General features: G+C 45.4%; 2 protein-coding genes across 2 annotated transcripts; both read left to right on the top strand.

Annotated features, from left to right (window-relative positions):
• The first annotated feature begins 4,593 nt into the window (after nucleotides 1-4,593).
• SOS2 (SOS Ras/Rho guanine nucleotide exchange factor 2) lies at nucleotides 4,594-54,452 on the top strand. Its single transcript, XM_075615385.1, has 23 exons — nucleotides 4,594-4,707; nucleotides 11,816-11,941; nucleotides 15,163-15,294; nucleotides 16,067-16,231; nucleotides 17,195-17,401; nucleotides 19,226-19,369; nucleotides 21,733-21,843; nucleotides 25,772-25,870; nucleotides 27,488-27,615; nucleotides 28,726-29,381; nucleotides 35,670-35,751; nucleotides 37,150-37,272; nucleotides 37,834-37,937; nucleotides 38,062-38,284; nucleotides 39,109-39,228; nucleotides 39,639-39,801; nucleotides 40,968-41,085; nucleotides 41,773-41,945; nucleotides 44,673-44,789; nucleotides 45,719-45,980; nucleotides 47,303-47,347; nucleotides 49,102-49,211; nucleotides 51,175-54,452. Exons 1-23 carry the CDS (start codon nucleotides 4,594-4,596, stop codon nucleotides 51,682-51,684), a joined length of 4,032 nt encoding a protein of 1,343 aa, XP_075471500.1. The 3' UTR covers nucleotides 51,685-54,452.
• An 8,830-nt stretch (nucleotides 54,453-63,282) lies between these two features.
• Nucleotides 63,283-70,657, top strand: VCPKMT (valosin containing protein lysine methyltransferase). The gene is made up of 6 exons (XM_075613830.1): nucleotides 63,283-63,679; nucleotides 65,404-65,514; nucleotides 66,057-66,129; nucleotides 66,833-66,952; nucleotides 67,898-68,005; nucleotides 69,518-70,657. The coding sequence occupies exons 1-6, from the start codon at nucleotides 63,447-63,449 to the stop codon at nucleotides 69,569-69,571; spliced, it is 699 nt and encodes a 232-aa protein (XP_075469945.1). The 5' UTR covers nucleotides 63,283-63,446; the 3' UTR covers nucleotides 69,572-70,657.
• Nucleotides 70,658-126,248: the final 55,591 nt, after the last annotated feature.

The raw sequence follows: 126,248 nt of genomic DNA, 5'->3' as shown, positions 1-126,248 counted from the left end.
TCCTCCTGTGCGTTGGAGTTGGCAGCAACATCGTGCTGCCAGGTATCTGCATCAATGCCTGTGAAATGTGGGGTAATGAAAGATGTGTGGTAGAAACCTAACCCAGCTTCATATTGCAAAACCGGTCCAACCAGCCTTACACTATTGAGACCCAAAAGGTCGAAACAGGAGCTATCTGTGAGTAGGGTTACTGGCTCTGCACTTCTTTAACCCAGGCTGTGCTGCAAAGCTGTGTAATGCGGCAGGCATTAACTTATAGGGCTCCGTGTTAAAACGGATAAGAAGCAAAAGGTGACACTGTGTGCTCATTTGCATGTCTTTACCCAGCATCCCTTGCTGCAGTGGAAGCACTGTATGCTAAGAGATAATGGGGAAGGGCAGGGTTGCAGACCTGTCTGAGACGTGTGACTGTTTCTATTTGCTGTACCCTGTACGTGGAGGGTTGTGTGCACTTTTTTGCCCACCATAACTTATATAGCGTGTGGGTGAAATGAAAGATGTTATTTAGATATATACGATGAATATCCAATATGTATTTTCTTTGTCCAACCAATATATTCGACCGGCTAACGCCACTCTCCCCCTTTACCTCGCTAAATTGTAGTCGCAAAATGAAACCCCCGCGATCTGGATGTCTCTGCGAGATCTCGTGTCACTTTCACTGCTGTGAACATTAAATCCATTCCCACCCTGCGGTCTCCCCGAGCCACTTACTGCATCTCCCACAAAGTGCATTGAAACCGAGCACCAGTCATTGAACGGAGCTCACATTTCAAGCTATTCTCGTCCGCCAGAAAGCTAAAGGAGCGTAGCACTTACAGCAGCACGAGAAAAGCCCCCGTCGCACGGGGCTGTGTCATTAACCTCAGTCTTTGCTTTCTTTTGGTATTTATCAGCGAGCATAACACTTAAGGTATGTTACAATAAATTATGTTATAGAAGTTATGGTGGGTAAAAAAAGGGACCCCAAAAAAAAAAACAGACAGGCCTGCAGCCATGCCCTTCCCCATTATCTCTTAGCATACAATGCTTCCATTGCAGCCAGGGATTCTGGGTAATTTCATGCAAATGAGCACACAGTCACCTTTTGCTTCATGTCCATTTTAACATGGGACCCCTATAAGCTTATGCCTGCCGCATTACACAGCTTTTCATCACCACCTGAGTTACAGAAGTGCAGAGCCAGGAAACCTGCTGTCAGCACAAGAAATATTATATTCACAGATGCACTTGTCAATATTTCAATATTTATTATAATATATCCTCTACAGCAAATAATCTATTGTGATGTAAAGATGCAATAACTTAACGCTGCACAGCGCTCGCGCTCACTGAGCATATAAATAGCATTTCTGCATTCTTAATGGTGATTTAACCAGTTCTGCAATACAAGGTCTTGTTTCAATAGGGTTTGAGCAGTAGAAATCCTCTTGCCTCATCCCTCTCATAAACGCAATCCAAAATTCCTCCCAAATGCTGCAGCCAAATTCATTTTCGGTCATTTAGTATATTCACTTTTATTGGCAGTACCTAGGCTTATTCACTGGTGAGCGGCTGGAAGCCTGGCATGGCGGGTGGCAGAGACGTGAGCCTACGTGCGGCAAATGAAAACATGAATATGAGCGTGCTTGTAGTAATTGAATGCAGTTAGGGAGACCGATTTTTTTTTTTTTTTTTTTTTGGGGGTGTTTTTGTTCCGGTGTTTTTATATCAAACTTGTGAGCACATTCACATGTCTTAGACAGGTCTGCAACCCCGCCTTTCACTATTATCCCCAGCATACAATGCTCCCACTGCAGCAAGGGATTCTGGGAAATGACATGCAAATGAGCACACCGTGTCACCTTTTGCCTGAAATCCATTTTTACATGGAAGTGTGTGTGTGCGTGCGCGCGCGCACACGCACATGCACACGCACATACATACATACACACATATGTGTATATATACATTCATTCCCTGGAGAAGTGTATCACTCTACCACCTGGGTGCAGATCTTGGTTTTGCAGACCCTGTTGATGCGGAACAGCCTGTTTTATTCATTGCTTGTTGTGTCAAGAACGCTAGAAAGCGTTCGCATGTTGGGGACGGGAGAGAATGGAAACAGTTGTTCTTGTTGTACTGGACGTTGCCAAGAAAGCAAACACACCCTGTTCTGATTAGTATGTACCCAGGCAATGTGCTTCAGTTACTGGTTTTGCCTGTTCATCGAGTCTTCAAAACATGGCGCTGCCCCCTCTTTAAATGCATTCGTTATCAAAGCCTGAGGCAATTACACCCTGCTTTCCGTGAGGATTACGCCGAGTATCTCGCGGTGCGGCAGCTCACGCATTGCTTATACCTCTAGGTATGAGCAATATAGATCTGTGTGCAGTCTCACCAGTGAGCTTCTTTTCGGAGTATATGGAACGGGGAAGTCCCCTGTAAAGAACCCAAGTGGCAAGAATGCTGTGTCCGAAGAAATGATCTCTGGGAGATTTTGTCATTTCCTTGTTTTTATTTCTGTTATACTACCATTCCTTTTTGCACCGGCTGTAATTTGACTGAAAATATTTTTATTGTTGAGATTTGGTGAGCGGTTTACCACCAAGTTATGTCCTAAGAAATTATGCCTCAGGAAAAGTGTAAAGTGGCTTTGACTGAGCCACCTGTGCTGAAGCAGAGATATACTGAAAACCTGACCAGGGGAGGGGGGTTCTTGAAGACTGGCGTTGAGAAGCCCTGGGACAGACCAGCAGAATTGCAGATGCATCAGCACATTTAAAAGCATTTAGTCACAGAGCAATCCCGAATTTCCATTTTAACTAAACTTTTACCCTTTTGCGATCGTTATACGTCATGATCAGTGGCGGATTTCCCATTAAACCCGGGCCTAGGGCGACGACATTTTTGGGCGACAAATGTCCGTCCCCCTCCTCCCCCATATACAGAGGCCCCGCGCTCTTCCCCAATGATTGCCGGGGGGAGAGCATGGGGCCTCTGAACAGTTCTAACCGTCTCCTTCACGTCGCCCTTCTCCTTCAGCGTTGCGGGGGTCACATGACGACGTCGTTGACATAAAAACGCGCCATCGCGTGACGTCCGCTGTGACACTGAAGGGTAGGAGGGGGGGTGCTGCAGGAGGAGGCAGCACCAAGGTAAGTGCCGGAGTTTTAAGTCCGGCGCTGGTCATAACAAATGCCGAGTTTCAGAAGCGTATTTCTATTAATTAGCCGCATGTGTGGATGTGATAATTCAGTCGCTATTGAATTTCAAAGGTCACGTTTCCAGCGAAATGATGGCTGTGTTAAATCATAGGCATTTGTGAGCACAATCTGCTCAGAAATGGGTCTGCTGCCCGATACCGCCTCATGATGAGTTTGCTTTTATTTTGTGCCTGCCAAAGAAAAAAAACAAGGGGGCTATTTATAGCTCGGGTTCGGATTTCATAAATAATACAGCAGAGCGATGATGTGCGTCAAGTCCTTCTAGACAATACCGAGAAGACATATGGTCACAAAGAATTGCTTGGAGGGGAAGAAAGTGGCCTGTTCTTCGATGTTACGCCGTGTTCATGTTTTCAGTGTCACAACAGTAGCGAGTTTGTTGTTGGTATTACATGGCCGCAGACACGGGAGGAAAGGGACAATGATTATTTCACAGGCGAAAAGTGAAGACGACAGCGGCTTGAGGGCGCCCCTCTAACGCTCCGCAATCACATGACCGCTCGTCGGCGCAGCAGGAGCGCGTTGTCACTGATGACGCGAATGAAAGAGGAATGCTCTAACTGTAGCGTGTAGCAACACTGAAGACCCATTAAGTATATTTAAATATTTCTTGACATTTTTAACATTTCCACAGAAAACAACAGTGTAGGTTTTTTTTTGTTGCAATCTTTATCTTATGTTTCTCGATCAGGAGACTCAAAGTCTAGTGGTATATAGTTTCTTTTTGTGTTTTTGGCCTTTGGTTACGGATGGCATCATTAATTACTTTGCAAACAAAGCGATTAAGCATACGTTTTGATATGCTGGTATTCCGAGCAAATCCAAACCTATTGTGCTCGCCGCTCTCTCTGCTCACTCGGCGTAAGAACGTGCTGGATAGTGGATGGTTAGCCATGCATTATAATCATACTGCAGCTGGTCCTTATGATTATTAAGGAAATTGACTCGTGATGAAATGCCTCCCACATGAATAAGAGGTACAGTGGAATGAGCCATTAATGCTGCTGACAGTAATGTGTTTTTAAAAGCCTGTTATAGTGTGTTCAGCAGAATTGTCCAAGCACAGGAAAGCGGCTCCGTTTGCTCCAATACCCAACGTCTCCCATGGCCACGTGCTCATACATTAACCTCTTCACTGGCAGAGGGAAGAGAGCAATACAGTTCGGATGTTACCCAACACCTTCCCCCCTCTAAAAATAAATAAATACAGTATATATATATATAGCTTAAATTGCAGCTTGTTTGTAACGGTCCTTGCTATTCGCCTCTCTCTGGATTGGAAAAGAAACGACTGCCAGTTCAGGCGTGTAACCCATTGGGTTCCCCCATGACGACTACGCCACGGGGTCTGGCACTCCAGGGCCTTCGTGGCCATAGTTGCGACGTCATGGACTATTTTGGGGTCGTTTTCCAGGGAAATGGTGTTGGGAGCGTCGGCGCTCAAAGGGTCAAGCTTTCCACAGCCGGAAGGGGCATTGCAAATCTCACAAGCAGCGCCGGGGTAATGCAGGGGGGTAATGCAGGGGGGTAATGCAGGGGGGTAATGCAGGGGGGTAATGCAGGGGATTTATCGCGTGCCCAGTGGCTGTCTCATTCCTGCGATCAAGGTTCATAAGCACCTAGGCCTCTTCTCTCTTGTCTGTGCTCATCCTAAGGCAGGGGGCTCAAACTCAGTCCTCAAGGGCCACCAACAGGCCAGGTTTATGGATGTTCCTGCTACAGTCTTCGACTGAGCCACTGATTGAGCCACTGATTGAGCCACCTGTGCTCAACCAGGGACATCCATAAAAGCCGGCCTGTTGGCAGCCCTTGAGGTCTGAGTTTGAGACCCCTGTCCTAAGGCAAGGTTGGCCAACTTCAGTCCTCAAGAGCCAGATTTTGAGGATATTTCTGCTTCAGCACAATCAGAGGCTCACAGAGGAACCTGTGCTAAAGCCGGGATATCCTAAGGGCTTCCCATTGGTAGGTGACCCCTTTGCTGCTGGAAGGACATGTAATTGTGTGGTGGCAGTTCATAACTTCTTACGGTAACGTTTCAGATGGCTCTATCTCCAAATGTCTCCGGGATTAGGATGCTATAGGTCCGTTGATGGAGTATCTTAATTAACCTTTGAAGTGGGCGAACCCTGTTTGGATCCCAGTTTCTCATGGCCCTGTGCCTCAGGTACCAGAATTGGACTGTAAACTCATCTGGGCAGGGCGTTATTGAGCGTGCAAGATTCATTTACATTGCATGCTACATACATTGTCAGTGCTATAGATAGCATTGTATTCCATCAATCCTTATCTAAAGCTGCAGGTAGGAAGCATTACATGACTTGGGGATGATACTGAACTCAATAGGTTAACAATTATACACTTCCTATGCAAAAAGAGATTCATTGTCGGGTATTCCAGTTGTTTCAGTGGAACTTTTTGGTTGTGCTTCAGATAAAAGAATACAGCAAAAAATAAAATTCCCCAATTCTACATCCAATGTGACAAAGTTAAATATTTATCTGTCTGTCTTCTCATAAGTATGGGTCATTTAGTTAAACTCCCTGGGTTTAAGCTCGCCCCTTCCCACTTTTTAAGTAGCAGGGTATTTCATGCCCTTGTGGAAGACTGGTCTAATAAGCCAGTTTTCTCCCTCCATTGCAGCGCTAAATGAGACTGTTCACAGGGAGTATTAGAACTTGCAGAGTTGTAATGCTTTGGCCAAAGGGTTTAACTAAATGACCTTTAGGCCTCGGTCCCGCTGCGCTCGGTGGCGCGGGCGGCCACACGCGAGTTCCCCACCAGCAGGGGAATCCTGCGGAGCCGGTCCCGGTCCCCCCTAGCTGCACAGCTTACTGCACGCTGTGGCGCGTCAGCCGCTATGGGATACAAGAGAATGGTGTTCCCTAGCGTTGACGCGTCACGTGGTGTGGCTGTGAGCCAATGGGGAGGGGAGGCTTCGGGGAGCGGGGAGGAGTGTGAAAGCGTGAGTGCCTGTCTGTGTGTGTGTCTGAGTGTGTGTGTGCTTGTCTGTGTGTGTGTGTATGTGTGTGCCTGAGTGTGTGAGTGCCTGCCTCTGTCTGTCTGTGTGTGTGTATGTGTGTGCCTGAGTGCGTGAGTGCCTGCCTCTGTCTGTGTGTGTGTGTGTGTGTTGCTTTACTTACCCGAGCCGTGAAGGGAGGGGGGGGAGAGTAGCGGGTCCCTCCGCTCAAGCCACGCCCCCCCTCCCGCTCAAACCTCCCACTCCCGCCCACCTCCCGCTCCGGCTCCCGCTCCCTACAGACCGCATATCGCGGTCTGTGTCTGTCAGCACCCCGCCTGTCTGCAGTGCGGCCGCGCTGACGGAGGGAGCGGGGCCTTAGCCTTAGGCCGAGGCCCCGCTGCCTCAGGCGGCGCATTGAGAGGAAATTGACCGCTACCTGCGGTCTGTAGCGAGTGGGGGAGGGGGAGGGGGCATGGTTTGAGCGGAGGGCTGCAGCGGGGTCTCCCAGGCTTCAAGAGGGTGCAACGAGCCCCCACACATGCCCTCTGCTGCTCGCTCTCCGTGCTGTGCCCCCCCCCCCCCTGTCGGTCCGTCCGGTTCCCCCTCCCCCCACACAACACACACACATATATACATACACACACACTTGCCCCCCCTACCTTTTGGAGGTGGGGGAAGCTCTGACACTCCAGCCCCCGGCACTGATAGGCTCACCAGCGCACCACGTGACGCGTCACCGCTCGGGATCGCAATTCTCTTGCATCCCCTGGCGACTGACGCGTCACAGCGCGTAGTGAGCCTCGCCGGAAGGAGGCAGCGGGGACAGAGAGGCAGGAGGTAAGGGGCTGGTGGCCGCCCGCGCGGCCATCCGCAGCGGGTCCTCAGCCTTTATTTGTGAGCAGACAGACAGATAAGTACTTAACTATATCATTTGTCACATTGGATGTAGCATTGGGCATTTTTGTCTGTTGTATACTTTGTCACAAACCCAGTAGCACTCCTTTTGACACAAATATATATATATGGTGTGTTGGGTTCAGAGCTGGCAGGGATTTTGTGTGTTTCAGATAAAAGAAGCGTCAAATCGTAAAATCATTCCCGCAGTGTTTCTAAAGAATTAGGGCAGGAGAGGATAAGGTTTTGTAGTATTGCAAAAAGCTACCTGACCTTGAAGTGCAACTTGGAGGGAAAACAATAGTCGTTAATAATGATAATAGTTGTCTTTATTAATTCAACATGGGCTGTTAATGAAACATTAAAGCCACAATCGGTGTTGCTCGTTTTTTGTTTTTTTTTAATTTCAAATGTTTAAGCTGTAAAATCCTCGGCAGCGACGTGACGACTTTCCACCTGTGAACCCGCGGACATTTGTCGTTTTGTGTCAACACCGGTACAAAAAATGAAAAAATAGAATTATCTGGGGAACCAGGACGTGCCAACCTCCCCCCCTCTCGTTTCGGGTTGCAGTCCTACCATTGAGCACATTAAAGTGGCAATCCTAGCGGGTGTTTTAAAAAAAAATTGTTTTTTAGCAGGTTTGAAGCAGGGGGTCTCTGGAGATGAACCCTTTCAGCACCGGGGACCCCCAGCTTCCTGTAATACAGACCTCCGTAGTGGGTACCGGTACCCACTCCGCTCGGCTAGCAGGGTTCACGTCATGATGGAGTTTCACATCTCCTGCAGGCCAATAGGAAGCCGTAAAGTCATCAGGCCCGGCTTCCTATTGGCCAGCGTGACGCAGGAGCTTTAGGCCGCGCTTATAGTGCCGTCGATGGCGCGGGTTTCCGGCCATTTGATTGGTTCAAGGGCTGTCACATGAGGCGACAGCCCTAGAAAAATCAAATTTTGTCGGCTACCAGTTTTTGCGACGTTGCTCCGTCGCCATCACGCTTACTATAAGCGCACGCGGCGGCGGCAATGCATTTGTTTTCGGCGACATCGCGTCGCCGGCACTATAAGCGCGGCCTTAAACTTTGCAGAGATACCGGCGCCCCCCTTGGAGGTCTGTATCTCTGGAAGCAGGGGGTCCCCAGAGCTGAAATGAATGGGGTTCAGCTCCAGGGACCCCCTGCTTCAATCCTATGTGTAAAAATAATAATAAAACAAAGTGCATGAATTGCTCTTTTAACCCTTTTGGCTGCCACGCGACCAGCAACTCATAGAGCACCGTGCCATTGTGTAGTTATGTATGTATATCTTTATATAGCGCGGACAGTGTACTCCGCACTACACAGACCATACAGTACAGGGAATTCTAATACAATAAGCGCAGAAAATTCAGCCAATAGGAATGTTGTTGGGAGACTTACACAGAGCATGTGAGGGGGAATAAGTGCAGTAGATGGCAGTGCTTGGCCCCAATGGTTGTTTGGAGTCCAGGCTATTGGGATGCTTCTTTTGCGATGTGAGTTTTGAAGGTTGGTCAGTATTAAATTAGATGGGTTAACACCATTAGCAGGGAGGTGTGGGTGAGCCCAGGTGTGTATATGGCTGGATCCAGGATTAGGAGAGCGATCCCCAGCAGCAAGAAGGAGTAGAGAGAGGAAGTGAACAGAGGATTTGTGGGGGTGCTTTTTATTGAGGGGTGTTGAAGTTGTTGGGAAAGAATTGTCCACAGTGGTGCAGTGTATGGGCACGTGCATAGGTGGAGAGGCGAGATGAAGAGATGTGGATAGGAGGGGTGTGAGAGTTGGAGAGAACAGAAAAGTTTACAAAGGAGTGAGGAAACAGCAAATTGAGATGCAATAGGGAGATGCTGGGAGATAACATATCACGGCAATACCATAATATAACCTGTGTCCCTCTCTCGAGGAGACACTAACCGTGACATCTCGCAGGACGATTCCCCAACACCAGGTGATCCCACCCAGTGTCCAAAGAACCCCACCCAATGTCCCGCACTCTTACAGAGTGTCAATGGGTGACTGCGCAGTCACTATTTACGCTAAGGGCCCGGTGGTGCACTTATGTATTGTAGGTACCTGCCGAGCACTCCCGTGCTCGGGTCAGCAACACTTCACAAAGGATCAGTCGGGCGATGACTCCTTCTGATCCTCCAACCGAACTCCAGGCACGCGGACCGCCAGGGCGGTCTCACTCTGGAATAGTCTCTGTGGACCCCAACGTGGGTCCGAACCGCTTCACAAGAACAGCAGCAGCCGCTGTGTCCCTATCTATCTAAGTGGCACGCACTATAATATAGGCCGTCCCTATTGCACAGCAACCTGTAGTGGCTTTGGGGAAACTCCTAGGGGCCTACAGGGGTTAATGACCTGTCCCACTCCCCTAACTAACCAAGTCCCCTCAACCTCACTACTACCTACCGAGTCCCAGCGCCTACAGCAGCAAGCTGTAGCTCACTGGGTGCTGCAGCCAACGTGCTGCGCAACAAGGTGCCTGCCTATCAGACCTCACAGCACTGACAGCCGTGACTCTGACAAGGCAGCACTCTAACACTAAGGGCAGCGTCCCTATCTTGGGCCTCCCTCAGCAATTACCCACTACCCTAGTGGGGGTTTGGGGCCTACCTGGGGTGTGGGTACCTATAGGGCCGCAGGAGCTGCACTCGCTCCCCGCACCCTTCCTTCCCTCACAGCTCCCCTGCTCCAACTGCAACTCCTGAGTGACAGGGTCCCTCTCTCTAGAGCAGTCCCTGGCAACACTCTCTCTCTTGGAGTAACTAGCTACCTCAGACCCTGGGGGTGCTGGCCTAGTACAGGGAGTCCCTGACTCCTGTACCCTACCTCCTTCCCTGGGCTGCTCCGGTCTCTGACTAACACCTAACGTGGTGCAAGCGCGCGAAATGTATCTCTTTTGCAGGGACAGCTTAAGCCCTATTGGCTCCCTGGCATCATGTGGGGCGCGCAAAGGCTCTTGGGATCTGTAGTCCCAGCTCAGAGCCTTCCCTGGTAGGCTAGGGCTTCGCGGGCTTTTCCTACCCTGCACTGCGCTTGCGCAAGCTTTCTCTGGCTGCCCTAACCTCCCCTGGGCTTTCCCTGCTCTCGCGCGACTTCTCTGGGGGCCTTCCGCGCTATCGGGTCCTTGCGCATGCGCAACACGCATCGCAATGGCGGCGCCCTGCTTCGCAAGCCGCCGGGTCCTTAGAGACGCGACCGCGGCCCAAGCGACGGCCCGATCGCGTCCCCGGCAACCGGCCCGCTCGCGGAGGCAGAGCACTACTCCCTGCTTCGGCCCCCACCCTTGGAAACAGCCGTCGAGTCCGTCGCTGGCTCCGGCGGCACCCGCGATCGGGCTGCTCCAAGGGAGGGGGGTCTCCAGGAGCCACGGGAGCTCCAGGCTACACTATATTAGTGAAAGCACTGTATGCCTGTCTGGATGTCCGGTGTCCCTAGGGGAAATCTCATTGGTCCCTTGGGCCGCCCGCCCCCGCACACCTCTCATGGGCCACACACACACACACACACACACACACACACACACACACACACACACACACACACACACACACACACACACACACACACACACACACACACACACACACACACACACACACACACACACACACACACACACACACACACACTGCTGCTATGTCTGTCTTGCAGAGGGGGCGGGGCCAGAAGATCCGTGCTGCTGCTTCTATGTCTGTGTCTTGCAGAGGGGGCGGGGCCAGAAGATCCGTGCTGCTTCTTCTATGTCTGTGTCTTGCAGAGGGGGCGGGGCCAGAAGATCCGTGCTGCTGCTTCTATGTCTGTGTCTTGCAGAGGGGGCGGGGCTTCTCTCTGCACACAGTCAAGCCCTCCTTCCCGTTTTCAGCAGCATGGGGGGTTGGGGGATCGGAGCATGTCGCCCCCCTAGGTGAAATTGTGGACTGATTAAGTGTGTGTGTGTGTGTGTTGGTGGTGGTGGTGGGGGGAGTGATTGAGTGTGTGTGTGGGGGGGGTGGGGGGGATTGTGTGTGTGGGGGGGGGGGGGGAAGTGTGTGTGTGGGGGGGGGGGATTGTGTGTGGGGGGGAGGATTGAGTGCGGGGATTGTGTGATTGTGTGTGGGGAGGGATTGTGTGTGTGGGGGGTGGGATTGTGTGTGTGGGGGGGGGATTGAGTCCCCCGCCTCCCTGCCCTTTGCCCCCCCCTGCCCTTTGCCCCCCCCTGCCCTTTGCCCCCCCCTGCCCTTTGCCCCCCCCCCTGCCCTTTGCCCCCCCCCTCCCTGCCCTTTGCCCCTCCCTGCCCTTTGCCCCCCCCCCATTCCACTCCATGCCCCCTGCCCTTCCACGCCCGGGCAACGCCGGGTATATCAGCTAGTATATATATATATATATATATATATCTCTGTGTGTATATATCTATATATACACTCTACCTGTGCAAAGCCTAACTGCTCAAATATGTCCGCAGATATATATATATATATCTATCTATCTCTGCGGACATATTTGAGCAGTTAGGCTTTGCACAGGTAGTGTCCGGGTGTGGCCCGCGTAGCTCCGGTGAAAGGCTATCAAGCATCTCTTGAAACATGTTGAAAATGCTGAATGTTTTTTTTTACTGTATGTAACTCCCATCTGTTGCTGAGTCCAAGTGCCCCATTAATATGAGAACGGACATTGTTCGGTTTGTCTTCTCTGTCCATCGATTTTTGCCTGCAAGCCCCAGACCTTGCTCACAGGACCGTTGTTGTGTTTTGCAGGTTCAGCAGCAGGTGCATCCCAACCTCTCGGCTAAAGAAGACTCCTTATATTATATAGAGGAGCTGATCCTGCAGCTCCTGAATAAACTATGCATTGCACAGCCAAGGACTGTTCAAGATGTGGAGGTAAGCATGAGAACCATCGCCTGCTTCTACCGTTCACCCCGGCTGGATCCGGAAAATCCTGAGCAGGACAATAACAGAACTGCATTTTTATTAAGCGCACAGCAATACTTCATTGCCAGCGGATGAGTAAGGATGCATTCAATCTTAGGCCAAAGCTGCCTAACACCCCCCACTCACAATCAATGTCTGTACTTATGTGTTTTTATTCAATAGTGGGTCCCAAATTCTGCGTTCCGTGCACTGTTTAAATCCAGTCAAGTTGCATCTAATTGATGCCGATTATTTTTGCAAATTTTAAACAGGAAATGTTACCTTAGTTATACAGTATAAGAATACATTGTAGCTGCTGAGTTACGCTGAAGGATTGATTTAAACTGAAAGGCGGCCATTTAGTCAAACCTGAGAAGCTGAATCTTTGCTGATCGATCACGGGAGAACCAATCGGTAGTTTAGGTCATTTGTTTTGAATAGAGGTAATCAAAGGCGACCTATATTAAAACGGAAAAATATCTATATAATTTTTTTAAACTTTACTTTAGTGGAGGGTCCCCCAACATCCAGGAATCCCCTGATGCCCGAGCGTTGAGGGGTTTTGTCCCCCGGGCAATAATCCTGTTGGCTCTCTCTGGCATCCAATAGAAGGGAAGATGACCCCGAGGTTTTCTAGGACTTGTTAGGCCGAGTCCATAGACGGACAGGCCGTGCTGAGGCGTGCGGACGCTCCGCGCTGAGCCCCTGCATCCTCAATGAGGATGCCTTGACAGGGGGCTCACGCGAGCGTCCGCAGGCGTGCTAACGAGATGGAGGTTTCAGCCGAGCGCCAAGCTGTTTTTCAGCGCGCTGTCGGCTGAAAACCTCCAATCACAGCACAGCAGTGTCGACGTCACGGCGCCGTGACGTCGACGTCACGGCGCCGTGACGTCGACGTCACGGCGCCGTGACGTCGACGTCAGTGCGTCGCGGGCGATTGGCCCAGCGACGTCACTGCCACACCTCCCCCCGGCTCCGATCGCGCCCACTGGCTCGCCTGTATGGGCATGAAATCGCCCAGATTTCAGCAGGCGAGCCTCAGCGTCAGCGCGGCTCGGATCGCCTCACCCCTCTATGGCCCGGGCCTTAGGTTGGGGAATGCCGGATGTGCTCAGAGGGAATTAAAATACAAGATGTTCATTAAAAACATGCAAACACGTGATCGGAAAAGGAATCCTTGCCCTGGAGAACCAATAATGTAAATAAGTTGGGAGCCTTACAGAGACCATAAGGGAGAAGGGTATGATGGCAGGGACTGGCAGTGCCTCTGTGGATGTGGGGAGTGGTCGTTACAAGTTTAGGTTATTAAAATGATGACTATTATCTATGTATAACACCAAGCAACATATTCCGCACAATGCGGGAGGGAGGACAATAACATTGTGTGACAAAAGACTTCATGTGTGTTAAGATAAACTGAGGCTGTAAGAAGGTCCATTAAAATGCTTTATTTCCGCTCGGTATTCTTGGCTATCAAAGTAAAACAGCCAAACGTCACCGCTCATGTATTTTTTTACGTTTAGTATTTCATTTTCACAATAAATATGGTAGAGGAATGAGCTGCATCTTCATGGTTTCTTAGATGTGGATTTAACCTTTTCCGTGCTGGAGGTTTGGCAACACCATGGTGCCTCTGGCATTTGCGGTCATGTTATCGCATTAGCGGCGATCCCTTCATCGCCTCTCTCTGACGGAAGTGGAGAGGTGTCCGTGGGAGCGATTTGTCCCGTAGAAAAGCAGCATTTTTGCCATGATGTACGTGCCACGGTAATAGGGCCCTTGCTGCACCTGGCACATTTATATGGGCATTCTAACGGGTATTTACAGCCTGTGCTACTTAGTGAACTTGGGCACATAGCTTTACCGTCTATTCCCAGGGTGCGCAACTGCTGTCCTCAAGGGTCACCAACTGGTCAGTTTTTCAGGATATCCCTGCTTCAGCACAGGTGGCTCAATCAGAGGCTCAGTCTTCGATTGAGCCACCTGTGCTGAAGCAGGGACCAATGGAGGCACCACATCAGTGGTTCAGTCGAAGATTGAACCACCTGTGCTGAAGCAGGCCTATCCTGAAAACCTGACCCTTGAGGATCAGGAGTTGCGTCCCCCCGGGAATAGTGCCTTCCCGCGATGTATTTGTAAGTTAGCTGCATCTCTGAATGACCCTTATTCTGTAAGGTGGGTTAGTGCAGATGACGTGCTATCACAGGAAAAGTCCCATTAAAGTCCATGCGATGGCGCGTCATCTGCGCTGATCACCTCCTACAGAATAAGGGCCAATGTATTTGTCGTGATAAAATAAAAATGTCCTGTAATGCATATTCCTGCCTCTAATTCTGCTGTGTCTATTATTGTGGTCATTGCTTGCAGCTCTGCAGGTATTCAAATGTCCGGGAGGCATGGCCGGCATACAGCACTCAGAGCTATTCTATCCCGTGCCTGAAAGCACTAGGGGGCAATTAGTGCCAGTTCCTTCTTTGGCAAAGGGGGCATAGGAGAAAGCAGCAGCTCCCCTCCTCCTGACAGCGTGCTGTCATATGGTCATCAATAGCTGGCACCGATCTGCTGGAGGGCGGCCAAGGCTTGCATTTTACTCTGATAATTGGCAGGGCACTTTGTCTTATTCTTGCTGATAGTCTGTAAAGATGGAGGATAATTGAATCCCGTATGAATGAGTGATTTATTTTCTAGGAATACTTAGTGGTCTCCCCTCCCTTCTCCCCTCCCCCTTCCTTCTCTCCCCCTCCCTACCCCTCTCCCCCGCTACCCGCTCCCTTCACTCTTCTCCCCCTTCACTCTTCTCCCTCTCCCCCCTTCACTCTTCTCCCTCTCCCCCCTTCACTCTTCTCCCTCTCCCCCCCTTCACTCTTCTCCCTCTCCCCCCTTCACACTTTTCCCTCTCCCCCTTCCCACTCTCTCACCCCCCCCCCCTCCCTCAAACAGGTATATTCATTACATGACGCATACATTGTTGTCCTTTTACGGCTAGCAGGGCCTCTGGCAGAGACGTGTACTCTTGATTACACCAATGCCTTGTATTCTTGTTTTTATAGCCTTCTGAATACTGGTTTATCTTGATTTGATCCCAAATCATGGCATTTTTCTTTGCCATGTATCAAATGCTCCCACGTCCCTCCTTGGTGTTTTCCTTCACAGCGTATACCAACAGATATTATTCCTCTCTTTTTGCCCAGGAACGAGTTCAGAAAACCTTTCCGCACCCGATCGACAAATGGGCTATAGCCGACGCTCAGTCTGCCATAGAGAAGCGCAAGCGAAGAAATCCTTTGCTTCTGCCTGTGGATAAAATACACCCCTCGCTGAAGGTAGGGACTGTCTAATATTAAAAAAAACTATTAGCGGGGTTCAGCTCCTGAGAGAGGCCCTATTCAATCCTTTGGAGAAAAAAAACACACAATCACACACCTTGTATGGCCTCTTTAAAGTAAATATTCATTCAGCAATGGAGCTGCGTAAACTGTATTGCTCTGCATAGTCTGTTTTTAGATTGGTTGCAACAAGCAAAATTTGTATTATTGATCAGGGGTGCGCACACTTATTTATTTTCTTTGCACCCACCTGCCTGCTCTCCCCGCCCCCCCCCTTTACCTTTTCTCAGGCATCGGCGGCGCCATTTGACATCGCGTTGCCATTTGACGCAGTGTTGTCATGGCGCCAGGAGAGCAGGTAAGAGGCCGTTACAGAGACCTAGCGCGCTGCCCCAGCATTTTATTTAAATGTTGTGGTGCCTCGGTAAGCGCCGCGCCCCCTCCCCCGCCCAGTCTGCGCACCCCTGTTACAGATGAACGTATTTAAGAAGATTGCGGTCTCTACATCCTTTATTTCAAAGGGAGCTATAGTGCTAATCCAGAAACGTCTTCCTAGCGATGTATAAGTAAGGACTATGCAAAGGAGTCAAACTGTTGAGCTGTAAGAACAAGCAAGTATTGTGACTCTTTATTTCGGCGTTAGTGAAGCATTTTATGTATATGTGCAGTGCAGGCCTAAATGTACCCAGTATATCCAGAGACGCCCCCACGGATCTTTTCTAATAGATGATCGAGGGGTTGGAGCCAATGGCTTCTTTGTGTTTTTCAGGAAGTCCTGGGCTACAAGGTAGATTACCACGTTTCCCTTTATATCGTGGCTGTGCTGGAGTACATCTCCGCCGACATCCTCAAGCTGGCTGGGAATTATGTCTTCAACATACGGCACTATGAAATCTCCCAGCAGGACATTAAAGTATCCATGTGTGCAGATAAGGTAAGACTAGCCAAACATTGTAAGCTGTTTCATACTCCTTCAGCTCTTAGCAATGTGATACATCTCAGTAGCGAGACCCCAACCTCCCCCCCTCACAATGTAACAGTGGCTTTCATAGTGAACAATGCTACAGAATGGAGCTACATGGTAACAATGGGTATACATTGTTCTAACCTGACAGCCGTGACAGAGATGATTATTTAGTCATAGTGAACAGTGTCAGTATAGGTAGAACTTTGAATGTGTGCAGCTTTCAATCACTGGGGCAAGTGACCAGTTATTGGGGCGATAATCTTGTCTTCTGGCCCCTCAAGCAAAAATAAACAAAGTTTTTAATTTTTTTATAACTTTTTTTTTTTAAGATGTAAAGGTTCACCATCAATAGAAAGGTTGGTTTTAACTGGATGTGGTATTTTGTAATACGTCTATATACTGGCAATTATTAAGTTATTTTATTGTAGGCGCAGTTTTTTTTTATTGGCAATTATTAAGCTACATTTTGTTAGAAAGCAGAGTTGGTTGCTCTATAGGAGGGCAACACTGCCACATTTCTTCAGTGTCCAGGTATGAAAGATCCTCAGCAAAAGAGATTGGGGCTTACGGGTACGCGACCCAGCCAGCTTCGCTCAACCACCAATTGGAGGCATTTTTATCTTACCCTCATTATCTGGAGTGACCCAGTTTGGGTGTGCTCTTGGCGGCAGCTCTAGGTAACGTTGGGGCTTGAAGGGCATTATAACCTATGACTTTGTAAACATAGAACATGTTCCATATGATAACCTAGATAGAAGGTAAAGTGAATTCCTTGAAACTGTGTTGGCTCAGATGTGACCTTTCCACAGCTGGAGGTGGCAGCAAGGACGTTTATATCCAGATATGAAGTGGATGTGACTGTACTAGACTGCTCATAATATCTTTGTTACCTATAGTTTTGGAAAAACGTTATTTGGTTTTCCTCCCCAGGTCTTGATGGACATGTTTGACCAGGATGACGATATTGGACTGGTTGCCCTCTGCGATGAGGAGCCCTCCTCAACAGGAGAACTCAACTGCTACGACCTGGTTAGAACCGAGATCTCGGGGGAACGCCAGTACCTGCGCGAACTGAATCTGATCATCAAGGTCTTTCGGGAAGCTTTCCTTTCCAACAAAAAGCTGTTTACGTCTTATGTAAGTCACGTTGCTCTTTGGTGCATTGAATAATTCATTCTCGGTGGGGGCGGGTCGTACAAATCATTTGGTAAATAGATCGGGTTAGTATGGGAGAGTAGAGCAAACCCGTTTTTGTGTCATTAAAGCGCATGGGATAATTTTTCTGACATGATACAACTCCAACTTCGATGTTTTGTGTGTGCAGATTTAGATGACTGCCAACAGAAAGTAGATATGCATCTGTGGAAAGAAAGTCACAATCAGATGAAATATAGGGCTGTGTTTTCTAAGCAGGGCCATAAGACACCTTCTGGAGTCCGAAGAGGACCTCAGTGGCAATTAACTTGATTGATCCATAACGAGTGCTCTGGCGGCAGAAGGTATCTTCTGGAATAGCACTGCTGAGTAAATATATGAACCACGGTGGGAGCCAAGTCAGGGGTTCTCAAGACACCCCCAACTGGTCAGGTTTTCATGATATCCCTGCTTCAGCATAGGCGGCTCAATCGGAGGCTCAGTCTTTGACTGAGCCACCTGTGCTGAAGCTGGCTTGAGGACTTTAGTTGAGAACCCCTGGTTTAATGTATAAATGTATCATTTCATCCTTCTTCGACAATTCACAATGACTGCCATATTTAACTGGCCAGGCACAAATAATGAAAAAATACTCTCTCGGAAGTGTAATTTATGATTTAATAGTGAAGTAAAAGGCTTTCCATGGTTTTGAAAGCTCTACTCTGTGAAGAATTAAAAACGGTCTGGTCGGTTAAAATATATATTTTTTATTATTTGTTTTTTTTTTTAATCAAAAATGACAGAAAATCTTGTCCAGGATAAATCCGGCCACTATAATGTTGAACTGCATAGTTATCCGTTTTGGCTGCTGCCTTGCGGCAGTGAAAGGGTAAAGTATTAGAAAGGGAACGTGGAGACAATTTGTGAAAGATTGTCTTTCATTACCCTTGATGCAAGAGCAAAAAGAGAAACAGCGCAAAAAGCCTCATAGTGTAGTATATTAAAATGTGTTTATAGTTTTAAACAGGTAAGTATTGCATGTACATCAAAGAAAGTATATATATATAGGCCTTATCTTCGTGACAGCGGCGGCTATACCCTCACTACACAGTGAAGGCTCTAACCTACTCGAATGGAGGGTGTACAAAGATTGCCACCAGAGAGGAAGAAGAGAGACCCGATCCGGTTGCTGGGCTGAAACAACTTGATCCACGGTTGCAGTTTGCCTAGTGGTAACATGTCCCTTATATGTCATGCTGATATATACTTTCTTTGATGTACGTGCAATACTCCCCTGTTTAAAACTATAAACACATTTTAATATACTACACTATGAGGCTTTTTGCGCTGTTTCTTTTTTTGTTCTTGTATTAGGTTTCGGTTTGCTCATCCCACGAGCACAGCAGCACTTACCTCCATCTTAACAGGTTTAATATTTGATTTAATCATATATTTTTTGGGGGGTTTAACACTTATCACTTTGCATTAAGCCATTTTATACCTAAGCACATTATCACAATTTTATGAGCGCAGATCACTCCTTTTTCACTCTATTAACCTTGATGCTGCTGACGGTTGACTCCTAACTAAAACCCTGCGCACAGTTCGTTCAAATACATGTGTGTTTGATTTGCTGGGCTTGATAAGACCCTGCTTACCTGCCAACCTACCTGGCTTATTGCCAGTACCCAGATAGTGGATGTAAAAGCCTTCGTTTAATTTGTGCTCCTAAAAAGGATTTTCTTGTTCAATTTTCAGCTGGGCTTCCGTTGGGAAATCTTGGTGTTACAGATCTATTCTGACCTAGAATGCATTTTGTTTGTGCAGGATATTGACATGATCTTCAGTAACATCCTGGACATCCATGAGCTGACTGTGAAGCTTCTGGGTTTGGTTGAGGACACCATGGAAATGACAGATGAAAGTAGCCCGCATCCTCTGGTTGGAAGCTGCTTCGAAGATTTGGCAGAGGCAAGTCCTATATGTCTACCCATTATTAAGAAATACCGAAGGGTCTGCCACTAAACTCCTGAATCATTAACAGTTTGTTGTGGTTATCTAGTTCAAAGTTGTAGTAGCTGCATTGGTCCCAGCTGTGTTAGAGGTATGATACGTCTTGCTGAACCTTTGGGAGTTTTTCATAGAAACAATTATAGTCTATGGGGCTGCCACGTTTTAAGTTTTTGTAATATGGGGACGCCAAAATCCGGTATGAAAGTGGTGACGTTATAATGAGCAATGAGGGATTTGCAAACACTTCGCGCTGAATGGTATCCATGTCTTTGGTTTTTATTATCTCTGCTCTTGCCCTGGGGTGGGGAAAGACGTACTGAGCAAGTAACGCGTATAGAGGGGTGCGGGGGGGTATGGGGGGTTGGGTTATTATAAGATGACCAGGCAGTGTACTGACATTATTATCGGAAGATCTCCTGTGGGGGACAGGATGTAGCGGTGCACTGCCTAAGACGAAAAACGATGGGAGCCGGATCACAATGAAGATGATTTATTTGGCTGTCGGCAATATTTAAAATAGAGATGCAGGAACCTCCTGTCCCCCACAGGAGATCTCCCGGTATTCTACACGCGAGCAGGGAGCACGCCAAACGGGACTCTTCAATCAACAAGGTCGTGAGTAACGTGTGAAGATTTCTTTACTCAAGGACTCTCTTCTTCTTCTACATTTATGGTCAAGCTCCGGGAGAGAAATATACTTCTATTCTGGAAGGGGATCTGTTGTACCCACTCTTGTGGGACTACAGGCATCCCCTGTACAGCTATCCTGTGGAGCATACTATGACTTTTTGAACGTTATTACCTTTATGGAATTATTCATCAGTCCAGACTCACCAGATATTGCCTTAAACTTATGGCTTAATTTACAATTAAATAACTTTTTTTCCTAAGCACTGATTTAGGAACGGCTGTTCCTTTTTTTGTATACTCCTGACTTTATTTTAATAATTTAATTTAGCAAAGTGACATCTATCCGAAAAAGGGAACTATTACACTCAAGTAAAGAAATCTATTAGGTTTTTATGACCGATTTCATTACAGTGGTTTTAAGTTCAGATATTTCACGTCAAGGAAATAAAATACAGGAGAACTTTCCGGAGAACAAGTCCATGAAATAAGGGACACTCCTGTATATATAGGACGTCTGGCAACCTTAATAGTCTACCATGCTTTCAAAACCTCTACAGATAGTGTTTTCTAAACCTCACAGGTCTCCTATGAAGAACTCTCACAGTTGGTCCTTAAAATATAACACAACTTGCAACAAATCGACATCATTGTAGTGAATGGGACAGTAGTTGATGGTGTCTCAAATATTTCTTTATGGTGTAATAAAGAGTTTAGAGGGGAGACCCTTTTATAGTGAGGATATGGTTTAAAAGCATTCCAGTGGGAAAAACATGCCTCAATGCATACGAGATCCACTTCCAAGATTTGCACTGAATCAATGCATTGTAGACTCCACAGGTAGTGAAAAGGTTATACAAATATTTGTGTGTTTCAGCAAACACAAGAGGTTATTAGTGGAAAATAATACAGAGACTATGCCAGAAAGTTATTAGACACTCTAAAGCCTTAAAAACACCCTGAAGGGGCAGTCCCTCCTCGGACCAGGCTGGGCTGGTGTTTATGGAATGTAGGTTTGCGAGGAGAATTACTTTTGTAGGATACAAAGATAGAAGATAACGTAACTTGAAGGGTGATTTTAATATTTCTAAGGAAGCTGATTACGTTGGTAAGTTATTTCAGAGGATTTTTTTACCTGCTATGTGGGAGTGTCTAAGATGCACCAAGATGTGGCACCTCCAGTACCTTGGGGCCTTTTTACTGCATGGTCTTAAAGTGTCCTCATCATTTGAAGTATTGTCATCATTTCTAGGCATCTAATAATCGTAGTGAGTGTGGGGCTGTATCCGGCACCAAGACACTACGTAAAGCCCATTCCAGTGATTGAGCTGTATGGTGTCTCCTTTTGCTGGAAGGCGTCCTCTGGCATAGCACATGGGTGAAGGAGCGGCTCAGTGACTAACGACACTGACTGGCACTGAGTCTGAGGGGACTGGTTCAATTCCCGGTGTCGGCTCCTTGTGACCTTGGGCAAGTCACTTTATCTCCCTGTGCCTCAGGCACCAAAAACATAGATTGTAAGCTCCACGGGGCAGGGACCTGTGCCTGCAAAATGTCTCTGTAAAGCGCTACGTAAAACTAGCAGCGCTATACAAGAACATGCTATTATTATTATTATAGCACTGCGTAGCTAATATGCAGCCCCTGCGTGCTGTTTCCGATAACAATGCTGTGTCCCCTGTGTCCCCTGGCAGGAGCAGGCCTTTGACCCGTACGAAACCTTATCACAGGACATCCTCGCTGCCCAGTTCCAGGAGCATTTTAATAACCTGATGGCGAAACCTCCCGTTGCGCTCTACTTCCAGGTGAACCTTTTTATTTGTTATATCTTAAGTGGGTAAAAAAAGTACCAAATACCTGTTCATTACTTATATAAATATCGCGCTGATTAAAAATTGGGGCTGAAAATGCTTTATTGTGTGTGTAATTTAGTTTTTTTGTATATATAAAATGTTAAAGTAATGTGTTTTTTTTGTCCCAGATTTTGTGTATTATATATATTGTGTGTGTGTGTGTGTGTGTGTGTGTGTGTGTGTGTGTGTGTGTTATATAGACTGTGTGTGTGTTATATAGACTGTGTGTGTGTTATATAGACTGTGTGTGTGTTATATAGACTGTGTGTGTTATATAGACTGTGTGTGTTTATACATACATACATTTTTTTCTACAAAATATATATTTTTTCATCATTTACCTTGATGTGCTGTGTCTTCTCCATACCATTTGTGCATAATTGTGTGTGTGTGTGTGTGTGTGTGTGTGTGTGTGTGTGTGTATATATATATATGTGTGTGTGTGTGTGTGTGTGTGTGTGTGTGTGTGTGTGTGTGTGTGTTCATACATTTTTTTTCTACAAAATATATATTTTTTTCATCACTTACCTTGATGTGCTGTGTCTTCTCCATACCATTTGTGTATAATTTTGTGTGTGTGTGTCTAAGATTCCGTCGCACTATACTTTCAGGTGACCCTATTTTCTTATGTATGTGCAGTGGCGGATTTCCTATTAGGCGGCAAATTTTAATTTTTTCTCTCTTTTTCCCCCATATACAGAGGCCCCGCTCTCCCCTCCCCCCCCCCCGATTGCCGGGGGGGGGGGGGGGAGAGCGTGGGGCCTCTGTAAAGGTCTCTTACCTTATCATTCGCTCGCCCTCCTCCTTCTGTAGCATCGCGGCATCACGCGCCATGACAACTTGACATCCCATCGTTATGTTGCGGTGTGATGTGACGCTGTGATGCTGCAGGAGGAGGCAGGTGGCAAAAAATGTTATGTGCCTGTGGGCGGAAATCTTTTAGATACGCCACTGTATATGTATGTGTTTATATATGTATATGTATATCTTTATATATAAATTCTAAGGCTATGCCTACCGTGGCAAGCAAATAATAATGGATGGGGAGCTTTTGAATGAAATCAATAGGAGACTGAGGATGGGATGGAGGTATTTGGGAGAAACAGATCATATTTCAAGGGAAACTTCCACTAGGCCTCAAGAAGAAAGTGCTTGACCTGTGTATTCTGCCCGCGCTCACGTACGGATGTGACCCTGAATGCGAAGATAATTTAGAAGCTTCACACAACTAGAAGTATGGAGAGATGCGTGCTGGGTATTACCCAAAGACACAGGAAAAAGAATGAGAAGGGGTTCGAACCCAAATAAGTCTGTGACTTCATCACAAGAATGAAGAAAATAAAATGGCAGTGGGCTGAACATATCGTTGGAGAAAGATGGTACTTGACTGGATTCGAAGAGAGATTAAAAGACCATGAAGACAACCTAAGATGGGAGGATGAAATCAGAAAATGTGTTGAAGCAGCGTGGAGAAGAGGCTTGCAACCGCAGTACCTGGGAGATCATTGGGGAGGATTCATCCAGCAGTGGATCGACAAGGGATGGCGATGAAAAAGTATGTGAACCTTTAGATTCAGTACCTGGTGGCGTCCCTTTGAGCAACAATGACTTCAACTGCGCATTTCCTGTAACTGCTGGTCCGTCTCTCACATCGGTTTTGAGGAATTCTGGCCCATTCCTCCTTACAGAACTGCTTCAACTCATGACCCACTTTCGGTTCAGCTCACGGACAATGGCCTGACATTCTCCTCTAGAATCTTCTAATACAATGCAGAATTCATGGTTGTGTCAATGATGGCAAGCCATCCAGTTCTTGAGGCAGCAAATCGGCCCCAAACCACCACACTCCCATATATATTTGAGAGAGAGAGAGATCTATACCTTCATCAGGGATGAGGACCCCTGAAGAATGTCCCTTTGGGGAACAAAACGTCGAGCTAATATCTGTTTTTACAACTCCCGTGTCGTGCAGGTAATTAGATCACTTAAGAGATACTGTATAGATAAATATGGCGTCATCTAATCTAGATCATCCTTAGTGACATTGAGAAGGAAATTTAAAAGATAGCAAGTACTGTATATTTTGTCCTTTATTAATATTGTGGAGAACAATGTTGTATATGTGAATATACTGATTTACATAGATACAAAAATGGTGGAACTTGCCACTCACAGGTTTGTGATATAGCAACATCAACAAGTGCAATGATCCTGCGTGGAGATATACTGATTTACACAGCCACACTAAGGCTATACATTTAGTACATTAAGATAACTCAAATATACTAACTTTAAAGCGTATGTCTGAACACACAGCCTGCAAATGCACTGAACACACAACGACACACATCCCAGACTCGTCGGCAAATGGCCAAAGATATTTGTGTTGTTGGACCTGGCCCAGTATACGCAGTGTTAGTCTCTGAGCTGCAGGCCTCACTAGCAGCAAAGCAGTTACATTTCTGGAACTCTTCTGCATTTTGCTCGGGATTAGTTGTCAGGATTAATATGACTCGGACCAAACTGACCATTTGTGCTGGACTCTGTTCAGTCAGCAGAAATACATTGATTTCCTGTCCCCTCGGCGTGTGTATTAAAGTGATGGGCGTAAGTGGTCCATACTCGGGTTACTGGTGCTGGTAAAAGTGAAACCTTTTTGTTACTGAAGATCCATTTTGTGTTTTCCATCTGTGCGTAATTGTCAGACCCTAACGCATCTTGGTTTTCCTATAACCATACATTTGCCATAGGAGTGCGAGTCCTACATTAAAGGTTCAGTTCCACTTAGTGAATCCCCAATGTACTTCTTGTTTTCTCACTGATCACACACCTAGCATTATTACAAAATCCCAGCCAGTGCCTGTAAGAATGACTGCAATGTAAATCTTTACAAACCGCTTTATTATTCAGCTGCTCAAATTATTTCCTCCATTAAGTATGATTTACCTCTGTTTTTTTACATTTTTGGACTTTTGTGCTTCAATTTGCAAAATAATAAACTTGGCATAAATTACAAAATTGCTGGTAAAATGCACATATAATGCGAATTGGTGAAGTTCTTCAAATGTATTGCACCTGCCATGCGTGTGTAAGTGGATACTGCAGCACATACACGTATGATACTTTGGGCCGCTATTTAAATAGCATATCGCTTATCTCCCTTGCGTTTTGTTATATCTTCCTGTGTTCTCAAATGCTTTCAAATGAATGACCGTGGCTCCTCTGCGGTGTGAATGTAGCGCGTCCAAAGGTTCTCACCCTCTGATGATCCGTTTTAGGGATCCCCATGACGATGACAGTATAGCGCGTTCGACCAACTCCAGTCCTGAACTCCCCCACACCAACAGGTCAGGTTTTCAGGATATCCCAGCTTCAGTACATGTGGCTCAGACTGAGTCTCTGATTGAGCCACCTGGGCTGAAGCAAGGACTGATTAAGCCTGGGCTGAAGCAGGGATATCCTGAAAACCTGTCCTGTCGGTGGGGGCTTGAGGACTGGAGTTGAGCGCCCCTGATATATAGATCACAGTATTCAAAGAGCTGCGCAAGTATGATAAATAAAAATTCTCTTTAAAAGCAAGGGGGGGAAATAAATATGGATGGATGGATCAGTATTAATAAACATGTATGCACGTGGCTACCAGATCCCCCTGGCGAGCCAATAAACAAGTCACAACCTTGTAGATATACACGACCTATACATAATGTAGGACAGTTTATCGTCTGGTTAAGCCCCCGGTTCAGGACACTGCTGGTTGAACAGGATATGACATCACTATGCGGTTGCAGAGCAAAGGCTGGTTTGTTGGAACAGTTGCCATCAGCTCTCCTGTGTCTCCCCATTGTGTGAATATTCTGTAAGACGTGTGTGCTTTTGTCAGTCCATAGCAGAAGGTTTTAAGGAAGCCGTCCGATACGTCCTTCCGCGCCTGATGCTGGTCCCAGTTTACCACTGTTTGCACTACTTTGAAGTATTGGAGGTAAGCAGCACCTTGTTTCAGCATGGCACTTTGTACCATGTAGGACCCATAACTCGCATTCTGAGAAAATGCACCAAGATCGCGTATTTGTGTTTTTTTTTGGTTTTGTTTTTTTAATTGTAGCAATATCTGCAGTTAATTGCAATTATTTGTAAGAAAGGGCTGTGACATCTTAGGCCTCGAATATAGTACAGGAACGCATGACATCACGCGCGTCTGAACTAGAAGAGATCTGTAGCCTGTAGGATTGCGGGGAGAGGGCGGGCCTGCGACGTCACGTGAATGGTCTGCCCTCATTGGCTGAACCGAGCACGTTACCCGGCCGTCTCGCAGCAAAATCAAAACGTTTTTTGTCTCGCAAAGTATCGGCCGCCCGTCGCTCTCATCTGCGCTTTATGGCCATGCGCATTGCCTTACGCCCTTTTATTTTCGGCACTCATACTATGGACGCGGGCTTAGATACTTCAGCCCCTTATTTTGTAACGGCGAATTGTGCCGATCCAGCACTCCCGCGAGGAAAGCCCTGTTAATGAAAAGGGGGATTTCCGTGCGATAGCGCTGAATCGGTGCTATCGCAGCTTACAGAATAATGGCCTTAGTATAATTTATTCTTATTCAAATAATGTGTAACTGTTTGCCTAATAACAGGCGATGTGTACTGACATCAGTTCTACGTGAACATGGAAGTTTTTTTTTTATTGTCCTCCTTTCCCCCAAAAGCAAATTAGCTACAGCAGAGGTGCTCAACTCCATTCCTCAAGCCCCCTCCCCCCGCACACCTCCAACAGGTCAGGTTTTCAGGATACCCCTGCTTCAGCACAGGTGGGCTCAGTCCCTGCTTCAGCACAGGTGGCTCAATCAGAGGTTGTCTAGCCTTTGATTGAGCCACGTTCGCTGAAGCAGGGACTGATTGAGCCCATCCGTGCTGAAGCGGGGATATCTGTAAGACCTGTTGGGGGTGGGAGGCTTGGGGACTGGAGTTGAGCCCCCCTGAGTTACAGTGCACTCTGTTGTTTTATACAGTAGGGCCCCGCTTTACAGAGCTCCGCTTTACGGCGTTCCGCTCATACAGCGCTTCCCAATGTATACCCATATTCACCAGGTTTGGCGCTTGTTCCGTTTTTCCGGCGATTTTCGGCATGACGCGCTCAGCAGCTGAGTATCGGCTGTCACTAAGCAACAGTTTTAGTGCGTACGCAACTCCTTGTCAGGTGCAATTTGTCAGCTAAACAGTCGGTTTACAGCCCTGCATCTCTGTTTTCAAAGGTACAATACCGTACAATAGGGCCCCACTTTACGGCGATTTCCGCTTTACGGCGGCGGCCTGGAACGGAACCTGTTGTATGAGCGGGGCCCTGCTGTATTAGAAAACAATAAATACGCCGTTCTATATCAGCGCTCTCCAAGGTCACAGAAGAAGAGTTTCGTTATTTTTATTCCATTCACAGAGGCAAATGTGTGCGTTTCTATTCCTAAAAATCCTATTTTATTGGTATAACGACAGTGCTGCGGAGTTACGCTCCTGGGCAGATAACAGACCATATATTTTGTCACTGGCGGAATGGGCAGATCGCATTGAAAACAAACACAGCCAGCCCCTTGTTGTTGTCTCTCTAGCTATTACAAGAGCGCAGTGAAGACCAGGAGGACAGGGAGTGTTTGAAACAAGCCATCACCGCTCTCCTGAACCTGCGATGCAGCATGGAACGCATATACAATAAGCACTCTCCTCGCCGCAGGCCTGGGTAAGACCACTTCTTGTAGGCCGTAGTGGGCCAGACCCATCTTCTGGCCATGATAGATCTAGAGCTATTACCGCTGGTGGTAAATAGAGAGGATCTAGCCCAGGGGAGGCAGACTTCAGGTCCTCAAGGGCCACCACTGGGTCAGGTTTTCAGGATATCCCTGCTTCAGCACAGGGGGCTCAGTCATTGTGACTGAGCCACTGATTGATGGAATGGGACATTTTTCGGGGCGCGGCCGTCTTGCCGCCTCCGATCGGTTGTTGGGGATAGCGAGCGGCCAGCCATTTCCCAGCGACGTTAAGTGATTATAGGGATTAGTGTTAGTATTTGGGGTTAACTTTAGGTGTTTCAGGTAAAGGGGTTAACGGGTTACTGTAAGGGGTTTTAGGGAAAGGGGTTAACAGGTTTTGGGATAATGGGTTAACAGCTAAAGGGTTAAGGTTAGGGACTTGCATTCACGGTGAAACAGCTGGCGGCAAGCTTGACCCTATGACTGATCGGCCGCGGTGAGATGGCCGTGCTGAAAAGCCCAAGACCGCTGATTGAGCCACCTATGCTGAAGCAGGGATTTCCTGAAAACCTGACCTGTTGGTGGCCTTTAAGGACTGGCGTTGGCCACCCCTGACCAGACCGTTCATTTTCCCTCCTTACTCCGTTTCGCTACAGGTCCCACTTAATCTCTCCTTTCAGTGCTTAATCTTAAAATTCTCTAGAGCCAATATCATGTGTTCAATCTGTTACTGTATTTGCACATCTCCCATTCTTTGTCATATTTATATTACCTTTTCCCACCTCATGCTCTGTGACTGAACTGCTCGTGCTAGAACCGCTATTTCTCTGCCTTATTGTACTCTGTATAAATATAGGAGGTTTATAAAAGTCCCAGCCTCCCTTCTCCATCCTTTCTTGCATACCAAAGCCTTCATTATTTCATTTTATGGGTCACCATTTCCTGTAGAGCCCCCGCGCCCTCACTACAATGTTTTGGGATTTGGCATGGTCGGTGTTTTGACTTGTTGGCTGTCTGTGTTCTATTGTCTGTAAAATCTCAATATTATTATTTTTATTGGGGATTTTGGAGGGTTTCAATGCTTTTCTGATATCTTACAGGGAGCCCATCTGGCGACTTTACAACCGTCAAATGCGCAGCAAGCACCTGGCCATCAAAAAGATGAACGAAATCCAGAAAAATATAGATGGCTGGGAAGGCAAAGACATTGGGCAATGCTGCAACGAGTTCATCATGGAGGGCTCGTTAACCAGGGTGGGCGCCAAACACGAGCGCCACATTTTCCTCTTTGACGGCCTGATGATCAGCTGCAAGACGAATCACGGGCAGTCCCGCATACCCGGGTACAACACAGCAGAGTATAGACTGAAGGAGAAGTTCATCATGAGGAAAGTGCAGATCAACGACCGGGAGGACACGTGCGAGTGCAAGCACGCGTTCGAGCTGGTCTCCAAGGACGAGAACAGCATCGTGTTCGCCGCAAAGACGGCGGAAGAGAAAAACAATTGGATGGCGGCCTTGATTTCCCTGCAGTACCGCAGCACGCTGGATCGCATGCTCGACTCCGTGCTGATCCGGGAAGAGAACGAGCAGCCGCTAAGGTTGCCCACCCCGGAGGTTTATTGCTTCGTAGAGGAGGACTCGGAGGAAAACATCGTTTTTGAGGACAATGTGCAAAGTAGGAGTGGGATCCCCATCATTAAAGGAGGGACTGTAGTGAAACTAATCGAGAGACTGACATATCACATGTATGCAGGTATAGTACGGTGTGTTCGAGAGAATCAGAGCACGGCGTTAATCAGCTCTCGCTTACATTTGGGGTTTTTAGTGTCCTGGCATCATTAAAAAATAATGCACGTTTACTCGGCCAGGGATGGTTACATTGGGGCATTTCGGGAAGGTTATTTGTTGTTTTACCCACTCAAACAACATAAACAGATCTGTACATTGTCCTTCATCTATATAGCAAATAAAGGGGAGCGCTAATATCTCTCAATAAAACAGGATATTAGAACATGGAATTAGTAAACAGAAGATACATTGGTTGATACTAAATATATATACATACATACATACACACACACATACATACACACACACATACACATACATACATACACATACACACATACACACATACATACACACATACACACATACACACACAGATACACATACACACATACACACACACATACACACACACATACATACACACATACATACACACACACATACACACACACACATACATACACATACATACACACACACACACACACATACATACACACACACATACATACACACACAGATACACATACACACATACACAGATACACATACACACATACACACACAGATACACACACACACACACACACACACACACACACACACACAGATACACATACACACACACATACACACACAGATACACATACACATAGATACACACCCATACACGGACCCATACACGGACCCATACACACACACACATACACATACACACACACACACACACACACACACACACACACACACATACACCCACACACACACACCCATACACACATATACACACACACACATACACACATATACACACACACACATACACACATATACACACACACACACATACACACATACACACACACACACACATACACACACACACACACACACACATACACACACACATACACACACACACACATACACACACACATACACACACACATACATACACACACACATACATACACACACACATACATACACACACACACAATGTATCCGTTGCATGAGAAGGAAAGATAGAATTTTCTTCCACTGACAACTTCTCACAGCTTGTGATGCAGGATAGGTCTACTCTTCCCCACACGGCAAATCTCCGAAAAGAGGAAACAAGAGTTTAATAGTGCAGATCGTATGATTTATAATACAGAATTGGAATAATGAATAAAGTGCGCACTCACACTTTCCCCGTTCTTTGAAACATACCATAGAACACAGTTCTGTGCGGTCTCTTTGTGGGATCAGTGGAGATAGGAGTCCTTGTCTCACCACCCTAGATGCGGCATGACGCCATCTTTAAATTCTTGCGTCCACCTTCCCTCTAGTCTCGCAATCACTCAGCTTAGACTTGGCACAGCTATGGCGCTGTCTCCTCTCTCTCCTCTCCCTGACCGATAACGACAACGCGTTTCGCATTAAATGTTTCGTCAGGAGTCTCTTATTACACATCTGGCTGTTAACCTTTATATACCCTAATCAATTCATCTGATACTTTATTGCAAACATGTGTATACAATTAAAATAACTTACTATACCATCAACATCAACCATCGATGGCTAGGTTATATAACACAACAACTGATACAATGTGCATTAAAATAACCCTATATTGTTACATAAATAAACATTAACCACTTGCACAGCATAGTGGGAGCAAAAACATTCATACGTTATATACCTTCACCTAAACTGGAATCAGAATTGTGACAAAGTAAGTTTGTACAATCATTGACATTTTATATCTAAAACAGGCGACCTACATTTTTGAGTTGTATTTATGGAAAACTTTATGTAATCTAAAACCCATTAATCTACCTATTGAATTTGAAATAGAATACAGATACATACACACTAGCTTGTATTTAAAAAAAATAAAATACAAAAATTACAGATCTTTTTGAATAGTGAAAGCAAGGGGAGAGTAAGAGGAATGCATTGGATTATACATCCTTCAATATCATAAAGACACCAATGAATAATTCCAACATTGCAATTTTAGGAGGTGTTTGCGTTGTTGAAGGCTGCAGGAAACATATACATCCTAAATCTAAGTCTCATGGACATATATAGAAATAGGATATTATAAAATTGTCCATAAAATATTATAAATAGTTTAAAGGAACTATTTAAAATTTCTGTATAAATTTACATTTTAAATGTACACGTTAAAAGCCCCAATGTCAATTTCTGCATTTAGTCCATCAGGGATCAAAGTCTTTAATTTTACAAATCCAGTATGTTTCCCTTTGTGCCAATCTCCACATTTTGTCCCCTCCTCTCCAATTAATCTCTGCATGCTCAATCGCTTTGTAAATAGCCCCCTCGGGGTTGGCTTTGTGAAATTGTTCAAAATGCTTTGGAACATTGAGTCATTACATGTTCCCTATATGTTCTGATACTCCTTAATGTCCTACCCACATACTGAGCCCATATGGGGACTTCAGAAGATACTCTACATAATTGGTTTTATACTTTATGTAGTGGTGAGTTCCAAAGTTTTCTCTAGTTTTAAATGCTCTGAAATGCAGTTTCATTTGAGCCAAATTTACAAGCAAAAAAGAAAATTCAAGAGCGCACCAAAATTAGAGAAATAAAGTGTATTACAAACAATAAAAAAATAGTAACCACTTACATGAATAAAAACTTTAATAATCCCCGATCTCGATCGTAACTTCTTTGGTAGGGCATCAAATAGGGTATGCAGGGGCAGTGTCAATCCTCAGAAACCAGTCCCGCGCGCTGGGGCTGTCTCTGTAGCGCTGTAACGCTGTCAAACCTCCACGAGTGTCAGCGTGGGGGATTGCATAGCGCGCATGCGCAGGAAATGAAGCCCCCTGTAGCTGTCCTTGAGATGCCTGTCCGTTTCAGTTTTGTGATCGTGATCGGAATAAAAACCACTTGTGTGTATACTGGCTATGAGTAGAATATAAGCCAGCCGCAGTAAATGCAAACTATTTGTAAAAACCCTGTGTTTTTTACTACCAAGTCTCTCCTTTTTTCAGGTTTGAATGCACTTGGTGCCAATTTGTTTTTCAGATTGGTTGCTTTTCAAAAAATGACCTGAGGGTGATTGGGAATAACATCTCTCAACAGGGGATCTTTCATAAAAATGTGCCAGTGTTTATTCATGGTGTTTATTATCCTAGATGCCTGTCTGTTTGTGAAGGCAGATTGGAAGTCCTATGAGTTCTTTGTCATTCTCAATTCTTTGGTGTTAGAAGGTCTTCCCTTTTCAAGACACCCGTTCTAAGTAATACTTCTTGCACATTAGCAGCATTACAGTTCCTCAAAGAATCTGTTGTTATTATTTTTTCGCCTGATTCTCAAACATCTCGTCATTGGAGCAGTTTCGTTTGATTCTCCTTAGCTGCCCAAAAGGTATATTTGATATCCATTTATGATGGCAACCTGAATTTAAAATGTAATTGTTGCTCTCTACACTCTCAAAAAAATCTGTTGGTGTTGATCTCATTATTCTCTACATAGAGATCCAAGTCAAGGAATTCTGTTTCTTGCTTGTTCCATTTAGGCATGAATTTAAGATTCTGATCGTTCTCATTTAAAAATATTAAAAATGAATTAAGACTTTCTTCATTGCCCTGCAATTTATAAAAAATACATAATCTATGTTCCTCTTCCATAGGACCAGGCTCGCACCAAATGGGTTGTTGGACCAGATATTATTCTGTTCTCACCTCCCCATAAATAAATTGGCATAACTCTGTGCAAAACTGTTCCCTATTGCCGTACTACTTTTTTTGCAGAGAATATTCACCATTAAACCAAAAATAGTTGTGGTGCTTTCAAATATAATAAATCTGTTCCCCAGACATTTCTTCATCTTCCTCTAGCACTATGCTTCAGAGTTTTTCTCGTGTTCAATTGAAATATATAGAGATGTTGCATCACGTCACCATAATACATTCTTCCCTGCATCGTATCTCTCAAATATGACCATGTTTCCTACATATTTGTAAAGATAAATGTGTGTGTATTCTGAGAGGCAGACATGCTGATAATGAGTCTATGCCCTGAGATTATTGGCCGTCCATGTTTTTTTTTTTTTTTTTTTTTTTTTAGATCTTTGTAGTTTTGGGGCAAAAAATAGAAAAAAAAACCTTGGTTTATTTTTCCATAGGTACCTGTATTCTTCCTCATTCAGAATGCCTAATACTTTTCCTCTCGTCAGAAGTATATTAAGTTTGTCCAAAAATACCTTGGTAGGATCATGATCTGACTTTTCATAAGTGGTAACGTCACCCAATATCCGACCGGCTTCCTCTAAATAATATGTAGTGTCCATTATAACCACATAGGTTGAACTTGATGGACGTATGTCTTTTTTCAACCTCGTATCACGTAACTGTGTAACACCCCCCCTCCGTTTTATATTACATAGGGGTTTCTACAAACAGGAGAGATCTATCGCATGAAATCAGATCTAATCTTAAAGCTAAAGTTGCCTGAAGAAAACGTATGTGAAACATTGCAACGGAGTATAAAATACACATTTATTAAAATACATATGAAAAATAAAATACTGTTTGAAATATTTTATTTTTAATAAATGTGTATTTTATACTCAGTAGCAATGTTTCACATTATCTTCAGGCAACTTTAGCTTTAAAATTAGATCTTATTTCATGCAATAGATCTTTCCTGTTTGTATTCTGTTCACAGGGGACTCGGGAACCTCTGTATTCTGGCTGCGGAAATACTATTTTCCCAATAATCATTAAGTCACTCATTTATTATAATTGGTATTTTATTTGCTACATTGCACTAGCGCTTTCTTTTCTATAGAGGTTTCTACAACTGAAAAATGTAGGTCACTTTTTTAAAATATAAAATGTAAATGATTGTACAAACTTTAGTGACCATTCTGATTCCAGTTTAGGTGAAGGTATCTAACGTATGAATGTTTTTGCTCCCACTACGCGGTGCAAGTGGTTAATGTTTACTTATGTATCAATATAGGGTTATTTTAATGCACATTGTATCAGTTGTTGTGTTATATAACCAGGCCATCGCATGTTGATGGTATTGCAAGTTTTTTAAATTGTATTTGCATGTTTGCAATAAAGTATCAAATGAATTGATTAGGGTAAATAAAGGTTTACAGTCAGATGTGTAATCAGAGACTCCTGACGAAGCATCTAATGCGAAACGCGTTGAGTCGTTATTGTTCAGGGAGAGGAGATAGCGCCATAGCTGTGCCAAGTCTAAGGCCTCGTCCAGGGTGATGCTGAGCGTGGTCTGTGATGAAACACATTGCTGCAATGTGTGAGAGCATGCACGGCGCTTAGCTGCTTGCCAAAGCAAGCAAATTTGATTGTGCCGCTCGCTGACGCGTCACATGAACGGTTCGCCCAGTGAGGGCGAACCAGCTCCGTGACATCATGGCCATGCCCACCGCGTGCACAGCTAGCTGGCCAGGAAAAGCACGGCCAAGCAGAGCGCGTGACGTGCACCAGTGCCAGTGCGCTCGCTCCCTGCCTGGCCGCAGCCTAAGTAGAGTGATCGTGAGACTGGAGGGAAGGTGAACGCAAGAATTCAAAGATGGCGTCCAGCCGCATCTAGGGGTGGTGAGACAGGGACTCCTACCTCCACTGATCCCAGAAAGAGACCGCACAGAACCGTTTTCTATGTTTCAAAGAACGGGGAAAGTGTGAGTGCGCACTTTGATTATTCCAACTCTGTATTATGAATCATACGATCTGCACTCTTCGTCTTTTGTTTCCTCTTTTCGGAGATTTGCCGTGTGGGGAAGAGGAGACCTATCCTGCATCACAAGCTGTGAGAAGCTGTCAGTGGAAGAAAACTCTATCTTCCCTTGTCTATACAACGGATACATTTTGTGTGTGTGTGTGTGTGTGTGTGTATATATCTATATATATATATTTAGTATCAACCAATGTATCTTCTGTTTAGTAATTCCATGTTCCAATATCCTGTTTTATTGAGAGATATTAGCGCTCCCCGTTATTTGCTATAACTTATACTGCTGCTTACTACTACACTAATCTTCATTATGTTTACTGATACACTTTGCTATCGCTAATATTATTATTCACTTAATTTTTTATGATATACTATGAATTTCTCACACATTTGATTATACACACCGTTATTCCACATAGGAGCGCTTGTTTGGTGCTCTGTTTGCGCACTACATTGTCCATCATTGTTGCACAGTACGTACTTCACCTCTTTCAAGGTCGTTGTAACCTTGTTTTCCCTACAGATCCTAACTTTGTGCGCACCTTCCTGACCACATATCGTTCCTTCTGCAAACCCCAGGAATTACTCAATTTACTGATTGAAAGGTAAACGATCAAAATATTCTACTCCCCGAGGGGTTTACACACAGAACATATGGGTCGTACTAAAAATGTTGCAGTGGTTTATTTACTTTTGAACTATTTGTGTATATGCAGCACCATGCTCCTAAACCTATCATTTAACTGATGATGGTAATTGATAAAAAAAAAAAAAATTGTAACCAAATCTGACACCTATAAGTATAATTAATTGGTTAAAGTTAGACTTTAGAGGGGTTTGATTTCCTCTGGCTTCTCCCTTTTGTACGATGTCACAGTGGGATGACACTGTGTCACGCCACTGTGCCACTGTGTCATGCCACTGTGTCCAGCAAGCGCCTGTACAGCCAGAGTCTGAACTTTATTGGTTCTCTGATGAGGACAGGGTGGGAGAAGGGGAGAGAAAACACTTGACTTGACAAACATGTCTCGGATCCCGCCTCTCAGGTGAAATGCTTTGCTACATTGTCACAGTCTTAGAAACAATGGGAACATCATAGGGCATGTCCTACTGTAAGTTACTCAATGAATGAAAGGATAGTGCCTAAATTAGGTAACATGCTGCGGTGACTACAAAGTTGCAGTCAGTTGGGTTGGACAAACTGGTAATGCTAGCCTAGAGCAGTGGGGCGCAAACAGGGGGGGTGCGCAAGATTTTTCAGGGGGGGGCACGGCTGTTAAATTAAATTCCGTGGGATCGCGTGAGGCCTCTGCAAGTTCCCTTACCTTGTCTTCGGCTGTGTCGCCATGGCAACGCGGGGTCACGTGACTCCGCGGACATCGTTTCCTGTCGGAGACAAGGTAAGGAGGAGGGGTGGAAGAGCAGGCAGGGGGCGCAGACTGAAACGTTTGCGCACCCTTGGCCTAGAATATGGTCTACACGCACATTATTAACAGCACTATTTCTCTGCAACTGAACACCGGCAGAAGATTTGTCAAGAACTGGAGTTAAAAATGAAATGTACCGGCAGCTTTGAAAAGAGACATTTTAAAGTGCATGGGACTCTTGCATCAAAAAAATTCATGCAAATTGATACTCATATAATTGATTTTTATATTTCCAATCGTGGATCCTTAATCACTAAAGCTTGAGAAACATTACAATTGGAGCTTTGGTGACCAATCTAGTTCTGCTGGTTTATTGTAACATGCATAGTATGAGAAATGGGCTGCCATAATTAACTCAAACTAATAAACAATACATGATACATTGTAATTGTAAGTGTAGATAATTTAACATAAAAAATCGGCGGTACGTGGAGTTTTAAGAAATGAAGTGTTAAAACACAAGTTTGGGAATGACTTTACATTACCTGTCCTACACAAGCTCTGTTTGTGACTGTTTAAACATCGCTATGTGATGCATGTCGTGGAATTAATGACCCTGTTCCTTTTTATAACTAGGTTTGAAATCCCTGAACCTGAACCCACAGAAGCAGACAGACTGGCCATAGAGAAAGGCGAGCAGCCAGTCAGCGCCAACCTTAAAAGGTTTCGGAAGGAATATGTTCAGCCGGTGCAACTCAGGTTTGTTTGAGTTGTTTACCTCTAACAGATTGGTAGCCAACTCCAGTCCTCCAGAGCTACCAGCAGGTCAGGTTTTCAGGATATCCCTGCTTCAGTGGCTGTCGAAGACTAAGCCTCTGATTTGAGCCACTGAAGCAGGGATGTCCTTAAAACCTGACCTGTTGGTAGCACTAGAGTACTGGAGTTAGCTACCCCTGCTCTTACGCCTTCAGCGCCTTAGGGACCGGCAATGCTTTGCAAGGTTATGTGGTTGTCTGCACAAGATTAGCTCAGCCACACCTTCCTGTAGCCGTTTAGACTTCATTATCTCTGCAATGCATTGCTGGACCCTCTGGCGATACGGTTAAGATGTCTCCCTCTGAATATTCTATTTCAGATTTGCTTTGGTGAAATATATATTAATGTGTCTTGACTTAACAGTACATGCTTGTGTCCTTTAAACAGCCGCCCCCAGACAATTGGTATCCCGGTTTTAGATGCCAGCTGCTAGGAGAAGCAGCTGTGAACCGCTTCTATATTTGACCGGTAATAGTTTGTAAAAGGTCTTCATCTCGTTCACAGGGTATTAAATGTATTTCGGCACTGGGTTGAACATCACTTCTATGATTTTGAGAGAGACCTCGAATTACTCGATAGGTTGGAGACCTTTATTTCGAATGTGAGAGGTAAGCACGTGACATGTTTTATTTGTGACCTTAAAGATAAAGGCCCACAACGCAACGTCAATGGCCGGGGGCCGAAAGGTGTCTTAAGAAATGGCGCCCAATAACTTTCCAACGGCTTTTCCAGGGAAGTCGATGAAGAAATGGGTGGAATCCATAGCCAAGATCATCAGGAGGAAAAAACAAGCTCAGGCAAATGGTGTGAGCCACAACATTACCTTTGAGAGCCCCCTTCCACCTATAGAGTGGCACATCAGCCGTGCTGGCCAGTGTGAGACCTTTGACCTTATGACTCTGCATCCAATGGAAATTGCTCGCCAGCTGACTCTGATAGAGTCTGATCTCTACAGGTATGTGTTCCGCGCGTAGAGGAGCGCAATGAGGGACTGCGCGTGTATACCATTCTGTATCGCATGTACAGGCATTTAGGCAACTCTGGCAGAGGTAACAGAAGGGGAGGAAGCCAGCGTAATTGCGGAGGGCTCCTCTACATTAGTTATGTTAAAGTCACATACCATAAAAGGATAAAGGGAGCATGAATGTTACAATGGCTCCGCCATTTCTACAGTCACTGCTTGAGGGTCGGAGTCCTTCTCTTTATATTTCTCACATCGGTCTCAAATTGAAGGGATCACAATCGACGAAGGTGGTAAGGAAGGCAAAGAATCCAATATGAAAAGTCAATAAATGACTGTTTAATCACAGAGATTGCGCTTTGAAGGTTTTGTATAGAAACTCTCCAATTCACCTCAAGTAGACCCACCGTACACTGTGCTGTAGGCCTTTTCTAGGTTACATAGTTACATAGGAGATGAGGTTGAAAAAAAGACATCCCTCCATCAAGTTCAACCTACAGTATTTAGACGACAGATACTTTATCCTATATCTGTACTTGCCGTATATTGATCCAGAGAAGGCAAACAAAAAATATTGTTGTTTGTAAAAATCACAACTCCCAATTAACAAAATGTACATTGGGACCATCACAAACCCCTAATTCTCAACTACGGTTTTTTTTTGTTTTTTTTTAACTGGTTTTACCAGGGATGGGAAGCGAAGCATTAAATATTTATTGTATTTTCACTATCCAGATCCCAGTGTGTTCTGTATATTGTCTCATATGTTTTCTTAGCACAGAATTCACGTTTCTTCCATTGTGCTTGGCTTGTTGCAGGGCAGTTCAGCCATCTGAACTGGTGGGCAGTGTGTGGACGAAGGAAGACAAAGAAATTAACTCCCCCAACTTACTGAAAATGATTCGCCATACCACAAACCTTACGCTGTGGTTCGAAAAGTATGTCAAGTTTTGTTCAGATCTATTACCAGGAAAGATTGTATTTGCAAGTGTGTCGTTGGAAGGCACATGGAGTGACATGGCCAAGTATAAGTGACCTGAAGCTGAAATTGAACCCCACTCCAGCCGTCAAGGGCCACCAACAGGTAAGGCTTTAAGAATATCCTGGCTTCAGCACAGGTGGCTCAGCCATTGACTGAGCCACTGATTGAGCCATCTGTGTTGAAGCCGGGATATCCGTAAAGCCTGACCTGTTGGTGGCCCTTGAAGAATGGAGTTGGCCGCTCCTGGTATCGTCGTTCAAACATTTTACCTGCAGGGTTTGCATTTTGGCAGCAGATAGGGTGACTTGTTCAGGCTTCAAATACACCGCCAGTATTTCTCACTTCCATGTCTCCTTTCTGGTTTAGGTGTCTTGTGGAAACGGAGAACTTTGAGGAAAGGGTGGCCGTTTTCAGCAGAATCATAGAAATCCTACAGGTTTTTCAAGACTTGAATAATTTTAACGGAGTGCTGGAAATAGTCAGCGCAGTGAATTCTGTACCAGTGTACAGGTTGGATCACACCTTCGAGGTTAGTAATATGTTCCCCTGCAACCCAACTGGCATAAACAGGGGGTTATCCACATCTGTCCTGCCACCTCCCTTCCTACTTTTCGAAAAGCAGGCGAGTAGTAACTGCTAAATGTAGGCATCTGAACATAGAAAAACAGCCGCCCAAAAGAATGTTATCCTGCATGAGTTCTCGGTCTAAATATCAATAGGATTCGTCTTGGAAAACTTTGGCATCTTTCTGCTGCTGGTTAGAAACCTGAGAATCGGGACACGTCTCATTGTTCTAGGGGCAGGGGAGCTCAACTCCAGTCCTCAAACCCCCCCCAAACAGGTCAGGTTTTCAGGATATCCCTGCTTCAGCACAAGGGGCTCAATCTGTCCCTGCTTCAGCACTGGGGGCTCAATCAATCCCTTCTTCAGCACAGGTGGCTCAGAGAGCCTCTGATTGAACCACCTGTGCTGAAGCTGGGATATCCTGAAAACCTGACCTTTTAGGGGCGGATGGGTGCTTGAGGACCGTAGTTGAGCGTCCCTGTTCTACTGGCTGCTGTTTTCAGAGGCTGTATTTCCAGCACAGAACAGCAGCACATTAAGTGCTGCTGTTCAGCTGTCCCTTTAATGTTGGATGCTACCAAATGAGAACGTTGAGTAAAAGTGGGAGGAGACCATGCTGCCTTTATAACAGGGTAGTTATCACCCATGTATATTGCCATCATCACAAAGTGGTTATGGCTATAGATGTACTCTCTCTTAACCCTATCTCTGAGGCAGAAATGTTCTGCACAGATATCTGATAACCTGCTTATAGTGGTTTTTGGCTGATTCTGTAGTGGGACTTGACAGGCGAGATTGGCAGCTATTCAGTGGCAAACGTCGGGTTTCAGCATTTCTTTACCTTTATTGGGAATCCAGTGACGATCTGCATAATATGACTATAAGCACTGCAAGGGGCATCTTTGTGATTCTCTAAAAACATCACACGCGTTTAAACTGCGGCTATTCACACTCGCCTATGGCCGGTAAATGAGAAATGCTGCTCTTCACATCCTAAATGCAGCCGGCAGGTTCTTCAGTGTGGGCGATTTAAAATAAAAGAGCAATAGAACAATAAATAAAAGCCATCCCTATCGGACATTGTTCCCGGTGCGCACTCGGAAGGGGCATAACGTGCTGCTCTTTCTTTAGGCGTTACAGGAGAGGAAGAAGAAAGTCTTGGATGAAGCCGTGGAACTCAGTCAAGATCACTTTAAAAAATATTTGGTAAAACTTAAGTCAATCAACCCACCTTGTGTGCCTTTTTTTGGTAAGTTGGTTATGAACTACATTTATTCTGCATCCCTATTGATGGTACAGTATGTTTTTATGTTGCCATGGAGGGACGAAACAGAGAAATTATAACTAATATTCTCTTTGTCATTTTCTGTGTTTAGTAAGGACCTTTTTATAAAAACAAAGTGTCTCGTTTAAATGGTGATCTGCGGGTGTAGTAGACATATTGTTTCTTTTTTATGTTGTTTTGTATTGTGTAAGCCGAGGGTAGCCAACTCCTGTCCTCAAGGGCCAGCAACAGGTCAGCTTTTCAGGATATCCCTGCGGCAGCACAGGTGGCTCAGAATGACTGAGCCATCTATTCTGAAGCAGGGATATCCTGAAAGCCTGACCTGTTGGTGGCCCTTGAGGACTGGAGTTGGCCACCCCTGGTGTGAGCTATGCAGGTAGGTCATGGATGATCATGTATTGCAGTCCATATTGTCCAACTGTTATGACTAAAGGAATTCAAGAACCAAGCACTTACATATGAAAATTAGATGAAATATATAACTGCACATTGGAACAAAGTCTGATTACACCAAGGCATGAAGAGGGGTTCACTTTAATTCTAGGTGGGCACTGTCTTTTAACATCCAAAAGCAACATGAGCATCGTGTCCGTTTTCCATATATTTATTACACCAGTTCTTTGTTTGAATTATTTTCATTATTTTTATTAGGGATATATTTAACAAATATTCTCAAGACTGAAGAAGGGAATCCTGACTTACTGAAGCGCCACGGGAAAGAACTGATCAATTTCAGCAAACGCCGAAAAGTGGCCGAAATCACTGGAGAAATTCAGCAGTACCAAAACCAGCCTTACTGTTTACGTATAGAAGCCGATATACGGGTACGGGATCGATGCAGAATAATCACGTCCCTTTATATATATTCTCATTATTATGTGATGCCCGGAAGGGCACTTCAGATGTGCGCGTGCAGCCATCTCCGGGGTGGAGATCTTGGAAGCACAGTCCTGGGGCTTCATCTACTGGACCATTTCCAAACGGGGAAGGTCGTGTTGTTGATATTTCCAATGTGTTACTGGGTCAAATTTGGCACAGGCAATACAGCGTCATAAAGTAGGTTAAAGCTTACGCTTTAGGGCAGGGGTGGTAGTCAACAGGTCAGGTTTTCAGGATATCCCTACTTCAGCACAGGTGGCTCAAACAATCTTCGACTGTGCCACCTGTGCTGAAGCAGGGATATCATGAAAATCTGACCTGTTTGGTAGGATTCCCTGGTGTCCAGTATTGAACTGGGTTGTCCTGTATTTGGACACTGTCAAGTAAAAAAATGAGAGGACATAGTGGCGTGAAAGGCTTGGCGGATCTGTGGGGATTTCCCTGAGCAGGGAGAGAGCAGGACTGCTGCTAGGGGGCTGGGCAGCTTCCTCCATCCTGATTGGCTGCTGTTTGGTAATGCAGTCAATCAGGAGGAGGCATCAGGAGGCTGGGGTCAAGGAGGGAGGAAACAGCATGGAGCGGTGAGGGGGGGGGGGTGTGACTCGAGCACGTCGCAACTTTCACCATTGTGTCCAGTATTTTTGGAGAAACCACCTGGCAACCCTAACGGTTGATAGCTCTTGAGGGCCATAGTTGGCCCCCCATGCATTAGTACATTGTTTTGAGCAGCGCCTCTGCAGAGCTACCATAATGAAAACTGATGATGTAAAGTTGCAATGTTGGGGTCATACTTATACATGTATTTAATGTGTACACACACACACCTATCTCTATCAAAATGTCCAAAGAGACAGACACTCGCCAATAAGTGGGTTTAATGCAACATTTCGGATCTCGTGGAGCCTTTGACAGGATACAGAAAAGGAACAAAATGCATACATTTTATATAGCATATACCAAGTGCAAGACGCCCGCCAGTGTGCAAAACCCACTCCCTGGTAGTGATATCAGTACCCCATAGCAATGTAAAATTAATATTCATGGGAAGAGAGATCCGGCAGGTCAGATGTCTCCAATAGTCGTTGGTTCAGAGACTTTTCGGAGAACAGAGTATAACACCTGGTAACAAACATTATAGCAAAACACCTGTGGATAGCCTTCTGGGACATGGGGGGAGTCATTTCAAACAAACATTAAAACAGGGGGAGGGGTGGGAGACAAATATTAATAATAATGAAACTTGTCAAGAGTTGTATGCATCAGAGGATACATATATTATAGTTAGAACATTATTAATAGTCTTGGACATCTGAGGAGGAGAGAAGTCCAGATGTTAAATAAAGTCCTCCATGGAAAGGAAAAAGGCAACATTTGTACATTCGAGGGAAAGCTTGTATTCCTAGAATGGCTGTAACATAAATACAGTCCTTATTGGAATAAGAAAAACAGCATTGTAAATCCTAAGGATATGTAGGTCCAGTGCTTGCAAAATCCAATCATGGAATGCAATAAGCACGAGTATACTCGATACCCACTGTCATGAATACATTGTACTACAGACTCTAATTACAGTGCATCTCCATCATACTGCACTAATATACACACCGGGGGGATGGGGGGCACAACATTTCCTGGGGGGCGGGAAGAGGGCACCACGCTTACAGAGGCCCCGCGCTCTTCCCCACAACATTTAATCTGAAGCGCAGGGCCTCTGTAACTGCCTCTTACCTTCTTTATGGCTTCTCCCGATGACGCGTCGCCCTGACACCGCGATGGCACACAACGCGGCGGCATTGCCATGACAACGTAATGCCGGAGAGCAGGTAGGGGGTGGGTGGGAGTGGAGTGCAACTGAAAAAGTTTGCGCACCCCTGGACTATACTACCCTGACACTATCGGTGACGTGCAGTACTTACAGTGCATGTGTATCACACTGCTGTGGTGGAGGCTGCAGGCCCGTACTATCCCTGTCGGTGTTACCATTTTGTTTCTCTTCTGTAACCTGAGCTAAAACCTTTATTGCATTACAGCCTCTTATCGGTGAGTGCCTGTGTCTCTGGACATTTTGTTAATATGCAGTATCTCCTTACATACTGATTTCCAGCGCACCCCACATTTAGTCTTTTATTTAGCTGGTGTGCCCATCTCCTTATGATGCATCAGTCCCCATGAAGAAATAAGATGCACAGTCAATAACATAAGGATCGTTCATGGGTGGTACGTTGAAGACTAAGGCAGGGGTGGCTGACTCCAGTCCTCAAGGGCCACCAACAGGCCAGGTATTAGGGATATCCCTGCACAGGTTGCTCAAGCGGTGGCTCGGTCAATGACTGACTTGATTGAATCACCTCTGCTGAAGCAGGGATATCATTAAAACCTTACCTATTGGTGGCCCTTGAGGACTGGAGTTGGCTACCCCTGGGGTAAGAGGACAAACCGACACAAACAACATTAATTCCTCAACATTTCATACCTAGTTTGGATCTTCTGCTGGAGACGGACTTGGATCCGTACCAGCACCAACATATTCCTGCATTAAATAGCCTTTTCATCACACACTAACCTGCTGCCCGTGTGTTATTTTTCACCTTCAGTCTGTCACACAGTATAACGGCCCTTTCTCGGAATACTGCATATTTACAATGGAAGTTTTTTTTTTTTTCTAATTTCAGAGGTTCTTTGAAAATCTGAACCCCATGGGTCAGGCATTGGAGAAAGAGTTCACGGACTATCTGTTTAATAAATCACAAGAGATTGAACCTCGAAACTGCAAGCAGGCACCTAGATTCGTACGTATATTTATTGTATGTTATTTCGGGGTGCACAGGTTTTTAGATTTGAATAACTGGGTTGCCAGAATAATCCTCCTGCTGACTGAGCGTCTGCTATCACAAGAATGCTTCTTCTTCATGGCTGCGGTGCTAATTCAGAGGTCACAGCACAGTGCAACTCTCTGCTGCAAACTGGGTATGAAAATGCTGAGTATGTAACATTACATATATTTGAGCTGAAGTCCCCATTAGATGAGAAATGTAACAATCTTGCCAATGTAATTGGCTCCTTTTAAGTGAAAATATCTCCTTTGTATTGTGCAAAAAGTGAATGCTTTCCTTTTTCAGTAGAAACACAATAATTTGCGGTCTTATCCAACCGTTTTTGTTCTCCACCCTTAGCTGATTTTAGACTTCAATCCTATAAACTATTTTCTGCTTCCACCGTTGACTTCAACACTCTTTGATTGTGATTGTGGTGCAAATGTGCATTCTGTGCACGGACTGGTCCCAAGGCAATTCTAGAAGCAACAGGCAGGGCATAGCTCGCCACACGGGGGTTTCGGTGCAAAGATTGTAAAATGCAGTATAGATTAACTATTTAAATTGATCCATTTAAATACAAATCACTATGTAATTTCTTTAGATCGAGTATACTAGTTCTTGTTCTCACACTCGCTCGCTTTCTCTCGCTCGCTTTCTCTTGCTCGCTTTCTCCCGCTCGAGCTCTCTCGCATATAGTTAGGTTTACACTTTTCCATTAACCCATTCACTGCTGCATGAGCCAGACTTTTGCAGTGATCCTATCCGCTGCGGCACTTACACCGTTAATAAATAAATATATATATATATATATATATATATATATATATATATATATATATATATATATATATATATATATATATATATATTTATTATCTTCCTTTCTTCCTTTTTCTTTTTAGCCCAGAAAAACAACGTTTTCTCTGAAGTCTCCAGGCATAAGACCCAACAGCGGGAGGCATTTGTCGTCCTCTGGCACCCTGCGAGGTCACCCCACACCGCTGGAGAGGGAGCCCTATAAAATAAGTTTCAGCAGGATCACCGAATCGGAGCACGAGTCCGCAACGTCCCCTCCGGTCTCCCCCAACACCCCCTGTACCCCTCCTGCGTCGGCCTCTTCTGAACTCAGCGTGTTTTTAGACATCGATCTCAACAGTTCTTTTGGTACGTGTCTATTAACCCTTTCAGAATGGTCATGCATTGCTGGAGTCACCAGTGCCAAAGGGGTTTAACTGCAGCTGCACTGCACCACGAATAAATAGCCGATAGCCTTAGTGACCCCTCTACCCTGGAAGATGACATGTTGATCAGAGCCTTAGTGTAGATCCTGGGCGGCCAACTTCCGTCCTCGAGGGCCAGCAACAGGTCAGGTTTTCAGTATATCCCTCCAGCACAGGTGGCTCAGTCAGCATGACTGAGTCACTGATTGAACCACCTGTGCTGAAGCAGGGTTATCCTGAAAACCTGACCTGTTGCTGGCCCTTGAGGACTGGAGCTCGCACCCACGCTGTACAGTAGACTGTGCTGCTGGGTTCGTGTTCTGCTTCGTAGTACTGTAAGATGCCTCCGTGCAGCCGTGTGTAGGTTTGCGTGTGTAAATGCCACATTCTTTGCTCTTACACTACAAGACTGAATTCTCCAGAGTTTCCCTGTTACTTGGAGGAGATTGGTAGCGTTGTGTTCCTCGCCTGTCTCTCTCTGACTCCCTTATGGAATAGGGAGCTCTGGGTGTGTTCTTCTGCAGCTGAGGCCTTTAAACTCGTCACTTTCCCAGCCAGTGGTTCTTGCAGTGCAGGGCACATCTGGCTCTTGGTGTTGCAACCTCATGCCCGGCACCAACTCGCATGAGTTTTACCGATGAGTTGCTTGTACTTCCTTCAGATCTTGTTGGCAAGAATACATCCTTACACCATATTCTCCAATCTATATATATATTTATTTTTTATTAACCCGTTCACTGTCGGAGCACAAGATCTGCAATGCATTGCTGCACTTTCACTTTCAGCGGTGCCTCTGGCTGTGAATGGGGTTAATGCTCATTGTCTAAGGAAAGAACATGCGTGGGCTTCATTTCATTTTCACTGAACGTGTGGAAGACAGTCACAGTTTAAATGATCGACTTGTACAGTATGGATATCTTTATATAGCGCTATCCAGGCGCATAGCGCTTTAACAATACATGTGACATATTATAACACATAGTGGGAATAAGCGCTTCAGACAATAAACAATAGGAAGAGAAGTCCCTGTCGCGAAGAGCTTACAATCTAAGTGAGTAACTTGAGTAGATAGGCCTGGAAGACACACAGGACACTTGAGGTCCTGTTGGGAGAAAGTATTATCGCTGGTGAACAGTTTAACTTGTCAGATACAGTAAGCGCATAACCAGAGTGTACAGATCATTGGACATGTCATTCACATTGCGCCTCCGCTCCCGAATCTACAGAGGGTCAAATCCTAACGCATTTGTCTCCCTTCTTTAACAGGTAGCAACAGTAGTATATTTGCTCCAGTGCTTTTGCCAAATTCAAGTACGTTTTTATATTTTTATAATATTCTACATTGAAACATCCGTGCTGCGTAGCTTAACCCTCCTGCTGCCAGAGGGCCTGTCTGTGAAACAATAAAGGGTTAACTGGCAATCTGTTGCATGCTCGGTAAAAATGATCATGCTGCTGTATAAAGAAATATTAAGCGGGACTATATATCGTTTTGCATAGGGGCCAAAACCTAGAAAACACAGATCACTGAAGATGCTGGTCACCAATAATTCTACGACCTCTAATTACCCCCCACAGACCTAATTACCCCCCAAAGACCTAATTACCCCCTGCTATTAGGAAGGATTCTGGCACTAGGAGAAATTTTGCATCCAATATGACCACCTTGAAGGTTCCTGTTGTGGTGTTAAAGCAGCAATGCTACTTTTTTTTCTTATTTTTATATATAAAGCATGTGACTATGTATAATTCTACCTTCTTACCCAAGCTGGCAATCGTTTGGTGCTCCTGTTATAAATCGGTCAAAATCCTGATTGTGTGCCCAACGAAATGGCCGCCTTCTGACCTTGTGTGGCAGTCTGTTGAAATTCTGCAGCTGATATGTTACATATTACGAAGTGTAACACATTATTGTTGCAGCTTTCAGTGTTATAGATATTCTGCTGTTTGAAATACAACAGATCTGTTTGTGATACTTTGTTGCCAAAGGGCAGAGCTCAAAAAGGTGTGTGTTAGAGCAGGGGGGCGCAAACTTTTTTCCCTGCGCCCCCCTGACGGCTGTCCCCTCGCTCCCGCGCCCCCCCCCAACCCCAACTTACCCGCGCTCCGGCGTAATGACGTCACGTTGCCATAGCAACGTGACGTCACATGACCTCGCAGCGTCATTTTGACGCCGCGTTGCCATGGCGACGCCGGGAGGAAGCCGCCGGAGCCACGGGTAAGTATGGTTTACAGAGGCCCTGCAGCTCCCCCGGCACTTAATTTAAGTGCCTTCGGGAAGCGCGCGGGGCCTCTGTAAACCCCGCGCCCCCCGTCGGCAGTCTCGCGCCCCCCCTGGGGGTCGCGCCCCACAGATTGCGCACCGCTGTGTTAGAGCATGTTTCAAAAGAGGAAGTGGATATGGCTTTCTAAATGGTGGCCGAGGCAAGGATCAGTACATTGTTTTTTTTATTTAAAATGGCATTAGTAGTTAAAAAAACAATGCAGACAGTGTTATCTAATACTACAGAACTGATTTATTTAAAAAAAAACATAGTTTATTTTTACGTTTAGCTGCTTTAAGTTTGTGCTTTTGAGAAAAGATTTGCAGAACAAAATAGCAGTCTTAACTGATTACTTGCATTCTGTGATACTTTGACAAGCACAGCCTTAAATTCTGATGAATGTCAGCTTTCAAGAGAGCATAACTGATCTGCAGAAGGATCCTGTAGCCTTGAGACCTCACACACAATATTAACTGGGATGAAATAGTTGCCAAGTGTGACTAAAAATATAGGGGCCTATGCCCCAGAATTGCACCACTTGCCTTGATAGAAAGTAGTTGAACCATATGTATTAATGAAAAAAGTTGCAATGAAATTAATAAATGAATAGGATTTTTTTTCTTGTGCGTAGTGGATAATATAACATTTTGCTTGAAATTTATCATTTTCCAACATCTTTTATTTCAGTCCATTAAAAAGAATCACATATTATCGACTTGAATATAATAATGTATTAATTGTAGAAATGTGGAATTAAAAGCCAGTGACATGATTTCTGAAATAATTTGTTGTTCTTTCCAGAGTCATTCTTCAGTTCCTGTGGTAGTTTGAACAGGTTAAGCGAAGAGCTCCTGGTACCACCTCCATTGCCTCCACGCAAGAAGTTTGATCAGGATGCATCCAGCCTCATGGTGCGTGCCCCCTCCCTAACTATCTTCAGAAGTCAACTTAAAACTCATCGCTTCTCCATCACACTCCATGATCCTCCGTTAACCTCTTATCCCATCCCCTCCCTCACATCACCCTCCCCAACGCCCATGATCTCCCCTACCCTCACCCCTTCCTAGTCTTTCCAAAACTCTCTATAGTCACCCACTTCACCGATCTAATTGCCTCCACTGTCTAACCCATCACCACGCCACCGACAAGATTAAATCCAGATACCTGGCCCCAACCCCTGCCCACCAACCAAGCAAGCTCTCAATGAACCCAACCCATAGCCCGACCATAATGTTCCCACCCCTACCTACTAACCAAGCAAGCTCTCAATGCACCTAACCCATAGCCCGACCATAATGTTCCCACCCCTACCCACTAACCAAGCAAGCTCTCAATGCACCTAACCCATAGCCCGACCATAATGTTCCCGCCCTACCCACTAACCAAGCAAGCTCTCAATGCACCCAACCCATAGCCCGACCATAATGTTCCCGTCCCTACTCACTAACCAAGCAAGCTCTCACTGCACCCAACCCATAGCCCGACCATAATGTTCCCACCCCTACCTACTAACCAAGCAAGCTCTCAATGCACCTAACCCATAGCCCGGCCATAATGTTCCCACCCCTACCCACTGCAATGACCTTAACAATTACACTCTAATCTAATGTATACTAACTAATGTACAAGGCGCTATATAAATGTTATAAATAAATGTATTCTGCCGCCAGGTGGATTACAGTTGGATGATTACGCTGCCACATTACAAATAGAATAATAAGCATGGATGCACAGGCACAGATCAACTCAGCCAGCACAGTGTGTGTGTGTGTGTGTTTTGTCAATCCACTGCTGGATGAAGCCTCCCCCATGATCTTCCAGTTACTGCGGTTACAAGCCTCTTCTTCGCACTGCTCCAACAAATGTTCTGATTTCATCCTCCCATCTTACTTTTGGTCGTCTTGGTCTTTTAATTTCCATTGGAATCCAGTCGAGTACCATCTTTGTTCAACGATGGTCATTTCTTCTTGCAATATGTCCTGTCCATTGCTATTTTACATAAGAATGTGGGCCTCCATATGAATACTGGCAAGACCAAAGTGATGTTCAACAAATATGTAAACTCTAAAGATCACAATGAATGGAACTAGAAGAAGTTGAAGGCTGACTACCTTGGCCAGCCAGTATCAACAGATGGAAACCATTCTTCATTCGAAAGAAGTTGTGATGGAGCGCATTTGGAAGAAACAATCCCATATGTCAAGTGAACCTTCCACGGCCTCCGGACGAAAGTGTTAGACCCATGTACTCTGCCTATGGTCACACATGATTGTAGAACTTGGACACTAAATGCGAAGAGAATTCAGAAGCTTCAGACAACTCAAAGAAGTATTATGTATGCGGGGTATTACCTAAAGAGACCAGAAAAACAAGCAAACAAAAGTCTGACATCACAAGGGGGAAGAAATGAAAATGGCGGTGGGCCTGACATGTTGCAACAATAAATTACCATTGTTGATTCTTGACTGGATATCAAAAGATCAAGATGACGACCGGAAGTAAGATGGGAGGATGAAATCCGAAAATGTGTTGGAGCAACATGGAGAAGAGAGGCTGTAACCGCGGTACCTGGGAGGTCATTGGGGAGGCTTCATCCAGCAGTGGGGAGACACAGGCTGAATTATGATACATACACACCTATAACTATTCACTGCTTTGTAACTCCATATATTACACCCAATTCCAAATGTATTATTTGCCAATATTCTGCACCTTTCTCACCTGTAGATCAATAGCATTAAAACATGATGCTTGTTTTTGTCTTGATGTTCAGGTATCATTGTCACTTGGTTGTACGCTTCTCCTTTTACGTTCCCAGTTGTATTTCTGCAGGCCAGGGCATTGATTGTGTTATTTTCCCCCGGTTCACCTTAGGGAAGTTCCAAACTGGATGACGACCCACCAGCCATTCCACCCAGACTGCCTCCACCTCCAAAGATCCAGCCTCGAGTTCCTACTTACACTGGGCCTTTTGACGGACCTCTGCATAGCCCACCTCCGCCTCCTCCCAGAGACCCACTTCCTGACACCCCTCCCCCGGTGCCGCTCAGGCCTCCAGAACACTTTATAAACTGCCCCCTGAACCTGCAGCCTCCGCCGCTTGGACGTCTCCACCGAGAGCAGGACTGGTTCCGAGAGGCGGGCACCGGCCCAAACTCGCCCAGCACCCCTCCCAGCACCCCCTCCCCGAGAACCCTACGTCGCTGCTGCGGGCTCAGCGCCAGTCACAACAACCTCGTTCACGCCCCAGCTCCCCCTGTCCCCCCGAGGAAGAACTCCGTCCCGCAGCTACCAAAACTGCCACCAAAGACCTACAAAAGGGAACTGTCCCATCCGCCTTTGCACAGACTGTCTATTTTGGAAAACACGGAAAATCCGCAATGACCACAGCCATAATAGTCCTCAACACTGGAATGGGATCAGCAATGTATTTGTTTTTTTGCTTTATTTCTTATTTATTTGGATACTAAGGCACTGTAATTTAGTACTTTAACAATAATGCTCTTACACTAAAGTGCTACTGTTCAAAACAGTGCGGTGCAAGAAGAAATTCCACCAGAAGAGAACGTTCCTACACACTACAGCCTTTAGAGCCTTACAACAGCGTGTAACTGCCTCAGGTGATGCCATTGCCTTGTCCCGGACACTGTGCTGTTAGCTCTGCCAGTAACAAGGAGTTCCAGTTATATTTGCACTGGAACTTTAAAAAAAAAAAGACCAATTCAAACTGACAGCGATCATGCACTGAGCCAACTCATTTGCAAACAAACAAAAAAGTGCATTTTGTGGGGGGGGGAGTTTTTTTTTTTTAAATTTAAGCATTAGTGGCCTTTTTTCCCCCCAAAACAGTAAAATGACATAAAACTGATATCTTTGTGTTACTGGTTTAAAACTTTTTTTAAATTTTTTTTAGGTCTCCTTGTTTACCATCATTCCAGTTAACCTCTTTTGTGCTGGAGGGGGGCCTTCTGTTGATGCCTCCATTGGGGGAGTGGAGGGGGGGCATTTCTGGCCTCATGTACTGTGAAGAGGTTAAACGGGCAGGAGACATCCGTTCTTATATTTTTCAGTCTCACAAAAGCCTGGTCTTAAATCCGACTCAGATTCCAAATGTATATGAAGTGCGCCAATATGTTTGATTGTTCACAGACGAGCACTACCTAGACTCCCTCTAACGGAAAGCATTCGTATTAGCATGCAGCGTATTCAGAATGTGCCTTTTCTTCTTTTTTAGCAGGTAAAAGCCGGATCGTGCTAATGGAGTTGCTGCTTTTTTCCTCAGAGATCAAAGCTATTCACCACGACACTACCATTCTGTCAGTGTTTGTTAACAGGGCAGCAATTGCCTTGGATGTGTTTTTTGGGGCCTCGCAGTGGCTGTTCTGGTGAACCCACAAATGAAATGCTCCCGTTCTCTGCGATTTTCCAGAACAAAGTTTTGCCTTCTTATCATTGCATTTCTATACTCTCTCAAAGGTGGACTCAAGTCAGTACGTGAAGCTTTATCATATAGGCATGGGGTGTTCAACTCCAGTTCTCAAGGGCCACCAACAGGTCAGGCTTTCAGGATATCCCAGATTCAGCGCAGGTGGCTCAACCAGTGGCTCAGTCTTCGACTGAGCCACTGGTTGAGCCACCTGCGCTGGAGCTGGGACTAATTGAGCCACCTGTGCTGAAGTAGGGATATCCTTAAAACCTGACCTGTTGGTGGCCCTTGAGGACTGGAGTTGGCCACTTCTGATATAGGCCAAAGCAATGGAGACCAACAGGAGGCAGCATTGCCAATCACTTTTGTTCTTAAAGTCTCATTTAAAGTTGCAGTCAGGTCTGATTTTATCTTGGGAAAAACACCTGAAATCAACTTAAAAATATTGATTACTTTATTTTTAGAACTTGTTTTTTTTTTTGTATATATTATTATTATTATTATTATTAATAATCCTAGCATTGACTCAATAGACAACAAAGTAATTTCTCTCTGTAGGAGAAAATATTCAATTTGTCGTCTGAAAATCTTTTTGAAATGTTATAGTAGATAAAGAGTCACTTTAGAAGGCATGAAAAGGCTTGTTACAAGGGGGGAGATATATATATATATTTCCCGTTTTTATAGAGGACCAAGGAGTGCACTGTTATAGATCATAGTTGTGTCACGAAGTGTGTCATGACTACAAAGGCGGGCAGTGTCTTGAGATCACTCCACGACCATAAAACCAAGCGACTTTGTGCTGCAAAATGGGGCTGGTAGGTCAGCAGCGTGATAATGACCCAGACCTGGTGTGAGTTACTATACTTTGGCATTCTAGAGCAGGGTGCTCAACTCCGGTCCTCGCCTCCCCCCCCCCCCCCCCAATAGGTCAGGCTTTCAGGATGTCCCAGCTTCAGCACAGGTGGTTCAGTCGAAGCAGGGACTGATTGAGTCACCTGTGCTGAAGCAGGGATATCCTGAAAACCTGACCTGTTGGGGACGAGATCTGAAGAATGACTAGTCTGGATCATTATGCTGTTGAACTAGAGCAGGGGAGACCAATTACAGTTCTCAAGGGCCACCAACACGTCAGGTTGTAAGGATATCCCCGCCTCTACGCAGAAGGCTCAATCAGTGGCTCTGTCAACGACTCAGCCACCTGTGCTGAAGCAGGGATATCCTTAAAACCTGACCTGATGGTGGCTCTTGAGGACTGGAGTTGGTCACACAACCTACAGAGAGAGCACGTATGCAGCTTTCACCTGCAAAGCAGGGAACGAAAATTCTATGTGGCTGCTGTCAAATGCAGGCAGAATTCTGTTGCTGCAGAATTTTCACCCCGATTTGGTATTTAACCCCTTCAGTGTTATAGGGGCATTCAATGCATTGCAGTGCGAAGTCCTTTTAATTTGCTTACTATTGGTAAATGTCACCTATGTAAAAGTCCCCATCCCTGTGGTTACGCGCCTGCGGAATTCTGCATCCCAGTTCTAAATCGTACATGGTCCTTCCCAACGGAGCCGCGAATGACAGACGGACTGAGAAGTGTCACATAGCTGGTAGGGTTCAAGCAGTGTTTGTACAAATCTCTCGAGCCACGTTTTATTTACTGGTCTGTGGCCTTTTACTGTGCTTTGTATCAGTGTTCTTAACAAATGTAATAAATCACCTTAGTCTTACTCATTATGGGAAGGCTCATTTATTGGTTTTGTAATGGGATTTTTCCATTGCCATACACTGGCAGACCTTCCACCAGAAAATACTTCCGCAATCCGTGCAGAGGAGCTTCCAAGCGTGTGAAAGGCTCCTACAGATGCATTTTTCCATATAACGTTTGTAATATACATATGGAAATATACACACACACTAATCAATAGTAGATGAGACAGATTGGAGATCACCTTGATATCTAAGATTAGCAGAAGTACTGTAGGTACAGCAGTGGTGCTCAACTCCAGTACTCAAGCTGCTCCCCCCCCCCCCCAACAGGTCAGGATTGCAGGATATCCCCGCTTCAGCACAGGTGGCTCAATCGGAGGCTCAGTTGAAGACTGAGCCTCTGTTTGAGCCACCTGTGCTGCAGCAGGGACTGATGAGCCATCTGTGTTGAAACTGGGATATCCTGAAAACCTGACCTGTGGGACGGCAGGGGGGGGGGGGGTCTTGAGGACCGGAGCTGAGCACCCCTGAGGTACAGGACCCAATGAGCACACAGTGCTACCTTGTCACTTTTTTTACCCACCATAACTTAACTAAGTGTGGTGAAACCTATCCTAAGCTTCATTTTGCAAAGCTAGTATAACCAACCCCACACTGAGGAGACCCATTAAGGTTAAAACGGCTGTCTGTGGGTGGGTTTACTGGCTATGCATCTTAACCCAGGCTGTGCGCAAAGCTGTGAAATGCAGCAAACATAAGCTTACAGGGGACCATGTTATATGGTTTTGAAGCTAAAGGTAGCACTGTGCTGGGCGATAATGGTGAAAGGTGGGGTTGCTGACCTGTGTAAGACATGCAAATGAGCATACAGTAATATTTCCATTTGCTACACACACACCAGCCCCCACGGGACCATTTAACGCCTTAAGTCAAAAATATTGTAATGCACGGGGGGGGGGGGGGGGGGGGGAGGGATTGGCTTTAGTCAGATACATTCCAGGACGCACTGTTTAAGTAAAAACCCCTCTTGCTTTATCCATGGTAACATCGCCGGAAGAAGAGATCAGTGTATCTCGAAAGCTCGCACAAATAAAAGCATTTCGTTAGCCACAGAACGGTATCGTCTATTTATTTTTTTATTATAATATATATATATATATATATATATATATATATATATATATATATATATATATATTGTGTGTGTGTATAAATTTACACACGCTATTTGGTTTGGCTCATATAACATTGCAAGAGACACATCAGGGGCAGCCAACTCCAGTCCTCAAGGGCCACTAATAGATCAGGTTTTCAGGATATCACTGCTCCAGCACAGGTGGCTGTCGTGCTGAAGCTGGGACTGATTGAGCCACCTATGCTGAACAGGGATATCTTTAAAACCTGACCCTGATGCAGGGGTTAGGGGGGGGAGTCTTGAGGACTGGAGTTGCCCCCCCCCCCCCCCCCCACCAGATGTGCATGTTGCTGCTTTGACCCATAGTAACCAGTAAATAGTGATTATATCTTTTTTACACCATTGGAACCAACAGGTTCTCCTGTGCTAATCCCTATTGTTATGGACAGTGACTCCCTGGTCCCCAAGATAATGACTGTACAAAGTATCCGTTGTCCTCTTGGAGAATATACTTAGCCACCGGTGTTGACCAGTAGAAATCCATCGTCCAATGACATTGTGACTTCTTATTGGCCCGTGGACCAGCAAGATTTGGCGTCCATATTGTTTCCCCATGAGGTCACAATGAGTGCACCGGTAATAATCCCGGGAACCTCAGGGAACGGGTGAGTTTCAGCCAGAGGGAAACCTGGTTCTAATTTGTGTGAAAAATAAATTCCCATGCAGGATTTCTGCTGTCCAATTCTGTGATTCCCTCTTGTTTTTACCCGGCACACTGCACACTGCACACTGCACACATTTAGTGAAGAGGGAATATACCATTTAAGAAAAAACTGTTGCGTTTCGTTCTTACTCTAACCAAGCAACTCACTATTATCAGCCAGCGGGGAGCACCCTACGGGTGGGGGGGGGGGGGGCAGGCGCCCTGTACGTACAAACTGGGAAAGCATAAATGTTCTAGAAGAGTGGTGGACGCTTCAGCAGAATGCTGAGCTTACTTTCAGACGTCCTCAAACCAGGGCTGGCGCAAAGGTATATGGTGCTCTAGGCCAGTGTGGCTCAATCCAGTCTCCTAGACCTGCAAACAGTAGCACAGACTAGAAGAAAAGGTAAACCCAGTGTATGAGCACTCGGTCACAAAGATGATATGATAATGTATTAAAAATAATCTTTAATGTCATCAGCGAATATAAAATATAGGGGTTTAAAATCGAACAGCACTGCCTGTGACTGTAATCAGAGTAACATTGCTGTGTCAGCTCTGTTGATGTACACATATTGTAGATTCATGACAGATCATCAGCATCTTACGCTTAAATTAACAGCCTATTGAAGGAATAGAATGAAGGAACCAATGGATTGACACTGCTGTATAGTAATGACTGGTTCTGCAGCCAGTGGTGTCTGCTCGTGATAAGTACCAGATGTCCAGTACAGTTATCACTGAGTAGATATAGCCGGAAGTATCATAACTGACCTGCCTTTGCCAAGATTGGTGGCGGAGGCAGGTGTTCCTCAAGATCTGAGGAAAGGTAAGTATGTCAGCCAACAATTGTCGGCAGCAACCCAGTACCCAATGTATATATGTAGCTCTGCTGTTATACTAATGATACTCAGTGTCTGATCACCTGAAGTATACAGCCGGCAAACGGAGCGGTTCTACTGCAGGCTAGGATTGCCGTGAATAAGTTCATAGGGTGAGTGTAAGCACTATGGCCGGCTTCCTGCAGAGACCGCCTATAGTAGTTGGGTTGAGGGGAGGGCACAGTATGCGCAGGTATCGGATCACTGGTAATGATATTTCTGATCCGGCGCATCCGTAGACAATCGGGGAAAATAACAACACACACTATCTCATAGTGCACTGTCCCCTACATCGCCATTGATCATGATATATCAATGTCTATGTGCTCAAGGATCAGCAGCTACATGGTTACCACGATGTGTAGAGGGCTCTTTCCGCTGCCAAAATTGTCAAGCTTGTCAATATATTACTGTGTCCAAAATGTTTGGTAACTTCAACAACTCAAAGCAATACCAGATACGGAAGTTCATAAACTGCAACACCACAGGCGTGATCTACATGGGGACCTGTACATGTGGGGAAAAATATGTGGGCAAGACACGCCGTCAATTCAAAACACGCGTACTAGAACACATAGGGTCTATAGGTAATAAACTAGACATCCCTGTAGCAAATCATGTCAATAGGTGCCAAAATGGGGACCTGAAGGCAATAAGCTTCATTGGAATAGATCATTTCTCCACTGGCATCAGACGGGAAGACTGGGATACTGAACTTCTAAAAATAGAATCTAGATGGATTTACACATTGGGTACATTGAATCCATGAGGACTGAATGAGGGGTTCGTTTTTAGCCCCTTTATCCGAGTTATCCCGTGACAATATGTTCTGCCTACAATATCCATTCCAGACTGTTTTTAACACACTGCAGCACATTTCTCGGCGTTCAAGATGCCTGGAAGTAATTACACAGGACTTCCAGACTGTGCATCTCTATATATCGATGATACTTTATATCAACTAGGGATGTTCTATCAGCACTACCCCTATTCAAATTGTCATCTTAGTGATCAAACATCACGGACATATGAACTAATGTAAAACCACTTTATGGTTCTAACCCCTACCTTTTGAGTTTATGTTTCCCTCATTAACTCAACATTACTCTTACTCTGTCCCTGATACTCTGCCCCATTGTTTTATTTGCAGACATATTTATTGCAGTAAACAGGGGGTTTATGAGTCTGGCAATATGAGCTGCTTAATATTTGACCACTATCAGTGTGTAATTATAATGGGAGCCTTCCGCCTGTTCAAATCAAGCAACTTGGGGGTTAACCATGACAGCCCAATTAACAGTGACTATAAATACCTTCACTAACCCATTGGGACCTCCCCCTTACGAGTTACGGGCCCTGAAGAAGAGTTCTTTACGTGAAACGCGCGCGTTGGCCATACTCTCCCACACACGCGGGACGCCAACACTTTGACCGCAACACTTAATGATACTTATCTATGTTGCGGAGTCCCAGCGTTTGACTATACAATTTCTACCACGATCCTGCGTGCTTTGACTTGGCATCGCAGGATTCTCTCTCACAAGGGACCTTCGCTATTTCATTCACTGCTGTGTTTTTTCCTAGATGCAGGCACATCCTTGAGCACATCGACATCGATATGTCATGATCAATGGCGATGTAGGGGACAGTGCACTATGAGATAGTGTGTGTTGTTATTTTCCCCGATTGTCTACGGATGCGCCGGATCAGAAATATCATTACCAGTGATCCGATACCTGCGCATACTGTGCCCTCCCCTCAACCCAACTACTACAGGCGGTCTCTGCAGGAAGCCGGCCATAGTGCTTACACTCACCCTATGAACTTTTTCACGGCAATTCTTGCCTGCAGTAGAACCGCTCCGTTTGCCGGCTGTATACTTCAGGTGATCAGACACTGAGTATCATTAGTATAACAGCAGAGCTACCTATATACATCGGGTACTGGAAGCAGTGGGCATTTACTTACCCCACATACAGGGACACGATCTCAATTCAGTTCACTCCTTGCCTCGGATCCTTACATGTGATCCGTTTAAACTGCCTCTGCATACTAACTCTCCGCAGCAGTGACTATATACGTACTTACCCCTGCTGACGGAACAGTGTTTGTCGCTCCTGCACTCTGCCGAGTGATATCCAAATTCCATTTGGACATTGACAATTGTTGGCTGACATACTTACCTTTCCTCAGATCTTGAGGAACACCTGCCTCCGCCACCAATCTTGGCAAAGGCAGGTCAGTTATGATACTTCAGCCTATATCTACTCAGTGATAACTGTACTGGACATCTGGTACTTATCACGAGCAGACACCACTGGCTGCAGAACCAGTCATTACTATACAGCAGTGTCATTCCATTGGTTCCTTCATTCTATTCCTTCAATAGGCTGTTAATTTAAGCGTAAGATGCTGATGATCTGTCATGAATCTACAATATGTGTACATCAACAGAGCTGATACAGCAATGTTACTCTGATTACAGTCAGAGGCAGTGCTGTTCGATTTTAAACCCCTATACTTTATATTCGCTGATGACATTAAAGATTATTTTTAATACATTATCATATCATCTTTGTGACCGAGTGCTCATACACTGGGTTTACCTTTTCTTCTAGTCTATGCTACTGTACCTTACCCAGTGAGCACCTCACTTTAACACTCTCTAGCTGTGCGGGGGGTCCCCCCTGTTGTGTGTAGACCTGCAACCAGGACAGGTTTTCAAGATATCCCTGCTTCAGCACAGGTGGTGCAGTTGAAGACAGCCTCTGATTGATTAAGCAACTTGTGCTGAAGCTGAGATGTCCTTTAAAACCTGACCTGTTCGGGGAAGTCTTGAGGACTAGAGTTGAGCACCCCTGGTATAGGGGAACCTTCAGCCTTGCATGCCCCTCCCCCACTGAACTTTCTGATTGACATTTTTTTTTATAAATGTTATACCCCCATTATCTCTCTCCCCTCATCCTCTCACTTCCCTTCCCCTCATTCTCTCACTCCCTACTCCCCTCAATTCAAAAAAGGCCTACCTGACTGTCTGCGGTCATGAGGTTGAGCAGCGGCAGACACTAAGGCTGCGGGCATAGTAAAAAATAGCGTGCTGAGCCAGCACACTTACCTCCTGCATCTTGTATGTATGTGGCTTCAGCGGGCTTGTGCGGCGGCGTGCTGAAGAATCGCAGCCGACATATTCAATTAAGTTTTCGTGATTTCCGGAGCGGAGGGCCGGTCACATGACCGCAAACATCCAATGGGAATGAGGGACTAGCCCCGCCTCCTGCCACGCCTTTGCCCCGCCCCCAAAGTGCGCTCACTGCCTCGCCTGCCAGGACGCAAAAAAGCACCAGCTTGAGCAGGCGAGGCTGAGCAGGAGCACGGCTCGGCCCGGCCCGAGGCACCATGCCTGCGGCCTAAGTCAGTGAAGACTTCTGAGTCGGGCTGCTGGGGCATGCCCCTCCCCGGCCATGATCTTTCTCCGCTCACCGCCCGCCATCCTCCTGCACTCCTGCCACCCTGCTCTGCTTACCACTCTCCGTCCTTCTGCTGACCGCACACGGGTGATTGGCACTTCCTGGCTGCTCGTGCACATGCGCGATTGGCACATGCCGACTGCACATGAGCGAACGGCGTTTGCCAGTCGCTTAAGCTCCGATCACGCATGAGCGACTGGCGAACGCCTTTTGCTCATGTGAAGTCGGCAAGTGCCAATCACGCATGCGCACGAGCAGCCTTGAAGTGCCAATTGCGCATACACGGTCTAACATAAACATAGCTACTAGTCGCTCACCTAGTAGTAACAAACTGTATTTAACAAATCCCTGGGAGCTGACCAGTCAAAGAAAAGGGGTACCAAGTATCCCTAACACTATATCACATAAACATAGTGACTAGTCGCTCACCTAGTAGTAACAAACTGTTACAATCACGCATGAGCGACTGGCGAACGCCTTTTGCTCATGTGAAGTCGGCAAGTGCCAATCACGCATGCGCACGAGCAGCCAGGAAGTGCCAATTGCGCATACACGGTCTGCAAGAGCTCTTCGAGCATGAGTCGGTGCTCGGTAGTGGGACAGAAAACCGGGACAGAGCCTGGAAAACTGGGACGATCACCCTACATATAAGACCAACACCTAACAGGGTGAGACCTCCATCTGGGATCTAGGGACCAGACTCCCACTATTTATAGCTAATAGTGACATCATGGGTCACCATGCCTAGAGAGGGAGTGGTTTGGTTCCTTCAGTGTCACCTGCCAGGTGACAGGCAGGTACCTTCTAGAAGGTGGGTGTGGTCAAGCTTCTGTTGAGCTATTTTGCTACAAATATTGGAAAGGTCACAGGACTTTGCAACAGTCCATATACTTAATCCTTTACTTGAAAATAGTAATCCCATGGGGTGGGGGGGGGGGGGGTAACATGTGTTATATTATGTCACGTGTATTACTGCTGTGAAGCGCTAAGTACATAAATGGCGCTATATAAATAAAGCTATACATAGATAATTACAATCTCTTCACCTTTATCAGCCGTATTTCATAATTATAGAGAGATCCCAAGTTCATCGCAGGCCTTTCACTAAAAGATAAATTGCTGTGTGCGATTATATATGTTTGTTCTTAAAATATATGTGCTGATATCCATACACAGCAACTTACCAAAGGTACTTGCCAAAATATGCCTAACAGGTGAATTTAAATTTGAAAGCTGTGGTCACGGCCGCAAAGTTAAGCAATCGCCGCTGTAGGGCATTGTGGGGTGCGACTTTGGAAGCTCCTGCGGTGATTGACAGCTATACCACCGACGCTGCCTGCATGCGCAGTGCTGTCTGGCGCCATAACGGCCAAATGAAGAGCGGTTGTTACCGGCCACACACAATGGCACCACAGATTTTACTGTAAGGGCTGCAGAATAAACCAGTCCTGTTTACTGTGTCATTGTTTGGAGGGCCCTTTAAAGAAGCATTCCTCGCTGCCCTTCTTTTTTTTAATATAAGCATCCTTTAATAACCTTTAATGAAAACGAATGACCTAAGCTGCTGCCGGATTCGTTCTCCTGTCATCCATCGGTGAATATCCTGCTGCTTAGGCAATTGTTAATTTATATTACTATTGTCACAAAGTGGCCATTGCTACGGACGCACGCACCTCCATAATCTCCCCCTCCCAGCCTCATTCTGCAGCATCCATTTACATTTTATTCTTAAATAAACTTTATTGAAGAGAAAAAAATAAATAAATAGGAAATAGGATGAAAGAACAATGATGCATACGATATAAGGAAACATCAGATATCAATATTAGTTTTAGTGTAAGAGAAATGTCAGCAGGGTATATTACATGTTGTGATCTCTGCACTATGCTCTTAGGCTGCGGTCCCAGTCACTGCTACAGCGCACACCTCGGCGTGCGCTGTGCGTATAAGCACCGCCCCTCAATGGGGCTGGGCCCAGTACTCACCTTCCCGCTGAAGGTGCAGCCGCGCTGTACTCTTTGTTTTTTTAAACTCAATGGAATTGAGTTCAGAACTGGCGACGGAGGCGTGGCCACGCCCCCGCCGGCGGTTCACCCAATGAGGGCGAACCAGCAGCGTGAGGTCATGACCACGCCTCCGCAAAACCCCGGACACGCCCCCTCCCGTCGTAATCTCCCTCTCTCCCTAAAGACCGCAGATCGCGGGTAGCGCTGTGCACGCCCCCCCCCCCCCGCCGGGCGCGCGTGTCACAGTGATCACTGGGGACGCAGCCTTAGGGCTCGTCCAGGGTGGTGCTGAGCGGGCGCGCTCACGCTGGCCGCTATGAAACACAGTGCTGCAATGTGTGTGGCCAGCGTGAGCAAGCGCCTGGGCATGCTCAGCGCTAGCTGCTTGCAGAGCAAGCAAATTTGAATTTGCTGACCGCAAGCGCGTCACGTGAGCGGTTCGCCCAATGAGGGCGAACCAGCTCCGAGACATCGTGGCCGCGCCCCCAGGCGAGCGCGCACCTTGCCAGCCACAAATAGCTCGGCAGAGCAGGGAGCATGACGTCACTGCGCACGAGCGCCAGCTGTTCCCTGCCTGGCGCAGCCAGGGGTGTCAAACTCAGTCCTCAGGGGCTACCAACAGGCCAGGTTTGATGGCTCTCCTTGCTTCAGCACAGGTGACTATGCTGATTGAGCCACCTGTGCTGAAGCAAGGATAGCCATCAAACCTGGCCTGTTGGTAGCCCTAGGCAGCAGGTCACGTGACTGGGCAGAGCGGCGTTGACCACGTGACTGCAATCACATGACTTGCTGAAGTCACGCTGACGTTGCTCCCGTTGCCTGGAGATATGGCGGTGCCGGGGATTTTCACGCGCGAGCTGCCGCTGTGTGGGGACGGCGCGGCGCTGAGGATCGGGCAGCGGACCTTGGGGGGCGTGGGCTGCGTGGTGTGGGACGCCGCCATCGTCCTGGCGAAGTTCCTGGAGAGCCGGGAATCCGGGGGACAGCGGCTGCGCGGCAGCGCCGTGCTGGAGCTGGGGGCCGGCACCGGCATCGTGGGGATCATGGCGGCCACGCTCGGGTAACTAGGCGCATGCCACCCTCCTGTGTGTATATACAGTACATGTATACGTGTGTGTATATGTATGTATGTTTGTGTATATATGTATATGTATGTATGTGTGTGTATATATATATATATATATATGTGTATGTACATATATATATATATATATATATATATGTGTGTATATATATATATATATATATATATATATATATATATATATATATATATACATATATACACATATATATATACACATATATATATATATATATATATATATATATATATATATATATATATATATATATATATATATATATATATACACACACACACACATATACACACACACAAACCCCCCACCCCCTGTCAGCTACCCATGTAATATATATGTGGGTGCACTCTGCTAGCCATGTAAGAAAAAAATATATATGTATATATGAAAGGTGCGCGACAAGGTAAGAACTGGGACCGGTCTGACTGGGGGGGGCGGAGGTTGAACGCACAGCATCCGCTGTAGCAGTCACTGGGACCGCAGCCATAGTCATTGTAGCACGAGTGCCTGGCGGGCGGAGGGGCGGTGCATGCACAGCGCTTCACTGCGATCTTGGGGGAGATTACGACGGGAGGGGGTGTGGCGGGGTATTTGCGGGGTCATGGTCATGCCCTCATTGGCTGAACCGCCGACGGGGGTGTGGCCACGCCTCAATCGCAAGTTCCAAATACAAATGCGACCGATGCAGGTACTGGGCCCGGTCTGATTGGGGGGCGGTGCTTGTGCGCACAGAGGCGTGCGCTGTAGAACGCCCTGGGACCACAGCCTTAGGCCAAGTCCATAGACGGACAGGCCGTGCTGAGGCGTGCGGACGCTCCGCGCTGAGCCCCTGCATCCTCAATGAGGATGCCTTGAGAGGGGGCTCACGCGAGCGTCCGCAGGCGTGCTGACGAGTTGGAGGTTTCAGCCGAGCGCCAAGCTGTTTTTCAGCGCACTGTCGGCTGAAAACCTCCAATCACAGCACAGCAACGTCAACGGCGCCGTGACGTCGGCGCCGTGACATTGACGTCAGTGCGTCGCGGGCGATTGGCCCAGCGACGTCACTGCCCCGCCTCCAACCACCTCCCCCCGGCTCCCTTCGCGCACGCTGGCTCACCTGCAAGTCCGTGCAATCGCGCTGACTGAAGCAGACGAGCCTCAGCGTTAGCGCGCCTCCGCTCTCCCCACCCCTCTATGGCCCGGGCCTTAGTTGTTCGTCTGCTGCACTGTCCCGTGTGCTGCACCCGGGACTGTAAGTATTGCTACATCTGTATCGTTTACATATTTGGAGATGGGACCTAAATCTATACAATACATGTGTTCTATACTCGACGCACATATGCTCTTTTCTGTTACTGGATCCCCTTGAGATCCTGGAAAAGTAACGTGCTTCGGTCCCCTGCAGGGTAAACAAAATGGCTGTTTCCAATGTCACTTGGACTGATAGGAAGCTGCAACGTCGTCCATTGCGGCTTTTTATTGGCCTGGGGAAGCACCAGTGCTACTTTTACTGGTAATTATCTTGGGAAGTGGGTGTCTTTGGAGATAAAAATAATGCGGTCCGAACAGCCCCCGATTTTCATCCCTGTAAAAGAAAGGAGCTGGTAGTGACCCGACGGTGTCCTTCGGTTAATGGGGGAGGGGGCCTAATATTGCATTTGTTCCATTATACTGACACTGTGGTGTGTCCTTTGTTTTGCAGAGCAAATGTTACAATTACAGACCTTGAAGAATTGCAGGATTTGATGAAAATAAACATTGATAGTAACTTGCATCTCATCACTGGTTCTTGTCAAGCGAAGGTACTGAAATGGTTTGTATTCCCTATAGCAAATAAATATCACTTGTGAGCACCTCAGACAGGTCTGCAACCCTGCTTTTCTCCATTATATTCTAGCATATAATTCTTCCATTGCAGCCAGGAATTCTGGGTAATGATATGCAAATGAGCAGTGTGTGCGCGCATCACTTTTTTGCTTCTTATCCATTTTAACTTGGATCCCTATAAGCTAATGTATGCTGCATTACACAGCTTATCAACACAGTCTGGGTTAAAGAAGTGCAGAGCCAGTGACCCTACTCACAGACAGCTGTTTAAACCTTTTGGGTCTCATTGTGAGGATGGGATATGTTTCAACCACATGTTAAAGAAGTTATGGGGGGTAAAAAAGGGACAAAACCCTTCCACCGCGCAGCAAATAAAAATAACACTTATTCCCTATAGAGAACTCTGATGTGGAAGCTGTGCTATGCATGGCTACCCTCTTCTGGTAAGCGAAGTTTAGGAAGGTGTTGGCAGTGTGAGCATTTATATTGTTCTATTGGTCATATAATCTCTTTCTGTTTTATTTCCAGGGGAGAGGGGGTTGCAGAGTCCCAGCCTTTACCTGACTACATCTTGATGGCTGATTGTATCTACTATGAAGAGGTATTGGCATTCTATTTCTCTTTGTTTCAGTATTGTATTGTATGTCTTTATTTATATAGCGCCATAAATATACATAGCGCTTTACAGTAGTAATACATGCTGTAATCATATAAATAACAAGTAATATAAATTACAGGTCATGGGAATAAGTGCTTCAGACATAAGAGTAACATTAAGGAAGAGAAGTCCCTGCTCCGAGGAGCTTACAGTCTAATTGGTAGGTAGAAGATATAGAGACAGTAGGAGGGAATTCTAGTAAGTGCGTCTGCTTCAGTCATTATTACTGAGCCACTTGTGCTGAACCTGGGATATCCTGAAGTCCTGTTGGTGGCCCATGAGGACTGTAGTTGGCTACCCCTGACTTAGTGGTAAGAACACTGACTTTGAAGTGGCTGAAGCCGGCTCGAATGCCAGTCAGCTCTCATTTTGACCATTGGGCAAGTCGCTTGGACTGTAAGCTCTTCGGTTCAGGGACTTGTGCCTGCAACATCCTATGCACAGCACACGCATACATACAGTATTACTTGACCCTTTCTCTGCCAGCAGGGCCAGCAATGCATTACAAACACACGCATCAGCAAATGAGAGAAACGTGGCTGTAGTTTGGACCATGTTAGAGTGTGTGTACAATATTCTCAAAGTAGCCTAAAGTCGCAGTATCTGCCAAGTTCGGTCAGTCATGCCCCTTTTATTTTCCATGCAGTCCCTGGAACCCCTGGTGAACACTCTGACGGATCTCGCAGGCCCGGAGACGTGCATCTTGTGTTGTTATGAACAAAGAACCATGGGCAGAAATCCCCAAATTGAGAATAAGTATTTTGAGGTAATCTCTGAAATTAACAGCAGTGTAAATATTAAATGCAATCTATTCTGCAGCCAGAAAATGCCCTAAATCAGCTTTAATACGTGAAACGGAAGATCATTTGGGGGATGCTTGTTTGACGTCCGTATGTATTTGTGTGGTTTGTTTGTTATTAATTTAAGTGCGATTTGTGCCGGTTCAACACTACTGCACGAAAACCGCCATTGACTTGAATGTTCGTTTCTGTGCGGTAGTGCCAAATTTGCACTTTATATAATAACACCAATTGGCCTGACCTTAATGAACACTAAGATAACATGCTGAGAAATGTATCGCACAAAAGGAGTCGCTGCCCTAAAGAAAATCTTGTGGGTTGCAGTCCAAAGATAGCCATATAAACCACAAAAATAGTATAGTGAATTATTTTTCCATTGTCTGTTTATAAAGGGTATCCATATAAAAAGCTGCACTGCATGTGACCATAAATACAATGCCAGAAAGGATGGAATATTGGCAACTGGTTGATTCTAACAAGAACAATGCATTTATCACAAATGTATTCTAATTCAAAGAAAGCACAGATGCAAGATATTAAGAATTAATGAGAAGATTTCACACTTCATCTCAGTAGAAAAATACACACAGCCCTTGCCCCTAAAAGCCCAACTCCCTTATCCTTAACCGCTATAACCCCTTAAATGAACTTACCTTATTGGCAGAACGGCTGTGGCAGAGCCAAATGTTTGATTCCGTTATGTTATCTTGATGAAGATCCCTTCTCCAGACATGACCAGATCCAAGATTATTATTTTTTTTTTTTTTTTAAGCTATATACAGTTATATATTTTTCCCCTTTTCACCGCTTCTGTTTTTTCTTACATTTCTGTTCTATTCAATCCTTTTAATTTGCTGTAGCAGTTTAGAACATCAACAGGGACTAATGAGCAGCTATGTCTTTTTCTTTAGCTTTTACAGATGGATTTTCATTTTGAAAAAATTCCCCTGGACAAACACGATGAAGAATATCGAAGTGAAGACATTCACATATTGCAAATACACAAGAAAAAAATGAAGGTGTGTTTTTAAGACAGAGTTTAGCGATTTTGTTGAGTATTGCGTAATATTGAGCGCAGAAAAGAGATTTCCGTTGCCCCGATGGTTACATCTATATTACAGTTTCCACAGACCAGAATAATATCTGGAATATTATCAAACGACAGGGGGTGCCCAGTGCTACATCCAAATGACAAAACATACATCGTAATAATTGCAAGAAATAATGCTTCAGTACTAATAATAATGCCAATACTAATAATAATAATAATAATAATAAAATATGGTTTTTTAGTTAGATATTTTGGCCAAAACATCATAAGCCTGCACACCAAATCGTCAAGGTAAACCATAATAAGTGCAAGTCCTACACTACACTGCATTTTGTTCCCTATACCTCTGTATGAGGGGGAAGAACCATAATAGATTCCTTACCTGCAGCAATATTAGATCCGCCATTAAAAAGGGGGAGGTGACGTGAGCTCTGGGGGAAGGTGCCACAACCTCCATACAACTGATTCCAGTCAGAAATTAATTAACACACAAACCCAGCAAGCTGAAACGCCCACACCCACCTAATCTTTACTATATGTAATGCCACATAGAGTGCCACTGGGCTGTGGCACATGAATATAGCAAACGACAGGGGGTGCCCAGTGCTACATCCAAATGACAAAACATACATGGTAATAATTGCAAGAAATAATGCTTCAGTACTAATAATAATGCCAATACTAATAATAATAAAATATGTGTTTTTAGTTAGATATTTTGGCCAAAACATCATAAGCCTGCACACCAAATCGTCAACCCAATCCCTCATCAAGAGAAGCTGCAGAGGATGTGGTAAAGGAAGAGTTGATCTGAGGAATTCTTTAAAGCGGCACAATCAAGTTGGCGTTTATTTGCTTTATTTTCTGTTACAGGATTGAAGCAGGGATCTCTGGAGCTGACCTGTGTTAATTTCAGCTCTGGGGACCCACTGCTTCCAGAGATACTTGCCTCCATAAGGGGTGCTGGTATCTCCTTTTTGTTTACATGTCCCTCGACACGTGGGCCAATAGGAAGCCGCAACGGATTGATAAGTCTTCCTATTGGCCCGCAAGACGCGGGACTTTAAAGCTGCTATCATCTTAGCAATGTTGGAGCTGATACCGGCATCCCGTACGGATGTAAGTATCTCGGGAAGCAGGGGGTCCCAGCACAGTACAGCTCCTGAGACCCCCAACTTCAATCCTATAACTAAAAAAGGAAAATAAACTACAACTTGTTGTGCTACTTTAAGGGTGAAACATGAATGTTTCAATCAAACGCTCTGTACCCACTAAGGTGATCACATACCTTTTACAGTATGTGTCCGGCTAGTTCCAGGCCTAGTTTTATATTGTTCTCTCTATAAGGAGACAATATGCACAGAAAAAAACTACATGAAAATGTCTACTGTGTTTTCAAAAGTACAATCTTTCTAGGAAGGGTGGAAGAATTGGGTTCTAAAGAAGCTTTGGTAACGCTGTGTTTATTTCACATTTTTAGCAACAACATCCTCTTGCATCCCAAAGAAGAGCGCAGAATGGCACTGATGTATGACATCAGAAACGTGCCCATTGCTGGTAGCATGGCCAACTTTACCTTGTGCTTCTCCCTTGCATGTCCATCCCCATGTCAGGAACTAACAAGAAGTTTGCAGAGTTATTAATGAATCTGGCAGTTCTGTGGAGGACTAATTAGGCCACAAATTCCTGCTGAGGTGCAACGTCTTCAATTTGCTGCTGGAATAACACAACACTAGATGAAAGGTGTTTTGTTTTAGGAACTTGAGCCCTGCAGCAGCTGCTCCACATGTTCCTTCTCTTGTAAACCTTCCTGATTATAAAAGGTTAACATTCCTCCAATGTTGAGCTACTGACATTTTGTTGTGGTACAAAGTTCTAGTACCTGTTGGTCCTGGAGAAACGTCTAATTTTTTTTACACCCTCAAAACACTCACACACTCACACTCTCTCACTCACACACTCTCTCACTCACACACTCTCTCACTCACACACTCTCTCACTCACACACTCTCTCACTCACACACTCTCTCACTCACACACTCTCACTCACACACACTCTCACTCACACACACTCTCACACACTCTCTCTCTCACACACTCTCTCTCTCTCACACACTCTCTCTCACACTCTCTCTCTCACACACACTCACTCTCACTCACACACACACTCTCTCTCACTCACACACACTCTCTCTCACTCACACACACACTCTCTCACTCACACACACACTCTCACTCACACACACACTCTCACACACACACACACACACACTCTCTCTCACTCACACACACACTCTCTCTCACTCACACACACACTCTCTCACTCACACACACACTCTCTCTCACTCACACACACACTCTCACTCACACACACACTCTCTCTCACTCACACACACTCTCACTCACACTCTCTCTTTTAGGGGACCTATATTAGCGTTTCTAATAGATCCAACTCCTAGTGTACCACGTCCCAAAGCTGTACGCTATCATTTCATTTGAAAAACTTTAACTCTTTGAGGGCCCTGAGACATAGCACCCATGTCATGGGGTCTGGCACTCCAGGGGCCCTCAACGTAGTTGCCATGTCAAAAAAAACCATGCTCATTTCTAGCGGTGATCGCGCCCGGACACGATCTGCTTTGGTATGGGATGACTCCTTCCGCTTGTCCGTCAGTGATGGGGCGGTTACGTCACCGCAGACAATCAAAGGGTTAATGTTGGTTACATTGTAAAACATTTTATAAATAAATAAACGGTATTGCAACCTACGAACTTTCTGGTTTTTCCTCTCTCCAGGTAGGTTTGTTTAAAGTTAACTTTTTTGTGGGACGCATCCATTCTCAAGCGGCAGTTCTGCAATGCTGGATTTCTTTGGCACTCTCCTGAATTATGGGAGCAGGGTCACACTAGCTTTACTGTTGGAAAACACACAGAGTATCACTTGGATGCTTGAAGCTCCCCTTGTTGCCTGAATGGTACCCATTTTATTTATTTATTTTTGCTGAAGTCCACGGCAGGGGTTTTGCCGACCCCTTGTTTGCATTATTTCCCCAAACAAGACATTCTAGCAAGATTGTGGCTTTCAGTCTTTGACTGAGCCACCTGTGCTGAAGCAGGGCAATTCTGAAAACCTGACCTGTTTGGGGGGAAGGGGGGGGGGTTGGAGTTGAGAACTCCTGCTGTAACTGTTCTAAAAGTCAGTTTAAATGATAGAATGTTGCCTTTATATTGACAACCTAGAACTTCAGCTGAAAAGTACTGATATTAAACAGCCTAGGGAAATGATCTAAACTTAGATTGGCGAGGACTGTTAGATTTTGTCCCACATGTTTTGGAAAATATTACACTTGCCATGTAATGCTTTGCAAGATGATCCAACTCTTGGTAGTTATTCAGCGAGTGCTGAGCAGTTGCAACCAGCTATTTGTAAAGAGGACTGGGCTATGAAGCACACACAGTCTGGAGGCGCTTTGCACTGCAAGCATGACATTTAAATAACTTCAGTTATTCTGCATGTTGGCACATTAGTTTTGCTCAGGGAAACGCTGTAATATTTAACATTTCTGAAATAAAATGTGTTTTTGTTCACCTTGGAATATCTGCTGGCAATTATGCCAGTTTACCTGAATAAGTGATCCATTTTGATACTGTACCATTTAGTGCACGTAGTGTTATAAAATAAATAGTAAACCCTCAGATTGTAACAACTCGATGCATTGCAGGCCTTTGGTAGTACATGATTCACATACAGGTGCAAAGCTGAAGTGGAAAGATCACAAATGTCAGACTATACCCTACACTGGTGTTATCACACCTAGGATAGTTATTCTGCAGTGGCCTTTAAAGCAAGGATCCCACGGTCTTGTTAAGTGGTACTAGAACTGGTAAACAAGTGCAGTAAATCCATTCAATACCGGGTAACAATGTTTGCAAGCGCTGTAAGGATTTGTAAACCTGACCTTGGATCGTCCAAAACACATTACTGTTATTAGTGAACATCGGTTCTATGTGAAACTGCAACTCATTGAATTAGCTGACTGTACATACAGCATCCAGCCTGCAGCTGGCAGCGCTTTACACTACATACTGTATGGTGATTCAGCCAGTGCTAGGCCTACGTAAAGATGCACGTTGGTTTATGCAGTAAAGTGACACGTGCTGTACCCTTTTAAAAAAAAAAATATATGTATATTTTTTTTTTAACAACTTAAAATGTGGAATTTGGTCTCATTCACAAATCCACACCAGCTGTTTCACTCCGTATACATATAGTTTTAGGCTTCAGAAAACTGACTCCATCGCAAACTGCAATATTGTTGATACTGGGATAAAATCACGTTTTTACGTTTCTAAACTTTGTACCTTAAAGCAGGAGTGCTCAACTCCAGTCCCTGCAAACAGGTCTGGTTTTCAGTATATCCCTGCTTCAGCACAGGTGGCTCAGTCTTAGACTAAGGCTGCGTTCCCACTGGCGCTGACCACGCTCATGCGTGAGCGGTGACGTCACCAGCTCTCCAAGCATGAGTGCCGGGTGTCCTGTCTATTTCGCAAGTGCGTGCGGGGGGGCTTGTTGAGTGCGCATCAAACGGTCTCTTTTTTTTGTCTCGCCAAGCTTGGGAGAGCGTGTGTGCGCGGCGCGTAATCGGGGACGGGACAATTTTATTTGCAGGAACTAAACTCGACAAGCGCCGTGAGCTCAGCGCTAGCGTGAAAGCGGCATAAGCATCTGAACCACCTGTGCTGAAGCAGTGATATCCTTACAATCTGACCAGTTGGGGGAGCTTGAGGATTGGAATTGAGCACCCCTGCCTTTAAAACAATGTTTTGCAACGGGCACGAAGTTCATTTATATCGCTGTAACAATGTTTTTATTTCAGCAACCACAGAATCTCGGTTGCTTATAAATGATCCCTCGTGCCAACCATCATAGTTCTGGAGTATGCATTTTAACTGGAAATGCTGATCTCATAATGCAGCACTGCCATGTATTTGTGAGTTCATGAAGTGCTGGGGGTTTGTTTCGCACTGTTGGATTACACATTTTAGACTGACATAGTAAAACACACCCACCCAGACACCTTTTTAATGTTGTACAGGGGCCGTAACTCTTCCTGACAATATGAACCGAGTAATATGAAGGCGAGGGTCTTTTCTCCCATCTGGAACTCGGATATCTCCATAAATCTCATTACTTAATCACTGGTGTGAAACACAGAGATTGGAAATCATCCCTAGTACACCCCCTCCCCCCACCCCCTCCTCTCCTGTACACAAATTGATGGAACTTGTTTTAAGGTATCAATCCTTAATTTATCAACCTTGTTTTAGAGCTGTTAACAACAGTGAATGGACACAAACAACTACATATCTAACTCTTACACCCCCTCACCACTCATTAGCTGAGAAATATAGATCAGAGGTTGGAGTCCTACCCTATTAAGAAACTAGAACTGCAGTCAAAATGTCATTAGTGTTGTGCTTGGCTGTGATACACCCTTATTTGTCATCTCCTTGGAATTCACTGTGCTCACACTGGGCATAAATAATATAGTGTGTTACAGAGTAAGGAGAGAAATAAAACCTCTGGTAAGCCACACGAGCAACCAGTTTTCTTCATTTATTTACCAAGTTAACCTAGTTTCTTAATCTTTTCTACATGTCACCAAAATAATTAGAATTTCCTGTTTTCCAAATGAAATAATAAACCGTGACCTGTAACCTCATTTGGTGCTCCCCGACTAGAGTAAGACAAACATTAATATAATTGGCTGTTTTGAGAGGTTAATAACCCATAATCCTCCTTTCCCCACACTGTTGTATCCCATAATTACCTGTAATCCATCCTAAGGTACAGGGCGACTCTACTTTTTCTTTAAGTGGGTGTGATTTAAATTATATATATATATATATATATATATTTAAATTATATATATATATATATATATATATATATATATATATATATATATATGTTGACAAATCACCAAAAAATCTACTCGCCACCTGGTACCAAACGTGTGCTGCTTGGGCCAATATTTACTCGCCCGGGGGTTAAATCCACTCGCCCGGGGCGAGCAAATGTATAGGTTTGTCGAACACTGTATATATATGTATATATATATATGTATATATATATATATATATATATATATATATATATATATATAAAGAAGCGTCCTACTGAAAGCACTCAAGCAACAATAATAATGAAAAAATGTTTATTAATGGACATGGAAAACACTAAACAGATATAAATATAAAACATAAAACAATCACCAAAGGATCACAACAACTGTGGAAATATATATATATATATATATATATATATATTGCGAGAGGGGGAAAAAAAACATTTTAAATAATTACAATGCAAACCTGGACTTTGCCTTGTATATGAATAAAATAATATATTGCAAACAGGGATTGCTGTAATGCAGGGGCTCTCAACTCCAGTCCTCAAGGCCCCCTCCCCCCCAAACAGGTCAGGTCTTAAGGATGTCCCTGCTTCAGCAGAGGTGGCTCAGTTGAAGATTGATACACCTGTGCTGAAGCAGGGACTGATTGAGCCACCTGTGCTGAGGCAGGGATATCCTATTTAATGTCATCCCTAGAACCATAACGTTTTACAAACACTTCAACGTTAAATCTGTGTACATTTCTGTGATCAGAAGTCTTAGTGGCAAACAGATTGCAGAGTGCGTAAGAATGAAAATCAAATCAGAATTGATAGCAGCACCAGTTGAAACGCCCAATGTCAAGAATACGGTTTCCAAACCATGGCTGCAAGGCTGAGCATTCCATTCATGTTTTGTCAGCAGTATAACCTTGCAGTGGTAGGATTATACTGTCCAGTTCACACATGCTGCATTGTACTGATACAGAACAAACACCCTAATCCGTGACACAGACAAGAAGTGAAAAAGCGGAGAGAAATCCCAGGTATTGCAAATATTACTTACACGCTAAAGAATTTTAATTGAAATATATATATATATTCAGCCATTGATTGCTTTTATTGAAAACGAATTACCTAAGCTGCCGATCAATTCATTCTTCCGTGACCGATCAGCAAAGATCCTGCTTCTCGAGGTTCACTAAATGGCCGCCTTTCAGTTTCAATCAATCTTTCAGTCAGTGTAGTTCAGCAGCTACAATGTATCCTGATATTAATAAGGTAACATCTTTTGCTACAGTTAGCAGCTCAAACTGCTGGGAATATTGGCAACAAATGATCACAAACAGGAAAGGATTGCAACGATCTTGCACTGCTGGTGAGGTGTAAAAACCCGCTATAGAAATCAAAGGATGCTTAGTATAATAAAACTAATTAAAAATAACATTAAGAGTTTAATTATTTTTTTAGTAAGTATCAAATACTACAGAACTGATTAATATAAAAAAAAAACGTAGGCTATTGCTTGGGTTGCTCCTTTTAAATGGCAAAAAGCTAGCAAGAGAACCATTTATTACATATTGGAATTATATACAGTAATGTGTGTCACTAATATTATTGGCTGCAGCACGGAAGCTGCCAGAGGTCCCAGTGACGTCACAGAGAAGACAGAACCGGAAACATGTCATTGCTGGAGAACCTTGAGCTGGGACCATCATGTTTTCTACCTGCCGTAATCTGCAATTCACCTTTACGTTAATTAAATAAAACAATATAAGTTAGGAGCACTAAAAAAAAAATCAAACCACTTATCTGTCTGAGGTGCCAGGGGATAGACCAGGAATATCTGTCCGGTCCGAAAAGTCATCCATATGTTTGACAAAGAGCCGTGCAGGCTCGAAACATCACAGATCTTAGTTCTGTAGTATTGGATGGAATGCGTTTATATTTGTTATGTTGGCCAGTGCAGAGGCTTCTAAACTGCAGAATATCACAACATTTTTTAAAATTCCGAACAAGACAAACTAGGACAGTGATAACCGGCCCTATACCACTGCCATCCCCGTTAGTACATGAGACACACTCCTATATTTAGCTGCTCATCCTATCCACTTATAGCCCAGGCTCAACTAAGTGCTACTGGCGGTATATGTGGCAAATGAAGACAATGAACGTACAGTTGGGAAATCACTGCCATGGCTAATTATTCTGCTGAACTTGTATTTCTCATTGTTGCATTTATCCCGATGACGTAGATCGGTGCAGCTCATTGTGCTGAAACAAAGGCCGTTACGCTGGTGAGTGTGCTGTGGCTGGTGTTTGATTACAGACCAAACTGGTTCATTTCATTAATTATACATGCATCGTTCTTCATACCAGCTCGGCGAATGTATCAGAGGTCTAACACCTTTTATGTGACGTTGTTAGCCTTATTATGTATAGGAACCTGTGACTTTGTGTTGTAGAAGTTTGTTGTTCACATAACATCAGTTATTCCAGGTGAAGAAATGTTTCCGGCCCTTTCTCCTTAAAGAGGCACTATTTTTTTTTATAAACAAAGGATTGAAGCAGGGGGTCTCCTGAGCTGAACCCCATTAATTTCAGCTCCGGGGGACCCCTGATCCAGTGATACAGACCACCAAAGGGGGTGCCGGTAGCCACTTGGCTCGGCTAGCTGGGATCACGTAAGGGCGGAGTTTCAAAGCTCCCGCGCCCTGCGGGCCAATAGGAAGTTGTGATGTCATCAGGTTCGGCTTCCTATTGGCTGACATGACGTCATCAGGCCCAGCTTCCTATTGGCCGTGTGACACGGGAGCGTTAAACTTTGCAGACATACCGGCGCCCCCTTTGGAGGTCTATCAATGGAAGCAGGGGGTCCCCAGAGACCCCGTGCTTCAATCCTAAGTAAGAAAATTATAATAAAAGAAATTGCCTGAATCGCTCCTTTACCCACCCACCAGTCTTAAAAATCATCATCACGCGTCTCATACAACTCAATCCAAGAGCAGCAAAACGATGCACCTTTCAGTCTAATGTTGTTGCCGGTGCTATATTCTCCATATTATTTACTACTGATCTTATTACCAATGCATCATTCCATCTAATATTTATGAAAAAAAATACTTTTTTGGAGAATTTTCTATAGTTATTTTTTAAAATATTTACTGAGGATTTCAAGTGCTTGACGCTTTTTAAAAATTATATATATATATATATATATATATATATATATATATATATATATATATATATATATATATATATATATATATATATATATGCAAATATAGCTGTATGCTCATCTGCATGTCTTAGGCAGGTCTGCAACCCCGCCTTTCCCCATTATCACCCAGCATACAGCACTTCCACTGCAGCAAGGGATTCTGGGAAATGACATGCAAATGAGCACACAGTGTCACTTTTTGCCTCAATAACCATTTTTAACATGGTTCCCTATAGGCTTAAGCTTGCTGCATGGTCACAGCTTCGAGCACAGCCAGGGTTAAGGTGCATACCCAGAAAACCACCCACAGACAGCTGTTTCGACCTTGATGGGTCTCATCAGTGTGGGTATGCACTTAACCCTGGCTGTGCTCGAAGCTGTGACCATGCAGCAAGCTTAAGCCTATAGGGAACCATGTTAAAAATGGTTATTGAGGCAAAAAGTGACACTGTGTGCTCATTTGCATGTCATTTCCCAGAATCCCTTGCTGCAGTGGAAGTGCTGTATGCTGGGTGATAATGGGGAAAGGCGGGGTTGCAGACCTGCCTAAGACATGCAGATGAGCATACAGCTATATTTGCATATTTGCTTTCCTGTGGAGGGTTTTTGTCACTTTTTTTACTCACCATAACTTAACTCAGTATTATATATATATATATATATATATATATATATATATATATATATATATATATATATATATATATATATATATATATATATATATATATATATATATATATATATACACATACATACATACATACATACATATAGTGGTCGACAAATCACCAAAAAATCTATTCGCCGAACAAAAAAATCTACTCGCCACCTAGTACCACACATGTGCTGCTTGGGCCAATAGGAGCTCGCCACGATGTTAAATCCACTCACCCGGGGCGTGCAAATGTATAGGTTTGTCGAACACTGTATATATATACACACACATATACCCTTTCAGTGCTGGCCGAGCTTGTACAATACCCACGAGTTTCCAGTCATCAACTTAATTTTTATCCATCATAGAACCAAACAAATATTATATATTTGTAGTTCACAATTACATTCCCTCTTAAAGGGGGAAGCCCCTTCCTTGGACCAAAGTGAACTCATTTTAGTGATACCGTATGTTTAAGGGGTCCCATCTGGGTAATTGATGCTTTATTTTACCCAAATCTGACACCTATAAAGTATTTGTCATATATTTTTGAAAGTGAGACTTGGGTGGGGTTCAGCGGAACGTCTGCGACCAAATGTCCAAGACCGATACACGTGACATAATAATATAACGCACAATGGGAATAAGCGCTTCAGACATAACAGGGATGTGAGGAAAGTGTCCCTGCCCTGAAGAGCTTACAATCTAAGTGGCAAGTAGGGAGAACTTACAGAGACAGTAGGATGGTGTTCTGGTAAGTGCGTCGGCAAGGGGACAAGGTCAGTGCATGTGAGGTGTATAGTATCAGCCACGGAGCTACCCATATGCTTCGTTAAAGAGGTGTGTTTAAGATGGGTCTTGAAAGTGGAGAGAGAGGGTGCTAGTTGGATATTGGGGGGGAAAGGTGTGGGGCAGTGAGTGAGAGAGGGCTTTAGATACAAGAGTGGTAGACAGAAGATATCCTTGAGCAGAACGCAAGGTGTATAGCGACAAATTAGGGCTGAGGTTTAAGGAGGGGCAGAGGAGTGTATATATGTGAAGTGAAGAATGTGGTAAGTAATACGGGATCTAATAGGAAGCCAGGAGAGGGATTTCAGCAGGAGAGACACTGAGGTAGATTTAGGAGAGGGTAGAGTGATTCTAGCAGCAGCGTTTAGGGCAGATTGAAGGGGAGACAGGTGAGAGGCAGGACGGTAGAAGGTTACAATAGCCCCAGATCAGTACTATCACACTTTATCAAATGAGGTCCGCTGCGTCTCTCGTGAAGATCAGGGCTAACCAGTGTTATACATACAGAGTGTGGAAAGTCAGGTTCAAACTTCATGTCTGGTTCCTAACCATTCCAGAGTATTACCATTTTGAAGCAAAGAATCCACACGGGATTTCCCTTAAAGGTGCAGATCCATATAGGATTAACATGTACTAGTGGCAGTGACACGTTTAATAGGACTAACATGTACTAGTGGCAGTGACACATTTAATAGGATTAACATGTACTAGTGGCAGTGACACGTTTAATAGGACTAACATGTACTAGTGGCAGTGACACGTTTAATAGGACTAACATGTACTAGTGGCAGTGACACATTTAATAGGACTAACATGTACTAGTGGCAGTGACACATTTAATAGGACTAACATGTACTAGTGGCAGTGACACATTTAATAGGACTAACATGTACTAGTGGCAGTGACACGTTTAATAGGACTAACATGTACTAGTGGCAGTGACACATTTAATAGGACTAACATGTACTAGTGGCAGTGACAAATTTAATAGGACTAACATGTACTAGTGGCAGTGACACATTTAATAGGATTAACATGTACTAGTGGCAGTGACACGTTTAATAGGACTAACATGTACTAGTGGCAGTGACACGTTTAATAGGACTAACATGTACTAGTGGCAGTGACACGTATAATAGGACTAACATGTACTAGTGGCAGTGACACGTATAATAGGACTAACATGTACTAGTGGAAGTGACACGTTTAATAGGATTCACATGAACTAGTGGCAGTGACACGTTTAATAGGACTAACATGTACTAGTGGCAGTGACACGTTTAATAGGACTAACATGTACTAGTGGCAGTGACACGTTTAATAGGATTAACATGTACTAGTGGCAGTGACACGTTTAATAGGACTAACATGTACTAGTGGCAGTGACACATTTAATAGGACTAACATGTACTAGTGGCAGTGACACATTTAATAGGACTAACATGTACTAGTGGCAGTGACACGTTTAATAGGACTAACATGTACTAGTGGCAGTGACACATTTAATAGGACTAACATGTACTAGTGGCAGTGACACATTTAATAGGACTAACATGTACTAGTGGCAGTGACACATTTAATAGGATTAACATGTACTAGTTGCAGTGACACATTTAATAGGACTAACATGTACTAGTGGCAGTGACACATTTAATAGGATTAACATGTACTAGTGGCAGTGACACATTTAATAGGACTAACATGTACTAGTGGCAGTGACACGTTTAATAGGACTAACATGTACTAGTGGCAGTGACACGTATAATAGGACTAACATGTACTAGTGGAAGTGACACGTTTAATAGGATTCACATGAACTAGTGGCAGTGACACGTTTAATAGGATTCACATGAACTAGTGGCAGTGACACATTTAATAGGACTAACATGTACTAGTGGCAGTGACACATTTAATAGGACTAACATGTACTAGTGGCAGTGACACATTTAATAGGATTAACATGTACTAGTGGCAGTGACACATTTAATAGGACTAACATGAACTAGTGGCAGTGACACGTTTAATAGGACTAACATGTACTAGTGGCAGTGACACGTTTAATAGGATTAACATGTACTAGTGGTAGTGACACGTTTAATAGGATTCACATGTACTAGTGGCAGTGACACGTTTAATAGGTAAAATCTCATTGATTGATGTCTGTTTTTAAACAAAAGCCAAACAAGTTTTTATATTTTAAAGTTGCATTGGAAATGTTTTGAGTCCCTTTTATATTGTCTTTTGTTTGCTTTCCTCGGGTGTAAGTGAAGTTTGCAAACATCTGTTTATCTTATGAAGGGGAGGAGGGTGAATAAACAAGATATACAATAACCCTTCAGAGCGCCTGTTGTAAATACCTATGTACTGGTCTGCAAAGTCACCAAGATTAAACTGGTTAAGTCTAACATTATCTGACTGTGAGAATGGGACATTTAACCTCTGAGGTGCAGAGCAGAGCACGGGGATTCTGACCTCTGGCAGTCAGAGGGTTATCTATATTTAAAACGCGAGCAATGAAAAACAAACCCTGCGGGTCCTTAGACAGGAAAAGGTTTCACGAGCTGATGCTGGGTATCTCAGGATGTGGTTGGTTATGTATCATTCATATTTGTTCCAAATGTAAAGCTGTTCAGACTAACCCAAGGGTGCTTAACTCCAGTCCTTAAGCCCTCCCAAACAGGTCAGGTTCTCAGGATATCCCTGCTTCAGCTCAGGTGGCTTAATCGGAGGCACCAGGGGTGTGCAAACTGGGGGGCATCCCCCCCAGGGGGGGGCTTGGCGGTTGAGGAGGCCCCGCGCTCTTCCCCCAAGGCATTTAAATGAATGCTGGGGGATCGCGTGAGGCCTCTGCAACGTCACTTATTCACTTACTGTCGGCAACACGGCATCACATGTTTAAACAGTTCATTCAGAGCCCAAAGCATCACTTATTAAAGTTTTGTTTAATTATATATATATATATATAAGTAGTAGCGCCAGAGTATAACTAATGATGAAATATTCCTAAATGGTGACTAAAGTGATGTAAACTAAATATTGTGATTAAACTACATAAATTCTAATCAAAATATATGTACCCATAAACAATAATGTGTATCACAATAAACTTAACAAAATAAATATAGTGTAGTGCAAAGGTGTAAAAGAAAAATATAAATATATATAAAAAGTCCAACCAGTCCTTTGATATTAGCCCATGAATAATAGATGAAATTGCTATTAAAAGGGGTCTCCGGCTGCTCTCACATAGGATGAACCACATCCAGGGGTATCTAGAAACAAGAAGAGAGAGAGAGAGCGCACGCCCCATTGCATAAAACTGTGTGTTTAATATTGAAAAGGGAAGGGGGGGGGAAAGAAACGCACTCACAAGATTAAAATGATATTAGGCAATTTGTGATAATATCACCACTATCCGGTATCTTTGCTGCAAACGTCCGCACGTATAGGCTCCCTCAGGGCTGCGTGAAGGAATCGTAGCTCACCGGATACCAGGGGTGTTGTTTGCCAGCTAGATTAAGTCCACAAGATATCAGAAAATCGCCTCTCCACTCTGAATGGCCGCTGAATGTATCCCACGCTTGATGCGGCCTTGTGCGCGTGCAGCGTCGTAGTGACGTAAAAGGCAGCCCTTTGAGAAAGTCGCCCATTGGTGACGAAACGCGTCAGGGACTCTGATAGCAGCATGCATTGGCTAAGGGTTGCTCATGTAATGTGAGCATGAGATAAAAAGTGGCACTGTGTGCTCATTTGCATGTCATTTCCCAGAATCCCTTGCTGCAGTGGAAGTGCTGTTTGCTGGGTGATAATGGTGAAAGACAGGGTTGCAGACCTGTCTAAGACATGCAAATGAATATACAGGAATATTTACAGTTGATTATTTTTATATATACACACACACACACACACACACACACACACACACACACACCACCCCTCCCCCCCCCCCTTAGGTTTCAGAAAGATTATTACAAGAACATACAGTTACAATAAATGCAGAACAGTGTCTCAAAATAAAATGATAAAACAAACAGAAATCCCTAGAACATTACCATATGTCATAGGTTTTTCCCAGAGAGGTCACTGGCGTAGTAAAGATGAGAACTCATGGGTCTGATCCCAAAACTCACCTCTCATTGAATTCTAACTCATAATTAAAAAGTAGGGCTTTATATTCTATCTCCCCTTCATTGAGAACACCTGTCATCAATCAGCCATGGGGTTTTACCACTTGCAAGGAAGAAGAAAAAAAAAGAACTTCAAACTTGGTTGTAGAGCCAAGCACCGGTCTCCTTGTTGCGCTTGTGCACTATAGACAAACACATGTCCGTCCTAGTGTTTGTTATTGGCGCGAGAATCTCCTGCACTATGGACGCAGCCTCACTGTCACCTGTGTGGTCTCTCTGTGTTCCTCTCAAACTGGCGCACTATCTCTGTGTCTCTCAGACTGGCACTCTCTCTGCGCCCTCTGTCTCTCAGACTGTCACACTATCTCTCAGACTGGCGCACTACCTCTGCGTCTCTCAGACTGGCGTAATATCTCTGTCTCAGACTGGCGCACATTGTATAGCGCTGCCGTGGAGTTTACAATCGATGTTTTTGGTGCCTGAGGCACCGGGAATTGAACCAGGCTCCCCTGCTTCAAACTCTCAATGCCAGTCAGTGTCTTTACTCACTGAGCCACTCCCTCTGTGTCTCTCACTGGCACACTACCTCTGTGTCTCTCACTGGCACACTATCTCTGTGTCTCTCACTGGCACACTACCTCTGTGTCTCTCACTGGCACACTACCTCTGTGTCTCTCACTGGCACACTACCTCTGTGTCTCTCACTGGCACACTACCTCTGTGTCTCTCACTGGCACACTACCTCTGTGTCTCTCACTGGCACACTACCTCTGTGTCTCTCACTGGCACACTATCTCTGTGTCTCTCACTGGCACACTATCTCTGTGTCTCTCACTGGCACACTACCTCTGTGTCTCTCACTGGCACACTATCTCTGTGTCTCTCACTGGCACACTATCTCTGTGTCTCTCACTGGCACACTACCTCTGTGTCTCTCACTGGCACACTACCTCTGTGTCTCTCACTGGCACACTACCTCTGTGTCTCTCACTGGCACACTACCTCTGTGTCTCTCACTGGCACACTACCTCTGTGTCTCTCACTGGCACACTACCTCTGTGTCTCTCAGTGGCACACTACCTCTGTGTCTCTCACTGGCACACTACCTCTGTGTCTCTCACTGGCACACTACCTCTGTGTCTCTCACTGGCACACTATCTCTGTGTCTCTCACTGGCACACTATCTCTGTGTCTCTCACTGGCACACTATCTCTGTGTCTCTCACTGGCACACTACCTCTGTGTCTCTCACTGGCACAATATCTCTGTGTCTCTCACTGGCACACTATCTCTGTGTCTCTCACTGGCACACTACCTCTGTGTCTCTCACTGGCACACTACCTCTGTGTCTCTCACTGGCACACTACCTCTGTGTCTCTCAGTGGCACACTACCTCTGTGTCTCTCACTGGCACACTACCTCTGTGTCTCTCACTGGCACACTACCTCTGTGTCTCTCACTGGCACACTATCTCTGTGTCTCTCACTGGCACACTATCTCTGTGTCTCTCACTGGCACACTATCTCTGTGTCTCTCACTGGCACACTATCTCTGTGTCTCTCACTGGCACACTATCTCTGTGTCTCTCACTGGCACACTATCTCTGTGTCTCTCACTGGCACACTACCTCTGTGTCTCTCACTGGCACACTACCTCTGTGTCTCTCACTGGCACACTACCTCTGTGTCTCTCACTGGCACACTACCTCTGTGTCTCTCACTGGCACACTACCTCTGTGTCTCTCACTGGCACACTACCTCTGTGTCTCTCACTGGCACACTACCTCTGTGTCTCTCACTGGCACACTATCTCTGTGTCTCTCACTGGCACACTATCTATGTGTCTCTCACTGGCACACTACCTCTGTGTCTCTCACTGGCACACTACCTCTGTGTCTCTCACTGGCACACTATCTCTGTGTCTCTCACTGGCACACTACCTCTGTGTCTCTCACTGGCACACTATCTCTGTGTCTCTCACTGGCACACTACCTCTGTGTCTCTCACTGGCACACTACCTCTGTGTCTCTCACTGGCACACTATCTCTGTGTCTCTCACTGGCACACTACCTCTGTGTCTCTAACTGGCACACTACCTCTGTGTCTCTCACTGGCACACTACCTCTGTGTCTCTCACTGGCACACTACCTCTGTGTCTCTCACTGGCACACTACCTCTGTGTCTCTCACTGGCACACTATCTCTGTGTCTCTCACTGGCACACTACCTCTGTGTCTCTCACTGGCACACTACCTCTGTGTCTCTCACTGGCACACTATCTCTGTGTCTCTCACTGGCACACTACCTCTGTGTCTCTCACTGGCACACTATCTCTGTGTCTCTCACTGGCACACTACCTCTGTGTCTCTCACTGGCACACTACCTCTGTGTCTCTCACTGGCACACTATCTCTGTGTCTCTCACTGGCACACTACCTCTGTGTCTCTCATATCTCCTGTCATGTGCAACACATGAGAAGAATCCAAGCAGATCAGGGACAGTCTCTTCTTATCACACCATGTAATAGGTTGAGCAGATTAAGGGCCTCATGCAGAGAGCAGCGCTTTTTAAAATTGGAGAGGGGAATAAAAAGTAGGTTTAATGGAGAGTTTTATTCTCCATATGCAGAAATGGGCGAAATCCGCTATTTTTAGCATTACTGCATGTGGAGAATTGTAAATGAGGAGATTCGCGCAGCTGAAAGGGGGGGAAAAAAATCGTGCTTTTTTTTTTTGTTTCCCTATAGCCGGCGACCTCCTGCTTCTTGCCAACTTTAGTTGGCGGAGAAAATTGGAGAAAATCGTGCCAAAAACAGCCGCTAGATGGCGAGCGCGCCTTTCTGAATTCGGATATTTTTCAGACTGGCGAGATGTAGTTTCTCGCCAGCCGCGCGGCGAGATTTTCAAATAGAAAAAAAAAATGGCGCTTTTTTCCTACCTCGCCATTTTCAGCTGTTTTTAGCGCGATTTTCTCCGGAAAATGGCGAGATTGTAAATAGCGCTGCTCTCTGCATGAGGCCCTTAATCTGTATAGTTCACAGTATACATATATTTGTAGCAGGGGCTAGATTTATATAGAGAAAAATACACACTATTGGTAATATGATCTATACATATAGTTAATTACAAACTTTTTATAGTGCATCCTTAGAAGGTGTCACTTGGAACTGCCTCTATCCTGCACCAACGTAACAAATAAAGTGTTACTATTTTCATGGACCCAATGTTGGAAGGTCTGCTGGGTCAATCCCTTCACTGAAATCTGAAATAGCACCGTTTAGTAAATCTGGGACTATGCGTCGGCTGAAAGGATATTAAATACAAAGCATGAAGATAGGTTGCAGGTACTTCAAAAGCAATATACTGCCTGGTGTAAGAATTTCTCCTGCTTTCAGTGGACTAGCGCTATTCAATATAACCATCTTGGGTTCTTTCATGGCTGACGTACTACGCAGGAAGTGGAGAATTGATGTCGATACCTAGGGCACATTGTTGGCTATAATGTTCTAGATGACTTCTATCTCGGGATGTGACTTCCTGCTGTCCCCCCGGGGGGCGGGGGCTGCACAGACAGATTTCTGTTAGTTTAGGCTGTGCCTGGAATGTGCGCTTGGGAATGCTGAATGGGCAATGAGTGTCTATGGAAGTTTAGCATGCACCTTGCAGCAGCCCAAGTGTGTCTGGTCTGCACACCAGGGCCTCGGATTCAAGACCTGTTAACCTCTTGACTACCAGGGGGCCAGCAATGCTTTGCAATTTATTCAGGCTCTTCCAGCCCGGTTGGGGTCATCTCCTTGGCCCCCTCCTTGCTCCCCGTAAGAGTTAACATACAATTCTAGTTACTCATTTCTACTGGTATTGAATAAAAAAGGGCTGGCCAACTCGAGTTTTCAAGGGCCTCCAACAGGTCAGGCTTTGAAGATCTCCCTGCTTCAGCACAGGTAGTTTAGATGAAGTCTCAGCCACTGATTGAGCCACCTGTGCTGAAGCAGGGAGATCCTTAAAACCTGTCCTGTTGTTGGCCCTTCAAGACTGGATTTGGCGACCGCTGGAACAAAACAACTGGCATGTTCTAGCTCAGGGGTGCGCAAACTGGTAGGAAATTTTCTGGGGGGGGGGGGGGGGGGGGCGGCGCTTAAAGAGGCCCCGCACTCTTTCCCCCTCCCCCCCTGCCCAAAGCATTTCAATTAAATGCCGGGGAGCGCGCGTGAGGCCTCTAACTCCCTTACCTGGTCTCTGGCGGCATCTTTCAACGGGTCACATGACGTCAGAAGACGCCGGAGAACAGGTAAGGGGGGGCGGGCGCGAGCAGGGGGGGGGAGCAGGCAGGGGGGCACAGACTGAAAAGTTTGCACACCCCTGTTAGAGCTGATCCCCCTTAACCGACACGGCTCGGAAGATAAAGGCATTTAACGTCCTGGCAGTGACGGGGTTAATGTTTCAGACTGGACTTCAGCATGAGGTCAATGTCCCACCTCTCACCTGACTCCTGGTAGCAGCCTCGGAGGAGCAAACAGGGCCTGTAAATAAACACGGGTCATTTTGGATAAAGGCTTTCATCTTTGTGGTGAGTTCAGCTCTCTGGCTGTCAGCAAAATCACTTCCATTTGTTTAACGACCCAGCTGCACGTTGTCAGTTTGCTGGAGATACAGCAGCATCTGCAGAATTCCAATTTGCACGTCGGTAACCCCAGGCTGTGCTGCAAAGCTGAGTAACGCGGCAGGCGTACGCTTGTAGGGTTCCATGTTAAAAAGCATAAGAAGCAAAATGTGACACTGTGTGCTCATTAGCATGTCATTTCCCAGAATCCCTAGCTGCAGTGGAAGCACTGTATGCTAGGAGATAATGGGGGAAAGCAGGGTTGCAGATGTCTGAGACATGAATGTGCTCGCACGTGGTATTTGTATTTGCTGCACCCTGTACGGGGGAGGGGTTTTGTCTTTTTTTTTGAGCACCATAACTTTTTTTTTAATGTCTAATTTTATTTCTCCAACTTTCTGTTCCTATAATGCAGTGTTTTTCAACCAGGGTTCCTAGGAACCCTTGGGTTCCCTGGGCATCTCCTAAAGGGTTCCCTGTAATTTTAAAATGGTACCAAATGCAGAAGAATTTACAATGAATCTGATCTCAGACGTGCTGTTAGAGGGGGTTGGGGTTCCTCAGAATTTCACATAGGGTTCCTTAACAAATAAAGGTTGAAAACCGCTGCTGTAATGCATGTGAACATTAAGGTATTTTTGTTTTGTATGCAAAGCAGAACTTGTTCGTTTTGGCCTTTAATATTAAGATTTGTAATGGTTTTGCATGCAACACTGCAGTCACAACATGTGCTGGCAGTGAAGTGGTTACACTTAAAGTTACAGAAGCTGCTGGGTACAATATCAGTGTCATTGCTTAATAATATAACGGATCTTGGCTGATGGCGTGAGCCTTACTCCGGCGGCCATATTGTTTTTCCAGGACCAATATTCCTGTCCAAATGATTAGAATGTTATTATCTTTAGGAACCAGGGGTCCTCTGAACTGCAAATACGACAGATTAACTTTGGGGGGTCCCTCCAGTTCAGATAATAATAAATAAGCATCACCGGTTGCTGATTTCAGTTACAGTCATTATTCTGTTTTCTTTTTAAATTACGTTTTAACATTTATTCTAGCTTTTTAAATAATGAATTCCTGCTTGCTCACCATGTTTGCCCTTGAGGAAGGTTATCAAGACCTCCTCAACCCTACCTATAATGATTAATTTGCATGAATTAAAGCTGCAGTACGTTTGCCCTCGTACCATGCATTGAGCTGTGGTTGCCACTTAGAACCGGATTAAAGTAATGGTTGTGCTGTTTTTATACTGGGATAGGAGAACTTGAACTGGCTTTTTTTGGTTCCTCGGTGCATTCCAGGCGACTTTGGCAGCCACGGTGACCAATCGGGGTGTGCATCTGAAAAATAGGAAATTATCAACATTAAACTTAATAAGGGACTTTTGCTGCTAACAGCCTTTATTGGCACGCCGTAAAAGGTCGGCCATTTCTTTCGCGAGACTGTGTTTGACTTATTATAGGACATTTTCTAGTGGCCATTAAGGAGACATATTTCCAGACGTAAGCAGAACACATTATGAATTGCCTCTTAATATGACAAAGTATCTATTTTAGGAGCTGAACTGTATTCAAGCAAGACACATCCTGCTGTAAAATGTTCCCTTTATTCAGCCCACATCCAACTGCCCAGAACTTTCCCTCGCCCGCCTTGGTCTCTGTACATTATAACAACAAACAAAGTAGCGCATAGCCAGTAAACCTACATACACGGGTCGGAACCGCGGTCTGTGAGTAGGGTTACTGGCTCTGCACTTCTTTAACCCTTGCTGTGTAATATGGCAGGCAGCTTATAGGGCTCCATGTTAAAATGGATAAGAAGCAAAAGCTGACAGTGTGCTCATTTGCATGTCTTTCCCAGAATCCCTGGCTGCCGTGGAAGCATTGTAGGCTAAGGGATAATGGGGAAGGGCAGCATTGCAGACCTGTCCGAGGCGCGTGAATGTGCTCACAAGTGGGACTTTTATTTTCTATACACTGTACGTGGAGGTTTTTTTTTGTCACTTTCGTACCCACTGTAACTTTTATATAATGTGTGGCTGAACTAAATAGATATTTGATCTACATGGCAGAACTTGGCATGCTCATTTAATCTACGTTTAACGGCCATCTCTGTGACGAGCAGACCAGGGCATGGAAAGCCACACGGCCAGAACTAGACCTATTGGCAGTGGTGAAAGTGTGCTGGTGCTGGGGGGCGAAGAGTACCAATACTTTTTGTATTTCTAATCTTCCAATTCCACTTTCTCGCTGATAAAATGTATCTAATTCAGTAAGCCTCTCCCCATCTTACTTTCACGTCACAAATGGCACTTAGATCCTTCTAATCTACAGTCCAAAGAGTTCTTCCCCAATGATTAATAATTGGTTGAATTGTTGAAAAACATGCAAAGCAGCGCTGCTTTCGCTGTAATTGTAACCACATTACCCATCCCCTAGTACAGGGGGGGCTCAACTCCAGTACCCCACCCAACAAGGTCAGGCTTTCAGGATATCCCAGCTTCAGCACGACCCGAGCCTCTGATTGAGCCACCTGTGCTGAAGCAGGGACTGATTTGAGCCACTTGTGCTGAAGCTGGGGTATTCTGCTTTCAGCACTACAGGGCAGATCTAAGGTGACCTATAGCCATACTTTTATAGCAGGCCTGCACAGCTCGTAAAGTGAGAAGGGCCGAACTGCTCCAAGGAAAATAAAATTGGGCCGCACGGGTAAAATCATCATCATCATCATCATCATCATCATCATCATCATCATCATCATCATCATCATCATCATCATCATCATCATCATCATCATCATCATCATCATCATCATCATCATCATCATCATCATCATCATCATCATCATCATCATCATCATCATCATCATCATCATCATCATCTCTCCTCCAACACCTCTCATCATCATCCTCATATATCTCCCCCAGAACCCCTCACTATCAACCTTTGCGATACTCCCCATCTATCTCTCATACCCCCATCTGTCCCCCTCACCCACACACATAATACTCCCCCTCCACATCAAACACACAATACCCCCCTGCACACCACACACATCCCACCCCCCCTGCACCTCCAATGACCCCCCCTGCACCTCCAATGACCCCCCCTTGCACCTCCAATGACCCCCCCCCCTGCACCTCCAATGACCCCCCCTGCACCTCCAATGATCATCATCATTGTGCAGTATTCCTAGATGTTGCAAAGGCTTTTGACACAGTTGATCATGCTATCCTGCTTAACAAACTCCAGAGCTCTGGAATAGGGAAACATGCTTTAAACTGGTTTCAGTCCTACCTATCAGGAAGATCCCAACATGTGTCCATCTCAGGCTCTAACTCCAACCCCCTGGATATCACCTGTGGTGTCCCGCAAGGCTCTGTTCTGGGGCCTCTACTCTCAGTGTTCATTAATGATCTTCCAACAGCTTGAAGGAAGCCTCAATACACATGTATGCAGATGACACAATCCTATATGCACACAGCCATAGCCTCTCTGACCTTCAACACATACTTGAGTCTGACTTTTTGAGACTCGAAAACTGGATTTCCCAAAACAAACTGTTTTTAAACACTGACAAGACTGTAACAATGGTATTTGGGACCAAGACTAAATTTTTAAAGCTTCCAGCGACTGAGCTCCTGATTAGAGCCAACGCTAACACCACCCTAACCCTTATCACTAGTTTTAAATACCTGGGCTTATGGTTTGACTCCCACTTAACATTCGGAATGCACATTGATACCCTGACAACTAAGACCTATGCCAAACTAGGGGTACTTTACAGGAACAAATCCTCCCTAAGTCTCCTCGTCAGAAAGCGTATCGCACAGCAGATGCTAATGCCAATTATTGACTATGGAGACATAGTATATGGCTCGGCACCTCAAACCCACCTTAGCAAACTTGACACCCTCTACAATTCAATTTGTCGTTTTGTTCTCCAATGCAACTACAACACACATCACTGCGAAATGCTCAAAGAACTAGATTGGTCATCACTAGAGTCTAGGCGCAAAGTTCACCTTTCCTGTCTTGCCATTAAATTATTTATGGGCAAGCTACCCAGCTATCTGAACAAGCTCCTCACCCTGACCACATGCAGCACTTATCACCTGAGATCAGACTCCAAAAGACTGTTCATGGTCCTAAGGCTCAACAAAGTATCCGGCCACTCCTCCTACACTCACCGTGCACCCCAAAACTGGAACAACCTACCAGAGACTCTCACATCCACCACCAGTTTAAGTTCTTTCAAATCTAAGGCTGTCTCACATTTTAATCTGGTCTGTAACTGTTTCATACGCCCATAATATATATTTTCTTTAACTGTGCATGCAATGTCTTGTATATAATGTATACCCTGTTCATTTATGTAACTGTATTTGTAACCATGTATTATTTGTCTTAACTCTGTGCCCAGGACATACTTGAAAACGAGAGGTAACTCTCAATGTATTACTTCCTGGTAAAATATTTTATAAATAAATAAAATCATCTCTCCCCCAGCACCTCTCATCATCATCATATCTCCCCAGCACCCCTCATCATCATCCTCATATCTCCCCCAGCACCCCTCATCATAATCCTCATATCTCCCCCAGAACCCCTCACTATCAACCTTTGCGATACTCCCCATCTCTCCTCCTCACCCACACACATAATACTCCCCCTCCACATCAAACACACAATACCCCCCTGCACACCACACACATCCCACACCCCCTGCACCTCACATCACTCTCCCCCCTTGCACCTCACATCACTCTCCCCCCTTGCACCTCACATCACTCTCCCCCCTTGCACCTCACATCACATCACTCTCCCCCCTTGTACCTCACATCACTCTCCCCCCTTGCACCTCACATCACATCACTCTCCAGTGGGTGACAGTGGGTGGGTGACAGTGGGTGGGTGACAGTGGGTGGGTGACAGTGACTGGGTGGGTGACAGTGACTTACCTTGACCGGGTGGGTGCAGCTTGCCGCCGGACGCTTTGCCCTCCTGCCCCCGATATCCCCGCGGCAGCTGCTAGGGACGGGAGGTGGCTTGGGGTGCGGGGTGGGGGGTGGGCTCGGGGGGGAAGTGGGGGCACGGGGGTGAGCTCGGGGGGAAGCAGGCCGCAGGAGGAGCTGGCTGTTACTTCCCCCTCCGTCCCACGTTGGGAGTGGGGGGGGGGGGGGGGGTAGCGGGCCGGGACCGTGTGGATTCGCCGCCATTTTTTTAAAACTTTTTCTTTAAATTTATTTAATTAACTGGCGCCCGGCCGGAGTCATCGCGGGCTGCACAGAGAGGCCAGGCGGGCCGCGCAGAAAGGCCAGGCGGGCCGCGCAGAGAGGCCAGGCGGGCCGCGCAGAGAGGCCAGGCGGGCCGCGCAGAGAGGCCAGGCGGGCCGCGCAGAGAGGCCAGGCGGGCCGCGCAGAGAGGCCAGGCGGGCCGCGCAGAGAGGCCAGGCGGGCCGCGCAGAGAGGCCAGGCGGGCCGCGCAGAGAGGCCAGGCGGGCCGCGCAGAGAGGCCAGGCGGGCCACGCAGAGAGGCCAGGCGGGCCGCGCAGAGAGGCCAGGCGGGCCGCATGTTGTGCAGGCCTGTTCTATAGTATCAGTAACGTAACACGTAGTAATGCCTCGCTACTGAACTTTGAAGATACCCGTTAGCAATTAACTGACGTTTAACATCTCGCTAAGTAGTTAACGGACTTCTGAGGATGTATTGTACCCCACTGAGTCCTAATAAGATGGGAGAAAATCATCGCCAGCTAAATAAGGGAGAAAGGGGCGGTTATGAGCCGGCTGGGGGTAAATGGTTTGTCTTGATACTGCAGGTAACTTGTTTTATTTGCAAGCTCTGTACTTCATATAATAGCATCTTGTGTTCCACCCGGTGTCTCAGAAAGTGAATGTGTAGTCACATCTAACATCGGGTTTAACACCTCTGTAACACACCTACATCATTTGGACAGTTACCCCGCAGGTTTAAGTAGAGAGAGGAAAATCAGCTGAACATTTAACCATTGCTGCCAACTGCTAAAAATATATAGGTGTAATGTTCAGTGCTGCAGGAATGATACATTTCCTCTAATAATAAGTATCTACTGTACGGTAAGTCTGTGTGTATAGATGATGCACCCGAAAAGTGTATTTAAACACCTACAGTTCATTAGAACAGAAGTTTATGCAAACTCGGATGCTGTTGTTTTTTTTTGTTTTTGTTTTTGTTTTTTTTGCATAAGAAAATAAGACTAAATGCATGAGACAAAAATGTTACAACTGTATTTATTTTAAATCCGTTCAATTTTTTTCCCCCAATGATAAATCTGGTGTTATTTGTATTGTATGTCTTTATTTATATAGCGCCAAAAGTGTACTCAGCGCTTCACAAAGAATACAGTACAGGGAATTATAATTATACAATAAGGGTAGCAAAATCAGACAATAGGAAAGGAAACCCCTGCCCCGAAGAGCTTACAATCTAAGGCCAGGGACATAGTAAATTCAAGCTCGCTGAACCGTGCTGAGCAGATGCACAAACCCCCTGCATCTGTCATCAGCGCGGCTATAGTTTCCCCTTCCGCATGCGCGCTGATGCGTGCGGAGGCTCTGAAACTATGCCGAGACAGGCAAGTTTCAAATTTGCCACTCGGGGAAGCGGAGGAGCGGTCACGTGACCGCTCCCATCCAATGGGAGCAGGGGACTAGCCCTGCCTCCCGCTCCGCCTCCTGACACGCCTCCGCCCCCAGAGCGCGCTCACTGCCTCGCCTGCAAGGACAGAAAAAAGCACCATTTTCAGCAGGCGAGGCAGAGCAGGAGCGCGCCTCAGCGAGCTTCAATTTACTATGTCCAAGGCCTAAGAGTTGTTGCACCAGTAACCAGTATTGTACCTGGGAGACTTTGAGACATGTCTTCCATTGCATGTAATGATGTCAGCAATACCCCCGCCAGCTGTTCTACTTACCCCCGCCAGCTGTTCTACTTACCCCGCCAGCTGTTCTACTTACCCCCGTCAGCTTTTCTACTTACCCCCGCCAGCTGTTCTATTTACCCCCGCCAGCTGTTCTACTTACCCCCGCCAGCTGTTCTACTTACCCCCGCCAGCTGTTCTACTTACCCCCGCCAGCTGTTCTACTTACCCCCGCCAGCTGTTCTACTTACCCCCGCCAGCTGTTCTACTTACCCCCGCCAGCTGTTCTACTTACCGGAAGAGATTCTGATATTCTCAAACTTTTCATTCTGGACATTCTTATATTTTCAGTTGTCGGCAGAAACGCACCCGCTGGGGCACTGTAAAGACACCTAATGTCATATTCCAAGAACCCAAACTGGGGACATTTGGGGGGTTCTGGACAAAATAAATGGCATTGTACTGGAAAGTAATACTTTGAATGAGACTGGTGTCACTGTTAAGAGCCACCAGGGGGAAATATAATGTGGGGGCCGTCTGTGGGACCGTCATGGACAAACGTTGTATTTGTGCTTGCACGCCTGTGTATATATAATACAAATACTGATCTATGCATGTTCTCAAAAAAACCTGCTTCAGCACAGGTGGACTAGTCATTGAGTGATTGAGCCACCTGTGCTGAAGCAAGGATATCCTTAAAACCTGACCTGTTTGTGACTCTTGAGGACTGGAGTTGCCGACCCCTGTTGTAGCTGCACTTGCAGACAGAATCCATGGGAGATACAACCAGTCTCCCGGGCCGTACCAAGATTCTGTGCGGACCCGCACAGGCCCTCGCTAGACAGCTATGCTCACGAGAACACCTGACCTTCCTTGGCCTATAAGAAGGCTCCTTTCCCTGCTATCTGTGCTTCACAACTTGCTTGCTTGCCTTGAGGCAGGTTCTCCTGTGCTACTTCGAAGCTCCCTGCCTTGCTGCCGCTTTTCTAATACCTGGTACCGATTCCTGCTTGATTCATTACTCTGCCCCCTGCCTTGACCTTTGGCCTGCTCGACTAGTCTTCTGTTTGCTATGGGCCTCGGCCTTGGATCCTCTGATTACTCCTCTTGCCTGCTGCTCCCTGGACACTGCTTCCACCACACTGCGGATACGGATTCCTGGGCCCAGCTGTCTGCGGTAACCCAGGTACTTCTTGGCTCTCCCCTGGGATTTACCTGTGGTTCCTGATTCCAGGATTTTCCCAGCCATTCTTGGAAACTTGTTTAGTCTGACTCTTGAACCTTGTTTAGTCTGACCCTTGAACCTTGTTTAGTCTGACCCTTGAACCTTGTTTAGTCTGACCCTTGAACCTTGTTTAGTCTGACCCTTGAGGGTCTACCTGATACTGAGCTCTTAAGTGGGCAATTCTCTGGGTACCCAGTACTGGTGCAAGCCTGAGTGAAGCTGAAGCCTAATAAACATACGCTCAAGTCAGTACGACTAACTAAAACAAAACTGATGATCTGGTATTATACTCATCAATATGATTGTGAATAACAAGTTTCCAATTATTTAAGTGTTACTGTGTTTCCCCCATCCGCTGGGAGATTTGGCCATTACCATGGTGTATAGTGCATATACCTGCTGGTAACAGGAGGGCTGAGTTGTCCGCCGGTGGTAGTGGGGACACAGGACCAGGATTCTAGGGTTCATACACTACATATCTCTTTAGCAGTGCAGCGCCTCCATCCTGAATCGAACCCTTTTCATGAAGACTTTGGGACTGCTATGCCTAAAAAAAAATCAACCTCATAAACCAGATGTCTGACCTCCTTGAGCATGCGGTGGAAGACCATCGAGATTCAGACTCTTCTGGAATAGTTCCAATCCATGATGCAGCAGACCTTTAATAATTAAGAATCCACAGCTCTGCCGGCAAATGTTCAAGAACCTCCACCAGGGAATCCTTCAGCCTCACGTACGTACCATGATTTGGAGCCATGGTCTTCATCGGAGTCAGACATGGATTATTCAATGGAAACCAAGATCTTGCATTCTTCCACAGATGAAGAGGGGGGAGAACGGAGAGGACGTATCCATCTTCTAGTTCAGGGGAGCGCAAACTTTTCCTGCTGCGCCCCCCCGTCTGCCTGCTCTGGAGCTCGCGCCCCCCCCCCCCTTCTACCTGTCAGTTGCGTCAAATAAAGCTCCGGGGTTACGTGACCCGCGGCATCATTTGATGCCTGTGATGTCACATCACCCAGCTGCGTCATTTGACGCCGCGTTGCCATGGAGACGCGGCACAGCGTCTGAATCCCTTTAAGTTTTATTGTTAGAGGCCTCACGCGATCCCCATGGCATTTAATTTAAATGCCTGCGGGAAGAGCACAGTACCTCTGCAAACGCCCGTGCCCCCCCAGACAAATCTCCCGCCCCTCCCCCCCAGTTTGCGCACCCCTGTTCTAGTTGAAAACCTAGATAAGCTTGTAAAAGCAGTCAGTGTTGGACGTTGAAGAAACCGGATCATATGTTTACGGTACATTACTGCATTAAACAGTTGATTCGTGGAGAGTGACAGCATCCGGATGAGAAGTTTTCAGCCAGATTTCAGCCAGCCAGAAGATTTAATATCCTGTATCCAAGATACTACTATGTGGGATTCATCAACCCAAGGTGGATGTACCAGTAGCAAGCGTGTCAAAGAGAACAGCGATTCCTATAAATGATGGCTCAGCGTTACAAGATCTTCTGGATAGGAGTGCAGAATGTGCCTTAAGAATGGTGGCTGAGGTCATGTTTAAGACAAAATGTAGCAGCAGCTTGCATTTCAATATCCCTTTTTTTTGCTAGGCAAGTTGTAGGAAGGGTTAACTTTGAGAACATCAAGAGATCCATTCCCAGTGGTCAAGCTGGCAATCAACTTTATTCCGCCGTCAAGTCCACCAGGCTCACGGCAAAGGTTATGGCCTTATCTACAGCGCCAGAAAGAAAGGCACTTTGGCTGAAAGCGCGTCGCTTTGTTCTATGCCCTTTGAGAGAAATCATCTTTTTGATGCCGAGCTAGAGAGCTTATCAATTAGGTTATGAAAATAGAAACATACAGAACACCTACAAGCTCAAATTGAACCCCCACTTATATGCTTATATATATGTTGTGGGTATTTTGGGGGTTCAATTTGAGCTTGTAGGTGTTCTGTATGTTTTATAATTCTTGTGCAGCTAGTCTTGGCTGTTTTGGAGGGTGGCAACCTCCTATCCAATTGAAGCTCACTCCCTCCCACATTTAAATGGTTAAAAGCTCACTCCATGGCATCTCCAACTATCAGGGGAACTTGCCTGCATGCAGTGTGATTGTGACAAATCTATTACAGAGTGCTTTTCCTGGTAATGTACAGGTTAATAAAAGCTTCAAACAGACTTAGAACTTTTGCAACTTATATTGACAGATTTATTATAAATCATTCTTCCTGGCAATGCACAGGTTATTAAGAATTTATATTAGTGTAGGGACCCTTGAAACGTGGTCTGCCGTGAAGTTTGGCTCAAGGGCTTACAACAATTTGGCCAAAATGTTAAACTAAAAGACCATTTTATTTATTAGTTATTTATACATGTATATTTAGGCACTGTACCGTATATAAGTTTTTCTGGATGTGCACTGAGCTTTGTCTGTGTTTTATGTTATGTCTCTGGTTTTATATGAAAATAGAAAGCAAGATTATTGCTTCAGAATAGAAGACAAACAAGACTACAAAGGTCCTTTTTTCCCCACAGATCAAGATATCCACCACGAGTAGAACCAGCTCCCCGATCTGCACCATCTGACCTTGGAGAGAGCAGTCCGTTCCTCTGCAAGAGCAATTCTTATCACCAAGGAAGGAAGGCCCTTACTCCGTGTTCTTGGTACCTACAGCAGACCGTGGTTTGGGCAGTATTGGTTCTAACGCTTGTCTATCTCTTCTTTAGGCCTCGGGCATAGTCAGCGCTTATGCTCTGACCCATGCTGAGGCGTGCTGCTGCTCGGCAGTGAGCCCCTGCAGCCGCAATGAGAGCGGCTTTAGCAGGGGCTTGCGCACGCTTCCCCAAGCGTGCGTAAGCGTAAGTCTTATGAAAATTTTACATTTTCGCGCTCATGGGAGCGCAGGGCCGGTCACGTGAGCGGTTCGCCCAATGAGGGCGAACCAGCTCCGTGACGTCACTGGCCCGCCCCCGATGGCGCGCTAACCAAGGCCAGGGAAAGCACCCGCACGGGCTGAGGCATCATGGACTCGGCCTAAGATGGCAGCAGCAGTAGATTTAAAAGACGCATATCTACGTATCACAATTGGTCAATCCTACTGAAGATTCCTCAGACCAGCAAAACCAAGGTTGAGTAAAACGGTATCAATTTGCAGTGCTACCCTTCTGTCATCTGCCCAAAGAGTACTCACCCAGGTGATGGTAGTATTAGCAGCCTCATTAAATTAAGAAGGTATTTCATTAGTATCTGACCTGTCCGGGGGGCAGAGGATTCTGGTGGGGACGGGGGGCAAGGTGACTTTGAAATTTACAATAGCCAGGGAAGCCACGGCCTCGGCAAACCATCATGCGGTGAAATCTTCACCAATTTGTTTAAAGGCGCATTCGGGGGAAAAAAATGGCTCTCTCTATGGGCAAAGCGCAGGCATCAGCAGAGCAGGTCTTTAGGGCATGTAACATCCATACATTCCCAAAGCACTACCGATTGGATGTGCAGATCTCGTGAGATGCAGCATCCGGCCGAGGGGGTTCTGCAGGCTATCGGGGATTCGTTTAATTACCTATTTGTTGTTGTCTTTGTCTCTCTTTCTTTCCCTGATCTGAAGAATTGTTCATTACCAGTGGTTTGCTTGTCTAGTATTGCTATGAACAGGGCCCGACAAACTGGGCCAAAACCCACTCTCCCTCCCAAAAAGTCACTGCCTCTCCCCCCCCCCCCCCCGGACACTTACCTGCGGTGGGGTCCTGACGGTATCTCCCGGCCTTCTACTCTCTTGTCGCCTTTAAAATCATGTGGTAAGCCAAATCTCCGTGTTTTCGGTTAATGAATCTACTATGTAACTAAAGGCCTAGTTCCAGTTTTACACTCTTTGCTTTATCTGAGAGAATTTGGGGCATGTATGACCACACTGAAATATTCCAGAAGCCCTTGGATATAGTGGGCGCACATGAGCTTGCAGTATGGACGCGGCCTAAGTCCTGTACTCTACACCTAAAACGCCTTCTAGAAAAATGTCGGTTTATTTGGCCCAGTAATGTTGCCAATAAAATGAATTCCTGTCTCTTTGCACATTCCTGGTCTCTCACCACCTGGGAGGGTATGAGAAAACAGCACAATATTAACCCTTCCACTGCCAGAGGGGCCTGAAGCATTGCAGCAACAGGGTTCACCCCCTCCCAAGGTCAAAGGCGTGGTACAAGCCTATTTATATCGCACAAACCCACCTGTCTATCCGGCAGCTATCAATGGAAGACGCTCGTATTTTCGTATTGGTTGGCATGGGGAGGAAACACAGGTTGTTTAAGTTGCATTAGCTGTCCTCCTCTGAACTTCCCAGCGTCGGGTTTAATACTGGCTCCTTATTGTTTCCCATGTATGCAGCCGACTCCCTTTTATCACCAGGTATTGTGTCATTAACAAAGTGAAAGCACTCCGATATGGAACACATTTTTGTACACTTTTTGCCATTTATTACATTACAATGGGATACATTTTAAAAGCAACTGCACCAATTACAGCCCTCATCCAGGCACTGGTTTTTCTCATGCTGCGTGTATAGTAGTAATGTGTTCATTGTCTTGTGGTTGATGGTCATTGATACTTGTTGACAGATTGAACATCTTTCTCCTATTAGTTCACTAGTGTTTGTCCTTCTGCTTAACGCAGTCAATTATTGCCTTGTCTGGGCTGCAAGGGTTTTATATTTTATGACTTCTTGGGAATCGACTCCAAAGACAATGGACACCAAAACCTCAGGAGCAGCAGGTGATATAAATAAATGTCAGTGTTAAATGCCCTGTTTGTCATTGTCATAATCACTTATTTCTTACATACTTTTCCAAAGCAACAAAAACCCTCCTTTTTATTATAGTTCCGTGCAGTAAGGACAGAAACCCCACAATAGCGTCTTCACAATCTGTTTGGGGTTAGGGTTGCCAGGCGACTTCTCCACAAATACTGGACACAATGGGGAAAAGGGTGACGCACTCGAGATGCGCGCTTGCGCACACACACACCTCCATGCTGTTTCCTCCTCTGCTTGGCCTCACCCCTATACTACTGACACCTCCTCCTGATAGGTCCCTGGCTATGCTGTGTTCATGCGTTTGTCCAGTAGTCTCAGTGCTATCTTATATCTCCTCTCAAAGGCAGATATTTGGAAGGCAAAGTGCCAGCTCCTTCAAAATAGAATTAGGAATATAAATTGGTGGTCTCGCGGGCGGCACAACACAGGTCCTGCTACACAAGTTCCGCTCTCGGTCCGCGATTGGTACAGGATACTGATCTATGGGGCAGCCTGAAACAAGGTTTTTGTATTCGCAGCTGCATTCAATCTGAACCCCTTCAGTATATCTGCGTTGCCCCAAAGGCGGACAGCCAAAGGGTGTGAGCCATTTGCTGTCGTTCGCTGACGTTTAGTGATGTTAAAGCTTCTCTATTTCAATCTGAAACTCGCCAGCCCTTTTATCCCCGGTACCCAATTTTCCACCTCTATCTGTCCATGAAATATCTGTGATCCGTGTATAAGTTTCATTGGATGTGCACTGAGCTCTGTCTGTGTTTCATGTTCTGTCTCTGGTTTTAAATATATATTGCCATGCTCAGTAGCACTCCTCTGTGACACTTATATGCATATATATATATATATATATATATATATATATATATATATATATATATATATATGTGTTGTGGTTATTTTGGGAGTTCAACATGAGCTTGTAGGTGTTCTGTATGTTTTACAATTCTTGTTCAGCTGGTCTTAGTTGATTGGAGGGTGGCTCCTCCCACCTAGTTTGAAGCTCACACCCACCCACTTTTAAATGGTTAAAAGCTCACTCCATAGCATCTCCCACTCTCAGGGGAACTTGCTTGCTTGCAGTTTGATTGTGACAAATCTCATACAGAGTGCTTTTCCTGGTAATGTACAGATTAATAAAAGCTTCAATCAGACTTAGAACTATGCAACTAATTTTGACAGATTTATTAGAAATCATTCTTCCTGGTAATGCACAGGTTATTAAGATTTTATATTAGTGTTGTGTACCCTTGAGATGTGGTCTGCCGTGTAGTGGCTCAGGGGCTTACAACACTTTGGCCAAAATGTTAAAATAAAAGACCATTTTATTCAAAAGATATCTATACATATATATTTAGGCACTGTACCGTGTATAAGTTTCACTGGATGTGCACTGAGCTCTGTCTGTGTTTCATGTTCTGTCCCTGGTTTTAAATTGACTGTATAACCATGGTCATTTAATGTAACCATGTATTGTTATTATAACTCTGTGCCTAGGACATACTTGAAAACGAGAGGTAACTCACAATGTGTTACTTCCTGGTAACACATTTTATAAATAAAGGTTTAGCAATAAGTGTGATTTACATCTCGACGCTGGCACAAATTAGCGTCCACATTCTAAACCTGCGCCAACATCACGATTGCTCTGGGATGTTCTACAGAACCCGTTTAGCTCCATATTACAGCTGGGAGCTGCTTTTGAAGTGCACTTTAACCCTTTAGGATGTTACAGATATCGGCTTTTTCTATTTTGGCGAACACTAATGGGAAATATATATTTTTCTCTGATCCTCTATAAATAATGCTTTTCAATTATGCTTTATGTAGCTGATCACTGACTTTTTGCAATCTATGTAGTACTTGTTCTTCTAATAACTTCTAAGTACAGTAGCAATGAACTGAAGCGGCAAATGTGAGTTCTATAACGTGTTGTGCTGTAACAATGTGGGATTGCAGCCTAAATTTGAACCCCGACACAGATATTATGAATTGTAGTCGAATAATGGTAAAGAGTGTGTGAGATCACGGGGGCTCAAATCCACTCCTCAAGCCCCCGCCAACAGGTCAGGTTTGCAGGATATCCCAGCTTCAGCACCGGTGGCTCAACTAGTCCCTGCTTCCGCAAAGGTGGCTCAATCAGAAGCTCAGTCTTCGACTAAGGCCAGGGACATAGTGATTTAAATGCGGGCGGAGGCGCGCTGAGGCTCAGGGAAAGCGGTGCTTTCCCTGGCCATACACAGCGCGCCGTCCATGGGCATGTCTGGGGGCGGGCCAGTGACGTCACGGAGCTGGTTCACCCTCGTTGGGCGAACCGCTGGCGTGACCGGCCCTGCGCTCCGGCGAGCGCCAAATTTGAAACCTCCGTGAGACGCACGCTTCCCCAAGCGTGCGGACGCGTGCGTGAGCCCCTGCTAAAGCCGCTCTCATTGCGGCTGCAGGGGCTCAGGGCCGAGCAGCAGCGCGCCTCAGCATGCGTAAGCGCTGACCATGCCCGAGGCCTAAGCCTCTGAGCCACCTATGCTGAAGGACCTGTCCTGTTGGGGGGGCTTGAGGACTGGAGTTGAGCACCTCTGTGTTAGACAATGGGACCGTATAATTTCCTTAGGATTCCCATATCTTGCTAAACGAAGTGTAGTCTTGGGCCACTTAAAGTAATTTGCCCAAGATCACATGGATCACACCCCGCTGTGCCTACCCAGGATGTCTCTGAAAATCAGATGCATTTGTGTCAGTGTATCTTTTCCAGGTAAAGTGTAATTGAAAATAAACCTGGCTGGCACTGTTCCATATCGTGCTCGGGAGGCCATGTACTACTGGTAAATAGAGATCATATATTGAATTACAGGTCTCCAATGATTGCTATTACGAGCAAGACCTGTGGGAGGCAATGTAACCTGTGAATGTCAGCTTCTCTCATTAGGGAATGAGGTTCATAACTGGACACGTGTGGTGTGTGTGTGTGTGTGTGTGTGTTCTTGAAGCCTTGTCAAGTCTTACTCAAAGGAATACAGTCTCATTCACTCTGAGCGAGTCCCCCACATTGAAATTCAGGCACAGTTTAGCTTCAGTGGTTCTAAAGACGCCCGTGAAGTCTCACTCTGAAGTCCGAAGCTTTCTATTACAATGATGTGTGTTAGTTGAGGACTCCCATTTCGTTCCCATTGTGGTGTCTCCAGCCCTCTCTCGGCGAGGAAGAGATCACAGGCAGAGCTGAGGCTTTTCAGCATCTCACGCTTGCGCTTTGTTTCTGGATCAGCGCAATGCTTAACGGTTCACGGTTCCTATTTGTATCACATACATCCTTATGTTGCATCACAAGTTAGCCCTTTCCAGCTTCATAAATGTGCATCCTGGCTTACAATTAACTTTTTCTATTGCGATACAACCCGACCTTCTGTCCGTGGATTGATTTACATACACCATGAAAGAGTTTAAATAAAAGCATAGATTGCAGAGCAGTCATCAGGCTCCACAACTTTACCATCCTCTCTAGACGCCCCCATCCCAAGTCCCGTGGTCACAATTATCTTTACAGCTTCACTTTGTAGCAAGACAAACTAAGATAAAACTGGACCAGTGTATACTCGCCAACTCAACATGCACCCCCAATTTGTAGTTGCAATACTAAGTACCAAAAAAGCACTGCATTGCAATACCAGGGGCTGTAGGCTTTTTGCTTCCAGGATACCAGTATACATGGTATTCCCCACAATGCCATTAGTTGCATAAGGCTACGCCCATAGTGCAGGAGACGGCGCGAGCGACGTCACTCTCGCGGAAAACAAACACTAGGACGCCTATGTGTATAGAGCGCGAGGGGGCGATCGATGCTTCGCGTGACAACCTTGCATGAATTTGCTGCTCCACGGCCGGGTCACGTGAGCCGTTTGCCCAGAGGGCGAACCAGATCCGTGACATCACAGCTGTGCCCCCCGCCCCCCCCCCGTCGCCTCTGCCTGCAGGTCAGAAATCTCTCCTGCCGGCGAGCGTGACGCTGCACGAACGGTCGCCTGCTTTCACTATGGCCGAGGCCTAAGAATGCAGTTTGTTTATAATTCTTCTGCAGCTTTGCAGTATATTAAATAGAGACTTTAGACAGACAGTTTCCCCTGTGAAGGTGACAGGAAGCTTACTGTGCGCAGTGCCGCGCTAGGCTAAGGGAGTAAGATGACGAAGGCATCGGGTGCCTGACAGCAGAACGGGAATTTTTTTTTTGGAGATGTAGCCAAATAATGAAATTTGAGGGATGCAAATGGGCATGTGACGTTTTGATTCAAGTCCGTTTCAGATCTGGACCCAGTTCCCAACAGGCCCAATATGAACAGCACAGAGCAAGAGTATATGAAGCTTGGCGTGTCCTGTAAGTCATAAAGGTTTAGGCATGTGTGTTCCCCTAAAACATTGCACCTTATCCCACACCACCTCCATGCATAGAACAGCAAGTTGGGGAGATATTGTGGACACCCAGTGTTACCATCACAACATTCTGACCAGCAAAGGGGTATTTAAAATCAGAGGGGCAGCTGTAGACAGTACGTTAAAATACCTTTTTTTTTTTAAAGGATATACACACACACCTCAATGGGGATAAGTGAGGCAAACAATAGAAGAAGAAAAAATATACCGTATATCTTAATCACTAATTATGTTAGACACTATAATGGTACAAAGTATCCCTCTCTACAAACAGGCCAATATCAAACCAAATAAAAAATGCTACTGTGATGGTTGGGACAGCAGGCCCAGCAAAATAAAGGTTAAGTCCACTCAATGCCCATACCAGTCAAGATTTTGGCCCAGTGTACGAGGGTCAGAGTGCCCATCTTAGGCTGTAAAATGGCTGACAGCCTTGTAAAGAAGTTGAGCTACGTTGGCTATCTGTATATTTTATTTTATTATGTATCTGTGTATCTCTATATGAGTCATTGTGTGCTTGGGACACTATCAAAGGTCGAGTGTCTAGCTGACCTATGCAGATTCCACACACACTTTCTGTTTAATAGGTACAGGTGGTCTTACAGGACCCACACATATGGAGTGTACCCGCTAAATGGATTGTACAGCACTGGCTCCCAACTGGCTGCCAAATGATCCAGCATCCAAGGGGTTAATGCAGCTGCGTTGTCTTACCTGATCTTTCTAGTAAAGTGCAGTCCGACTTTTTAAGAGGATGCTACCTGGCCAGAAGAGCCAACACTCGCACTTAACCGGAAATTTAAAAACAAATGAATGAAGAATATTGTGTACGGACTCTGGTATCGAGGAGCGAACATAATTACTTGGCAGACATTTGACATCTAAAATTGCACTACAACTATTAAATCGCTTGTTTAAAAAAAAATTGTCTGTAGCAGAAAAATGCTGAAAAATACCTAAAAGTTCACTTTTTGTTTTTTTTGGATGAAGCCCCCCTGCATTCAAGCACATTAAATCTGCAATTCAATCAATATCCTACATGTGTTTGTTTTTTTGTTTTTTTTAATAAATCAGTTCTATACAATGAGAAAATACTTGTAGCATTTAAAAAAAATGTAAAAGACATTTATAATGTATTATAATGTAATAAGTATTTTTGATTCTATAGCAACCATTTCCAAAGTCACATCCCCTTCCTCTCCTGAAACAGGCTCTGGCACACCCCTTTTTGATTCCTGCCCTCTCTCTAGCAGTGCACCAATTGTATCTAGTGACTGCCTGGTCACATGATCTTCCCCACAGAACTTTGCATCTTGGGTCCTCTTCTGCTGCACTAACAGCCATTTAGTGATCCCCCGAGCCGAATCTTCACCGGCCGATCACAGGAGAATGGATCGGTCAGCAACTTCGCTAATCACTTGTCAGTGTGTGGATTGTATTGATTCACATAATGAATGGAATAAATAATAATAATTATTATTTTTTACACGGCAGCTTGGACTGGAGCTTTAAACCACTTCTTTCTGTGAATGCTTTTCCTCCACTGTCTTTACACTGGACGAGCTAAGCGCCCGGAGGCATTGCAACAACCCACTGTATAGGAGGGATGGGCACAGCAGCAATTAATTTCTGTAATGACCAGTTTTGAAACCACAAATGCATATTCTTCCCCTTTCCTTGTTCCCCAGCCCAAGAGGCAACTCCCAGTCACTGACATGAAACCGGAGCCGACGCCCCTTCTGCTTTTTCTAATAGGACACTCTCTCACAGCAATAATGTGCGAGTTTCATCACTAAAGTTCCTCATTCACGTCTTCTTTGAAGCACCTGAAACTCTCTGTGAATGAGAGTAAAGAAATTGCTTTAGGGTGCGGACATCATTATATAAATCTCTTTCTAACGCGGCCAACTTCGCAGGCAGTGTCAGTCACTTCCGCTGCAATATTATTGTTGTTTATTTTCAAAACATGCAATTCTCTCATCAGATAAATATATTGTGTGTTGGTGTATATATGTAATGTATGTGTATGTGTGTATATATATATGTCTTTGCATTTTTACATATTTTGTATTTTTTTATCTTTTATATACTATTCAATTAAAAAATATAATCAATATTTGTAATGTTATTATTCATAGTTTAATTTTATATTAGAATATTGTGTGTGTGTCAACCATCCTTCTGCAAATATTTTTTTTTATAAGGTTTACACACTTTTATTATACTAGAAAGATATCCCTGCTTCAGCACAGGTGGCTCAGTTGTTGACTGAGCAACTGATTGAGCTACCTGTGCTGAAGCAGGGATATCCTTAAAACCTGACCTGTTGGTGGCCCTTGAGGACTGGAGTTGCCCCATGTAATCCAATTGACAACAATGTTCTTTTATGAAGTGCTGCAAATCAGGTCCCGGCCTTTGCATCACCAGCGCACAGTACGTCACGTGGGATAGGAACCTTACTCCACATGTCAGGGAATCTCTCAAATTGGTAGCAGAAAAAATATATAAATGGCCAAATAGCTTATTTTTAGACTTCATACAACGAGCTGCAGATGTGGTAATGAACGTCTTATTCTTTTCTGTAGTGTTAACATGACTAAAGAAAGGAGTAATTGTGACAGGAAGGAGAGGCGTACCCATGTGGCTCGTTGCCACACCACATCGCTCTTGACTATGATGGGATTTCAAACCACTTTAGCTGCAGATTTGAATTGGTGTCACTTCCCTACTCGGGAAAGAGATCCGACGTCCTGTAGAGACCGGCACATTGGAGTGAGACACTGATGACCAGTAGAAATTTATGTATATGGAATGTCATGTGTGTAACCCCCTCTTATTTGCCTCAGACTAACACCTACAGCTGAGGCCTTCTCCATATGTTATTCCACATGTGGCCTCAGGTCAGACAAGGGAGGCAGATTACAGTAATGTTTATGCAACAACAGTTTGTAAAGTAATTAGCAACGGATACTTGGGTACATTATGATCCTTAACAGAAGGATCATTATATGCATGCACATTACATATGAACATAACACTCCCCACTAAACGCTGCTGCATGTCAGTGTTTTCCCTGTGGCCGCCCAATCCTGGGTACAGAGGCCTGTAGGTGCCGACACTCCGTTGGAGCTCTTATCTAGGTATTGGTGTAGCAGGCCTGTACTTCGCAAAACGCTTTGGTACCCCTTTATCTGGCTTCCGTTGAGGATCCCCTCTGACGGTGTGCATTCCTTCTGCTCTCAGATGGGTGCTCCGCTGGGCCTCCTCGTGAAAATATACTGCACTCCCTCCAGCCAGTGTCCGCTATCTCGGGCGGAATGTGGACTGACCCCCGGGTCACCAGCAATCCCTCATGAGATCCCTCAGGTCTGCGTGCTCCGCCCCTGCGTGCTCTGCCAGGGTCCTCCTCCCATAGTCCTGCCTCTCCAGACCAATCTCATTGGCTGAGGCCCTGTCCATCCCCAGTCACATCCTGAGCACAGACGAGAGAAGGGGGCAGTGTATGTGTGGCAGCTGCATGCACTTACAAGGGGGTTATATCTGCACCCAACAGGAAACAAGACGTCTGTGCCACACATCACTGGTTACCCAAAAGTGGGTATAAGAACAGATGTAGGGCCAGGTTCACTCATTTCTGTTAAATTTAGGGGAAATAACGTGACGTTACCCAAAACAGAAACAGACGTTATTTTTCTTGAGTTAACGGCCTATTCGCCAAGATAGTTCTAAGAAAACCCATTGGACATGTTACTTCCGGATAACTACAAGTCCTCTTTAAATAACGTGACATTACTAAGGCCTTGGTGTTACTCCCGCTCAGACCATGAAAGGCGGCTTGCCGGGGCGAGAAAACCAATAATAGATCCTAAAAATTCATGAAGTAAATGTTCATCTTTGGAATATATTTACTCTCTAGTGGCCAGCTAGTCATGGCATCCCATTATTTGAAATGTCTCCCCCTTTGTTCCTGGGGTCACTTTGGGGTTGTGCCAGATTTTGTTTTTCCTTTTTTTTTGTTTTAGGATCAGTCTTCCTCTTCAGGCAGCACTGTAGGGTTCAATTAGACTAGATCTATTTGCATATGTTCATGTTTTATATATTACATGTATTGCACGGTTTCTATTGTTGGATTTATAGTACACAAGTGTGATCACTAATTACAGGGGTGGCCAACTCCAGTCCTAAAGGCTCGCCAACAGGTGAGGTTTTCAGGATATCCCTGCTTCAGCACAGGTGGCTCAGTTGTTGACTGAGCCACCTGTGCTGAAGCTGGGACTGATTGGACCACTGGTGCTGAAGCTGGGACTGATTGGGCCACTGGTGCTGAAGCTGGGACTGATTGGGCCACTGGTGCTGAAGCAGGGATATCCTGAAAATCTGACCTCTGAGTGGCCCTTGAGGACTGGAGTTGGCCACCTCTGACTTATTCAGTCTTGCAATCCCCTGTGGCTACCACGACGGTGAACAAAGGAGTATATTTATATATATATATACTAGATGATATACCCAGCGTTGCCCGGGATTTAATTTTCCAGCTCCCCTCTGTCTCCGCTCACCCTCTCTCTCTCTCTGTTCCCCCCTCCCTCTCTCCCCATTTCCATCTCTCTCTCCCCCTTCCCCTTTCTCCCCCCTTGTCTGTTTCTCCCCCATTCACAGCAATCCGGCCCCCCCCGTTCACAGCTCCATTCTCCCCTCCCCTTCACAGCTCCATCATCATCCCCCCGTTAAGACCTCTGTTCCCCTCCACCCCCCATTCACAGGTTCACAGGTCCTGTCCAGGTCCTGTCCCCCCCCCCGTTTAGACCTCCGTTCTCCTCCACCCCCCTACACAGGTCCTGTCCAGGTCCTGTCCCCCCCTTCACAGCTGCGTTCCACCCCGCCTTCAGAGCTCGGCGACGGCGGGTCACTTTAGGGTTGGGATTCCCCCCCCCCTTCACAGCTAGGCGGCGGTGGCGGCTCACTGGGGGGGGGCTCACTGGGGGGGGGGCGGCGGCTCACTGGGAGGGGCGGCTCACTGGGGGGGGGGCTCACTGGGGGGGGGGCGGCGGCTCACTGGGGGGGGGCGGGCAAGTTGTAAACCCCCCTTCAGAGCTCAGCAGCGGTGGCTCACTGGGGGGGTAGCTGGGAAGGTAGTGATCCCCCCCTTCAGAGGTCGACGGCGCGGCGCGAGGGGGAGACAGTGAGGGAGGAAGCGGTGTGTAGGAGGACGGCGCCGGTGGCAGCATCTTAACCTGGCTCTCCCAGGCTTTCCCTCCCCTTTTCTTCCCCCGGCTCTCCCTGGCACTCCCTCCTTCCGGCACTCCAGCTCTCCCTCTCCTCCCCGGCACCCCCTCCCCCCGACTCCCCGGCTCGCTCTCCCCCCAAGAGCCCGCTCGCAGCCACTCTCTAGCAGTGCGGCACTTCCGGTGCGGAGTGGCAAGAGGGGGTTGAGGGTGTGAGTGGCTGCTCGGTCTTTCCCGCGGCAGCGTGCGGAGTGGCGAGGGGGGGGGGTGTTAGCGTCTTGTTTGAGGTTCGGCGTTGGCGGTGTAGGGTAAGTGTGCTGATCGAGGGTGTTGTTGGGGGGGGAGATCTTGCTCGTTTTCGAGGACACGCGGCTGAAAGTGCCGCGTAGGGTAAGAGCGTAGCAAAGGGGCCGTAGTTGTGATAGGGGGTGGTTCAGCGCCGGGAAGGGCGAAGGGTGGGTGGTCAAGGGCGGCTAGCCGTTGAGGAGGGCCAGAGGGGTGATAGTGGGGGGGGGGAGTGTTGTACTTACTTTTGGTGTCCTGGTGAGCGTCTCGTCAGCGTCTCTAGGGTTGTGTGTGTGTGTGTGTGTGTGTGTGTGTATATCCTTTGGCCCGTCACTCCGCCTCAGGCCAATGAGAGGTGTGCGGGGGCGGGCGGGCCAAGGGACCAATGAGATTTCCCCTAGGGACACAGGAGATGCAGACAGGCATACAGTGCTTTCACAAATATAGTATAAAGATATATATATATATATATATATATATATAACACTAGACTGCCTACCCCCGCCCCTGATGCATACCAAAGAGGCTAGTAAGGCATTGCAAGGTAAAATAACTAACTAGGAAAGTCTATGTAATCTCATTGCACCAAAGGGCTCAATGATAAAATAAAACCACTTTCCCCATCCAATATGCCGACGCTCAACCAAATAAAAAGCCACACAACATTCCAATAATGTTACAAAGTAATCCAATCCTCAACTCTCGACGGCTCAAAGATCAAGAAACTTGTACAAAAAAACCCATGACACACACAAAACAATGGTCCCATAAACACTCTAAACATAGTCAGGGAGTGTCCTCTCTATAAAAAAAAAAGAGAGAGAAAGGGCAAAAGCTCTGTATATAAGACAAGCTAAATATTTGGGTTAGGATCTTCTAAAGCTTTACTTTTCTCTAGGCAGATCTTAAACCCTTCCGAAGAAAGCAATGGGTGCTCCAACAGTCCTGGAATTGAGCTTTAACTTCTTCTTTTCCCTAAGTGAATCCTATAGATGTGGCTTTACTGTGGAGTGGGTGTACTACCAGATGAGTGACTGGATCCTGACAACTGTTAGCGCTCCTGAAATAACAGAAAATATGATTTTCTCACTTCGCCGTAACCTCACTGGAGACCGATAAATAATAAAAGTCCAAAACTCACCAAATTTTGTTGTAAATCTTGAATGATAATATTTCCTCAATTACTCTTACCCACTCCTGAAGTCAACAGGATTCTTTAGAGGCGAATCCAGCCGCAGATAGAGATCAAACAGCAACAAAAACATACAAGTAAATGCACAAAGCAGCGCACTGCCCAGGGAGCCAGGTGGTATAAAAATGAAACATGTGGTTTTCTATCAAACATTCCAAAAAGGAGGTGAAAAGCCTCCTACGCGTTTCACACCATGTGTTGAAGAGGAATTGTGTGAAATTCTATACACCAGGAATAAACAATCAGTGTTAACAAAACACTAGCGCAAAAACAGACTAAACATATAACAAAACCTTGTGTTAATAAATATGGAGACAGTCTGCAGCTGCTCAAAAGAGATGGCTCGTTATCTCAAAGGTCCGAGGAAAATGGAGACAACAAACAGCGCACAACTCTTATAGCTCAGTAACGTTTGTAATAGGCACAATTGTGAATAAAGGTGAGTATTGTGCGTACATCAGAACAATTCTTTAACGCAGTTCATGTGACAGACGTGGGTTACCACAGTGAGGATCGATGTCCACAGACGCTGTGTCTTTACAGGATGAGGTAGATAAAGCTGTTTGGATGTACGCGCAATACTTACCTTATTTCACAATTGTGCCTGTTACGAACTTTACCTCGCTATGAGAGTTGTGCGCTGTTTTTCTCTCCATTTTCCTAGTATAAAGACATTTGCATCAACAGTTTAACATATTTTATCTCATTTGTGAAGCATCAACATATTCCGCAGCGCATTACAATGGGGTACAGAGTTATATATATTAGGGAGGCAATGGGGGGCCCTGCTCGGGGGAGCTTACAGCGTAGAGGGATGGAGGGACAATGATGAAACAAGAAGGTAAGGTGGCTGCTCATTGTAGGATAAGGTGCGCTCAGGTTAGAGTATGGCGCAGTCTGACAGCTGAAGCCATTAAGGTTGGTTGGTTTTTTTTGGGGGGGGGGGTGTTACACACAGCTGGTCCCATTGGGGTTGGGAGGGGAGTTGAATGTTAGAGGTAAGGTGAGTAGGCTTCCTTTAGAAGGTGTTTTCAGGGAGTTTTTAAACATTGAAGTCTGGAGGAGAGCCTTAGGCTAAGGCCCCGCTCCCAGAGTCAGCGCACCCGCGCTGCTGACAGGCGGTGCGCTGAGATACACAGACCGCGATCTGCGGTCTGTAGGGAGCCGGAGCCGGAGCGGGAGGTGGGAGGTTTGACAGGGAGGGGGGGCGTGGCTTGAGCGGAGGGACCCGCTACTCTCCCCCCCCCTCCCTCCACGGACTGCAGGAGGGAGCTGCTACTCTCCCCCCCCCCTCCACGGACTGCAGGAGGGAGCTGCTACTCTCCCCCCCCCTCCACGGACTGCAGGAGGGAGCTGCTACTCTCCCCCCCCCCCCCCTCCACGGACTGCAGGAGGGAGCTGCTACTCTCCCCCCCCCTCCACGGACTGCAGGAGGGAGCTGCTACTCTCCCCCCCCCTCCACGGACTGCAGGAGGGAGCTGCTACTCTCCCCCCCCCTCCACGGACTGCAGGAGGGAGCTGCTACTCTCCCCCCCCCCTCCACGGACTGCAGGAGGGACCCGCTACTCTTCCCCCCCCCCCTCCCTCCACAGACTCGGGCTCTCTACATACACACATACACACACACACAGGCAGGCACTCACGCACTCATACACACACACGCGCGCACACACATGCAGGCACTCACGCACGCACACACACACACACACACAGACAGGCACGCACGCACTCATACACACACACACACACAGACAGGCACTCAGGCACACACATACACACACACACAGGCACTCAGGCACACACATATACAGACAGGCACTCACCTGCTTTCACTCCACACTCCTCCCCGCTCCCCGAAGCCTCTCCTCCTCCCGCAGCCTCCCCTCCCCATTGGCTCACAGCCACACCACGTGATGCGTCGAAGCTAGAAAACACCATTCTGTGGTGTCTCCTAGCGGCTGACGCGCCACAGCGTGTGATCAGCTGTGCATCCAGTGGGGACCGGGACCGGCTCGCGAGGATTCCCCTGCTGGTGGGGAACTCGCGACATTGCTGCCCGCGCCAACGAGCGCAGCGGGACCGAGGCCTAATGGTGCGTGGTGGGAATTCCAGAGAGAGGGGGCAGCATGGGACACGTCTTGGAGGCAGGAGTGAGAGGAGGTAGTCAGGTGGGAGGTAAGGCAGATGTGGTGGGCAGAACATAGGGGGTGTGTAGGTATGTATTTGTGGGTGAGGGCTGACATTTAAGGAGGGGGTCAGGGCCGAGACCTTTGTAAGTCATTACTAAGGTTTTATATTGAATTCTAGAGGCTATAAGAAGCCAGTGTAAGAATTTGCGCAGTGGGGCAGCAGAAGTGGCGCGGTGAGGGAGGTAGATGAGTCTAGAAGCAGCATTTTGGATGGATTGAAGTTGAGAGAGGCGGACAAGGGGAATGACAACTAAGGCTGAGTCCATAGAGACTTCAGCCGTGTGGAGGCGCGCGGAGGCTGAGGGAAAGCGGGTGCTTTCCCTGGCCTTAGACCACGCGCCGTCCGGGGGCGTGTCGTGGGGGGGGGGGGGGAAGGGGGGATCTGTGACATCACGGAGCTGGTTCGCCCTCATTGGGCGATCCGCTCACGTGACCGGCCCTGCGCTCCGGCGAGCTCAGAAACCAAAATTTTCTTAAGACACACTTCGCACGCTTATGGAAGCGTGCACGAGCCCCTGCTAAAGCCGCTCTCATTGCGGCTGCAGGGGCTCACTGCCAAGCAGTAGCGCGTCTCAGCATGCCCGAGGTCTAAGGCTGCACTTATACTGCCGGTGACAGCGACGCGACATAACAAATGTATTGTCGCGTCATCGCATCGCGCCTACTATACGTGCACACGATGGCTTGGTCGCGATCGCTGGAAATCACTTCAATTTGATTTTTCCAGCGACCACAGGGTGACATCAGCGTCGCCGGCACTATAAGCGCAACCTAAGAGAAGGTTGCAGTAATCGAGGCGGGACATGATGAGTGAGCGGATTAGGATTTTAATTGTATCATGAGTGAGAAAAGGGCGTATCTTGGCGATATTGTTTTTGGCCATTTTTTCAACCCAAAAATGCGGAGAGAAAAAAACCTTTGTGTTCTAGGGAGTCCCTGAACAGAACCAACCAAGCCTTTGTTTTTTTTAACTTATCTGAACCAGGGGGGTGTTCAGGGCCATAGTACTTTATCCTCCTAGGACCCTCTGGTTCCATACGATATTTATAGTATTTTGTGCCAGTGTAGACACAAATCCCACCACCATATATGGCTACAAGGACACCGATAGAAAATCGTGACATCATATCTCGATGTTTTTTATTAGCTGTCTGAGTGAGCCTGATAACGTGGCCAAGTACCATGAAAAATGGGGGTTTCCCTGTAGGTTGGGCAATCAAAACATTTAACCGGACGGACTGCTGCTTTAAGTACCCTGAAAATAAAAATGTAAAACAGTGTACAGTAGCAGCAGGAATTCTTGTTTTACAAGATATCCCAACCAGCAATGGATCACAGGGAACTGTTGTATTGATTATACCCTGCGGATAGCACACATGCCAATATTGCACAGGTTGAGGGGCGGCCATCTCCTTGACCTCCAATCACTGAAATGTTGGTAGTACTCCAAACACTGGGGGTCTCGCACAATTACCGAGAGGTCAGACAGAATACCTCACATTTTTGTTTCATCACAGGAGGCAAAGGGCAAGTGAGAGGGGGTAATTTGTATGTGTGTGTAAATAAAAGTGAGATGAAGTTTCCACTTAACCTCTTGACCCGTGACTTTTATCTCTGCAGAACTGGATTAGCGTTGAAAAACCTAGTGACATGAACTAATCGCCTGCCATTCTTTCTCATCGTGCTAACCACTAGTGATATTTACTGACACACTCCTTGCACCTCTCTATGTATAAACATTAGAACGGTCAGTTTGTGCATTAACCTTGGACGGGCTTCCAAGATTCAGCATGAACTGCTTCCTATAAATTCCCTTCATTATTCCACAATGTAAAGGTACATGTATTATTATTAATATTGGTATTATTATTATTATTATATGATCGTATCATTCCATTGGTAGAAAATAGTTTAGGGTTGTGGGTTCTGGGAGGAAAAACACCATCTACCAAACTACAAGCCAGTGAGTACAGAATGACAATAGGTGGAGAGGCTATGGAAAGAAAGAACCTATAACGGTAATGGGAAAGGTAAAAAAATAACCTATAAAGCTGTGTTTTCCAACCTTTTTTACATTGTACACACCTTGCTATGAAATGTGTTCTGCAAACCCTTAATCAATAAATCTTATGGCCTACTCATCAGATTATTGTCAACTAACTATACTGCCAATCCCAGTCTGTGTAGTGTTCCCTGTAGTAGTGTAGTGTAGCCTGTGGGGGGAACACACGGTTAATAATGCTCCAAACGGCACCTTAGTGTGGGCAGACAGCAGGAAGGGGGGGTGTATAACTGTCACTCACTGAGGGGACTTCCAAAGTCACGTCCCACAATGCCTTGCCCGTGTGAATGCAAAGCATTGTGGGGAGCGACTTTGAAAGCTCATGCTGTAGTTGACACTAAAGTACAGTTTGGGGCCTTTCTAAATGCGCAGTCCGGACAGAAATTGTTGGGCCCGGGACAAACATTATGAAGCAGGGCCCCCCTCCGGCGCATTGGGGGGGGGGGGCGATTATGAGCAGCATGGTGGGGGGGAATATATGGAGGTGATGGACCTGGGAGATGGGGGGGGGTTTAGCAAGGTAATGGACCTGGGGAGGGGGGATGATTATAGCGAGGTGATTGACCTGGGGGTGGGGGGGGGGGGTGATATTATAGTGCGGTAATGGACCTGGGGGGAGGGATTATAAGGAGATAATGGACCGGTGGGGGGGGGGAGCATAATAAGGAAGTAATGGGTCTGGGGGGATATAAGGAGTAATGCTTTTATAAGATGATAATGGGTATGGGGGGAGGGTATACAGGGGAAGGCTCTTCTTGCCTGCACAGGTAATAAACTCTGGAGTTGCTGACTGGCTGGCTGAGGGGTCATCCTTTGATTGCTATAACAGGCTTTAGCCCACTTCCCCAGCAGTGCAAGATCTTTGTAACACTTTCCTGTTTGCGACCATTTGTTGCCAATATTCCCAGCAGTTTAAGCTGCAAACTGTAACAATAGATAATGTCACCTTAGTAATATAAGAATACATTGTAGCTGCCGAGTTACACCGACTGAAGGATTCATTGAAACTAAAAGGCGGCCATTTAGTGAACCCTGAGAAGCAGGATCTTTGCTGATCAATCACCGGAGGACAAATTGATCAGCAGCTTAAGTTATACATTTTCAATAAAGGTAATCAAAGGCTGCATATATTAATTCAAAATATATATATATTTTTTTTTAAAGTGTCGCTTGGATTGCATCTCTAAAATAAGTGTTTCCACATTTCCCATTCTTTTTCTCCTCACTTTTTTCACTTATTAAAACAAATATATACATTTGTTTTAATTGCCGCTTGTACTGCCTCTTTAAATTCCTGTGCAGACCCCCAAACTGCAAGGGGACCCAGACCAGGCTCTTTATCCTGGTCACTGAGGCACAGAGGCGCATGGTGGAGCTTCTCAGACATCCCACACTTCCTATGCTGTCTCTAGTACTGCATGGGCTGCCACGAGCAGCGATCCCCTACATACAATATAGGCCCCTCTTCAGTGCGGTGTAAAACCCCTACCTCTTGTTCAGGAAGATCTCAGCACCATTCATTTGGAGGGGATTTTAATCTACCAAACATAGGGGATCCCCCCCCCCCCACATAGTCACTGGGATTCAGCAATGCCAGTGCGGGGAATCGCACGCCGAGCCAGCGTTATCTGCAGGAAACACTAGATCATGGGGGGTAGGGGGTCACCACTATCTCCCTATACGTGGCCCTGCAAGTCCCCCACCCCTCTCTCTCCCTTCTCACTATCTCCCCCCATTGTCTCTCCTCATTTCCCCCCTTATTTCACCCCTCTCTCCCCTTTAACGCTTTCGTATATAGGGACGGACATTTTTGCCGTCGCAAAATTTTGCCGCCGTAGGACCGGGCCCAACGGGAAATCCACCACTGGAGATATATATATATATATATATATATATATAATATAACAAACAGCGCAAACCAATACAATGTGTTTAAAATAATAAACACTGGGGTAAATAAATAGTTCAATTGTCCAGCTGTAGAGGATGAGGGTTTAATATATCTAAAAATAAAGAGAAGAAGCCAATATGGTGAAGTAATATATATAATGGTTTCTAATGATGACATACAGTATGTGTATCTCTTCGCTGACCCTCTGGCAGCAAAAGGGAAAAGCTTAAAACATTTTCGTGTCCCCTCCCCCCCCCCCCCCCAAATCCTACAAACAAGTTTTGCCTTCTTCTTACATTTCCACTGACTGCACCCATTCACACTTCAGATTTATTCTCGCCACAATGAATGCAAAGTCCCGAACGCAATGAGTCACACTGCCCGCCGTCACTGCCATGAAATGACACAGCAGCTGCAGGGGCCGTTCTCACCCCAGCGAATGAAGCAGAAATAACCCGTGTTCTGGGGGAAGAGGAAGCAGTGCAGTTTGCAAAGGAAAACCGTTTGGGGCGAGCAGCCTTTGCATTGGCATGTTATAAAGCCCCTTTAATATGCTTGTTTAGGGCAGGGGTTCTCAACTCCAGTCCTCAAGACCCCCTCGAAACAGGTCAGGTAATGGCGGAATTGCAACGCTCCACTGCCCTGCGGACCAATAGGAAGCCGCGACGGCATCAGGATCGACTTCCTATTGGCCCGCGTGACGTGGGGGGCTTTAAACGTTGCTGAGATACCGGCGCCCCCTTTGGATGCCCCCGGTGATGAAATTAATGAGGTTAAGCTCCGGAGACCCCCTGCTTCAAAACTGTAGTAAAAAAAAAATGAAGAAAACAAATATTAGATATAACAAACCAACGCGTGAAACCTTTTCAAGAACTGAGGAAGGAGTGTAGGTGTTATAATTTCCTGCTCACTCCGGCAGTAGGAAGGTGAGAGTGGGAGGAACGCCCGACTGATATGCAAACCCAGGTCAGGGTTCTCATTACCCAGGCTGTGCTGAAAAGCTGTGTAATACGGCAGGCATAAGCTTATAGGGGTTCCATGTTAAAATGGACAAGAAGCGAAAAGTGACAGTGTGGGCTCATTTTCATGTCCTTACCCAGAATCCCTGGCTGCAGTGGCAGCACTGTATGTTAAGAGATAATGGAGAAAGGCAGGGTTGCAGACCTGTCTGAGATGTGTGAATGGGCTCACATAGTATTTTTTATTTGCTGTACACTTTTTTTTACGCTCCATAACTTTTTTTTTGTGTGTCTCATTGGAAGGAAAAACATTCTTAGTCCACGGGGAGACAATTACACTGAATTTCAAAAATGTATCTTGTGAGCCCCTGTAAAGCTGCAATTCCGTATAATTGAACATCATTTTTATAGCGCTGGGACCGGGGACTCTCACCGGTTCAGTTCCAGTTGTTACTTTTTGGATTATGAAACAGATGTCCGAAATGGGGCCGTGATGTCACCCCCCCCCCCCTGATGTTGAGGCCTGCTGTTGGCCCACGGGACTGGCACGATTTGGTGGCCATTTTGATTTCCCTAGGAAGCAGAAATACCGTCAAACTGGTAAATATCACGGGAACCTCAGTTGGGGCCAAACAATAATGCAGTTTAGCTCCGGGGGACAATGAGGTTCCAATGCTGTAAGGAAAAGAAAATTCAGTAGGCCGGATTGTTGCTTCAACCTCTTTGCTGCCGCAAGAGCCAGTGATGGTGGCTCCTCTATCAGTGACAGGATTAAACAGACTGTAGAGCAGAGGTGTGCAAACTGGGGGGCGCAAGAGTTTCTGGGGGAAGGGGGCGGCACTTACAGAGGTCCTGCGCTCTTCCCCAAAGCATTTAAATTAAATGCCGGGGAGAGCGCGAGGCCACCGTAACTCCCTTACCTGGTCTCCGGTGGCATCTAGCAATGCATAGCAATGCGTCATCAAATGACGCCGTGGGGGGGGGGGGTCACATGACATTGTGACGTCAGCGAACATGTAGGGAGGTGGGGGCAGGGGGCGCGAGAGCAGGCAGGGGGGCGCAGACGGAAATGTTTGCACACCCCTTGCTCTAGAGATATTACATTACATTTTTTGACGGGATTGGAACTGAGGGGGTTCTGCTGAGTTGAATTTTGCTATTTTCACCTTCGCGAACTCCCCAATTCCCAAGCTACTTACAGATGAAGTTACTGGTATAACATCCTGGTTTTTAAAGGGGATTTAAATGGCCCGTCCAATAAGAATCCACACCCGCTGCTGTTGTGGCTTTCTCGATTGGCCCAATGATTGTCGGCCATTTTGTTTCCCCTATAGGGAGATTTAAACACGGTAACTTCACCAATAATTATATTCGGAACCAGAACGTCCCCGGAGCTGAAAATAGCACTCTTTCAGTCGGGTGTTGCCCCCCTGGGTTCCTATCCTATCAAAACAAATGGGGGGATATAAATAAAGCACCCAGTAAGGGGGAGTGCTGCTTTAACATCTGACATATTGCTGATTATAATCTTTGTTGCAACAAAATAGTCGGCAACCTTTGCTTATGGTATCATCAGGGAGTGTGCCTTGTGTCCTTTGTTATTTACAAAACACTGCCTCAATGAAACATGTATTTTCAGAAACATCATCACTTGAATCTCTGGGGTTATTCAGCGGCTCAGGGCCAAACCTGCCCTAAATGCCTGTATTGTATCCCGGAGACACTCCCTATTTCCCATAACCACTCTGCAGGCACATGGGTTATTTCCAACTATGTGCAAGTGTTGTAAATAGCTTGTATATCGCCTGTGTAGCCTGTGTATAGCCTGTGTATAGCCTGGGTATAGCCTGTGTATAGCCTGTGTAGCCTGTGTATAGCCTGTGAATAGCTTGCATTCCACTATAAGCTGTTTATAACTCAGCAGCTATCCTCAGTGGCAGATTTCCCGTTAGGCCCGGGCCTACGGCGGCAACATTTTGGGGCGGCAAAAATGTCAGTCCCCATATACATTTCCCATGCTCTCGGTTCTATGCCTGATGGGAATGCACTGCTCCTTCGATTCCCAGCGTCAATTGACGCCACCAATGTGATGTCGCACGGCGTTACCATGATTGCGTTGGTGACATCCGCGGCGCCATTTAACGCTGGGATTCGAATGGAGAAGGAGGGCGGCAGCAAGGAGGCGGCCGCCACGTGTAAGTGCCACGGGGGCGGTGGATTTGAATGTCTTTTTAGCTCAGTTTCAACGCAAATACGATTAACATTTAGAGCAGCAAAACGTGTGAAATCTTCTAGGTTTTTTTTTTTTTTTTTAAATCAATCTGTTCTGTGGTATTAGATAAGAGTGATAGCTTTTGTTTTTCTTGTGTTTTTTTTTTTTTTAACTTTATTCAACTCTTAATGCCATTTTTAATGAGTTTTAAAGCATTCTTTCATTTCTATAGCAGGGTTTAACCCACCTCCCCAGCAGTGCAAGATATTTGCAACACTTTGCTGGGAATATTGGCAACAAATGATCCCAAACAGGAGTTTGAGCTGTAAACTGTAACGATAGATAATAGCACCTTAGTAATATAAGGACACAATGTAGCTGTAGAGTTACACTGATTGAAGGATTAATTGAAACGGGAAGGCGGCCATTATGTTAGGCACACAATCAGGATTTTGACAGATTTGACAGGAGCACCAAACGATCGCCGGCTTAGGTAGGAATGTAGAGTAATACATCGTCACACGCTTTACATATACAAATAAGACACGGAAAAAAGAAAAGACGGAATGTTGTATTGCTGCTTCAAATGTAATTAAATATAATTACAATGGTAAATACAAAAGCATCACAAAACAATTTGAAAGGCAGAGAGCCATATTTACTAAACAGGCGTCTCCTATAAGACCCCTCCTTGCGCTGGACAACGCCTTACAGCCCAGACTTCAAGCACCCGCTGTCATAAGACTGCTAAGTAATTGTGGGTCAGAGTCACCCTTTTTTAGGAAAAACACAGTAAAACAAAGCAGTGTCATATTCATGATTCAACACCGAGCTTTTATTATTTCATTTCTCCGCAAAGCACGGTCCTGTGAATGTTTATTTATATTCTGTACAGCGCATAATGAGGGTTATAGAAATCTAATATTTACTAAACACGTTTTTCCACCTCGTTTATAGCAATGGTACGGCTGTAAAAAAGTGAAGTTAGTAGAAGGGGAATGTCCTGGAACGGCTGCTAGGGAGAATTATTATCCGCGTTTATTTGTAACGCGCGAACATATTCCACAGCGCGGTACTATGCGGGTACAGAGATGTAATAATGACAGTTACATTATATAAGGACAGGCAGGCACAGATACAAAGGGCAATGAGGCCCTGCTCGCGAGAGCTGGAGTATATAGATTTACCCCCTAAATCGTAGAGTAGTAATCAGCAAAGCTCAACACAACTCAAACCGCGGGAGCAAAGGTATATAGTGTCTTAAAAAGAAATCGCTTAGTAACAGATGGGACAGCCTCAAAAACCATGATATAGAGATAAATGTTCTGAAAAGTGTAAGAAACGCTGGATTTGTTCTCGTCAGTTAATGTTGTGTGCATTTTATATCTTTATTTATATAGCGCCGTCTATGTACACAGCGCTTTACAGCTGCAATACACGCGGCATTATAATATAACACATAGTGGGAATAAGAGCTTCAGACATAAAAGTAACAGGAAAAGGAGTCCCTGCCCTGAAGAGCTTTCAATCTAAGTGCTAAGTAGGGAGAACGTGCAGAGACAGTAGGAGGGTGTTCTGGTAAGTGCGTCTGCACGGAGTCAAGGGCGATTTTTGAGGTGTATAGTATCAGCCACGGAGCTACCCATCTGCTTAGTTAAAGAGGTGTGTTTTAAGATGGGCTTAAAGGTGGCTAGAGAGGGTGCTAGTTGGATATTGAGGGGAAAGGCATTCCAGAGGTGTGGGGCAGTGACTTTAGACACAAATTATGCCACAAGATTTAGGAAAGAGTAGAGTGATTCTAGCAGCAACGTTTAGGATAGATTGTAGGGGAGACAGGTGAGAGGCAGGAAGGCCGGACAGCAGGAGGTTACAATAGTAGAGGCGGGAGAGAATGAGGGCCTCCAGATGCAGATGTTTTCTTAAGATGTATAACAAGGCCTATCAGTTAAATACAGCGTGGTGCAAATAAACGCCATGGGAAAAGTTTCATAAAATTGCCACTTGTAATGGTGCAAAAACAACCATAATTTTATTGATATTATCATATTGTGAATCTACTCCTAACAGTCATATAACCAGTGTGTGCATAGAAAGGAGAAGAGAATTAAAATGAAAATGTAAATAGTGATATAACAATGAATCACAAAAATAAACTGTGAATGTAAAAAAATGAATTATCATATATCATGTTATCATAGTTAAATCTACCAAAATGAAATTTCCAAGCTTAAAGATCTCTGGATACTCACAGTCTTATTTCTCAAAGTCAGCTAGCTGCAAAAGGCAGGCAAAAATACAAAAACTGCATCAAATGTATCAGTGAAAAACAAACGCACATTGCTTTTATGGGAATCCTTATCTTGCAAAACTACGGGTAAACTATCGCAAAAAACGTTATCAGCCGTGTCATGGAACAGAAATACTCATGTCTGCCTTCTCTGTTTCAGCCCCCCTTCCCTTGGCAGTTCTGCCTGCTAGCTGTATTTGGGTGTTACTTTCCTTACAGGTTACTCCCAGTGCAGATGGAATGGATACATTATGTAGCCCCTTTTCCTTCCAGTCTGTCACACCCCTGGTTGCTCTGGCAACATCTCCAGTCCTCCAGTTAATGGGCTTTCCCATTTTCTCCCCTGTCTTTTGCTGACAGTTAGTGCAGTCTCACTTCACTTTTAGTGTGACCCTTGCCCCTCACTTCCTTTTCCACCATCACCTCTGGATGAGTGAGTACCCTGCTGTAACTGCTGTACTGGTAGGATTACCCTTTTCACCTGTCCTTAACTACAAGGCACCCACAGAGAGACACTATTTAAACATCAGCATCTCTACACAAGTGCCTGTCTTTTACCCTGCTTTCCCTCAATAAAGTGAAGAAAAGATACAGACCTTGTTGTGCTTTGAAAAGAGGGCCGAGTTGAAGCTATCTGGGCTAAATCATCTTACATATGACCCTGGCCTCCAGAATAAGCCGGGAGATTTTAACAAACCTCATGCCCAATTCATTAAAGATTTGTGAAACATCACGCATTCGCCGAAAATATTACCCACCACCATGGAAAAAGGATCAGAAAAAAGCCGCAAGCATTCACACAAGAAAGCCGCCACATAGAGAACTACATTTTGGCTCATCTGCCCTAAAGTTTAGCACCTGTTTAGTTACTATGGGCCTTTGATTTTGTGTGTAAAATTCGCACTAAAAAAAATCACCATTTTATTTGGGATTCACTTCTCTGACATTGTGTCGTAAGCAGGGTTTTTTGTGATGGTACGGCGTGTGTGTGGAATTGGGTGTGTGTATGCTTGTGGAGGATTTTGGGATTCATTCTCTTGGGACTATGTGACTTGGACGTTATATGATTTTTAATTTTGAGGTTTTTTTAATTGTATTAATTTCTGCATTAACTGGCGACTCATCACCTGGAATGTTTAGTTTTGGGAAGTGTTATCGCTTGGTATATCTACCATCTTTTGTCGTACAAGAACTTGATCAAAATGTAGAATTTTCTAGGAAACTCCAATTTGCGTATGTTTTCAGTTTTTTTTTAAATTCTTTAAAACTCAAAGTAATAAACCACGTCTATAAATTATACAAATTTAGATTTTTATTATCGACTTTTTTATTATGCGTACCGGCACCTCTTTTTTTAACTAAAAAAGTATTGTCACGTTCGGATTTCGCTTGTTGCCGCCTGTAGGCTGGTGGGCGGCCCTCCTCAGCACATGATGTCACGACGCCACTTCAATAGCAAGGGCTGTCACGCTGCACTGTCATGATGACGCGACGCTACAGGAGAGGGCCTGCTACGGAAAATATAAAACACACACAAACAAATTGCCGCTATAGCCTACTCCGGCTTATGGGAAATCCGCCACTGGCTGCCACATGGACGCACTGCTTCAGAGAGACTTGCTGGCGTTGGCTTTTCTAACAAGCGCTGAGATTTTTGTAGAAAACTTTAGCAAATTTTTTATTTTATTTTTTAATTATCAAAAAACATTACTAAAGCGACCAGGCTCGCCTTCACATATCTCTACTAGTAAAAAATAAAAACATGTACTGTATCATAATTGATTGGCTCCTTTTTTTTTAAAGTACATATTGGTATCTGGGATGAAGAAGACATACATTTAGATTGTTAGCTCTTCGGGGCATGGACTCCTTTTCCTAAATGTCACTTCTATGTCTGAAGTGTTATTTGTATTATTTGTTATATATTTGGTTATGTCACGTGTATTACTACTGTGAAGCGCTATGTACATTAATGGCGCTATAAATATATATATATATATATATATATATATATATATATATATATATATATATATATATATAAGCAGTAGGCACTCAACTGGCAAATTAGGGTAGGTGCATGTTCTGTAGAAATCAATAAAGAACCAATGTGTAACCCCAAGGGGAAACAAAAAACAGCACTCAAAGTATATGCAAAAATCTTGTAATAAGAAAAAATCCACAATTTTTGTGCCTGTGTATTTTGTCTTATTACAAGATTTTTGCATATACTTTGAGTGCTGCTTTTTTGTTTCCCCTTGGGGTTACACTGGTTCTTTATATATACAGCTGGTCTCAGCTGTTTTGGAGGTTAGTGCCTCCTCCCACCCAGGGTTTAAAGCTCGCCCCTCCCCACTGTCCAAGTAAGCAGGTTTTCTTTTCATGCAGCTGGTTGCGACAGGTTCAATGCCAGGACCAGCCTTCCTCTAATTATAGCGGTAAATAAGGATTTTAATCAGTTAGTGTTAGGACCTGCAATATTATGGTCATGCCTTGAATGTGGCTCGCAGGCTTATACACTTTGGCCAAAGGCTTAACTAAATGACCCTTTTTTCAAGCGATATATAGGTATTTCACTGTGTATTTCTGTCACATTGGATGTTGCTCTGGACTTCTTTATGTTGTGGTAATTTTGGGGGGTTTCTGAGAGCTTGCTGGGTATCTGTGTGTTTGTTAACTTTTCCAGCTGGTCTCAGCTGTTTTGGAGGTTAGTGGCTCCTCCCACCCAGAGCTTGCTGGGTATCTGTGTGTTTAGATATATATATATATATATATATATACACACACAGCCTGTGTCTGGTAACATAATCATAAAAAACATACTATAAAGATGAATATTCCGTGGCACTGGGATTATTCTGTAGTCAGCTAACTTTTTATCCAGATGTTTGCTTGGTGTATTAATCATGTTTTGAGAGTGGAACATTTGCACAGTGTTGCTGTTGGACAGAACTGGTTCAGTAGGACAGATGTATGGTATTCATTAGGCTCTGTCACAGGCCCAACTGGATTTAGTGGCGTGTTGTAATAAAACAATATTGTAAAATTAGTTTTTAAGGTTAGACTTCTTGCATAAATCTAATGCAGGAGACGGGAACCGTCTGAAAAATCCAACCGACCTAGATTTAGTTACAAATATATATATATGGTATTGCGAATCACTCCATCAGAGAATAAGGGGGATTAATAGGGTCAATTACATTGGAAGTAACAAATCAACATGGGAAGTTTGGGACATTCAAAAGTTGATTTCAGCAGTTGGCTCATTTCTTCCAAAAAGTTAACAAAAAAC

This window comes from Ascaphus truei, chromosome 9, assembly GCF_040206685.1.
Source record: "Ascaphus truei isolate aAscTru1 chromosome 9, aAscTru1.hap1, whole genome shotgun sequence".
Taxonomy (NCBI): Eukaryota; Metazoa; Chordata; class Amphibia; order Anura; family Ascaphidae; genus Ascaphus; species Ascaphus truei.
This window is presented reverse-complemented; position numbering and strand designations above follow the sequence as displayed.

Coding starts and splice junctions, on each gene's coding strand:
- SOS2 (XM_075615385.1), top strand. CDS start 4,594: ATGGACTATTTTGGGGTCGTTTTCCAGGGAAATGGTGTTGGGAGCGTC. Junction 27,616..28,725: donor TCTCCTCGCCGCAGGCCTGG/GTAAGACCACTT, acceptor GATATCTTACAG/GGAGCCCATCTGGCGACTTT. Junction 35,752..37,149: donor CTCAATTTACTGATTGAAAG/GTAAACGATCAA, acceptor TTTTATAACTAG/GTTTGAAATCCCTGAACCTG.
- VCPKMT (XM_075613830.1), top strand. CDS start 63,447: ATGGCGGTGCCGGGGATTTTCACGCGCGAGCTGCCGCTGTGTGGGGAC. Junction 63,680..65,403: donor ATCATGGCGGCCACGCTCGG/GTAACTAGGCGC, acceptor TTTGTTTTGCAG/AGCAAATGTTACAATTACAG. Junction 66,953..67,897: donor TTGAGAATAAGTATTTTGAG/GTAATCTCTGAA, acceptor CTTTTTCTTTAG/CTTTTACAGATGGATTTTCA.